Source organism: Prionailurus viverrinus, chromosome B2 (genome assembly GCF_022837055.1).
Source record: "Prionailurus viverrinus isolate Anna chromosome B2, UM_Priviv_1.0, whole genome shotgun sequence".
Lineage (NCBI taxonomy): Eukaryota > Metazoa > Chordata > Mammalia > Carnivora > Felidae > Prionailurus > Prionailurus viverrinus.
The window spans coordinates 13785367-13929545 of record NC_062565.1 but is presented as its reverse complement, the minus strand read 5'-3'; the positions used below and the strand labels follow the sequence as shown (position 1 = coordinate 13929545).

General features: G+C 46.8%; 3 long non-coding RNA genes across 4 annotated transcripts; all 3 read right to left on the bottom strand.

The window, feature by feature from the left end:
• Positions 1–12812: 12812 nt before the first annotated feature.
• LOC125166847 (uncharacterized) lies at positions 12813–20167 on the bottom strand. Of its 2 annotated transcripts, XR_007152559.1 has the most exons (4): positions 20037–20167; positions 19060–19493; positions 18232–18615; positions 12813–15157 (listed from the first exon to the last, which is right to left on the bottom strand). It is a non-coding gene; the product is annotated as an uncharacterized LOC125166847 (long non-coding RNA). The 2 variants fall into 2 exon arrangements; XR_007152558.1 differs by having other exon boundaries at positions 18232–19493.
• A 17781-nt stretch (positions 20168–37948) lies between these two features.
• Positions 37949–88986, bottom strand: LOC125166849 (uncharacterized). Its single transcript, XR_007152561.1, has 4 exons — positions 88861–88986; positions 83634–83769; positions 42823–43020; positions 37949–38319 (listed from the first exon to the last, which is right to left on the bottom strand). It is a non-coding gene; the product is annotated as an uncharacterized LOC125166849 (long non-coding RNA).
• Positions 88987–103937: 14951 nt separating this feature from the next.
• Positions 103938–110544, bottom strand: LOC125166848 (uncharacterized). Its single transcript, XR_007152560.1, has 4 exons — positions 110441–110544; positions 109658–109730; positions 104895–104975; positions 103938–104348 (listed from the first exon to the last, which is right to left on the bottom strand). It is a non-coding gene; the product is annotated as an uncharacterized LOC125166848 (long non-coding RNA).
• Between the last annotated feature and the right edge of the window lie 33635 nt (positions 110545–144179).

The window sequence follows — 144179 nt, the reverse complement described above, 5'->3', positions numbered from 1 at the left end:
AGGAAAAAAAAAATGCCTTCCCTGCCCCAAAGATATATTCACTTCCTAATCTCTGCAACCTGTAAATGTTACTTTGTATGATGAAAAAAGTGATTAAGTTAAGGAGCTTGAGAAGAGGGGCTTATCCTGGATTATCCAGTGACAAATCCTTTACGAGAGAGAGGAAGAAGAAAAGACACAGAGAGACAAAGGAAGGAAGGTGATGTGAAGACAAGGCAGATTGGTGTGATGCTGCCAAAAGCCAAGGAATGCCCGAGCACACCCATTGCCACCAGAAGCTAGAAGAGACAAGGAACAGGTTCTCCTCCAGAACCTCCAGAAAGAGTGAAGGCCTGCCAGCACTTGATTGTGGGCTTCCAGCCTCCAGAACTATGAAAGAATAAATATCTGCTGTTTTAAGCCACCAACACTGAGATCATTTGTTAAGGCAGCTCTAGGAAACTAGTACAGTCATTCTTGCAAGTAAACATTGATATTCCGTGAAAAAGGCTGCTAGTTTAGCTGGCAACTCAAACAATCACACAGTACTTTTTCTCAAGATGATCATCATATTTCACGACACCTGGGTGGCTCAGTCGGTTAAGCATCAGACTGTCGATTTTGGCTCAGGTCATGATCTCATGATTAGTGGGATCGAGTCCCGAGTCTGGCTCCATACCTTCTGTGCATGGGCTTCTCTCTCTCTCTCTCTCTCTCTCTCTCTCTTCCCCCTGCCCCACTCTCTCTCTGTCAAAATAAATAAATAAACATTTTTAAAAAGACAATCACCATATTTCAACGTAGAGAAGAAGTGTTTTATGCATGCTTCTCATTTCCTCACCCAAAATGCTACAAAGAGAGGTACTCAAGAATTAAGATGTAATAAAATTAGTCACATGTTATGCTTCAACGACACTCTTTTTTTTAAATTTTTTTTTAATGTTTATTTATTTTTGAGACAGAGACAGAACATGAACGGGGAAGGGGCAGAGAGAGAGGGAGACACAGAATCCGAAGCAGGGTCCAGGCTCTGAGCCATCAGCCCAGAGCCCGACGCGGGGCTCGAACACACCAACTGTGACATCATGACCTGAGCCGAAGTCAGACGCTTAACCGACTGAGCCACCCAGGCACCCCAAGGACACTCTTAATTGAAGGGGGTATTCTTTATACTATGAGTGAGTGGCAGTAAAGAATATGGTGACTATTGGTATAGCGGGTGCCAATGTCTGGTTCAAAACCCTCAGATGAGAGTTTTGTCTACTCTCATTTATGCCTCAGCTGTACAAATATCAAAACGGAATAAAGAAAGAAAAGAAAGAAAGAAAGAAAGAAGAAAGAAAGAAAGAAAGAAAGGGCATTTTAGCATTGTCATGAAAATTTTTTTGACCTCCCAAATGCCACATTTTGGCAAGTGCTAAAGCAAATACAGCAAGAGGCTATTTTAAAATTAGGTGGGGGCGGGGGGCAGGGGGCACCTGGGGGCTCAGTCGGTTAAGCACCTGACTTCAGCTCAGGTCATGATCTCACCACTCATGAGTTCAAGCCCCGCGTCGGGCTCTGTGCTGAAAGCTCAGAGCCTGGAGCCTGCTTTCAGTTCTGTGTCTCCCTCTCTCTCTGCCCCTCTCGCACTCCTGCTCTCTTTCTCACAAAAATAAATAAATGTTAAAAAAAATTTTTTTAATAAAATAAAATTAGGTGGTAAATTTGGGCCACTTGGCTGTCTCAGTCAGTACAGTGAGCAACTCTTGATCTCAGGATTGTGAGTTCGAGCTCCACACTGGTCGTGCAGGTTACTTAAAAATAAAATCTTTTAGGGGCGCCTGGGTGGCGCAGTCGGTTAAGCGTCCGACTTCAGCCAGGTCACGATCTCGCCGTTCGTGAGTTCGAGCCCCACGTCAGGCTCTGGGCTAATGGCTCAGAGCCTGGAGCCTGTTTCCGATTCTGTGTCTCCCTCTCTCTCTGCCCCTCCCCCATTCATGCTGTGTCTCTCCCTGTCCCAAAAATAAATAAACGTTGAAAAAAAAAATTAAAAAAAAAAATAAAATCTTTTAAAAATAAAATAAAATTAGGTGCTGGGTATATTGGTATTCGCTGTATTAGTCTTTAAGTGTTTCTATATATTTTTAAATTTTCATAATGAAATACTGGAGGAAAAGTTTTGTATGTATGTAAAAAAAAACAAAATTGTTAGCTCATTTCATGAGGCCAAGACTGAAGAGTGAAATTCCTGTCCTTGGCCTGCCATATTCCTTATCCCCTAACTGCTCTAACAGCCTCATGATCTGGAAACATCTTCCCTGTCTCCTGGTCTCCTCACGTGTGATTCCCTAAGCCAGAATACAATCTCTCCTCCCCACCTCTCTCGGTGCTCCAATAAAATCCTACTTTAGCTTTCAGACTGGGGCTGCAATAGCTCCCCCCCTCACCCGAGGAACCTTCCCTGTCTCCCCATGGCCTGACTTTGGGGCTTCTACTGCTAGAGTCGGACTAAAGAGCAACGCCCCTGGACATCTGCCCAAGACACCAACAATGACCTTGGTGGATGATGCCAGTTAACGCAAACTTCCACAGGTGACTCTTTAGGTAACGGGTGAAATATGAAAATCTTAAACAACTTATGTAGGCCTCCCCAAAAGTTGCCCGGTTTCAAAAATCGTACTTCCAAAAAGGTGAAGAAGCTGTCCTGTTACATTCAGTGTCTGTCATAAATCTCATGTTTTGAAAAAAAAGAAGAAAGTAGTTTTTATTACTAGACAATTCTTTCCTCTACATCCTCACTGATTACGTGGGTGGGTTTGTTTTGTTTTTTTTAAGTTTCTTTCTTTTGAGAGAGAGAGAACTTAGGAGGGACAGAGAGAGGGAGGGAGAGAGAATCCCAAGCAGGCTTCACACCCTCAGGGCAGAGCCTGACGTGGGGCTCGAATTCGCGCACCCGCGAGATCATGACTTGAGCCAGAATCAAGAGTCGGACGCTTAACCAACTGAGCCACCCTGATTATATGTTGAACGTACGTTAAAGGAATATCATTGTGAAGAATGCCAACTGATTCGTCTGCCTGAGAGGCTCCCATGTTTCAGCCTGTCCATTCTTCCGTGATTGCATGATTCCACTGTAACTCACTTAGCTCGATTTTCATCTCCGACTACAAGCTCCTTGAAGGTGGGGACTACCTGTTTATCTTTGTGTCCCGGGGCCTAGTCCGGTGCCTGGTACCTAGAACATGCTCACGAATCAAGGGATTCCGTGACGGTAGGGGAGGATTTGCCACACTGGAAAGCGCAGACATCCATGACACAAATTCCACCTGCAGTGCCTGCATGATAACACAAACAGGGGTCCCAAGGAAAGAACCCAGCTCCTCTGGTGATCCGCTTAATCAGTCAAGTATTTGTTGAGTGACAAACACCAGCAGCTCAGACCTCAGAGCCTGCATGCGGAGGGAATGCAGAACAAAGCAAGGTCCCTGCCCTTCTGGAGTGAACAATGCTGACTCTACAGACAGCCATGAGACAATGTGAGAAAGATTAAGCGTAGGGTTCCATAAAACAAAAGCTGCCAACGACCCTTCGGGGGATCCAGAATTTGAATATGGGATGCTACAGAAACCTGTTCCTCCCTTTATTATACAACAATCGAATGCAGACAATGGAAGCAGGGAATCCGAAGCCCAAGTTTCCAAGTAAGCTAACAGGCGTAAGACCAAACAAAAAAATCAAGTTAACGAAAGCGGGAAGAATTCTGAAAGGCATCTGTATACAGTGTATCCAAATATCTATTCAAGAATGAAAAAAAAAAATCAGGGTGCCTGGGTGGCTCAGTCAGTTAAGCGTCTGACTGTTGTTCAGGTGGGATCTCACGGTCCGTGAGTTCAAGCCCCACATGAGTCAGAGCTCTACACAGTGCAGAGCCTGCTTAGGATTCTCTCTTTCTCCCTCTCTCTCTTCCCCTCCCCCCCCCAATAAATTAATTAAAAAACAAACAAACAAAAAAAGAATGAAAAAAGTTATTTTTCAATGCTTTTCTATGTAGCCCATGGGCCAATTGACTGAGGTGTTTTTAGGTCCTAAGGTAGACTTACCATTCACCACCCCCAGGAGAGATCCGCAATCATAATAACCGCTTACCAAGTCACTTCGCCAACATTTACCAAGTCACTTTATATTTCTTGTCTAATGTAATCCTCATTACATTGCTGCCCTGACCTGGCAAGCGGGGTCTCCCTTCTGGGCCCCACACCCCAGAAGTCCATTCCAGCTAACCCTAACCCTTCCCACCCGGCAAGAGGCCAAAGCGAGGGGCACCCCCCCCCCAGAGCCCTCACCCCCATCTGCTTCTAGCCCGGTAGCAAACACAGGATGTGCAGTTGAATTTGAACTTCAGATAAACAGTGAATCGTTTTTTAATAACGTCCCATACTTAGTATATGCGTGTCTCACAATAGCGACTTTCTACCCAACTTTCATGACTGAGCCAAATGCCATCGCCCCAGCGCTCTCATCGGCGGGCAGGGGGTCCGGGGCAGGTAGAAGCAGGGACCTCCTCCCCCACGCATGTGCTGCACATCACCTGCACTCCTGCTCTGCTTTCCTTTCTCTGTCCCAGGGTGCAGGACAGTCAACTCCTGTGCTCCTCTCGCCTCCTGTGCTCGATGAAAACTCTTCACTGAGACCTGATTTAGGAGAGTGCCGGACAATCCCGTGTTTCCCACTAAGGCCTTTGGGCCTTGCCTGGGGAAACGTACACCTGTCTCAAATGCTAGGGTTCCTATCAGGCTGAGGGAGATCTGTGCATGGGAACCCCAGGACCTGTCCCCGAGTCACGGAGAAGCACTAGGGAGTCCCCACCTTCCTCCCCCGACGCAGGATGGCTTTTCAGAGAGCGGTCGCTGATGGACAGGCACGCCTCACATGACTTCCTTCTTCCTTCCCTCATCCTGAAGGCTGTAATTAACTCCCCTTAGGGAACATCTATCCCATACATATCTGTCTCGTTTTTCTCCCTGAAACTATGTAAAATATCAAAATATTTAAATCAACAAGAAGCTTCAAGTTAGGATGTCAGAGTAGTAACAAGTCAATAAGAAAAAGACAAAAGAACCCCAGGAGGTCCGTCTGACTACACTTCACAGCATTTACAAACATACAAATGGGCAAAAAGCGCTTAAAGAGAGGTCAAACTCATTGTTCTTCAAATAAAAGGGAATTACTTTTTTCTTTAAAGTTGCAAAAGAAACAAAAAAAGATCCAGACTTCTAAGACAGGGTTTGGGCAACAGCGCATTGAAATGGGGACACTCTCTCGTGTGCCTCCCGAAGAAGTGTAAATGCAAAAAACCGTCTCTGGAGAGAGAGTTTGCCAATTCACATCCAGAGCCTTGAAAACGTTCGTATTTTTCCGACCTAACTCCTCCATTTATAAAAATTTCTCGTGAGAACACATCAGATAAGCGCTTGAGAGTTTTCACAGCTGTACGCTTAGAAAAAAAAAAGTGTGAAATAAATAAATGCTTCACAACAGGGGGATGACTAAATAAAATTTGGAATATGCATATAATGAAAAACTGTTGTCGTCGCTGGAAATCAAGTGTTCGGGAGGATTCCTGACATAAGAGACGATGGTACTAACTGAGACCAGTTAGGTTGTCCCACAGTTAACAGCCTTAAAACCTCAGTAGCTCAGCACAACAAAAATGCCTTTCTTGCTCACATTCTCCATCCAAGTGAGATTAGGCAGGAGGCGATGGGGGAGGCTCCCCCCCATACAATCACCCAGAGCCCCAACCTCTCAGATGAACGTGTGACCAGCCTCTCAGCAGTGAAAGAGAGGACACGATCGTCCTGCGCAGGCATTCAATTTCCAGCCCAGAAGCGATACACCTCACTTTTGATGGCGACCCATTGGCCAGAGCCAGTCACGTTGCGCAAAAAAATGCAGTCCTACTACGTTGGGGGCGGGCAGCCAGCTAAGCAGCAGTGCCAGAAGTTTCTACCATTATACTTATTGTATAACAGTGGGTTTAAAAAAAAAAAAGTGAAATACAAACACACACTTAACACAAGACAATTTCAGAGGAGTACTTATGGTACTTTCCTCTTTGTATGTTTAAATGAGTGAAATCCACTCTGATGACAGAGGTATCCGGGTTGTGAAACTATAGACGGTCCTTCTTTTCTTCTTTAAACACGTTTGCGTTTTCTGAATTTTCTACCAAGAACATCTTACTCCTACAATGAGAGGAAAACCAAGCGATAGGTTTCAGGATTGCTCCCGCTGTCCTGGGTTTTCTCACCTTTGGAGAACCAATTTGTCTTCTCCCTAGTTCAGCAAATTCCTTCTAAGTCTCAGCCCCATCTGTAAAGTGGGAATAATATTACTCTTCTCCCCCTAAGAGAGCTAAGTGAGAAGTAACCAGTAGATGGCCATTTAAAGACAGTTGCATCTGGGGAGGAGGAGGGGGGTGGCGGGGGAGGTGCTTATTAGATGCTTCCCCCCAGAACTGGCAATTAAATTCTGGCACCCTGCACAGGAGATTAGACCACATCCTGCTGCCGTGTAGCCAAAAGATATGCCCAATTCACTCGATTATTCCCTAAGGAAATGTGAACCTTACCACATAGTTCAGACTTGGGGGCGGAAATAGCTCAGAATAGTCACTCTCACAAATGAACCCAAGTGAATGGATTTTATCTCCTGGCTGCCAAATTCACGGTTGAGCGTCTCACGCTCTACCGACTGAGCTAGCCGGGCGCTTCAGTTCACGGTTGATCTCCTTAAGTCTTTCTGGCTAACTTGGGCTCCCGGGGTTCTTGCCCCCTCTAAATCCTTACTGTTCGCCTAGTCTCTATCAGACAACCGACCCCAAATCGTTTGACACCTTGTTTCACACACATACTAATTTCCAGGGTCAGGGTTTATTTCCCGAGGAAGGCAGGGACTCCCTGGGCTCCTCTGGGCTTTTCTGCCTCCACCCCCAGCCAATCCAGCTCAGTACCAGCATAACTCAGCACTGCGTGATGAAGTCTTGTCCAGTGGGGCGCCTGGGTGGCTCAGTAAGTTAAGCGTCTGACTCTCGATTTCAGCCCAGGTCACGATCTCACGGTTTGTGAGTTCGAGCTCCGCCTCGGGCTCCACGCTGACAGTCCAGAGCCTGCTTGGGGTTCTCTCTCTCTCTCTCTCTCTCTGCCCCTCCCCTGCTTGTTCTTTCTCTCTCTCTCACTCTCTCTCAAAATAAATAAACTTAAAAAAAAAATCATATGCTGTATCTGTTCAAAGGAAAAACAAAAAAGATGTAGTTTCACAGGGCTGTCAGCCCACCATCTTCTAGTGAGGAGTGAAAAGAAAATGTGGAACCCCCCGTGCGTCAGGGAGAGATGGAATGCTTATGTTTGGGGTCTCCTTTATTTTTAATATGCCCCGCTAGCCAAAGGTCTCCATCGGTGCGAAGAGAAATTAATTAGTGGAGGCATCGCCACTGCGGCTTATTGTAACTAAATGTTGACGTGACAGGGATGGGGAAGAAAAAGAAGAGAGAGATCATCGCAAAACAGATGAGGTTTCAATTAATGGTGTCTCGAGATGTCACTTCGTCGGGAACGAAGTAAGAATGTTCTCTCTGGGCAAATAGCTCATCCAATTTCACATTCATGGTACAACCGGAAGACTTACCTCACCTGTAGGGTTCCCAACCTGAAGCGGGGACAGTGAAGAAAAATGCTAAGGTGACTGGAACATTCTCTGTGCCTCATCACGTACCATCTCGGCAGGCCCAGGGACACAGAGCCCACACGGGCACTGCTGGGTCATATGTGGGCCCGGCGTTCGATTTTAATAAGGCATTCATTCACACTGGCCTCAGGTTGTGCGAAATCATGCATTTTCACACAGGAACCACAATCCTGCATTACAAATGATTCCCACCCCTTTGGACTTCTTAGCTGTAAATACGAGATTTAATCATAACCGTTAGCTCTGTGATTTATGGAGATCATAAATCACATTGTGTTTTGAGTCTCATACTGTCTGTCATAGTCCGAGAGACCACAGCAACTGGCATCTTAGGACGAGATGAAGGCAAGGCTGTTTATAAAGATATTTTGGAGCAAATCGCTTACCCGGAGCTGGAGGAAATGGTTCTGGCCACAACAAATCTTTCAGTTTGGGGTATAGGTGGAAGCAGCTATTCGTGCGTCCCCCACCGTTAATCCCGTCCGCCCACCTTCTCCCCGGATAGGGACACGGAGAGCATCACTCCGTTTTTGCCTGCTATGTATCATCACCCCCCCACGGAGAGAAGGAAAAGTTGTGAAAAGTAGGAGTATTTTATTGCCTCCTGGCACCGAATTGGTTTGGGAAAATCATGGAGGAGAAATTCCAACTTCGCCGAAAAGCGATCCAATAGCACGCGTTCGAGCCATCTCATAGCCCCGCGCGGACTTTTATCCAGCACGCTGGGCCTGTCCACCATACCCTGTTGCTTCCTTTGTTTCGGGTATATATTATGCCCATAACTTACTTCTGAACCTCCACAACTGCTAGCTTCATCCTAAATGTTTAATAATCCAGATTGCGGCGCTGGTCTGCATGGGGCCACCATAACAAAATCCCAGCAATTGGGTGACCTAGACAACATGGAGTTTATTTTCCCACATAGGTTTCCAGTTCGGGAGGCTAGAAGTCCAAGGTCAAGGCTGGACAGGGCTGGGTTCTCCCGAGGCCTCTCTCCTTGGCTTGCAGAGGGCCACCTTCTCACTCGGTCCTCACGTGGTCCTCCTTCAGTCTGTGTGTGTCTGTCCTAGTCTCTTCTCATAAGGACACCAGTCATATTGGATTAGGGCCCATCCATATGACTTCATTTTATCTCAATCACCTCTTTAAACATCTTGTCTCCAAATAAGGTCACATTCTGAGGTGGTTGGGGTTAGGACTTCAAGGTATGAATTGGGGCAGGGAAGAGGACGTAATTAGGCCCACGGCATGTTTTCTCCCCCAAGCATCGCTGGGTCAACCCTTACGTATATGCACCCACACTCATACACACTTGACATCTTTCTGTAACTTGATCAGAACTTCCTATTCCAACTGTTATGGTGGGAGCCACGAGGGGTGGGGGAAGGTCTTAGTTTCTTATGGCTTCAAGCAGTCTTGTTGGAGGAAACCAGTGTCTTCCAGCAATCGCTCAGTTGGACAGGGTGTCTCATCTCTCTCAGGGACTTGCACACCCACGTTTACCAGGTGTGGAGGGAAACGTAGTGTCCTCGTGGCAGTGAAAGGAAGGCTTACGGTCACACTCTCCCCTGGCTGCGGCATCTCCTACCCGAGGGCAGGTGTGGGTGTCTGTTGTTGCCTAAGCGCCCAAGGCCATCGTGACCCAGTGTCTGTTCCCCTGGTGTGGGCGTCACACGGTCATTACTCCTAGGGACACTGGCCTGTCCCACTGCTGACAAGGGCTGCCTCACTGGTCCCATAAGGGCCGCATAATCTGCTCTAGCCTCCTTTTGACCCTCAGCTCCAGCAATCACCTTTCCAATGCTCTCGTGCGGGACAACTTGGCCCTTCACCATGGTGAGGCTCACCAAGCCAGTGCCTCAGTCTCACCCACATCTCGGCTAACGCACACTGTGGCAGCAGCATGGGGCCAGGGCACCAGGCTCCTTTGACTAACACGTCACCTGCCCTCCGTCTGGCTGCGGCCACCTCATCTCAGTCTGCAGCACCGTGTGAGGTGACCTCCTTTCAAGTTCTGGACTTGACATCATGGCTCAAAATAATGACACTATGTCCGGCCTCCAAGTTTTACTCTTGATATACAGATAGAAGCCTTTTGGAATTTGGGAAACACTTTTCCGTCTCAGCAAAGCCTGGGTTTGAAGACTCTCTCGCTTTTCACACAACAGTTCTAACATGAAACCCAAAGCGAAGCCAAGATTCTTTATTCTGGGTGGTCTCCTCCTTCCCCCGAATTGATAGGTTCAATGCCAGGACAGCCTGATAGCGAGGAGTGAAAATACATGGATATGTCGAGACTACAGTCCCCTGTTGCACTAGCAGCTGGGAAACAAATATTCCAGTACATCCCACAGAATAAGCTGATTTGTTACGGGCATTTAATGATCTGGTTAGCCCCGGAATTATTTTCCTCAGTAGATAGGTAACTAGGGAGGCAATGAAGAGAACCCTCCAATGCGTTCATTAAGAATTCACTGGCAGGGGCCCTTCTCTGGCTCAGAGCCAGAAACCTTCAGGATCCAACCATAATAGTCTTCCCAGGAACACGAAGGTGCCCACCACCCTTATTATTTGCTCATACCTCACTTGGGAGCCCTAAGGACTATGGAAACCCGTAGAAGAGAACCCTGGGGAAAACATCCAGTACAGAAGGATCGAATTGACTGGGCTCCTGGTAAGTACATTAAATAGAAAACCTGACTCAGAGGCAATACAAATGGCCGCCGACGTGGGACTCGCGTCAGATTGCCTGGCTTCACGTCCTGACACGCCCCCTTCCTACCCTGTCACTCCGAGTCATGAAACCTCTCTAGTTCTGTTTCCTCATCTGTAAAATGAGGCCTCTTGAAAGACCCGTGCTTATGGCGGTGGCGTAACGCTTCTAAGAGTTAATACGTCGGCGCCTGGGTGGCGCAGTCGGTTTAGCGTCCGACTTCAGCCAGGTCACGATCTCGCGGTCCGTGAGTTCGAGCCCCGCGTCGGGCTCTGGGCTGATGGCTCAGAGCCTGGAGCCTGTTTCCGATTCTGTGTCTCCCTCTCTCTCTGCCCCTCCCCCATTCATGCTCTGTCTCTCTCTGTCCCAAAAATAAATAAACGTTGAAAAAAAAATTTTAAAAAAAAGAGTTAATACGTGCAAAACACCAGAACAGTGCGTGACACATAGCAGACTCTCTGTAAATGTTAACGTTAGTATTATCAGGTTGTGGAAAAGCGGTTATTATGAATAATATTAACAGCCAAAATTTATTGAGTGCTTATAATATGCCAGACAATGTTATAAATTCCTTACATGTGTAATGGAGGACGAAAAATTATTAATATAAGAATATTTTTAAAGCCTGTTTTCCATCCCCTTCCCAGGTCTCTCTCCACCCTCACTTCCACCAGGAAAATTCTGATTTGGTTTACTTGGCATTTCCCCATCGCCTCAGCTCCTGGGCCCTTAATCCACAGGTTGGGGGAAAATGCTGTAAGCCTGAGAGACGAGAAGATTTATATTTGAAATAAAGAGAACTCCTGGCTGAAGCAAAAAAGAATAGCTCCAAGAAAGCACAGCAGAGCGAGTCTGAGAAGTTTTACTTGGCAGTTGAGAGTGGAATAGGACAGATTTTCAAGTACAGCCACTCTGGGTTGAAAGTGAGGAGCAGACAAATTGAAGGCAGAGAATTTTTTTTTTTTTTTAAGTGTGGCTCTTCCTGATGCAGATTCTACCCTCTCGGAATTCTCTTCAGAAACTACAGCAAACGGTTGCTTGAATTGCGTTTGCTTGAGCTTCTCTGCTAACTTGTGTTTCGTCTTTGAATGTGATTGTAAGTGGAGACAGGACCACATGGGAACCCACCTTTATACAGGTTATACACACATTTCTCTCTCAGGTTATCCTCACAGCAATACTGTGAGTCTGATACTATTATTACCCCTTTTAGCCTGCATCAGTTCCTGCTTCTTCTGTTGTCCTCCTGAGATCGTTGTCGAAGGAAGCTAAATGCCTGGTTTTTGGTAAAACAAAAACCAAAGTGTGTGTGTGTGTGTGTGTGTGTGTGTGCGCGCGCGCGTGCGTGTGCATGCCTTTTCATTTAATTAAATATTCACATTGTTTAAAATTCAAAAGGTACAAATGGTATAAAGCAACGTCTCCCTCCTCACCTTGTTCTCCCAGCCATCTGGTTCCCCTTCCTGGAGGCAAACAATGTTATCAGCTTCTATTGTATATTTGCAGATAAAAGCATTACAAGCAAATACATTTTGTCTCTCCCTCTTTTTTTAAATGATAGCATAACACACTCAACCGGTGCGCTTTGATTGTTTCCATTTGTCAGTGCTGGGAACAACCTTGGAAATCATTCCATCTTGGTATACAACGAGCGTCCTCACCTTTCCTGATAGATAAAAATAGCCCGTTAGGAGGCACCCTTGTTTCTTTGACAGGTTCTCTGTTGGACAATCAGAATGCGTCTCAATTCGTGCGATGGCAAATGATGTGACAATGAATACGCCGGGACATAATGTCATTTTTCACGTCTGTAGATCCATCGTATAAGTTTCTAGAAACAGAATTTCTGGGTCAAAGGCCATGTGCACATGTATTTTTAATAGACACTCCTAAGTTGCCTTCCATAAATTATTTTTAACAAAGTACGTGCCTACCAGCGACGTAGGAGATTGTTAATTTTCCCTCACCCTCTCCAACACAGTGGATTATTAAACTTTCTGGTCTTTGCCCATCTGATAGATGAAAATGGAAAACCCATTTCTTCTCTTGCCTCAGGTTGAGTTTAAAGTGTAACTTGTTGCCCACAAACCTTTTGATGCATTCATTTAAATAGTATAAAGCATTTCTCACATACAAAGCTCTACCCCAGTCACCCCTTCACCCTGTAAAGCAGAATCTCTCTCCAAAATCATTTTGTGGCTTCACATTCCTCCAGATGGCTGGCATTTGAATAACTCCTGATTTCTTCGCAGTTGAATAATAGGATAATTATTGGGATTTGGGAGGAGAAAATAAATAATATTCCTGTCCCAATTTTCTCCCCAGCCCGCCCCCCCCAACCCAGCTCCGACTTGGGACCAATCAAGAGACAGTCACAGGAATCAGACAGATGGAGATGAAAATATCTGCTTTATGTCTGATAAAGCCGATTGGAGTCTAAAGCTTAGACCCAGAAACAGATGGGTTTTCTAGTATCTGCCCTGAACCAAAAAACAAACCAAAAAAAGCCATAATTAAACCCATACACCCAGCCACCGGCAGGCCTTCTCTGCAAAGGGCAGTCTTCTGTGCAGTAATGGCTGTTTATTATAGGGCCTCAGAGGAAAGTGGGTTTCCTGAGGACAGCCAGGCCCAAAAGGAGCCTGCAGAAGGGCTGAGCCACATGGTCTGCTCAACCAGACCAGCAACACATGTTACATGTAGCCATAGAAGTGTCACTCCCCAGATCATCCCCTCCGGCACCCCAGAGGCAAGGAAATTCTCATCCCTCCATGCAAATGCAGGAACAGGGGATAAGAATGGTCCACTAATCATTTCACCTTCAGGGATGAAGTTCTAAAGAACATGGGACGTTTTGGGGATGGGAGGGAGTTGAAAATGTGAGAGGAATACAGACTATATTCATTACTTCATCCATAAAATACTGAGTGAGGATTTACCTAGCAGCAGGCTCTGTCCTAGGATCTGGGACCATGATGGCAAATGCTCAGATCTCGCCTTCTAAGAGAACCGATATTGTACATGAGAGATAACCACGTAAATAAGTCATCTTCTACAAACTCGGATCGAAGCATGGACAAAGGAACAGGCAAGGCTTTGCAAAGAAGGCACCTTGAGCTGTGCTAGGAAGGATGAGCAGGGCAGGGAACAGCCTTGTATGTAACATTATTTTGCATAAGGGGTTTGTGGGGTGCGCATGAGAAATGCCAGATCAGAAAAAAAGAGCAGTCGCAAAAGCAGAGAATGGAATCATCTTGTGTTTGGATGGGGACCTGTGCAGAGGGGAAGGCAGGGCACAGGTGATGTAAGACAAGGCTGGGAAGGTACCAAGGCCATCAGATCTTGGCACAAGCCAGTCCGTGTGCCTGGAGTGTCCCATTCTTTCTATAAAATTTCTATTGATTTCTTCAAAGTCATGCTTAAATCTTACCCAGTCTACAAAGTTCCCATTCGTTTTCTGGATACGAACTCAACACATGGTGCACCCCTACGGTCCTTTGACTATAGACTTGGTCTGTGTTCACATGTTTTTCCTACAGAAATCATCTCATTTGTCATCATTATTTAGGGGGAAAATCAGATAGATTTCTAGATAATCAGAGCTTTTCCCCTAAGCATCAATATTTTATTTGCTTCATTGAATGGGCCAATATTTATTGAGCACTTGTCATGTGCCAAACACCGTGCTGCACAATAGAGATTTTAAGCAAAGGAAAGTAAACACACAGAGAGTATTCATTGCACAGGCCAAGAAACAAGCCTGGGCCTCCTTTAGGGGATGAAAAATTTCACCCTCACTTCTCCCGCTGCCTTGTTTGATAGATCTTACTAGAGCAGATCATTCTCTTCCCCGCCTTCTTAAACAGAGAGGAATGAACAACATCTGAAATATTTGTGTTGACTTGGGTGCATCGACTTGAACATTCCTTCTTTTTTAATTAGAAAAACAACATGTTCCTTGTGAAAAGTTGAAAAAAATTTTTTTTTTTAGTTACCCATGGTCCTACCATCCAAGAAGCAACCACCGTTAACGTATTTGCATGTCTTTCTAGGCTTTCGTCCAATCCAATTTTAGGAAGTTTGCCATGATAGAGATATAATATATCGAACACAAAAGTTCATAGCTTGCTCTCTTACAAGTTCACGGTATGGCGTAGCCGGTTTTCCAGGAAGCCTCCTTTGTTGAACAATGGCAACCAGGAGAGAAATCCCAGGTCCTCATTGTTCTCCCTACTTCTCTGTCCCCTCCTGCCCCCATGCAGGGGAACAGAGCTTACCCCATCCTCTGCTGTGGCAGTAGCAGCTTGAAAGAGCAGAGAAAGGGTGGACACAGCATGCCTGAGGCTGTGAAATCTGTAGGACCCATAAATGAACTAAGAGACCGAGTCGTCCCTATTTCTGGAGAGAGGAATTACGAGTCTTGGGGAGGAAGGTACAGCAACGGAAGGTTCTAGACACTGAGACAGGAAGAAAGAAAAGGGAGACATGTTGAAGTGAAAAGACATGTCCAGGAGAAGCAGGGGCACCTTTATGGGATAATACCCTCTGACTAGTGGGGGTGTCCGTTCTCCTCCGTCATCATCGGCAGAAAGTGGAGACAACCCCTCAGAGGCTAGACTGGACGAGCTGAGAAAGAACACCTTCTGAAGACTATCATCCAAGCAGAGAAGATGTCCCATCCTGGAGACACGCAAGCTTCCAACTTTTCCATTTCCAGAGGATCCTCGTGCACCAACCCTGAGACACAGAAAAGGGAGCTTCGATATGTGTTATATTGGTAACAGAGGGATGTCTCCCAGGACTACCAGTGGCCAAAGAAAGCATATATCCGCTACCGGTTCAGGACAAGGTCTCACCTTCCTGCACCCCAAGCAAGTTATAGACTGCCTACAGAAATTTGAAAGGTAGCTGCCCCGATACAAAATGGCCCCAGAACACCCACAATTAAACGTCCTTTGTTCTTCCTTAACCTCCAATGCAGTGACTCCCAACCTTATGTGCATGTTGGAATCATCTGCATAGATTCCAAAACTACCGAAGCCTGTGTCCCACCTCCAGGGTTAGTATGAATCCATCTGGGGGGTGGCTTGGATTTAAAATTGCTTAAAAAGCTGCCCAGGTGATGCTAATGTGTGTCAGACGTGTTTGAGAGCCACTGCTTTAATGTCAGCTCCCGGAAATCACTTCTCCTTGTAGCTGGTCTATAGCCATTGCCTGCAACAGCCCTATTTCACATTCCGCAACTCTATTCCAGAATGTTCTGGAAAAACTATCTAGAATATACCTGAAATCAGGGGAAAGGGACTTGAAACAGTGCAAATAAAACGCATGAGCTGTAGCATCGTAAGTCTTTTTTTAAACATCAAACGTGTCTGCTCAGACACCTCAGCTTTTTTCTGGATAGCTGAGATGGCTAAAGAAGTGACCACCAGACAAGCCAAGTTTTATGACATCACTTAGGTGTGATGGATTATGTGTTTTATATATGCATGTGCTTATAGATATTTAGCCTACAAGTGATGAGTTCAAACTATAATGTCTTCCCTGAGGGTTCAAGCAACTTGAGAGCAGGTATCATATCTTTAATGCATCATTGTGTGACATCTTGAACAGAAACTTTATACCCAGGAAGTTCACAGTATATTGTTCGGAGGGATCTTTAACACTCATGTTGCTGCTGATTCTCCCAGAGCTGACTAATGGGCCAAGGAACAGCCCCAGCTCCTAAGTGACAAGGCGCTCCTTATCAAAGCGGTGTCTGGGGTCCTTCTTGGGGATATCAAATACAATCTCTTCCCAATTAAAATATTCCAGATGAGTACTATTACTTGTTCCCCAGAGAGAGCACTGAGCGAGCTAAAAAGCAATGAGTTCACCTCACAGCTTCCCACTCAACTGCCCTTTAAACGTGAAAACAATTATTTTAATCACTCTTAGCTGGAGTCTGCCCAGAGCTAGAACAGGTTCTCTGAGCATCCTTGAGAGACCTGGACCAGGGAGAGAGCGGGTCCTCAGAGCTCCTGGCTGATGCAATCTGAGGACATTCCCCAGAAGACATGCGCCTCCCTTCTTAGTTTAAGAAAATAAATTAAAAGTTTAGGAAAACAATCCTAAACATCGCACTAATTGACTTCAGAGACAAAAGACAGATCTAGCCTGTGCTAGCTCGGCTCAGCATCCGGCAAAGGCCAGAGAGTCTGAGAATGGGCCAGGGGGGTCCCACCCATGGAGGGTAAGTGTGCCTTGTTGGTATCATTGTTAGAAGCACACAGGCGAAGCTAAATGTTCTTGCCCTCTGCCTCGACTCGCTTCCTTACCCTTCTTTAAAAACCTTCTTTTCCTCTTACAGCATTGAGAATGTCTCATGATGTATTTCATCAAATCCTATCTCAGTTGTGTTTTGCCTCAGTGTGCTATGGGGGATCCCCCAAAACTCTTTAGAAAGAAATACCTTAAAATGAACATTTGACACATTTGGGTACACTTTGATCTTAAATAAAATACATCATTTGACACATTTGGGGAGATAGAACAATTGGGGGAAGAGGGAATGACTTTTTTTCTTTAGTGAAACAAATAACACATTACAAGACTCCCAAAGAGTCAGAACTCAAGTGGTGTCACAAATTGTACCTGTGGGCCTCTTCCGGGGAAAGAGCACTCTGAGAACAACCTTTTTGTGGAAGGAAGGAACCCTCTGACCATTTCTCTTCTTGAACCCTCCATTCTATTTTCTAAGAACTTCCTAACAATGGCATTCGTGGGCACTCTGCCCTCAGAACGTTCTTGATTTCCACGATACTGCTCTAGGTGCTTGTTCCCCATCCCGCTCATGGGCACACCAGTCTCAAATGCCGGGCTCCGTGGGCTCTGTCCTTGGCCTTCCTATGCTCTCCCTAGGTGACCTAAAACACTCCCATGACGTCAACTGTTATCTGTAAGGTGATGGTTTCCAGCGGTATATTTCCAAGGTCTGTATCCCATTATTTCCTGGACACGGATTGGCCATCAAAGGGGCTCATCAAACTCACTATATACAAAAGGAAATGCATACCGATTCCCGAATTCTCCTTCCATCCCTTATCTTTGCAATTACCACCATCATCTGGCAACTACTCCATCACTCAAGCAACGAATTGGAGTTCGCCCTCAGATCCTTCTGCTCACCCCCTACACCCAGTTGATCATTATTTGTCTCCCTTAGGAAGTGCTTTGGGCTGCTGGGTGAAAATGACGGATACCGCAAGGGCTTAAACGAGAAAAGATGTCTATTTTTTTCTTACGTGGCATGAGGTTCAGAGGTAAACCATCCCAAGGCTGGTACACTGGGTCGGCCATGTCATTGGGCCCCTAAGACCCCCGGCCTTTTCCTCTCTGCCATGCTTTTCCCAAGGCTCCCATCCTTAAGAGCACATCACGGGCTACCAGTTGGCTATTCCCAAGAGGGAAGAGGAAGTCCGGGTACTTAATTTGGCTCCTATCTCATTAGCCGTAGCGAGAAAGGGTGGAGCAGCTATTGGTGAGGCAAGATGGAAACTGGTGCCCCATTCTACTTCTAAATATCTTTCAAACGATTCCCCTTAGCACATTTTGTTCAGGCCCTCGTCATTTCTCCTGTGCATTATTTCGGTGGCCTCCCAATTAGACTCTTTGCCTGCCACCTGTGCCCCTCACAGCCATTCTTGGCACTGGGGCCATAACTCTGTTTCCTAAAGGTGAACCTGATCCCTGTTTACCATCTTTCAGGGGCTCCCCTACAGCCGTCAAGGAAAAGCCCACACCGCCTTTAAGCCCTGCCCAGTCTGGCTCACAACCACTTCGGCGCCTCCTCTCGTCTCTCTGGAGCTCCAGACACGCCAACCACATCTCCATCCCGGGACATCTCAGTTCTCTTACGCCATCTCGTCCTCACAAGCGCCGTCACTATGTCTGCAGCGATGACACTTTCGTAGGCAAACAACGATGAAAGGCTTGGGGAAGTACCCACACCGCAGGGCCACCTGTTCAGACAGGGAGAAACAGTCAGCAAAACGTGTTGTTTGTCACACGTGTATAAATGCCACTGCTTTAAAACACAACAGACCCGCCTCCTCCGTCTCCAGAAATCATCTAAAGTTGCCTCTCCAGGAAGCACGACGGGGATGGCTTTCCCCACCGCTTCCTCCGTGGCCTAATTAGCCCAGACTTCCACACGTCTAAGAAGAGAAGGGAGAAAAAGGCAACCTCGCACTTAAGAGTCCGCCTGGCCGCCAAGATACCCCTATGTGGATGAAAGCAAACCAAAGAAAAAGTGAATAATGATGAAAGAAAAGGGGGGTAAGGATGAAAGAGGAGCCCGTACCCTAGATACATAGAAACTCCTGCAAAATGCATCCACCAGCCTGGATTCTGACTTGAGATGTGTGGCTTGTGGGCAAAGAACAGAGAGAATTGAGAACAAGCGAGAGGCTAGTTGAAGCCCGTGTGATGGTGCTTTGCCTGGTTTTCTCAAAACTAAACTGCTTCCCACAAGGGCCAGGGGGAAAAAAATCTCAGTCAAAAGTTATGGGGGGAGGGGGGCGGACAGGGTGAAAGTAACAAAAGGTGATGTGTGTCCGCCCGTGTCTGTGTGTGTGTGTGTGTGTGTGTGTGTGTGATACCTTGGGCACAGCTTCCTCCGGCTATTTGGAGACCCCTGTGGCAAACGGAAGCCTGAATCACTTTTGCTGTGTATCGATGGGCTCCTTCCTGGGAGCCTTCTGTGGGCCTCGTTCATGACAGTTCAATGTTGTCCCCTTTACTGGAAATATATGCTGCCGGTGGGGAGCTGGCCTATCCCCCCAACTAGTACTAACACTTGGCTGCTTTCTCCAGCACGCACATCACCAGGAACGAGGTTGGTGAGTCAAGCGTTCTGGAGAAAGAAGTGGAATGATCACAAGGCAGTCGAATGACAGAGACTGCTAAGGACGCAGATCGGCCCTCTGCCGATTTATGTCACTGTAGCTCCGTGGGAAAATTCTAAGAGGTAGCAAGAGAAAAAATCGGGGATCTTTGTGTGTCAGTGACATTTCATCTTGGCCGGTTACTGCATCTTTAAAAAGAAAAAAGAAAAAAGAAATAGCATCTTTTTAGGCACCAATGATTAAAGAGAAATCTAAGACAGCCCAAGAAAATTCCAAAGTGCCCTTCTATTGTGACCCAAAACAATTTTTCCGAGAGGGGTTGAATAAATGATGAAAAGGAAAAAAGTGTTTGGGGAAAGGAAGAGTGGGTCACCACGTAGGGAAAAAAGGCACCACTCAGCCTTCAGCTTCCCCAAGAGTCACACAGCCTTTGTAGGCATGGATTGCGGGCATCTTTCTAGATACCTCGAAATCTGGCTGTCAAGACTAGAATACTTCGATGTGATCTGGGATTAGGGTCGTACTCAAAGCGCCACCCAGCAGAGCACCGGCTGAGTGAGTAAAGCCCCGGAGTTGCCAATGCCTTTGTACCAAGACCCTATCGTCACTTGACATTGTCCAGCTCCAATGCACTGGCAGTGTTGTTGGCTTCCCACCCTTCTTTCTTCCCATCCTCTCTCGTTCCTCTGTGTTCATCGGTAAGCCCAGCACCTTTAGAGAGCCCCAGTGACCTGTGTCTAGCACACCATATTGGCTCATGTTGAGTGTGGCTCATGTGACATCTTATTTGAAGAGTACTTCCTACGGCGACGAAGATAACTCTCCGGCCCACTATCATTTGCTTGGAGACTCTTTGCTGAGCCGTAAGCTGCAGACAAAAGAGACTTGCAGTAAATAATGGCGGCCAGTGGCATGGTTCATCATGCACGCATCTAACAGCAATTTTGGAACAGGACCAGGTACACATCGACCAAATACAGGGGATCTTGGATGTTTTTCTCTCTTCTGTGAACTATTGGCCGCTGTCTAGAGGAAGTTCTCTTTAACTGCGGTTCTGGAGATTTCACGTGTTTGGGAGAAAACCATGAAGGCGAAGGGGAAATTGGTTACATGTAGGCGTTTTCTAACTTTCAAGTTTCGCTTTTGTCTCACACATACTTTTAACCCAGTAAAGGTGAACTGGACAAATGCCACCATCCTAAACTAGACTAGACAGATGGCCCCGCCTTGTGTCTGTTCCAAAGCTGAGAAGCCCATGGAAGGCTGCTATCTCCCGATGGCCAGCTCCAGGGCCAGGCCAGTGGCGGGGACAGGCAGCTGACTGGGAGCAGGGAAGTGACCGGAATAACCATGCTTCTCCCCTTCCCCGAGTTGGTGGCAAACAACTAGCTATCATCTTCCTTTCTTTGTGTCTCCTAGAAAGATTTTAATCTGCCCACTAAGTATCTGCCCATGGTTTCCATTGCTAGTCTGTTTGTTTGTTTGTTTGTTTGTAAGCTCTACATCCCAAGTGGGGCTTGAACTCACAACCCAGAGATCCAGAGTCCGATGCTCCAATCAATGACTGAACCAGCCAGGTGCCGCTTCATTGCTGTTTTCAGGCAAAGAGCTCATGAGTGAAGGAAAAATGGGAAACTACGTCAGCCACACATTTTTTTTTTTCTCTCGTTGTCTTCTGAAATTATGGAAAGGAGAGTCGATCGCCACCGGTAAATATGGTGCGACGTCTCTACTGTTCCAAGAATTTCGCATTTCAATTTGTTTTCTAGGATAGGTTGCCCAAACTCCCCCGGGGGGCCATTCATTAATACTTCATTCACCAGAGAGAATGCAAACAAAGCAGGCAAAAGTTGCCATACCTGACGCAACTTCTTTTAGGACTGAACCGAGCACTGATGCAAAACTCGGGGGAGTCTCACGGTTAACGCCACCTCGGAAACTGAATGAGACAAGCTCTTTCTTTGTGCCCCGGTCTTCTGCCTTTGCTTTGAAAACCCCAGGCCTTCCTTTCGCTTGGCTGCCTGCTACTCACCACACTTAAATTAGGAAATCAGAGAAGAGAGGGGCATGAGACTTCTGTGCAGCAAAGGCTAGAACACTTTGGGGGCAAGCGGGTGTCTGGAGGGAGCAGGCGCAGGGCCCCGTTTGGAGCATTCGGCCCTGAGACACAGCAGTATTTGAGCATCGTGCCTTGTGGCAGCGAGTTCTGACGCGCGGCAGAAGGCACCTTGTCTGGGCGGGTACAGTAGGAAGTATGTTCAGGGCCCCTGCTCGGGGATGTTAATTCAAACTCTTGGAGATTTCCAAAGCTGATCGGCTCCCTCACACAATCCAAAGAGCAGACGCACGTACGTCTCCCACGCCTCCTGCCATGACCACAGGAAGTTACATCCTGCCATGACCACGGGAAGTTACATAAAGACTTCTGAGATGACTGGAGGCCCTAATGACACTGCCAGTGTCCCCACAAAAGCTTCTCTCCCCCTGGCTGGGCTACACTCTTTTTTTTTTTGTTTTTTTTTTTAATTTAAATTCGAGTTAGTCAACATGTAGTGTAGTCTGGGCTTTAGGAGTAGAACCCAGTGACTCATCTCTGACCTATGACACCCAGCGCTCATCTCGAAAAGCGCCCTCCTTAAGGCCCATCCCCCATCTAGCGCATCCCCCACCCTCCTCCCCTCCAGCAACCCTCAGTGTGTTCTCTGTATTTATGAGTCTCTTCTGGTTTGCCTCCCTCTCTGTTTGTACCTTATTTTTCTTTCGGCTGCAGTCATTCTGATGAAAACGCTGAGGCACAGAGAAACATCACCGCTGTATAAAAAGGTCATTTAATCCTTGCCATCGTCCCCAGCCTTCCCAGTGAGAAAGAACAGCACTAACCATTCATCTTGAGTATGGCTTTTACTCCGCTAAGTCTTCTAGACCTTCTTCTTGAAACTCATGTGGAGGCTTAGCGTGGAAAATTCCAGACTTAGGGTTTGTTTTCAAAAGAAACCAGATCTACAGACTAGGCAGTGAAGTGCTGGGCCACAAAATAACATCAGCTCCCAGGAAAGCCCCTTAAACTCGGGCAAAATTCTGTCTTTATTCACCTTTGGTATTTCACCAGAACTTGTAATCGCTAAGTTGCTAACCAATAAACACACGTCAGGGAGGACAGGAAAGAGAAAATGTGTAAACCCGGGTGCCAGGTCATGTGAATAATGGGGTTTTTTTGTGGCTGTTTCCATAAATTTAGCCAACAGATTTTACCTTCCTTTTTTTTTTTTCCTTTTATCTCTGTAGTATCCTGTCACCTCAGGAGTGATAAAGATTTAAGGGGGGGAAAAAAAATCCAGTTCAGATTGATTTTCTTTTTCAAATTGGTTTTCTAAATGCAAGTGATAATGACCAAAGACTTTTAAAAACTCATTTCTAAATGATTTCATCTTTCTACCTTGAACACATATCACTTAATTCAATACTCTCAAGTAAGACCACACATTTGTTAACATTCCACATTTCCTCTATTGATTACCGCAGGCCAGCCTATTCCAAAGGGAATAATGAGCCAAGATCTCTCTCTTTAATTTCTAGGTTATAATAGTTCATGGTGAAAGTGAAATGGGGGCCCATCTAGGAAAGGAATAACCCCAGTAATGACAATTAGGAGAAAAGCAAAAAAAAGAAGAAGAAGAAGAAGAAAACAGAAAGAATTTCTCTTGATTTTATCCACATTATGTTGAGACAGCTCTCTCTATCCTCCCCGCCACCCCACGTCAACTCAAGACCTAACTTGAGGCTAGAAGATAGAAAAGCCAAAGAAACTTGAAGATTTATCTGAGGATAGTTCCTTTCAAAACCACGCGTGACAAGAGTTGGAGGCCAAGTTCTCCAGGGAGACAGCTTGCCCTGGGGTGCCTGGGTGCCTGGGTGGCTCAGTCGGTTACATGCTGGACTCTTGATCTCAGCTCTCATGTCTTGATCTCAGGAGTCATGAGGTCAAGCCCAGCGTTGGGCTTAGCGCTGGGCCTGAAACCTACTTAAGAAAAGAAAAGAGGGGTGCCTGGATGGCTCAGTCAGTTAAACATCTGATTCTTGGTTTCATCTCAGGTCATGATCTCACCATTCATAGGATCGACCCTCCCACCAGGCCTTTTCTCTCTCTCTCTCTCTCCTTCTCTCTCTTTCTCACTCTGCCCCTCCCCCACGCACACTCGTTTGCTCTCAAACTAAATAAATAAACATAAAAAAAATAATAAAGCTCACCCTCGGTGCTCTCCCACCACATGGCACCCAGCCCCCCCAGGGCAAGGTCACTCTGGGAGACCCAGTCAGCTTTAGATACTGAGAAGTACACCATTGTGTGTATGTGTGTGTGTGTGTTTAAATACAGATATAAAAAAGCAGACCACAGACATTCTCTGACAAGTTGTGTAAGTTTCCTACACAAACCAGGGCTCGAAAACACTTGGAGGCGATAAATGGGAGCACAGAGTCAGGGTGACAGGACACAGTGAGTCACCTCAACTTCCTGCTAATCACAGGAACCCTACAAAAGCTCCATGTGTCTCAGATTGTCGCTGGGGGATTTCCGTCTCGATTCAGCCTCCAATTTCTATGGCTTGCCCCTTCCTTCTTTTCATTTCTCCCTATGCATCACATTTGTCTGAATTTTTGCTGCCCTGCAAATAACACCATTGTGTTATGCTGGACATTGGGTTTTTAAATGTCAGCGTCCTGTGCTCAGCCTTATGTGATGAGATATGGTATTTCTAACCACATTCCTGTGACGCTGACCTGAGGTATTTAGCTGCTAAAAAAAAAAAAAAAAAATTAATGGTAGGTGAAGGAGATTGAGAGTAGACTTCTCTTGATGAGCGCTGACTAATATACGAAACTCCTATAACACTGTGTGTTAACCACACTGGAATTAATTTTTTTGTTGTTGTTACATTAAAAACATTTTTCAAGTGGTAGCTTTCATAACCCTGGAAGTGGGGATATAGAATTTATCAACGTTAAGTTTTCCTGCCCAGATTTTCCTTCAACTTGTTTTTCCTGTGGTCTCTTAAACTACGAGAACGAACAAGATGGGAAACCGGGAAAGAACGCTAATCTACGATACGAAGAAGCAACCACAATTGCTTCTACCAGGACAGGGGGGAAGAGGGAGAGGAGGGGCCAGGAGGTTGAGCTGTGGCAGCTCGTAGCCAATGTCCCTCTTCCTGCTGCTGATTGCTGGTGTTAAAAATTATTCTGAAGGTCAGGAAGACTTTATTCAAGACACAGCTACATGTAACCAGGAAAAGTGGGGAATTCTGGCCAAGGAGCAGGATGAGAAGGTCAGTGGATAGAAACTTACAAAGAGGAGAGACATCAGGGGCAGGGGGATTCCAGCTAATCGGCCTAACAGATTCCTTGCTGAAAACAAGCCAGGATGATCAGACACCAAGGATGGGGGGGGGGGGGGGGAGGGGAATCTGATCAGATACAGAGGATGATTAGACATTAAGTGTGGGGTTTCTTTCCAACTCACCCAACGGGATTCTTGCTAAAAATGGGCAATACAGGTCCAACAAAGACAAACACTGAAGCTCAAGGTCAAAGTATGGTTGGTTTAGAGGAGCCTCACTAAACTTGAGTCAAGAAGAGAGCCTTTGTCACCAGTTGCCTGGCCAGGTCTGGACGTTCTGCTCTGAATGGATTCCCTTGTAGTTGCGGTATCCACAGACCCACCCATGGGACCCTCACGGCCACTCTACAGAAAATTGGCCACAATCCTCAGGAGGCACTTGACTGGAGAGGGGCTGGGGACCTTTCATGCCTAGAAACCCCAAAGTCGGCCTCTCCTTTTAGTTTTATGGAATCTCCCCCTCCCTACCCACCAACAATGAGCCAATGCAACTCCTCAATTACAAATACTTTCCTTCATTCACTTCTTTTCTTGGACCACCCAGTTGATCCTACTCAAACAATAAAGCATTGGGTAGGATTGCCTTCTGGGTACCAACAAATCATGCTTTGGCTTCAAACCACAAAGGCTTGGTTTCTCGGGATGGGGGAAACCACAAGAGGGAAAACAAAAATAAATATCTCAATAAATTGTTTCTCACAATTACCAAAACTTAAAACTTAAAAACATAATTGTTCTGCTGTGGATATATGTGTTTTTCTATTGTTGTGTTGTATTATGGCCTGCCGGCTAATACTACCATACTGTCCAGAACGCTGGTAAAATTATTTCAAGTTCAAGATATTCTGTCAAAAACACCTGATCTCCAGGTGCTGTATCCCCTGAACAAATTGCAAACCACTGATACTGTATGTGGGAAAATGTGCTGGGCCTTGTCAGGAGCATGGTGACTAAAGAACATTGCCTGTTGATTCTGAATTACATCATTTGATTCAGGGGGAGGGAAAGAAAAAAGAGACTGCACTGTGTCTTGGGGAAGGGAACTCTCAGCTAAGAAAAGGAGTTGTCGTGGCCCCTTTAATGCTGAAGTCAGAAGACTCATCAGAGGATAGGAGAACTTCCAGATAAAACACAGGATACCTAGTCAATTTGAATTTCAGAAAAACAATAACGGTTTTTGTGTAAGTATATACCATGCAATATTTGGGACATACTCACTCGACAAATCTTTCCATTGTTTATCTGAAATTCAAAGTTCAGCTGAGTGCCCCATAATTTTCTATGCCAAATCTGGCAACCCTAATTACAGGGTCTTCTTGTAAGTATCAGCTTAAGCAATTGATAATGTGGACATTGAGTCTGACAAAGGGCGCCATGTTTAAAATTGTGCCCTAAACTAGACACCAAGTGGGCAGGTCAAATATTGTACAAATCACCTTAAATACCTTTCTGGCGGCTTCCAGTCCTGCATTGCTTCTCTCAGTCGCAAGCTGGAGCTGTCACTGTCCTGGTACGGATGGATACTGTGTCCCAAGCAACCGGCAGCAAGGCATCCTACTGGATGGGGAGTCGTTGACCAGAAACACTTTGTTTCCTTCATAGGTTCCTCTTAACTCCCAGTCCCAGACCTCTGCTCTTCTTTCGGAACACTGTTTCTAAGAGAACGTTTTCCCTGCTCACAGAGTCCATCACCTTTGAGCAGGTCTCTGGACTCTGGGGGTTCAGGAAGCAGCCCCACTGTTGAGTTCCAGTTGGGTTTCTCATCATTTCTTCAGGTCTGTCGACCAGGGCAAAACTCACAAGGCTCCCTTCAGACCAGCTCCTCCTCGTGTCTATGCCACCGTGGTCTCCATTGGCCCAAACCTCTGGCATCTTCGATATCATTTCCCTTCCCTTCTCATTCTAGTCAGACTTCAAGTCTCAACCCTTTTGCTCTGTAAATTGTCCCTCACACATAGTCTTTCCCAATGCAAGCACATTCATCTCAGTGTCCCCCTCACATCTCAAGTTACAATACCCCCAAACCCAGGCTTTTCTTCTCCAAATCTCTCTCCTATTGCATTCATGGTTTCCGGCTTCCCACAGGACTCAATCTAAACTTCTCTTCCTGGCTTTCGTAGCCCTCTGTAATAAAGTCCCAGCCCGCCTGGAATTGTAGCTTCCGGGCACCTGAGTGGCTCGGTCGGTTGGGCGTCCGACTTCGGCCCAGGTCATGATCTCACAGCTTGTGGGTTCAGATCCCACATCAGGCTCTGTGCTGACAGCTCGGAGCCTGGAGCCTGCTTCCGATTCTGTGTCTCCCTCTCTCTCTGCGCCTCCTCCACTGGCACTCTGTCTCTGTCTCTCTCTCTCAAAAATAAATGAACATAAAAAAGAAAGAAAGAGAGAGAAATGGAGGGTCCTATTTCCCAGAGCATACCTTCTTCAATGGCCTTACTGTCTCAAAATCCCATCTTCCACGTTAATACGCCCACTCCACTCTCCCTGCTGAGAATGGGCTCACCTCTGATGGTCTAAATCCTACCGCTCCTTCAGAGACAAGGGCAATTTCCTCTTCCCTTGTCTAATTGGGCCTTCCTAGGTCTCTATCTACAGTCAGTCTTTACCTCGCAGTGAAGTCCTGTAAGGATAAAACAATGCCTTTTCCTTTGTTTGGTAAAGGGGAGAGAGGCCTCCTTCACCAAGACCCTGGCTTCCCTCGGTGACAGGGTTCAAAATGCACATCCTCCCAAATACGGCAGCTCAGCACACTGAGTATCTTACACTGAAGGACTCTGGGAAAATGGCAGACGCAAAAAAGTTACACAAGGGTGACCTTCCCCCCCGCCCCGCCCCCTGCCTCAGTCCTGTGAAGCAGGTGACAAGACTATCTTGTGAAAGGTGCCTTCTCCACACCTGCAGGGAAGGAACATCCTTGTCTCCAAGACGGAGGGACATTGAGAAGAACCCAAGCACACAGGTCTCACTAAGTTTCCCCCCGGTTCACTACACTTACCTCAAATCCCTTTAGTATCACACTTGTCCACAACTGTCTCTCTTCGTCACAACCAGTATAGGAACACCCATGTTTAACCATTTCTACAGGTCCGCATTTCCTTACGAAGGCTCCCGCATCACATAAAACTACGTTGCATAAATGGGTGTGCTTTTCTCTTATTAACTTCTCTTTGTAAGTTTAATCTTCAGTCCTGGCCAGGGTCCCTAAGAAGGTCCAGGAACACTTTTCCTCCCCCTACATCAGTGTCCTCTTGGTTTGGGGGTGGCTGGCTCTGGAGAAAAATTTTCCAGCCAGCTCCGTAGGCAAAATCCCCTCTAGATCTCGACCTCCACCAAGATCTCCCACTTGGGTCCCCAGATCCGGGCCCCCAGAGCCGGCAGAACATACACTGAGAACAGAGCCTCCTGAGGTTTTTCCTCTTTGTTTCAAAATGAAAATGAGAAAAATCTCAAACTATTTTTGCTCGCAAAATATTTTTTACATGTTTTTCTTGTGGGGGTGCCCGGGGGGCTCAGTCGGTTAAGCATCCGACTCTTGGTTTCAGCTCAGGTCATGACCTCATGATCGAGCCCCCAGTCGGGCTCTACACTGACAGTGAGGGGCCTGCTTGAGACTCTCTCTCTCTCTCTCTCTCTCTCTCTTCTTCTCTCTCTCTGCCCCTCCCCCACTTACGCCATCTCTGTCTCTCTCAAAATAAATAAATAAACTGAAGGAAAAAATGTTTGTATCGTTGTCGGTTTTTTTTTTGCCCCGGTCAATGCTAAAAAGCCAGCTCTTTCGGGAAGCGTCAGTTTCCTGATGTCTTAGATCACAGTCTGATTCATCCGACGCGGCCTCATTAATACCCTGAGTTCTTACACCTTGCTGCTCTGTTTGCCAGCGGTTTCCATGAGGCACCAGGGCAGGATAGCACTCTCCAGAAAATAAATCCATTGCAGACACGGGCCTGAAAGGCCACGGTGAATCGAGTTACGGTTGACCTAAATCCACTCTCTTTCTGAAATTTGGTAGGGATCGATTTCTCCATAAGAACTGCCATCCTTTCTGATTCCATACATAAGTAGGTGGAAAAATAAAGCTGTTGATTCTAAATGGCCATTTGCCCTTGAGGCCGATAGGTTGGGAATATCCAGAATGATTTTTTTTTTAATTTTTTTTTTTTAATTTTTTTTTCCAACGTTTATTTATTTTGGGGACAGAGAGAGACAGAGCATGAACGGGGGAGGGGCAGAGAGAGAGGGAGACACAGAACCGGAAGCAGGCTCCAGGCTCCGAGCCATCAGCCCAGAGCCCGACGCGGGGCTCGAACTCCCGGACCGCGAGATCGTGACCTGGCTGAAGTCGGACGCTCAACCGACTGCGCCACCCAGGCGCCCCAAGGGAATATCCAGAATGATTAACGGTGTCTAATTCTGACTGAAAATGGGGAAGGTAAAAAAATCATACACGCAAAAATATTTAACTGGCCAATAACTAGCAATGTGGTTATAATGATATCCCGGAACCTTGCTCTAACTAGCAAAACGAATGAATACCGTAGAAGGCAGATTCCGACTGGACCCCATCCGAGGATGGCCATTTATTGAAGTAACTCTGGGTACAGGACGGAGGGGGGCAGCGGCCAGAAGGCCGTGAAGCCAATTAGGAAACAATGGCACCGGTCCACGTGAGGTCACGAGGGCCCGGAATGAAACGGTGAGGCCAGGAAGAAAAGCGCGTACCTAAGAGGCCTTGAGCTTGGGCATGTCGGACAACTGACGGCGGTGGGCCTCAGGAGCCACCTGTTGAAGGAGGTGACGCACGGAGGGAAAGGGGGGACGGATGTGTGCCATTGCCGATACGGGGGTGATGTCAGCGAGGACGTGCTTTCTCTGTGGCTCAGCGATTTTGGTCTCTGGACCCGGCCTCGCGGATTTACGACCCAGTTCCGCAGAAAGAGATGTTGCAGACGGCAGCAGCCGAAGTTGTTTTCTCAAAAGATAGTGTGGGGCCCAGAAGCGCAAGCCATGCCACCTCGTGCCCCGGGGACAAAATGCGACCCAAAATCGAGAGCTGTGTCCTCTCCTCGGAGCCCAGGGCCCCGGGTGGCGTGGCTCGGGAAAGTCACCGAGTGTCTGGGCGCCTGTCGGCTGGAGCCTGGTAGGCAACCTCTGGCCGCAGAAAGGCAAGGTCCAGAAACGGCTGCAGGGACCAAGGACATGGCGGGGACCAAGCCGAAGAACACGAGAGAGCCCCCAGGGGCTCACAGAAATAGCAGGCTGAATCTGGGTGCTGGAGGAGGGGCATAGGCCAGTGAAATTCTAGTTCTGACAGTGAGTCCCCAAGAGGGACCTCACTGCGATACAACCATGGACCCAGGGCCCCTGACCCTGGAACAGCATTATTACAAACTTCCGGCGTAAGAACTAAACAGTCATCATTCCTCCGGCGGAAGCCGCGAATCCCCGGATGCCGCAGGGGCCCAGAAATTGCCTGGTCTCTTTAGGGACGGTCAGCAAATTGCCTCTATTTGTGCATTTCCCACAAGACAGAGGTGCACGTCAACTTGGTAAAATGGGCTGCTTGGTCAAGAGTAGCCAGCAAATTCAGAAAGGGGAAAAAAAGAATTCATTTTCTTTCTGGGCAGGGGGGCGGGCAGGGTGGGCAGGGAAGAAGGCAGGTTAATTAACTGTTTCCAAGACGAAAAGTCTGAGTGACACACCCCTGTGCATGGATCCACACCAACCTCAACCCCGTGATCCAAGGGGAGGCCCTCTCCACAGTCACTTGGGCCAGGAAGACGCATGAGAGATTTTTTGTTCAATATTTATTTAGTTTTGAGACAGAGAGAGAGAGAGAGAGAGCGAGTGAGCATGCACAAGCAGGGGAGGAGCAGAGAGAGGGAGAGACAGACTCTGAAGCAGGCTTCTGGCTCCCAGCTGTCAGCACAGAGCCAGACGTGGGGCTCGAACCCACAGACTAGGAGATCATGACCTGCGCCAAAGTCGGACGCTTAACCGACGGAGCCACCCAGGCGTCAGAGATTTCTTTGAAACGAGGGCCGAGAGGCACTGAGAAAGGAGCTTAGAAAGGTAGTCCCCGCTATAGAGGCCCCAGGTAAGTGAACAGGGCCACCGTTCAACCTGCAGCCCCAGCCCCTCCGGGGAAGCAAAGCCTGGCGGGAGGAAGAAGCACAGGTGACCCAGAGAAGACACCGTGTCCTGCGGACGGGAGGCCGACTGCCCTACATGAGGGACAACACAAAAAACATAACCTGATAGAAAACCTTTGCAGCTGGTGAAAGACAATGTCAGTGTCCCCGGCCGTGGATACAGACGCTGCTCCCCAGTTTGCTCGCTCGGGTCACGACACAGAGTAATCAATCCCCTTGGGTTCTAGCTGCCGCACCCCCCATCCCACCACTCACGGTCACGCGGGAGCTGGGCCTTGCCGGCGAAAACCGATTCAAACCCGCTCCCGGTGATGGCCCCGAATGCGAGCTGGCCTGGGCTCAGGGAGCCGAGACGTCGCATTTGTGATACATCCGCTTCCCAGGCTCTGCAGACAACTGCGTGCAAAGCAAGAAAAACAAGAAACCGCAATTGTCACGTTGGAAGAATTTTAGAACAAGCATTTGCCATTCTGGCTTGCCTTTCTAGCCCTAGCACTCGGGAAAAACCATCCTGCATCTTCAGACGGCGTAGTATTTGGTGTGGGGCTGGAGAAATGGTCTGGCAGTAACGTCCCTAGGATCCCCGTGGTACAACGGGTGGTGTGGCTGCCCATCCCCACTGCTCGGAGAGATGTCCGAGCCGGTAGGAGCTGGGACGAGACAAAGGTGGCCCCAAAAAATCGATTCCAGATCTAAGCGAGACTGGCTTCGCAAGCCGCGTCTGCTCTAAAAGCACACCCAGTCACCCAGTAAGTACGTATGTTCAAACACCGTCGATGCAAAAGATACAAAGATAGATCGGGCTTGTCTCCCGCCCTCGAGGACAACTCCTCGAACCCTATGAGATAACACACGTGGACACAGGACGGGGCCAGAAGCAGGTCGTAGAAGTTCAGAAGACAGAGACGCTTCAGGACGTGTGGAGGAAGGAAACTTCTCCGAAGGCGCCCTTCTCTTCCGGAAGACAGGCCAAAGCTAACCGACGGCCGGCAAACGGACCAGACTGTTGTCCGAGAAGCTTCACGGGGAGGGCAAGGCCCGGCCATTTGGACGCCGACACCTCCTGTGTGGAAAGACCCTCTTCAAACAGCAGAACAGGGGTCACCCAGGGAACTGGAAGGTGGACTTTTCCAGGCCGGCTCCCTTGGGACCACTGCCAGCTTCCTGAGACGGGGAAGATGACAACAACAACAAAAGCAGGCCAGTGGAAAGCTGGGTCACTGTCCTGATGCAGAGCGTGACCTGGCGTGGGAGGGGTGCGGGGTGGGGGAGGGCGGCTCGATAGTTCCCCACCCCTCCAATCAGAGCGAGAGCCCAGAAGTCCCGGAGTGTTCCAGAAATGAGCCCATGGGTGAATCAGCAGCCCCTGTGGTTCTGTCACTGGGACAGCCTCACACGCCAGGCTCGGATGGCTTCGAGAGAGCCGCGACCCTTTCGTCAGTGGGTTCACCAAAACCTACATGGAGGACACGGCTTCGGAGCTGAGCCTCGGAGAAGGAAGAGGGTTTGTCCCTTGGGTCAGGAAGAGGCTCACACAAAAACATTCAGGGAGCAAAACAAGAAAGGAGAAGGTGGATTTCTAGGAAGGAAAACCTGTCAGGTCACAGACACACACATCTGTCCTCATCTTTCGTCTTCCCTCTTGCAATTTTCCATACTTGATGGCAGCTCAGATTTCTAGCAAGGGGCAGAGCTGAACCGCCCTCCAAGTTTTTGCCGTGTCCTAGGTCTCTAGTTCTCATGCTTCATAGATGTCAAAAAAAGGTTAAAGTTTTAGGTTTTTTTTTTTTTTAGTTTATTTTCAGAGAGAGAGGATGAGGGGCAGAGAGAGAGAGAGAGAGAGAGAGAGAGAATACCAAGCAGGCTCTGCACTGCCAGCACAGAGCCCGATGCAGGGCTCGACCTCACAAACCATGAGATCAAGACCTGAGCTGAAACCAACAGATGCTTAACCGACTGAGCCGCCCAGGGGTCCCTGTTCTATTTCTTTTTTTAACGTTTATTTATCTATTTTCAGGTGGGGGGGAGGGTAGGGGCAGAGAGGGGGGGGGGAGAGAGAGAAACCCAAGCAGGCTCCACACAGTCAGCGTGGAGCCCTACACAGGGCTCGAACCTACGAACCGAGAGATCATGACCCGAACGGAAATCAAGAGTGGGTCGCTCAACCAACTGAGCCACCCGGGGGCCCCAGAGCAAAGCTCTTAAGACACATGGATGTACTGGGCCTGACACCTGCTACGGCCTCTGTCCCTGTTCGCTGTCCTCGCTTTAAATTCACCACCACACTTTCATTTCTTCCTCTGTGAAGGTAAGAGCTCTTCCCTGGCATTGGTCCCGCTGGGTTATGAAAGGCAGACACATGTCTCCTGTTGGGGCTGGACAGAGGGGCAGGGGAGGGCAGGCCAGGGGGGCTCTGGCCTGAAGTGAGGGCCTCACGCCAGGATAAAGAAGGACCTGGAGGCTGCAAGTACGCGGAAAAGAAGTGTCAGTGTGAGGTTCAGCCATTCAGAGTGGAGTCTGGAGCCCAGACGCATTAGCAGCCCTGGGAGTCATTTCAACAGACATAACCTCGGGCCCAGCCCCTGAGTGACTGAATCAGAATCTGCATTGGAGCATCTGAATGCATGGATCTAAGAGTATAGTAATAAATAAAACACCCTCCTCCTACATCATCTCTTTGAATCCTCAGAACACCCTGATATCTTACCTCCTTTTTACAGATCAAGAAACTGGCGGGGCGCCTGGTGGCTGGGTCGGTTAAGCATCCGACTCTGGATTTCGGCTCAGGTCAAGATCTCACGCTTGGTGGGTTCGAGCCCCGCATCAGGCCCTGTGCTGTCCGAGTCTCTCTCTCCTCCCTCTCTGCCCCTCCCCTGCTCATGCTCTCTTTCTCTCAAAACAAAGAAACAGGAAGAAAAGAAAAGAAAAGAAAAGAAAAGAAAAGAAAAGAAAAGAAAAGAAAAGAAAGGAAAAAAGAGAAAGGAAAAAAGAAAAGAAAAGAAAAAAGAAAAAGAAGGAAAGAAAGAGACGGGCTCAGAGACTCTGAGAAAAGAAAGAAAGAAAGAGAAAAAGAAAGAAGAAAGAAAGAGAGGAAAAAAAAAGAAAGGAAGGAAGGAAGGAAGAAAAGAAGGAAAGAAAGAGACTGGGGCTCAGAGACTCTGGTTAAAGAATTTGCCCAAGAACAAACAGCTACCTTGTGACAAATCATACATTTGAGCCCCAGCAGGTGAGATTTCAACACTATTGTCTTTTTCCACTGTATACCCGAAGTCCAATTCAGAGAGGAGAAAAGGAAAATCTAGCAACAGGCCATTCTGGGACACGTGGGAAGCATGCATTCAGGCCGTTATCCGAACCTCTGTCAACAGTCACCAAGTTGGGGCAGGAACCCATTTCTGAAAGCCGCAGGGGTTTGGCATGAACAAGCCCACACCCGGGATCTCAGGGGTCGGTAGCACTGAGCGGGACCCCCAGGGCGGGTCCCGTCGCCCCCTCCCTGCATCTGGAGAAAGGCACAAGCCAAGTCACCAGTACTGAACGCAACGCGGCAGGCAGGTAGCAAACTGAGGTCTGGAGGCTGCAGGTCAGCGCATCAAACCTGGGCCCAGAGGGCAGAGGTGAGGGAGAGCAGCCGTGAGGAGAAGCTCCTGGAGCTGGGGGGAGGGGGGGGGCAGGAGGGGGAAGGTCTGAGAAGACGCCAGTTGAAGTCACTGCGTTGCTGAGGGGTAAGAAGCTCGAAAAGTCACAGGCAGCAATGGGGCCCTGGCTACACTGCGGGGGACGGCCCCAGGACTGCCCTCGCAGGCCAGGGAAGGTGGGACAGGGGTGGCAATGTCCTGCAAAGGGTAAACCCAAAGTCCTCTGGAAGTCCCCCCACCAAAACTCCCCATGGAGCCCGACACCTTCCCAACTCCCGCAAAGGCGGGATCTCAGTAAGCAAGGCTCCCCACACGTGTCTGTTTGTTACTGAGGAAGGTTCCAGAAACACCATTTCTTCGTTTCTGCCGGACATCCAGAAATCAACAGAGGAATAGTAGAAAGCCACACGACAGCCATTTGGCAAAGCTCTTCGGAACTGCCTTACTAGTCCTCTGTTTTGCAAGCTCCGGGGGTCCGCTGAGACCTCCAGGATCAAGCAAGGATCCCATTTCTTAACGTTTTGCAAGCCTGCCTGACAAATGCCAGGAAACACGACTCGGCAGAGCCATCAGGATCCTGAGGCTGTTTTTTAAGGTCCAGTCTGCAACAGCCCGCGGGCTGGGCTTCCCTGCGTCCTTCACTTTGTTGCCAAACCCAGCTTCTTAAGCCTCTTCTTTGCCCTGCTGCTCCCTTGCCTAAGGACGTGTGCAGCTGGTAGGAATCCAAGTTAGGGTTTACAGCCCTCTGCCCGCAAGCCCACCTTACCCGTGAACACTTGGCCCTCGCTATCTCCTCCCCCACAGCAGATCTGAGCCAGGCCGGGCTTCTTGTTGCCACCAAGCTTTCCTACGGCTACTGCCCACCGACAGTGCGCCCTTAGGCAAGCCAGACCGACACCGTGGGGAAACCAAGCCAAGGCCAAAGTCATTGCAACAGACCCATGAACTGGGTGATCTCTGCTCATGTTACATGGAGCTCGGGGGAAGTGCCGGGCTGGTAAATGTTCCACAACTGGCTCTGACGGGGCGCCTGGGCGGCTCAGTCGGTGGAGCGTCCGACTTCCGCTCAGGTCGTGTTCTCGCGGTTCGTGAGTTCGAGCCCCACGTGGGGCTCTGTGCTGACAGCTCGGGGCCTGGAGCCTGCTTGGGATTCCGCATCTCCCATTCTCTCTGCCCCTCCCCCGGTTGTGTGTGCGCGTGCTCTCTCTCTCTCTCAGAAATAAAAATAAACTTAAAAAAAAAAAAACAAAGCTTGCTCTCCAAGGGAGAAAATGTGTGCCTATATACCTACATAAGTTTGTTATAAACTCTACCGATATACAAAGACATCCCACATATCTCATTGATCCTCACAGATACTTCCCTTGAACTTTGACAAATTCCTATCTGTAACCAACCTACGGTTACCACTCACAAACTGACAATCAAGTGTAGTTCTGACCTGAATGTGGGCTGATATATTTTTCTAATGTTTATTATTTCTTTTTGAGAGAGAGAGAGAGAGAGACAGGGCATGAGTGGAGGAGGGGCAGAGAGAAAGGGAGACACAGAATCCGAAGCAGGCTCCGGGGCCCGAGCTGTCAGCACAGAGCCTGATGTGGGGCTCGAACTCACAAACTGGGAGAGCGTGACCTGAGCCGAAGCCGGGCACTTAACCGACCGAGCCCCTGGGCTGATATTTTTATTTACATAAACAAGTAAGAGAAAAGCAAAACAACATTATCTATGTCAGAATGTCACTTGCCGGTCCACAGTAAGGGGAACTTTTTTGCAGAATCAGATAATAGATTTCAAATACTAGAATATTTTCTAAAAATTTTTTGGCCATCACAATGTGATAGCTCCACACAAGAACCCTTTAAATTTGTTTGTTGGTTTTTTTTAACATTTATTTATTTTTGAGAGACAGAACATGAGTAGGAGAGGGGCAGAGAGAGAGAGGGAGACACAGACTCTGAAGCAGGCTCCAGGCTCTGAGCTGTCAGCACAGAGCCCGACGTGGGGCTCGAACTCACAAACTGGGAGATCCTGACCTGAGCCGAAGTCGGATGCTCAACCGACTGAGCCACCCAGGCGCCCCAAGTGCCCTTTAAAGTTTTATCTGTATTTTTAACATTGTCTCCATCATTGTCTTTCCCTTTTTTTTTTTTTTCTTTTTTTAAGTCATGTCTGCACCCAACGTGGGGCTCGAACTCACAACCCTGGGACCACCGGTCGCAGGCTCCGGCAACTGACCCAGCCGGGCGCCCCTCCATCCCTTTCTTCCGTCTAGGCCAACGGTCCACAAACTTTGGCTCTAAAGGACCCGATGATAAATATTGTCAGCTCTGTGAGCCGTTCGGTCTCTGTCATAAGTGCTGACTCTGCCCTCGTGGTTTGAAAGCAGCCACGGCCAAGTGGACAACGGATGGGCACAGCTGTGTTCCAATAACGCTTGTACAAAACGGGGTGGGGGGGGCCCGGATTTGGCCCACAGGCTGCAGCTGGCCACCCCCTTGTCTAGACCACCCATGCAACAATGAATCAAGCCCCGATTTGTGGTATGTCTTTGCAGTTCAGCCCACGGCGGCTGATTCCAAGCTGTGATGTCAAAGAATGAGCACAGAAGGCGGGACGTGCAGCAGCGGACCCTTAGGTGAAAGATACAGTGTTTCCACCTGCATTCCTCTGCGGGGGCTGCCGGCGCCAAATAGGACAAACTGGTGCATAAGGAACTGTGCTGAAGGCTGAAGTCCCAGATCAAGGCGTGGACAGGGTTGGATCCCTCCCTGCAAGGGCTGTAAGGGAGACTCTGTGCCCTGCCTCCGTCCTAACTTCCGGTGAAGTTAGGGGCTCTCTGCGTCTGCATGGTGCTCTCCGTGCGCGCACGTCTGTGTGCAAATTTCCCCTTTTTATAAGGACACCAGGCACACTGGATGAGGGGCTCACCCTAATGACCTCCTCTTAACTGATTACGTGTGCCACAACCCCCTGTCCATATAAGGTCACATTCTGAGACTGGAGATTAGACCTTGAACGTATGAACTGGGGATGGGAGGTGCGGAGACACGGCTCGACCCATAAGACCGCCCTACGGCTGCTACAATGATGGGAAATAACCTCGAAGTGCACAAAGAATAGAAAAACGTAGCAACTACCAGGGAAGTGAGGAGTTTTATGTGTTGATTACTTTTTTTTTTTTTAAATATAATGTGCTCAGTTGTTAAGTTCAGAAAAGACGTAGGTAGTTTAATTTAAATATTAATACACGTATTTCACACCTGACTGGCAAAATTCTTGGAGATTTGTCAGCGGACCCTCTGAAGCCAATAAAAGTTGGTTTCAGCACACCCCCCGGTTGCGGGGAGCGTATGCTATGAGCAGGGTCCCCAGAGAAGTTATAGCTCCCCGGGGCCTAGAATAAGAAAAACCAGCCCACAGGCTCTTGCGTCTCCATCCGGGATTTCCCCCTCCCCCAAACGAGCCCTGGGTGACAGGGTGTCAACCTCACTAATTTTCCCCACTGCTCTCACCCTCTCCAGTTACCTCATCCTCAACTTTGCTGGACCAAACCTAATTCCCCCTCTCCAGCCAGAAGGTGATGGGCTCTTTTTGCACTAAGCAGGGCATGGGAGACTTCGCATCAGGACCCATTCTTACTCATCGTATTCTGGTGTTCAGACTCCCTCCAAGGCCAAGTAGCATCCTTGGCCGAGTAGCTTCAACCAAGCCCGGTCCATAGGAATCTTTCCCTTTGCTGAATTCCTGTAGAATCTTCTTACGTTAGGACATCACGTTATCCTGTGGTTGATTTCTGTACGGATCTTTGGCTTCTGTATTTAATTTATAAAACCTTTGGAAAGAGAAACTGTGTTCTTGGCTCTTTCTCTCTCTCTCTCTCTCTCTCTCTCTCTCTCTCTCTCTTTCTCTCAGTCCCAGCCCAGGGCTAGATAGATAGCAAGGAATTAATAAGTGCTGGTCACTCACATGGAAGACAGCAAACGGGCATCAAAAAGCAATTTTTTCTAAGGCCCTGGTTGGAAAGAACCAGGCCCTGGTTCAGGGGAAGGCAGAAATGAAACTCAAGGATATCAATCATTTCTAGTCACGAGATTTAACAAGTTTGTAAAGGACAGAGCTGCTTAGACCCAGGGAAGTCCACAGTGAGTGTGCCTTCTTGTTGTCTCCTGACTCTTCCCCATGGGGGCATGCCCAAGGTGGAGGCAATGGCCAGCAGCCCACAAAGGTCAAGAAATCCCCTGAGTATTACGGTTTGGATAATGCTGCCTCGCATACCTAGTGCACTACAAATTCTCAGAAGCTTCACAAAATTTAGAGTCATTTAATTTTCCTCACACAAAGCCTAACGGCCGGAAACAGAGAAGTCAACTTCATCTACGTAGCCATTATGAACACAGGCGACAAAGGCTCTGCCGTCTTCTACCTGTGGCCCCCGCGCCTTGGCCCTGGGAGTTGACATAAGCTGGCATCCCCAGGGAGAGAATGAACATACAGGATCACTCAGGAAAGTTGGGGGAGAATTTCTGGAAGTGGTTTCGTCTTTTCTGCCCACATCCTATTGACCAGAACTCTCTTAATTCATCGGACGGCCCCACCCAGATCTATATGGTCTGGGAAAGCAGCAAGTCTACTGTGGAGAGTTGAGCCATTGAAGGGTTGGTGCGGAATCTTCCATGAGAACGAGCCTGGCCAGGGTCTCCCACAACGGCCAACAAAGACAGACCAAGATGGAGGCTTAATGGACTCTGATGGATACAATTTGGCTTGGACGTCCAAAAGAGTGGTTAAACTCCACCAAAGTTGGAAACCATCCATGAACATTGCTCTGAGCCAGGAAGAGCCTCATTTAGCTGAAAAACATCATTTAATAAATGGGAATAGACTTGATATCTCAAATTCCTTTCAGCCCTGGGAAAGACCACATACCCGACTTCCACATAGCTGGAACACCGCCAGCGGCTTTGTTCAAGTGAAGAGGCAAGGGCCCTAAATAATTTCAGCATCATATGATCTTTCACCCTCCACATGGTTCTTAACTGCATGAGCCGGGAACCAACAACCCCCATGTGGTTGATAGCAGCATACAGGTCGTCACAGGCTGTCCTTAGAGAACACTTAGGAATGAATTTCCTAAGAATTTCTGCAGACCCAGAGATACCAAAAGCCATAGGCATTTTATTGGCATCTCCAAGCTTCAGCATCCAAAAAAGGAAACCTGATACCCAAGCATGATTTTCCAGAGTAAGATAGAAATTTGACTCACTCTTTGCAAATAGTCTGGAAATCTACCAAAAGGAGCCATCATCTGACTTCGAAACATTTACCACTGAGAGTCACCAGGAAAGCCACGCTCTCAAATTGTTTCTTCTTTATGAGCCATGAAACCAGAGTGAGAAAAACAGCTAACACGGGATAGACACATCCATAGAATAAAAAATGCCAAGCAAGAAGATCAAAGAGCAAAACTCAGATATTTAAAATAAAAGGAGAGAGGGGCGCCTGGCTGGCTCAGTCAGGGGAGCATATGACTCCTGATCTCAGGGTTGTGAGTTCGGGCCCCACATTGGGTGTAGAGATTACTTAAAAATAAAATCTCAAAACAAACATGAGAGGAGAGAAATAACAAAATGCTAAAACCAGTATCCCCATGTGCAAAGAGGCAGAGCTGAATTAAGAAAACCATGCCACATTTCCCTTGGAGGGAAAATAAAAATAAATGCCCTCACACCTCCTCAAAACAGGTACACGATGTTAAGAATATTGATCTTGACAAATCTTAACCCTGAAGTTTAGAAACTTGAATATATTTGAACTGATCTTACATTAGAAGGGGAGAAGGAAAGAAACAGAATGAAATCCGTAAGCTTTGTAGGAAAAAGATACCAATTGGAAAGCTGCTGCATTTTCCAAAAAAAGAAATGGGATGCCGGCAACGGGTCAGAAGCAGACAGATCACCCAGGTGCTCAGGAAAGTAGAGATTAGACATTTATTAGTTGGACAGTACACCACAGCCTTATGGGAGACCACTGGGTAGGTGACAAATGACCTCTCCTCTAAAATAGTCTTCTTTTTTTCTTCCCAAATGCCAAATGCCAAAAGTAAAACATATGCTTTGGGTGTCCAAAAAGGACAATTAAGGGGCGCCTGGGAGGCTCAGTCGGTTGGGCGGCCGACTTCGGCTCAGGTCACGATCTCGCGGTCCGTGAGTTCGAGCCCCGCGTCGGGCTCTGGGCTGACGGCTCAGAGCCTGGAGCCTGCTTCCGATTCTGTGTCTCCCTCTCTCTCTGCCCCTCCCCCGTTCATGCTCTGTCTCTCTCTGTCCCAAAAATAAATAAACGTTGAAAAAAAAATTTTTTTTAAAAAAAGGTTTCTGCTCCTTGCCGTATGACAAAATCGTTTCTGTATCCATGGAAAAGGACAAAATGTCCCACTGTGGTCTTTACACTGGGCAGCCTCCGATAACCTATGCCTTCTGATACTCACATTCCTTCCACATTGGCTCTGGGCTTAGCCACGTGACTTGCCTTGACCAGTGAAAACTAGCAAAGATGACACCAGCAGAGGTTAACCCTTGGGAAGGGACGCGTGTTCTTGGAGACCTGGGCCGCCATGTGAAGAAGTCTGTCTATCCTACTGGTGAGCCAAGCCGGAGAGATAAATGCCTTCCAGCACCCAGCTCACCCAGGCATCCCAGCAGAGGCACCAGGCACGTGAGTGAAAAAGCCATCTTGGATGATCCAGACCCAGCAGCCAACCCATGGAACAGAGCAGTTGCCCAGATGAGCTCAGCCCAGATCACAAAACTATGAGAAACCACTTTGCCATTGTTTTTTGGTTTGGTTTTTTTTTTTTTTTAGTGTTTATTTATTTTGAGAGAGAGTGTGTGTAAGCAGGGGAGGAACAGAGAGAGAAAGAGAAAGGGAATCCCAAGCAGGCTCCATGCTTAACGGAGAGCCTGATGCAGGGCTGGATCCCACAACCCGAGATCTCTCGATCATGACCTGAGCTGAAATCAAGAGTCGGACGTTTAACCAATTGACCCGCTCAGTCACTGTCTTAAGCTAGTGTGTTTGGCATCGTGTGTAATGCAGCAATAGATAAACAGAACAGCTTCATGGGAGAGGAATCGTAGTCAAATGCTTAGGACCCTGAGGATCATGCAGACTGAGGTCAAATCTTATGTACTAGGTGTGTGATTTGGGGTAAGGTCTTTAACCTCTCTTCATTTTTCTTTTAGTGATAAAGTGGGTCCCTGTTGCTTGCTCCCCCACCCGAGCATCTATGCTTTTCCCTGCTAGGGAAGCCAATTCTACCATAGCTCCAGACGCGGGCCAAAAGATTAGGAAAAGCTAGCGTATTCCATCATCTGAGCACGACAAAATGGGTCAGGGCTAGGCTTGTGACCTACCCCTGAGTCAGAATGAATCTCAGGACTTCAGCTGACAACACGAGTAATATTTCTCGTCCTGGGAGCTAGCCTGAGAATGAAACCAACACACACGGCAGGAAATATTCAGCAAAAGGAAATCATGGGGGAAAGGAACTTGAACTTGATCAAAATGCTCCTGATGCCAGGACCTACCTTGAACTTTCTAAACAATGTGAGCCAACAAATTGCCTTTGCTGTTTAAATTAGTTCAGGTTAGGCTTTGTTACATACAACCACAGCATCTTAGCTGACGTAGTGAATACCTAGTGTTTATTCTGCCTTGCACCCCTTTCTTCTAGAAATACTCCTCCCCCTCTACGGGGAAAATGTTCCCCCCACAAATGCATAGTTCTAAAGGAGGCTGCCATCCCTCCCCAAGCCAAAAGGGAAGAGTAAAAGCCAACCAGACCAATCAGAGCCTTTCCCTCATTTTAGGGATTGAAGGAGAGAGATGGCCCCTCTCCGGTAGTGACATTGAGTGACCAAGAGCCACCCAGTGCTTTGTGATGAAAGCCTTCTGAGATGGAAAAATCCCTACTGAAACAGGAGGGAAGAGTCCGGGAACATCCCAGACCTTGATTCCAGATGATCCTGAGGCCATCTGCCACCCAACCTTCAACAAACTAACTTTGCACACCAGTGAATCTCTGCACCCCTCATCCCTGCCCCTTGGGGTGACGTGTCTTCTTTCACGCCTTTGACCAGGACTCCTGGCTCTGCCTTTCTAAGATGAAACAATCATTCCGAGGCTCCCAGAGATAAGTCACAAAACTCTCTAGCCCTGTGTGTGCTAAAATAAAGGACCCTATTCTCTGCCCAAAGCCCTCCTAGCCTGCTCTCGGCCCCTAAGGCCCCCAGTGAAAATGAAAATAGTACCCGCTTGGACATACCCACTTTGAACATACCTTTCTCTTTCTCATTACCATAGCCCATTTCTGTCGCACATAAATATTGATTCGTAAAGTTAACAATGGCTTTCAGTGTGCACGTAACACCATCCACAGTTTCCACTTCTGGGGTGCCAACGTGGTGCCAGGTTAGGTGTTTCATATATTATTTCCAGTCCTTATAAGCCACACATAGCAGGCTTCTCCAGGTGGTGACTATAAATGAAAGCAAATTTACAGTCAACCCCTCACATTTCAGTACTCCAGACCCCCGTTTGTGCTTCGTTCTTCTCCAAATATTTCTGAGAACCCTCTGTTGTGAGTCTTAAGGCAATTCCCATAAGGATTTCTGCCTAGCTCCACCGGTAAGTGGTTCTCAACCCTCCCCCTTCCCGTGTCTTTCTACGAGTCCTCAAAAGGGGAAGGGGCCCCAAACTGGAAATTCTGCTCTAATGCCCGTCGACAATAGAATGGACGGGAACGTTGTGGCATTATTTGCTCCGTGGAGTACTAGGCCCCGATGAGAGGGCATGAACCCACGTTCTACCCCCATCAGTACGAAGAGCATGAACATAAAGCTGTTCAAAAGAAGAAAGACACAAAAGGACACGTGCAAGAATGAGTCCACTTATATAAAAATCAAAATCAACACGATCCAGCAATCCCACTTCTGTGTGTACAGGCAAAGGAAATGGAACGACTACCTTGAAGAGATTATCTGCACCCCCACGTTCCCCGAAGCGTTATCCATAAGAGCCAAGAGATGGAAACAACCTGGCCATTGACGGATGCACGGATAAAGACACCGTGGTGTATAAATGCCGTGGAATAGTATTTAGCCATAAAAAAGGAAGGAAATCCTGCCATTCACAGCAACACAGTTGAACCTTGGAGGTATTTTGCTACGTGAAGAGAGGTCAGACGGAAGAAAAGATAAATGCTACAGGATCTCACTTGTATGTGGAATCTAAAACAAGCCAAACTCAAAGAAACAGAGCAGAATGGTGGTTGCCAGGGGCAAGAGGGCGGGGAAAATGAGGCGATGTTGGTCAAAGGGTACCAACTTTCAGTTACAAAAGGAGTGAGTTCCGGGGATCTAATGTAGGGCGTGGCGACGACCGTCAACCACGTGTTGCATAGTTGAAAGTTGTTATGAAAGGAGATATCAAATGTTCTCACTGTAACAACAGCAAAATTGTTGAAGGGTGTGTTAACTAATCTTACTGTGGAGATCATTTCACCGTATACACAGGTATCGAATCATCACTTTGTACGCCTGAAACGTACGCGATGTCATATGCGGCTATAGCTCAACAAAGCTGGAGAAAGAAAAGAGCCCGTTGAAGTGAGGGATCACTTGGGGCACGTGGGTGGCCCAGCCCGTTAAGCATCCGTCTTCGGCTCAGGTCCTGATCTCACCGTTAGCGAGTTCAAGCCCCGCCTCCGGCTCTGTGCTGAGAGCTCACAGCCTGGAGGCTTTTTCGGATTCTGTGTCTCCCTCTTTCTCTCCCCGTCCCCTGCTTGTGCTCTATCTCAAAAATAAATAAATAAACTTTAAAAAATGTGAGGAATCGTTCAAAATATACACACATTAACACTTTACATTAAACCTTAAAAATGTACATGCATCCACCAATATTTTGTTGTTGGGCTAAGGCCTTATTTTATTTTTTAAATGTAGATCCACTCTTTTGATGTTCTAAGGTGTTTTGCCTTTTTTTTTTTTTTTTTGCTTCGACCATAACCATGATGCATTACCTGTGATTTCCAATTTGGGTTTCTTAAAAGCCCAACAAAAGTTTAAGGATACTTGCAAAGCCGTCTTAGTGCAGTCTCCCTTGAGATTTTTATTTTTTTTAATTATCTTTTTAATGTTTGATTTTTGAGAGACAGAGCATGAGCAGGGGAGAGGCAGAGGGAGAGGGAGATACAGAATCCGAAGCGGGCTCCAGTCTCTGAGCTGTCAGCACAGAGCCCAACGCGGGGCTCGAACTCACGAGCCGTGAGATCCTGACCTGAGCCGAAGTCAGACACTTACTTAACTGACTGAGCCACCCAGGCGCCCCAAGAGTTTTATTCTCTATTGCAATCTTTTTTGTTTGTCCCACCTACACATACTCTGACAGAAATTTTCTAGCAACTGTCTCTATCTTGTCTTTACCAAAGCATTCAGCTTAAACTTCATTAAAAAACCATCTCTCTCTTGTCTCACGCATATTTCATCAGTTTATAAAATTTTTAACTCAGTAAGGCAATTTAGAATAATAGGGAGGAAGAAGATCGAAATCGGGCAAAATGAACCAGCGGCTAAGTCAGGATGGCAGTGTCCCTGCGGAGAGATGGCCCGGAGGAGGCCATAGCAGGTCCTTCCGGGTGCCGGTAACATTTTGATTCCTTTTTTTTTTTTTTTAAGGCTTATTTTATTTATTTTGAGAGAGAGAGAGAGAGCTTGAGCAGGGGAGGAGCAGAGAGGGAGGGAGGCAGAATCCCACCCAGGCTCCATGTCATCGGCATAGAGCCTGACGCAGGGCTTGAACCCATGCACTGTGAGATCATGACCTGAGCCGAGACCAAGAGTCAGATGCTTAACCGACTGAGCCCGCCCCCCCCCCCGCCACCGGCATCCCAACATTTTGATTCTCGATCCTGGCCGGGGGCTGGAATCGGCTTGTAATTAATTGTTCCTGGAACTCGACACCAGGCGTGTGTACGTCTTGTCCCTTTCATACACTCCGGTACGAAAGTCTTAAAAGGAGGGAAAGGGAATGTGCTTTTCTGGTGTCTGGACTGTAGGTCTCAGCTTTAGAGAGTTGGCCAACGCTGCATTGGGGTCACCTGATCAGCTCCAGATCACAGAGGTCCTGGTCCCCTGTGCCCTCTGCTGCTTTCTGAAGTCCTCATGCTCCCTGTCTGCAGATCTCCGGGGACTTAGCTCCCCCTCCATCCGGCAGGGAGAAGCCTCTTCCTCCTTGCATATCCAAGGCTACAAGGGGGCTTCTGCCGCTGCAGTGACTTCAGTTTTCCCACCCAATTCTCTGAGAAAGCTTTCCCCAGGAGAGTTTATTATGTTTCCAGTAATAAAGAGCTCTATTTTTACCGCTGCTTCTCCTGCCCTGAATGCGCTGGCACTGGGGCAGCGAGTTAGCTCAATTAGAGCCATATGGTACAATGGTTAAGAGCGTGCCTGGCACTCAGTCCCAGCTCTGCCACTTACCAGCTGGGTAGCCTGGGCCAAGGTGCCTAAATTCTCTGTGCCTTAGTTTCAGATTTCAAAAAGTGGCCTCCTTTTCAGAAATTAGGAAGACTAAAGGCGTCTATACGCGCTAATTGCTTAGAATAGAATCTGGCATACGGTTAGTTAGATGGCTTCACCCAATCTTCGGCGAGAGTAATCCGTACCTGCAACCCGGCTTTTAGTGCCTGTCCTGCCCTCCAGTCCATCAGCTGTGTCTGTTTACGCCTGAACCCTGGTTGTGGGTGGAGCTCACACTGCTTCCTAAGAAACTCCTAGAGCCCAGGCAAACCAGAGGATGGGGTCGAGCCTCGTCCTGAGCGTCCCCTGGCACTCCATGCCGGCTAGAGAAGGCTTATGCGCGTAAAGTGCACAAACTCCCTCTGTGAGTGGGCCACCTAAGTCAAGGGCTGGCATTGCAGGTCTTAGGTCCGGCCAGCGAGAAAGAATGCCATCAAACTCCCAGCAACCCTGTGGGATTGGGAATACGCGTCCTGTTGTGCCCATGAGCAAGCGGAGCTCAGAGCAACTCGTCCAAGCTGACGTGGCAGGTGCCGTGGCCGAGCTGCATCTGAGCCAGCTTTTTCTGACTCGAAAACCCAGGCGCTTCCCACCAGGCCATGCTGTCATCTCAGGCACAAGGCTCTGGGGATGGCAAGGACGCAAGAAGCACTCTTGAACCCCCGTGAATCATAACCAGGGGGCGGGGGGCAGGGGGGGAGGCAGGACATAGAGGCACGTTAGAAGTTAACCACCAGCACAGCCCATAGCTTGCCGGACCTGAACAAGCAGGGGCTTTTAGGAGAGCTGTCTTCGGCCAACCATCCGAGCTTGGATGTTTTGCTCTCTCCCTGGAACAAAGTTTCCAGAGAACAATCCCTACAACCACCCTGAGGTTCGGTCATTCACAAGAAGGACTCGTTGAGCTCAGAAAAGCTGTTTAATTCACAGTCACAGTTTAGCGCAGCAGCAGGACAGAGATTAACATCCGCAAAGGTTAAAGGCATGAAGGCAGAGTCCGGGAAAGACCGGGTGTGAGGCTTCGGGGTTTCTCTGCCAGGGAGGTTGCACAGACGATGCCTCGTTATCCCAGCAACAGTGCATGGCCACATGTACAGAGCATTGTCAACCAAGGAAGTCACCCAAGCCCGGGAGTCCAGGGTTCTGCGTGGGGGTCAGTCACGTAGCCACGGCGTACCTGGATGGCTGACCCCCGTTTCGCAGTTTTCATCCCCTTCAGGAATAGCGTGACCCAAGGCCTCCATCGCAGATCACACGGTTTGCATAAACGACCTGGCATGTCCCAAGGCCCCAGATGAACGGACGCTCGTAGCAGACAGGATACGCTGCGGCCTGAAAGGCCACCCCCCAGGAGCCCATCCGGGATCAGCGTCCTCGGCGTGTTTTGGAGTTTGAACTCTCCGAACTCGCTGAGTCCACCCTTTACAGCCAGCTCCATTCGGTCTTCACAGTGATCCCCTACAGATGGTCCCCAACTTACTCCGGTTCGGTTTATGATTTTTTCTTTTTTTAACTTCGTGGCGGTGTGAGAGCCATACCCATTCGACGGAACCCACGCTTCACATTTTGAGTTTTGATCTTGTCCCGGGCTAGCCGTATGCCGTGCAATAGTCTCCCTTGTTGCGGGCCACCGTCCGGTCCCCCGGGAATCACAGGGGCGAACCACAGACACACGGACAAGCACTCTGTCCCACACAACCATCCCGCTTTCACTTTCGGTACAGTATTCAACCAACTACATGAGATGTTCAACACCATATGATCCAATAGGCTTTGTGTTAGCTGATTTTGCCCAACTATAGGCTAATGGAAGTGTTCTGTGCACGTTTAAAGCGCTAGGCTGAGGGCCGCCTGGGTGGCTCAGTCGCTTAAGCATCCGACTTCCGCTCAGGTCATGATCTCGCGGTCCGTGGGTTCAAGCCCCGCATCGGGCTCTGTGCTGACAGCTCAGAGCCTGGAGCCTGCTTCAGAAAGGTATGCCAAAAAATAAATAAATAAAATTAAAAAAAAAAAAAAGGTAAGCTAGGCTGAGCTATGATATTCACTATATTGGATATATTGAATGCAATTTCTGCTTACAATATTTTCAACTTAAGATAGATTTATCAGGATAACCCCATCGTAAGTCAAGGAAGAGCTGTATATCAGTAGTTATCCCCATTTGACAGTCGAGGGAACTGAGGATTTATTTATTTTTTTAATTTTTGTAATGTTTATTTGTTTTTGAGAGTGAAAGAGACAGAGCACAAGCTGGAGGGGGGAGAGAGAGAGGGAGACCCAGAATCCGAGGCAGGCTCCAGGCTCCGAGCTGTCAGCACGGAGCCCGACGCAGGGCTCGAACTCACGAACCGCGAGATCGTGACCCGAGCCGAAGTCGGAAGCTCAACCGACTGAGCCACCCAGGCGTCCCCGGGGAGGCTTTAGATGGTGGAGCCAGATCGGAAGGTGACGTTCTGGTAAATGGAGGAGCCAGGATTCCACTCCACGTCCATCTGACTTCAGAGACATATAGATGCACCTTTCCTTTGCTGCTGCCCTATTCATGTGCTGCCGGTCTCAAGAAGGACTAAACGAAGCCTGTGGATGACTCTACGCTCTCCCTTCCAAGAAGAAAGAACTTAAAGCTAGGTTGAGGAGGATAGACCTGGACCTTACCCCCAGTGCAAACCTCTGACATAGCCCTCGGCCCGTGGCACTTCTCTCTCGCCCACCAGGCTATGGAGGCTCCAGAGGAAGGCTCCAAGAGTCCCTTACCCAGCTTCCCCTATACCTGACACGTGTAGGATGAACACATTTATTTTCTAGCTAAGTTGAATGTCCGGCTGGTGATCAGTTTGAAAAACTAACTTCGCAGGTGAAAGATGGAATATTTCACTCATATGATTGACAATTGCAATCAGAAAATGAGCAAAAAAAAAAAAAAATGAGCAAAAGCTAGGGCCAGATGTCATTGATATACAAAAACTACCTGCTTACCTTTGGATCACTAAAGAAAAACAGAAACGAAACAGAGAATTTTCAAACAGAGAAAAACGTGAAACTTTTACATGGGTAAAGCACAATCAAAAATTGTGTAATCCATTAATGAGAGACCCCACAGTGTAACAGACCGGGTTCAGAGGAGAATTTAAGGAACAGAGATTTATGTGATCAGTCAAGAAAGGTATGCCAAAGTAAGTTTTCTGAGTTAAAGACCAAACTGGTTAATGACATAAGGGACAATAAAACTGTAGGCATTGGGATTGTCTTTTCCACCAGTCAGAAAACTATTTGTATTCTAATGAACAAATGTCTCTAAGTTAACATGTAACTTCCCCAGCGTCGGAGCCCTAATCAAGAGTAAATACTAATTAAAGCAAAAGTACATTCTGTAGTGAATTAAATAATCCTGGGATGGGCTTGTTGGGCAATCTCCCAGTATGACATCAAAAGTTTTAGATAATTTTTCTTAATAGTAGATTAGACTTTTGTGAATGTAAAAACAGCTTAGAGTCTTATATTAACACAGCACAAATTAGATTGATATCCTCAGATTCTCTACCTTAGGTCTAAATTTTTTTTTAATTTTTAATTTTTTTAAGTTTATTTATTTTTTGAGAGAGAGAGAGCCCAGGCAGGGGAGGGGCAGAGAGAGGGAGAGATAGAGAATCCCAAGAAGGCTCTGCACTGTCAGCACAGAGTCCGACGCGGGGCTCGAACCCACAAACCGTGAGATCACGACCTGAGCTGAAATCATGACTCAGACGCTTAACCGCCTGGGGCACCCAGGCGCCCCTCTATCTTAGGTCTAAAGCAATGTGCAAAAAAACTATCTTGTCATGTCCCAAGCTTACGTGATAAACGTTTTACATCATAAGCAGAACGTCATACTCCGTCCTGCACGTATAGAGTGAAAATGCAATATATTAAAGGACTGTTTCCAAAGCAAATGCAGGCATCAACTTCCGGGGGAAAATAGGGATTATCAAAAGAATATCAGCTAACGCTCCATCAAAAATAGAACCCTCCAAAAATACTAATCCTCGAGTATTACAGTTAACTGTTTGTTTAAACACATTTAATCCATCAGAGATACTGTTTTGATTGTCACTTGTCCTTATGAATAAATGGTAATGGGCCTGAATTTCCACAACACTTTTTAGACTCTTTAAATTAGAGTCCAATAATTGGGATTTTGTTTTTTTTTTAATCTAGCAAAGGCTGTTCTGGAGTTTGTTCTTCACCACGCATGAGAAAAGAGTTTGATAGTGGCAATCGAGTTTAGAGAGGGGGCTCAGGAAAGAATATTTTAACCACTTATTAACTTTTAAAACATCGTGAACCCTTTAGAAGTACCTATTTACATAAAATCAATGCAGTAATTAGCGATTCTTCTCATCTCTTCATTAAGATAAGTCCCTGAGAAGCTCTATTCACCACAGTGCTAGTCCCTCATCTGGCTGCGCCTGAAACACCTGGAAAATGCTTTAAAAATAGAAACACATACAACCCAACCCATCTTTGAGCTTCTGATGCAACGGATAGAGCCCAGAAATACATGTAAGAAAATTTCACCGATGATTCAATGACACCCAAGTACGGAGACCACTGACCAAAAAGGACACTTTCTTCTGGTGGCCTGTGGCACATGAAAGTATCCTTAGATGGCTCTTGGACACTAAAAATAACTTAGAAAACATGTAACCTGATGCATTTAGGGAAATTCTCTGTATTCTGTGACTCTGACTTTTAGGCGAAGTGGCCTGGACTTAGCTCCCAAATAATTCTAGTTCATCGGCTTTCACTTGGTATTTCAATCTTGCATTTCACACCAGGAACCCAGGTTCAGTCACCCCTATCAAGTTCTAGACACCAAAGCCTAAGCCAAGGGTTAGCAAACTATGGCCAGTTCATCCCTCCACCTGTTTTTGTAAATTGAGTTTTACTGGAACATAGGGTCATCTGTTTACATATCGTCCACGAATGCTTTCACACAAAGAGTGCAGAGTTGAGTAGCTGGAACAAAGATGGCCTGCAGAGCCCAAAATATTCACATCTCGCCCTTTACAGAAAAAAGTCAGTTCATTCCTGGCTTAAGTCTTCACTTAAATTGACATCTATATTCTTTTTCTTCACAATACAAAATAAACAACTCGAGTCCAGAACACAACTCTCACAACTCAATAAGGAGAAAGCCCGATTTTTTTAATGGGCAAAAAGATTTGAAGCACCCACACTTCACCAAAGGTATATGAATGACAAATTGGGACGTGAAAAGATGCTCAACATCGTGGGTCATCAGGAAAACGCACATTGAAACCATAGTGAGATGCCACTGCCCGCTTCCGAGAGTGGCCGAAAGTAAAAAGTTTTGGCAAGAATGCAGCACAACTAGAACTTCCACAGAAGGGTGATGGTAATCCAAAATGGTACCGACCGGTTTGCAAAACAATTCGGCCATTTTTTTAATCGAAACACACCTACGATCTGATCCAGCCATTCTTCTCTGCGTTATTTACCCCTAAGAAATCAAAGCACATGTCCATATGAAGATTTGTACACAAATGTAATAGCAGCCTTACTTTTAATAACCGAACAATGGGAATAGCCCAGATGTTCACCAACAGATGAATGGATAAACAAACAGCGGAATATTCACACCATGGAATACTACTCATCAATTGACATAAATGAATGATTTTTTTTCTTTTTTGTTTGTTTGTCTCAAGTTTTTATATAAATTCTAGTTAGTCAACATATAGTGTAATCTTGGTTGAATGAACTATTGATACCTGAAACTACACGGATGAATCTCAAAACGATTATGCCAAGTGAAAGAAGCTAAACAAACAATACATCCTGAAGAGGCAAAATATTGAGACAAACATCAGAGCAATGATATCCAGGAACTGGGATTGGGGAAAGAACTGACACAAGGAGGCAGGAGAAAGCTTTCTGGGGCGACAGAACTGTTCTGTATCTGATTACACAGCCATGTACATTTCCCAAAACTTACCCAACTCTTCTTCCAAAAAGGGTAGGTTTGGAGTGCTTGGGTGGTTCAGTCGGTTCAGCGTCTGACTCTTGGTTTGGGCTCAAGTCATGATCTCATGGTTTGTGAGATCAAGCCCCGCATCGGGCTCTACACTGACAGCAGGGAGTCTGCTTGGGATTCTCTCTTGCGCGCTCGCTCTCTCACTTCCGCTCCCTGCTCCTCTCTCAAAATAAATAAAAATAAACCTTAAAAACATTTTTTAAATGGTAGGTTTTTCTGTAAATAAATTATACAACAATGAACATGACTTATAAAAGGACACAGGACACAGTTGGGAGGCACTCACATCAACCAAATCTGGAACAATTTGAACATCAAAATAAATAACGGTAATCATGGGAGTCATGGATAGTCAGGGATAATACCCACTAAATTAAAAAAACAAATCTCTGAGCCCGTACTCCGATAAAGGAATAAAGAAATAAACAATTAGTGACAGAGGGGAAAGTTCATGCTTACTGGAGAAAGCCAGTTAATAAAAATAAGCACTTTATTATTACTACGGTCATAATTAACACTCGAGAATCATCACTGAATACTAAAGCTAGTGAATGAAAGTCTGTCGAAACTGAATACTTAAAGCGTCTCAAGTCATCTCCCTCCAAGATTCTTAATTATAAAGAGGGAAATAACTTTACGGTAATAAAAACTTTACAGTAGTAAAACAAATTCCTTACCAAAGTGATTAAATGGATCACCTCTAATGAAACAAAACTGGCATCATATACCTACAGTGTGAAACACTAAGGACACAGTGCACTTCTTGTCTAGTCCTACTAAATATTCAAAATCTGAACCAAAGTGTCAAATGAAAGAACATTCTACAAATTAGCTGCCCCAAATGGAAAAAATTTTCCATCTTTTTTTTTTTTTAATGGAAAACGATTCTGGATTCAAGGATATAAGAAAACATGAGGACTTAAGGCAATGAGTGAATCAGGATTACCCTCTTGGACAAGTGAGGACATTATTGGGACAACTGGCAAGTTTTGGATAGGGCCAGTGGGATGACAGGGTGCTGTCGTGTTCATGTCAACTTGCTGGTTCTGTTGATGGACTGCAGTTGTGCGTGACGATGTCCTCATTTCTTGAGGGAATATATTCTGATATGTATACACATAAGTTTACTGATATAAACTTACTGATGTAAAGAATGCATCGTGGGGATGCCCAGGTGTCTCAGTCAGTTGAGCGTCTGACTTGGGCTCAGGTCATGATCTCACGGTTCGTGGGTTCGAGCCCCGCGTCGGGCTCGGTGCTGATCGCTCAGAGCCTGGAGCCTGCTTGGGATTCTGTGTCTCCCTCTCTCTCTGCCCCTCCCCTGCTTATGCTCTGTCTCTCTCTCAAAAATAAATAAACACTGAAAAAAAATTAAAAAGAAAGAATGCATCGTACCCAGTTTGCAAAGAAGATTAAATATGCAGGATGCTTTATTGTAAATTTTATATAACTGATTCTCACAGAATCCTTTCGGTGATTCTTGCCAAGCTCTCCCACCTATACTCAACCTGAGATTGCTGTTCACGATGTAACACCTGCAGATACAACGCACTCTAACCTAACACGTGGTTAGCATAGTCTTAGTACTTTCCTAAGTCTAGATAAATAACAAAAAAATAATCCAAGCCCTGATTTGTCTCTATGAGAGCTCACTGAACGTGGCCTTGCAAAGACAAACACACTGGTGCTCCATGATAGTATTTCTACCATCGATCTCATAAAAGAAAACTCACCCCCAGAGCATAGATCAGAGTAAAATAATTAAGGAGAGGTGAGTTTTGAGTGTTGACTCATTGTGTATTTATTTGAGTTTGGAATTTCGAGGGCGCATTGGTCACTGGGGCATCTGCCTCTTTATGTTTCACGTTGAATCATAAGCTAAAATCATTTAATGTTTAACAATGGCCATGTTGGGGCGGCGGGCTGGTTCAGTCAGTGAAGTGTCCGACTTCAGGTCAGGCCATGATCTCACGGTTCGTGGGTTCGAGCCCCATGTCGGGCTCTCTGCTGATGGCTCAGAGCCTGGAGCCTGCTTCTGATTCTGTGTCTCCCTCTCTCTCTGCCCCTCCCCTGCTCGCACTCTGTCGGTCTCTCTCTCGCTCTCAAAAATAAACATTAAAAAAATCAATTAAAAAAAAAATCTTAACAATGGCCATGTTAAACAACTGGCTCACAAAGTTCCAGAAATTTTACCCATAGGCTCTCCTAAGCCCAAACAAACTGGCTGCGGTGCACTACCAAGAAAGAGAGAAGGATAGAACAAATGCGATGACATTTTGATATTCAGGAAATCTGGGCAAAGGGTGTGGAAGAATTCTTTCTGCTATTCCTGTAACTTTTCTGTAAATCTGAAATCATTCCCAGGTTGAAAAAGTTGAGAAAATAAGTCAACTGAACCCTGATTCACAGATGTATCTTGGTTCCCTCTTTGCATAGACACGACACCAATTAGGTCCCTGTTAATGGCCCTGCTACAAAATGGCAGGGGAAAAAGTCCATTGGGGAAAGGGTGGGCACTGACGTTGCAGGGTCGGTCGCCAAGTCCCTCCGCTGTTTCATGAATGACCCATTATTTTACGGTGAGGTCAGCGACAACCTGTCTCGCTGTAAGATTTCCCACAACGCAAGCAAAGTGTGATAGCACAGGTATAAATGAAGTACCATGGGAGCACGGGGGAGATTTCTGACCGTTTCTCCCCTGCCCGTCTACATAGCCCTTCAACTCCTCATTCCTGCCTTCTATTTATGAAAGAAGCAAAACGATACGAAAGCATGCCTGATATACGACCGTGAGCGGGCAGCAAGCTGGTGTCAATGAACTACAGGACATCCGTGGGTCATCTGTGACACTGGAATGAGGGCTCCGGTCTCTTCCCGATCTAACGCTTTCATGTTCTGTTTTAGACATCAGCATCCAGGCAGCCTGTGAGGGCAGACTCAGAGTCTACACCACCAATGGAAGATGCCCCTACATCGCTGTGGCACTCCAAGCTTCACCCCCCCCCCCCCCACCGCTGAAATTTGGCCCTGCCTTGATACGAAGCAGCTGTTGCAATGGTGCAACCATGGGGAGCAGTTTGGGACAGGAAGCGAAAGATACCACATCCTCTTGAAACTGCAAGGAAAATTTATTAGGCCTATTATCATGGCTTCACAGTTGTTAAGAAGTGGCAGTTGGGCTCTCCTATTACGACGGAGTTTGGAGGAGGCATGGGTTGCTGTGACATCTGCCTCTTGACTTTAAATCTGGAGAGGGATGTCATCGTCCACCCCAATGTTTGACAGGAAGACATCTAAGACAGTCCCTCGGAACGTCCCCAGAGGGCGGCCACTGTAAACACGAACTGAGTGCCTGCTGTGCCATCAGGGGCTTAGATGCCCATAAAGATGAAGTTACCAAGATGCTGTCAGAGCAGTTACGTAGAACCGGAGAATTCTAGAGCTGCTTAGAAGTAGATCTGGAGCCCGTTTCACCCCATCTGACAGTCTGGTTGGCAACAAAATGCGGACACGGGCAAAAGATCCCTTTTGTAGGAGGCTATAAATGAAAGGCGTCTGGTGCACGCTATTAGCAATTATAAGTGCAAGGGGGGGGCACAGGCAAGGTATAATTATGGAAACCTTCAGGACTCCCTGCCCTCCCCAGAGAGAGGCGGGCTGAAGAAGAACCTTGCCTTCAAAACCTTAATTTTCCAAACAAGTCCTGTAACTGATGAAACAGGAATTAACAGGCAACAAAGATTAAAGGGGGAAATGGGCTCAAGGTCTTAGGGCCAGGGAAGGAGGGGAAGAGGTGGCAAGTTAAGAGGGAAGATTTAATAGCATGAGATTTCACCGGTTCAACAAAGAAGGTCCTAATCTTACAGTTGAATCTTGACACCCATGGGTTTGTAATCAGAGGCCCCAAAACAGCAATCAGTCTTCAGCCTCCACCAACACAAATTAGGTACACGGGAGGAAGGAAGTAGGAGAGAAGCGTTTACCTTTTGGTTTGGGTCTGTGTGGTTTTTTTTTTTCTCTTCTGGTCTACCTCAATCTGTCTGAGTACTTAGCTCGCTGCCCGTTGCCTGAGGTATTACTGTTGCCATCTTTCTCCTCTAGCCACCACCCCCCCCCCAAAAGACTACAATCTTCTTCACTTTGCGCCCAGAGCTCTGGACTTGGGGCTCCGTAGGTGGATGGCCACCAACACCACTTACACCAGATCAGACGCAAGGAATAGAGCCTGACTGGCAAGCCCCCAAGCTTGGCTCTCTCGGAGATTCTGGCAAGGGAGATAAAATATGCCTTTGGCAGTGACATGCTGGTGGATTGTATATCAAATTCCCATTGCCGATGGCTCCATAGACCAATGGGACTCAAAACAGAATCCCAAGTCCTGCTCTCTGTCAAGCCCCCCACCCTCCCACCATGGAGCCAAGGAAGTGTGCGGCCTTCAGCGGTCTCCAGAGGAGGAGGGAGGCCTCAGGAGGTCTGGAGGCCGGTGCCTGTTACCCACCCACAGTGGTGGCATGGGGGACATCCGACAAAGGCCCATGGGCGTGGCCTCTACACTAGCTCATGCTCTGATATTTGGCCAGTCCAAGCAGTCTGGGGCCCTCTAGTTTTGAGGTGCACTGACTTGTAAACAAACCTTCCTCGTTGCTAGACTTTAATTGACACACTCCTACGGGAGCATCCTAAGGTCGTGCGGCCGCGTGGTCCAAGGGTAAACCACCGCCAACATCAAGCCTGCAGAAGGCTCTAAGGTTACGAGCGGATCACTGAGAAACCAGTATCAGTTCCAGCTCCAGGCTCCCTGAGACCTTGTGACAAGCCACTCAAAGGCAGGACTGAGGTCGCCCTCCGGGGCACCTCCCGTAGGACAGCTGTTTTGCCTCAAAGGCCAGCAGTTCATCCGTGCCCGGCTTCCCTGCCCACTGTTGGATCAGGTTCAGGTCCCCACTTTCCCTCCCTGTCTTTGGGCTCCTGCAGTCACCAGGATTAGACTGACTCGCGTCACTTTGCTCGGATGAAGATGCTGTCGCCTTGTAAATCTGCAGATTGTACCTGTTCTTGCTTTACAAGAGTGAATTTTTCAGGAGGAGCTTGCTGTTTTGCTCAGCAAGGACCTGAGGGAATCCTGGTAGGACAGGTACATTCTGTGAAGGAGGCCGAGGACAGGGAGCTTTGAAAAAAGGAGTGAGGCAGGGAGATTACCGGATAACGGGGAAATAGGATAACAGAAGTGAAAGATCAAAGCAGCACTGGCCTGAGAAGTGGCACAGCCAAGGACATACTGTTTACCTCTTGCGATTTTTGCTTGCAGTTGAACTTCAATAACTGAACAGCCTCGCAGCAGCTGCTATACGTCTCTTCCCTTTGTTCGAAGAAGTATTTGGAAGAAAGTTATTCAAACTTGTGCTCCAGATAAAGCGTCTTAGATAATGTGCCTGTGAGGCCCAGACCTTGAACAACCTCTGGTCTACTCTAAATCAGCCCTGACTCGCTCCTTCCGTAGACTCAGAGCTGCAGCCACCTCCCAGGGCAAAGGTGACCCTCTGGGTGGCCTGAACTCTCATCCTAATTAGTATCAGCCGGTCTCCGCGAAAGAGAGAGAACGGAGGCATAAAAACCATCACGTAAGGCCAAACTGTCTGCTTTGATTAAGAAAACAATTCTATTTACAATAGCGTCAAAAAGAATGAAATACTTAGGGGAAAAAAATTAACAGAGGAGGTAAAAGACTTGCATAAAATGTTGCAGAAAGAAATTAAACACAAATATATGGGAAAACATCTTGCGTTCATGAATTGTAAGACTTAATACTGGGAAAGTACCAAATACTACCCAAAGCAATCTACAGATTCAAGGCAATCCCGATCAAATCCCTTTTTTTTTTTTTCTTTTTTGGCAGAACCAAACTTCATCCTAAAATTCCATCCTAAAACTCATATAGAATCTCATGGGATCCCGAGTGGCCAAAACAATCTGGAATGAAAAGAACAGAGTTGGAGGAGGTCTCACAATTCCAGATTTCAAAACGTGTTACAAAGCTACAAAATCACAACAATGTGTTTTTGGCATAAAGACAGATACATAAACCGGTAGAAGAGAATAGAGAACCGAGAAAGAAACCTTTCAAATACGATTAAATGATTTTCAGCAAGGATGCCACGACCACTCAAGAGGGGAAAGACAACAATTGGTGTTGCGAAAACTGCATACTCACGCACAAAAAATAAAGTTGGGTCCTTCTTTTACACGAGACACGAAATTAACTCAAAACGGATCGCACACCTAAATGTAAAACCAAAAACTATCAAAACTCTTAAAAAAAAAAAATAGGAAAAATTCTTCGTGACACTGGATTTGGCAATGATTTCTTGAATGTGACACCAAAGACACAGGCAACAAAAGAAAAAATAGACAAATTGAACACATCTTTGCATTTTGCAAAGGTCGCTATCAGGAGAGTCAAAAGGCAAACCTCAGAATGAGGGAAAATACTTGCAAATCATCTATCTGACACAGGTCTGGTTTCCGGAATATATACAGACATCAATAGCAAAAAAAAAAAAAAAAAAAAAAAAGAAACCTGATTGAAAAATGGGCAAAGGGCTTTGAAGACACGTTTCTTGGGGCGCCTGGGTGGCTTGGTCGGTTAAGCGTCTGACTTCGGCTCAGGTCATGATCTCACGGTCCGTGAGTTCGAGCCCCGCGTCAGGCTCTGTGTTGACAGCTCAAAGCCTGGAGCCTGTTTCAGATTCTGTGTCTCCCTCTCTCTCTCTCTGCTCCTCCCCCGTTCATGCTCTGTCTCTCTCTGTCTCAAAAATAAATAAACGTTAAAAAAAAAAAAAGAAAAAATGAAGACACGTTTCTCCAGAGAAAATAGACAAATGGCCACTATGCATATACAAAGATGTTCAATTTTACTCGTCATTAGGGAGAGGCTAATCAAAACTGCAGTGAGATATGAATTTATACCCAGGAGGATGGCTACTATAAAACAGAATTAAAAAACAAAAACAAAACAAAAAACAAAACAGAAATTAACAAGTGTTAGCAAGCATGAGGAGAAGTTGAAACCTTGTGTACTCTTGGTGGGAATATAAAATGGTGTAGCCACTGTGGAAAACAGTATAGCGATCCCTGAAAAATTGAAAATAGAATTACCAAATGATCCAGCGATTCCACTTCTGGGTATATAGGCACAAGAATTGAATGAAGGGTCTCCAAGAGATATTTTTACTCCCATCCACGTTCATTCACCACAGCCCAGAAGTAGAATCAACCCAAGTGTCCATCAATAGATGAAGGGATGAACAAAATGCGGTATACACATAGAGTGGACTATTACTTAGCCTTACAAAGGAAAGAAGTTCTGACTCATGCTACTGTGTGAATGAACCTGAGGGCATCATGCTAAGTTAAAAAAAAAAAAAGCCAATCGTAAAAAGGTAAATACCGTATGATTCTACTCATGTGAGGTACCTAGAGGGGTAAAAATTCATAGAGACAGAAAGCAGATACTGGTGGCTGCCGGGGTCTAGTGGAGGGGGCCGAGGGGATGTCATTTAACGATTATAGCGTTTCAGGTCATGAAGATGTAGAGATTTCGGCAGATGGATGATGGTAATGGTTGCACGACGTGAATATAGCTAATGCTACGGAAACGTGCACTAAAAAAATCACGAAGATGGGAAATTTTGTTAGATATGTTTTACGGCAATTATAATTGTTTTTTAACTGTCTGCCTTGCTACATTTGATCGAGGGTTATGAATTCCCTTCATCCTGAGAAACTTTCTCTAAGCATACCACTCCCTCTACAGCCACAATAGCTCCCTCGTTGCGTTATCACTTGACTTACTCCAAGCCCCAACTCCAACTGATCTTCAACCCCCTCTACCATTAACCTCATCTCATCTCCTATTGGCCCTCATTCAAGCCACATCCTTGGGTCCAACCAAGGTACGGCTCCCTGGGTCTCTAGTTTTCCCATCTTCCTGAAATACCCTCGTTCTAACTCATTCAGCCCTTTCGGCCCTCCTTCCAGACGTGGCTTCTGCCCCCACCTCCTGAAAAGATGGCACCGACCACATCTTCTCATTATCTGAGGTCCAACTGCGCCATTGTCTGAAAAACACAACACTTTATTGACCGGACAAAGAGCAACTGAGCTCTTTCCACATGCATGGCGCCAGATTAGAGACTAGCTTAAGGTCCATCAAATGTGGCTCTCCAGTTGACTCATTCATAAATCGTGCCTGTACTACAGATGGTAAGTTTCTTAAAGACCTCTCCACGCCTCTGCACAAGAGATAGCGCCAGGGCCGATATAAGGAACGCATTGGTTTTCACCGCAAATGTAATAGCAAAATGGATATAATAATGGATATAATAATAACAGGACTTTAAAGTCCTGGAGTTGGGACAAAAGTGCAAGACTGAGAGTTTGAACGCAAGCAGTTATTCATGCAAAATCCCTCCTGGTACGCCTTCTACCCCCCATTACAAAACAAAACAAAAAGCCCTTAAAGTGGGTAATATAGGGGGAGAGGCATAGAAGCAAAATAGGATTTTTTGGAGGAAAAGTGCCTGGAGATGGTCGTGTTTCATTGAACTTAGTCTAGAGGCTGAATGTTGACAGTTTGGGCAAAGGAAGAGACTCTGAGGACAGGAAAAGGGAGCTGAGAATTCTTCCTTACGGTTAGGGTCACCATCCTTTGGCTTCATCGCTTGCAAAAGTCAGTAGATGTGCTATTTTTTTTTTTAAGTTTTTATTTATTTTGAGAGAGAGACAGAGAGCACAAGCCCAAGCAGGGAAGGAGCAGAGAGAGGGAGAGAGAGAATCCCAAGCAGGCTCCACGCTGCCAGCGCAGAACCCAGCTCGGGGCTCGATCTCACAAATCTTGAGCTCACGACCCGCGCAGAAATCGAGAGTCGGACGCTTAAACGACGGAGCCACCCGGGAGCCCCTGTGCTGCTTTTAATCCAACCAACCACCAGCCGGCTCACACGGGCAGCTTCACGCTTTGAACACCACACCCCACGCCCCACTCGCAGTGGGTTCCTGCTCCTGACAGACCCCGTTTGGAGCCTTTGACTGAATTGGGGATTTCCTAAGAGAGCAGTCCCCTCTTGGTTCCAGCGAGTTTGTACATTAAGTAGAGTCTGAGTAAATATAATTATGTGGTGATTTAAGATTTCTTTCTTCAAAAGGAACGAACTCATGAAAATTTCATGGAAAGGAAATAGAAAATCAAGGGCAGGATGTAAAAATGTGAAGAACCATAGAAGCAAATGTGTTAAGTGGGAACTTTCTGAAGGGTTTTTACTGTCTCTGGTTATATATTCTACTTATCGCCAGAATTGAGACTAACAAGCTTCTGTTTTCCTTAGCAGATCTCCTGAATGAGGGAACCAATGGAAGCAGTGTTCAGTGTGTCCCTTCTGGAAGCTGCTCTGGGCACATTTACCCCTCTCCAGGCCACCTCAAAGTACGACTAATACTGGATCAATCCTGAAGGGTCTGGCAGCAACAAAAGGTGTTGATTACTCCAATGAAAGGGCTACTTAGCCCTGGCTCGAAGCACAAAGAGATGCTTTTGCCCCTGCTCCTGTTTGCCCAGCATCCATGACAGGTCAGGCCCTTCAAACAAGCCCCTTATATCCCCAGGAAGAAGGCAGGACAAGCCCAGGTGGGAAAGGCCTCATGTTTAGACGTCCACGATCCATCATGCCAAAAGGAAAGCAAGGAAAATATTTAACCGACGACTACACCAGGGCAACCGGGCCAGTAGGCAAACAGCCGAGGTGTGCTGAGCGATCTGAGGGGCTTTCTACACTCCAGGAGCTGTTGGAAGATTAACTTTCCTTTTCTGCCTTTCCTCCTTCAGAGTCCTACCCCACTCACCCTGGCACAGAGAGATCTCCCGAAAGCACTTTTGCTGATAACAGTGGGCCTGCTACAGAGCTCAGGGCTTGTGTGCGCTGTTGAAAGGCAAATGATCTAAACGTGAAAGATAGATTAGGCAGTTTTTACAGCACAGCCAGCTTCCGTGGTTTCTATTTTATCTCACCGGATTAAAAAAAAAAAAAAAAAAACAAAACAGAATGCACATTCATATTTTATTTCCTAGAACACGAGTGAACTTTTCAACCATGAGACTCTCTTTCTTAGGTCAAATAATGTGCTTCACTACCCCGTGATAGTAATTGTATTTTAATTTCCTTTGATGGAGAAAACACACAATGACAAAGGCTTTTCTAAATTATGCAATCCTTTCCTAATATACGTGGATAATATCACAATGGCTTCTACAGATATTTGAAAGACTTATGTAGAAGACATTATTCATCCGCCACCACACCCACTCGTGGTTTCCAGCTCACCGATGCCTCCCTTTTGTTCCCTGTGCCCTCCTGGAGGGTTAACCTCACAGACCAGAGCTCACAAATCCCAGGACTCGTTCTCAGGGCAGACAGAGGTATAAGGAAGAAGAATATTATTTCACCCGTAACTCATCTCTATCTGTCACCTCCTCCCCTCGTCTTAACAGCAGAGGCCAAAAACACAGCAGGCACTGAGGTCCAAGGGCTGTGGGTGTCTGCCCTGAATGCACCTGCCTCCCTAGTGCCACCAAGGGAGTGATGGCCAACAGGCCCAGGAAACTAGAGGTTTGGGTTTTCCACGTGGGCTTCTCAAGAACAGAGTGGCCAACTGAAGGCAGATTCTCCGTTTATAAAACTAGAAATAGATGGCATCATCTCTTGAAAAAGCCAAACCCGGGGCGCCTGGGTGGCTCAGTCGGTTGAGTGGCTGCCTTCGGCTCAGGTCACGATCTCGCGGTTTCTGAGTTCAAGCCCCGCGTCGGGTTCTGTGCTGACAACTCGGAGCCTGGAGCCCGCTTCGGATTCTGTGTCTTCCTCTCTCTGCCCCTCCCCTGCTTGCTCTCTCTCTCTGTCTCTCTCTCAAAAATAATAAACATTAAAAAAAAAAGAGAGAGAGACATTTTAAAAAAATATAAAAAAAAAAAAAAAAAAAAAGAAAGAAAAAGCCAGACCCTTGAGCTGGATTAGCCACCCCCGAAGGGTGAAATAACACCAAAAAAAAAAAACACAACACAAAACCAAAAAAACTTCTTTTCTCCGGAGCCAAGCAATCCTTTGGACATCCATCAGCACCAAATGTTAGCTATTGAAAGCAAGAAGTTGACGAAACAGCCTTTTGTGTCTTCTTAAGCAGGCGATCAATTAATATTGAATGAGTGAGTGAAAAAGAAGAAAAGTAGCCATGGCCACCAGGCAGATGACAACATGGGGGTGCCCGAGCCTCTCCGGGCGGGTTCTGTCACTCCCTGCGACGGGGGACACGGGGCCTCTGGACAAATTAGGTTTGGGGTTCGGGTGAGTGAGGGGCCACGCCTACACTCACTTCCCATCTTTCACCCAGTCAGGTCCCAAAACAGTTGTCAACACAAACTGATGGATGGGCCCGGAATGGCCTTGTGTGCCGCCAGGGTGAGGCCCGGCGGCTGTTTAACAGCCCTGGAAGTGACCCCGGTCAGTACTTGCAAGGCAGGAAGCACAGAATAGAGTGTCCACTTAACGCCACGACAAAGGGGGGGGTGGAGGGACAGCTTCCTCCCCTTGTGAGCAGGCCAGCAGCCGGCACTCGAGTTACACACGCAGAGCAGCGAGGAGGGGGAGCGTGGGGAAGGGAGGGCAACGCGATCCAAATTGCTCCCAAGCAATCCCGGTGTGACCGTCGTTCCCCGAGCAAGACGTCGGAACCCGCAGCCCGTGCGTGCGCGGAAACCAGCGAGGAGGCAACGTCGGATCTCCGCCCGGTGACGCGGGTAACAATATCCCAGTCACTGCGAGCCTGCCTCAGTTGGCCACTCCCGGGGAGTCTGCGTGCGTGATGTGTTCCCACGACCCGGGAAAGCCCCCGCACAGCCTGGGAGCTCTCCCTGGGCTTCACGCCTCCTGGGGGCCCCACTCAACTGTTTCTCTCCCATGTCCCCAGAGGCCACCACGGAGAGAAGGGAGAAAAGAAGCCAAATTAAAGGGGACCCTCGCTGCCTTTATCCGTGGGGCTGACACCTGTTTAAACGGGCTGGAGGAGGGGAGATCCCACGCAGACCTCCTCCTTTTTGGTGGCCGTTTTTCTGTACCCCCTTTAACCACCCATCGGCCCTTCTTTGCCGTGTGCCTTTGCCAGCCAGGCTTTGGGGAAAACATGGGAGGATACTGGGCCACCAAGGGCTGTGGTTTCTTATCGCAGAATGCAAGGGGGTCCGCCTTTTGCAAGACCTGAAGCCGTACAATTTGTACAATGCAAAGCATATCCAAAATTATAAATACAAATTAAGTACGGGGTCCCCGGAAGCGGCCATGCAAGTGAAGGGCCCTGAAGGTTTCGCTCTCCTTCCCTTCCTGAGAAATCCGCCTCCGGGGAGGTGCATGCGCACGGCTTCCTGAAAAGGGGCCAAGTAAATCTGACCCAAATACCGAGTGGGTGCGAGGGAACCACTCGCGGGAGTCAGGAGGAACCGCCCTGGGTCGCTTTCTTCTTTATTTTGCTTCCTCCCTCCCACTTAAAAGCTGCACAAACGGATGGGGATTTTTGTTGGGCCTGAGCCAGGGATTGCCATCAGATGAGAGGCTATCATGAGTCCGCATCGCCTGGCTGGCACCCGGAGCCAGCCCTCCTGATGAGCTCCCCGGGGGGGGGGGGGGGGGGGGGGGGAGGCCGCCCTCAAGCAGAGTCACTCGCCCACGCCGGGGGTGGACAAGCGTGTATCCAGTGCCCACAAAATACACTGCTCAGAACTAGTGCTATTAAAAGAAAGTAAAAGCAGAAGAATTAATAGTCAGCTCTTTCCTCCACGTGGAAGCAAACCCTGGTGGCCCCGAGACCACGGAACTTTGCAACCTTAGCTCCCTCCGGATCGTGCTGGGCTAATTCCGAGAAAAGGGCACCGTTCGGCCCGAAGTGACTAGGTCCCCAGTGTCGGAACTCACTGTGGGACGTGGGCAACGTGGAAGGTCGTTCTGGACCTCAGTTGCTTCGCCTGGGAAATGGAGCTAGGGGGATCCGTGAATCTGAGGCCCCCTGTCATCCTGTGAATCCGTAGGATTTCCATCCAGGGATTTGCTCTGTCTGAGCCGCCACGGTCCTCAGGTTGTCACCAAGGCCCGTACCTCACCTGCCCCAGCCTCCCAGGTCCCCACTGACCTAGCACCCCTCCTGCCCCAGGCCAGACTTCTCCCTGATCAAACGGCAAACAATTTTGTAATGAGATGGATAAACAGCTTTCAGTGTACCGGTCTTCAAAAGGGCACATCGTGGGGCGCTTGGGTGGCTCAGTCGGTTAAGCAGCCGACTCTCGGTTTCCGCACAGGTCGTGATCTCACGGTTCGGGAGTTCAAGCCCCACATCAGGCTCCACGCTGGCAGTGCAGAGCCTGCTTGGGATTCTCTCTCTCTCTCTCTCTCTCTCTCTCTCTGTCTCTCTGCCATTCCCTGACTTGTTCTCTCCCTCTCTCTCTCTCTCTCTCTCTCTGTCTCTCTGCCATTCCCTGACTTGTTCTCTCCCTCTCTCTCTCTCTCTCTCTCTCTCTCTCTCTGAAAATAAACAAATAAACTTCAAAAAATGGGCATATCAAGGCATGATAGAGGCAGGGGTGAAGGAACAGGTGAGGAAAAAAAGGCTCAAGAGCCCGTGTTTTGAAGAACTTACCTTGGTGGTGCCGTGATGGCTCTTTACAAAAAGTGGGCGAAGGAGTCAACGCCCATCTCGGCCAGTGCCAGGGGAGGGAGGAGGTGCCCAAGGTCTCCTCGAGGAGCGATAGCTTTTACCCAACTGGAGGAGCAGGCTCCTGGATTGCCAACCTGCCAAGGGAAATCGTCCAGGGCAGGGCTGGCCTCGTTCCTCCAAAATGCGGTCAACTCAGGCTGGCCTCAAGGGCCTCAGGCAAGTCTCCAACTGCACCTAAAGTCGCACCTACACTTCACCCCTGCCCATAAATCATAAATGGGGAAGGAGGGCTCCAGTTCACGCTTGCTCGATGACTGCAACAGTCAGCCCCTCCCCAGCGAGCCCGCTCTTCCTCCAAGACCCTTGTATCTCAGGAGCCCCCATCCCCTCCTCCCCTCGGTTTCGGAATGATCTGGCCATTAAGGGACCCCAGCGGGAATCTTCCCTTCCCACAGCCAGGACATTTAAAACGATTCCCAGCCCATCCTCCTCTCGGGGACTCTTGGAGGTTTCTGGCTCCGTTCTCCAGCCCTCTTTCCCCTCCCTCCCACCCATCCACCCTCAAATAACTCCACCCCTTGCAGAGGACACTCCTGGGGGTGTTCAATAAACACTATAGGTCATGACCCTGTCCTCAGCTCGTTGCGATCGAGCTGTCTGCAAACCCAGTTTCAGGGTCCAGGATTAGGTTGAACCCTATGAAGTTGTGCTTTATTCAACAATGTGGACGTCCGGAAACAATGACAGCGTCGTGAGCCTCTAGCTAATAAGGGAACCCTGTATTCAACTATTAAAAACATTATCAGGCTTCCTACCTGCTCTCTTCCTAAACAGTTACGTATCAATTTGGAGGTGGAGGTGGAGGGATGGGCGGTGGGGGGGGGGGGGGGGGGAGGGGGGTGTTTCTTGTTCTCCGTAAATGAAGTGCTTCTCAACTGGGGGCGGTTTTGCCCCGTCAGGAGACATTTGGCAACATCTGGGGACGTTTTTGTTTGTCACGGTGGCATGGGGGTACCGCCGGCATGTTGGGAGTAGGGGCCAGGACAGCCCCCACCGCAGAGAAGCACCCTCCCCGAATGTCAACAGCACTGCCCACGTTGAGAGACCATGCATGGCACCAAGTGTCGCTGGGGGACCCAGAGCCTCCACTGGGTAGCTAAGCAAACGACCCTGAAAATAGAGCTGTATGAGTAGAGAAGAGGGTAGTGATCTGAGGCAGGTCAAAGCTGTAGCTTCTGCCCCCCTCACCCCTGCCCACCCCTGCTCTACAATCACCCGGCAGGACCAGCCACCTCTCAGGAAGCACTTCCTCCGGTGACATGGCGGGCATTTTCAGAGGATCCCCAAGCCCCTGAGAAACTGGACTCAGCTCCCAAGGCCCTGAAGTCTCCCCACAAGGGACAGGCCACCCATCCGCCCGCGCACCTTGCCCAGCAGCCTGCAAGGCTCGCCGCAAGGCTGCTGCAGCCGGGCCGTGCAAACCACAGCGCGGGCCCTCCTGACCGGAACAGAAAGCTTCCCCTGGCCAGCGGTCGTGGGCTCATGTCGTTTCCTGGAAGAGATTGTGTGTCACCCTCGGCGACGGGGACGAGAATTTAAGAGGCCCTCCAGCACCGTCTCACTTCCCTAGCCCAGCTGCGGCTGCCCACTGGTAAGCCAAGAGCAAGCGTGGAAAGAGGCTGAGTAAACACAGCTTGTTTGCACTGTAGATGAGCTCTGTTTGCCCTTAATCTGCAACCACCTCAGCCCTTCCCAGCTCTGCCCGTTGCCAGAAAGCCCGCGCGACGCGGAGGCACGCTCCCCTTTATTTATGACCTCGAACCCAAGCTACAGCCCCGAAAATCACCCGCTCGAAGACGTGGAAGGAATGTCGAGAGTCCCCTACACGGGGCTAACTCGGCATTTCCAACAACAACACAGCCCGGCTATTTCGCTCCAGAAGATTCCTCATAAAAGAGATTCCCCAGTCTCCTCCTCGGAAAACCCGCCCTGGGTGTCACGCGTAACCTCAGAGGTGGAGTGGTCTTTCTGCCGCCGCCCAAGCCTCTCTCTCGGCCCAGCTGCAACTCAACACTCAGCAATAAAACGGGGGATATTTTTGAAAATAAACACAGGAGACATATGATCCTGTTCCAATACTTAGCCTGTTCTCTGCTGTTCGGAACCTAAAACCTGCCTGCCGTTCACCACATGGCACAGAGTCCGGACCGATGGAGCAGAGAGAGAGAAGGGCTACATGTATCTTCATGGGACCATTCGGATTTTGTCAAAAGGTGAGGAAAAAAGCCTTCGCCAGCCAAGAAGATCAGCCCTGGCCTAAAAGAGACCCGACATCTTCCATCCCCCGTCCCTCTGCTCCCCTCTTTTGCTTTCTCTGAGAATCTGATTCCACAGGAGAGTGAGTCCCTAGTTGACAGGCAAGTGCGTGTTTTCTTAAGTCAAACGTTGCAGGCGGAAATAGGAACAGAAGGAGGATAGATGGCCCGCTGATAGGAGTTAAGCCAAAGGAGATGGGTGCAAATTTCAGGGGAAAGCAGACGACAGAGTTATGACCTTACTCTTGACAAACCAACCAACCATCCATATCTTCAATGCTGGCATGAATAAAGCTTGGTTTTATGCTTTCTGACACCGGCTACGAAGGAACCTCGGGACGACACATCAGGGCAGAGCAGAACAGAGATCTTCATTTGAACCGAAAAGGTTCCCGTCACTTTCTCAGACCCGGCTCGGCACCACCGAGGGAAGGGCGGGACTTGCATTTGCTCCTTTAACAGACCCAGGTGATTTAGTCCTACATGCCAGGAAAGAGGCAGTTCCCTCTTCGCTCCTACCCTGGCCTCCGTGGTCGAGTCACGACAAAAATCCTGCCACCTGTACGGCTTTCTACAGCTGACGAGGCAATTTCACCCGTGTTTTCTCCTGAGTTCCACAAGCAGAGAAGAAAACTCGTGATTTCGGTGATCTTACTATCCCCGTGTTTGTGATAAGGAGCCAATCCGGGAAATGAATGAGAAGGGCCTATTTGTGACTTGCCGGGCTGATGCATGGAAATACGGTGGGGCCACCAAGCCACCGTGAAGACATCACTTCTACTCCGGCCAGTGTTCAGAGAGGCGGAGCCGTGGCCGAAACCCAGACGTCTGCCTCTGCGGACAGTGCTCTCCATTTCCAAAAATATCCCATCGCCTGTGTGGTGATTTACTCCAGAATACGGCATGTTAACAGTGTGGGGTGTGTGCGTGTGTGTGTGTGCGTGTGTGTGCGTGTGTGTGCGTGTGTGTGCGTGTGTGTGCATGTGTGTGTGTGTGTGTGTGTGTGTGGTGTAGCCTAGGGGTAGTCAGTTACCATCTGACATTCCCCAATCGAGAACCCACCAAAGATGCTACAGAAATGCATCAAAAAAAAAAAAAACCTGATGAAAATGCACACCAGGGGATTTGTTATTAGCACGGAAGGTTAAACTGCGTCTTTGTTCTGGTGAAGTGTTCATTGTACGACGTAGCGGTCGAGAGAAAAATGGCTCAGTTTCCACCACTTTGTATGAATAAGGTGCAAGAATCTGGTAAGCCTTCTGTGCTGACAGTGTGGAGCCTGCTTGGGGTTCTCTCTCTCTCCCCCCCTCTCTCTCTGCCCCTCCCCAGCTCACTCTCTCTCTCTCTCAAAATAATTAAATAAGCTTAAAAAAGTAAAAAGAGTAAAAAAAAAAGAATCCGGTAAGTCCCAATCTTAATATTTTAGAAGTAGCATGGTGGGTCTTCTACTCTGCTTTGGCTTGTGTCCCTCTAATCACTGCGGGGGGACACTCACCTGACCCAAAAAGAGGCCACTGTGTCACTTCGGAGTGAAACGATGATATAAGACGCTCGTCCGCGCGCCTGACCACCGAGAGCACCAATTCACCACCCCTGTGGGAATTGCTAATAAACCTTTGGTCTAAGACCTGGCTTCCAACCCGGTGATGAGGCTGTGGGGACAAACTGTCGAAACCTCCACCTGTCGCTAACTGCCGGGGTTGCCGGTATTGACCGAATTAATCTGCCGGTTGCTGAAACGCCACACCGAGCAGTTTGCCTCCGCTAGCGGGGACCTCCACGCGCTAACGATGGCCCAGTCCCTGTGTAAGACGCAGGGATGAGTGAGCCGGGCCCAAACCTGTAAGGCCTGGCTATCCAGAATAAAGGTAAGCCAGGAGGCCAGCACATTATGCACAGAGTAGAAAGTGATCAAGGCCAAGGGGGGGAGGGTGCAAAACAGATGTTACAAACGTTCGCAGGAGAGCAAGCATGCTGGTCCCCGCCGACATATCCTGTCCCTGCCTCCCAGCCCAGCATTCCACAGCAAGCTACAGACAGAATGGGCACCGGCTACAAAAGGTAGAAAAGCAGGGGCACCTGCATGGCTCAGTTGCTTAAGTGTCTGACTCTTGATTTCAGCTCAGGTCATGATCTCACAGTTCGTGAGTTCGAGCCCCGCCCCGGGCTCTGCGCTGACAGCTCGGAGCCTTCTTGGGATCCTCCATCGTTCTCTCTCAAAATAAATAAATTAAAAAAAAAATTTTTTAAGAAAAAAAAGGGACTTTTTCATAAAGTAATAATTCATCCACCTTCAGAGAGGAAACCTTCCAGCAGCCGAAACTGGTGGTGGAAGAGAAACTCCTGTGAAATCAAGCTGGCGGCAGTGAAAAATCACCCCCTCAAAGAACAGGAGTTAAGAGACAAGAAGACACAACGAGAAAAGAATAGAAACGATCTAAGCCGCTGTTTTCCCATTCACGTGTTATCTTAAATATGACGTTAAATAAAAATTTTGACACAGCAAATTGCCAACCAGTATCACGTGCTGTAAACGGAAGGGAACCATGAAAATAAATATAGAGACTGCAGCGTTGTGGGTTCCAGCAGGATCCTGAGGGTTGGGAGCCTGGGGCTGGCTCCCTCTTTGTTTACCAAGAAAAATGACAAGGATTGTGACCAAAAGAGGAAGAAAACTGAGAACATAAGAATTGGTGGGAGACAAGGATTCAAGACATTCCAGAACCAAATGGAGAGGGGCGCCTGAGTGGCTCAGTCGGTTAAGCATCTGATTCTTGATTTTGGCTCAGGTCATGATCCCAGAGTCGTGGGCTCGAGCCCCGCATCAGGCTCCATGCTGAGCGTGAAGCCTGCTTGGGATTCTCTCTCTCCTTCTCTTTCTGCCCCTCCCCCTCTCATCCTCTCTCCCTCTTTTTCTCCAAAAAACAAAATTAAAAATTAAAAATCTAAAAAAAAAAAAAAAAGAAAGAAAAAAAACAGGGGCACCTGGGTGGCTCAGTCGGTTAAGCATCCGACTTAGCTCAGGTCATGACTTCACGGTTCATGAGTTCGAGCCCCACGTCGGGCTCTGTGCTGACAGCTCGGAGCCTGGAGCCTGCTTCGGATTCTGTGTCTCCCTCTCTCTGCTCCTCCCCTGCTTGCACTCTCTCTCTCTCTTTCTCAAAAATAAATAAACATTAAAAAAAATGTTTTAATAAAAATAAAAACTAAAAGAGCCAGAGACTTTTTGACTTAACCAGTGGGCATAGGTCAGAACCGAAAAGCAATGCTTTCTCAAGTCTGCAATCTGATATTTTATCGAGTGCCACATGTGAGCGAACTGCCTGCCACCATTTCCCAGTCTTCAGGAAACACCTAGTTCCCCAGTGCTGTCCCAGACAGAAAGACCCTAAAATGTCCTCGGAGGAAAGACAATCTACCCCCAGACGCTCCGAGAAGGGTACACCATCACCCACAATAACCACTGTAGTTTCGTTTTCTTATGAAATGCAACGACTCTTTAGACGTGATGACAGTCTTTAAAATAAGTATTAAGTCACTTTTAACCCCCCAGAAATCTCCCTTCAGGATGATCTCCAACTCTTGCAGCTGTCAATTCTTCGATACTACATCAGCTGACTATCCGTCAGTTTGGGCAGGATGGCCAAAGCCCCCGTTAGAAACCCCACTTTTCAAAATACCTGAAACCAGGCATTGTCAAGGAGTTGACATTAGCAGGCAGGTCAGCAGACTGAACCGTAAGGAAAAGCTAGCAGAATGTGGACAAACGGGCAGGGCAAGAACCAACAGCAGGTGGGGAAGAACCTCCCAGAGGTAACCGTCCACAGAAACCGAGCACTCTCGACGGCTTCGACACTGGGCGATTCCCTGGGGCCCGATACCGGGGGAGGAAAGAGTTCTGTCACCCTCTGGTTGGCCCATAGAGTGCTGGGCCAAGGAACGTCAGGTTAGAGGAAACACATCTAGCATCACAAAGTCAGGTGTGCCTCAGGGGCGCCCGGGTGGCTCAGTCGGTCAAGCTTCCGACTCTTGATTTCGGCTCAGGACACGATCTCATGAGTTGGAGCCCCTCATCGGGCTCTGTGCTGACAGCCCAGAGCTTGCTTGGGATTCTCTCTCTCTCCCCCACTCTCTCTGCTCCTCCCCTGCTCATTCTCACTCTCTCTCGAAAATAAACAAATATTAAAAAGGAAAAAAAGTAAAGTGTGCCTCAGATAAATTGCTAACATACTGAACAGACACACAACCTCCCACACGCCCCATCTTCAACCCACACAAGTCAGGACCCATACATGGAGACTCAACCCATCTCTCAACCCTTCACCTTCTTCAAAACCCCGTCACCCCCTCTACAGAGCTCAGCTGAAGCCTTTTTATAACTGATGCACACACACTGGTTAGGACCACTTGTACTTAAATGCTACCGCTATGGGGCACCAGGGTGGCTCAATCAGTTAAGTGTCCAACTCTTGATTTCCGCTCAGGTCACGATCTCCGGGTTGTCAGATCAAGCCCTGCGTTGGGCTCTGTGCTGACATTTCAGAGTCTGCATGGGATTCTCTCTCTCCCTCTCTCTCTCTCTCGGCCCCTTCTCTGCTCACACACATGCTCTCGCTCTCTCTTTGTCTCAAAATACATAAATAAACTTAATAAAATAAAATAAAATAAAATAAAATAAAATAAAATAAAATAAAATAAAATAAAATAAAATAAAGTGCTACTACCCAGATATCAGTGTCTGTTCACCACATCTTTTTGGCAGGCCTGCCAGGGGTCAGGGGCTGGGTTTGGGGCTGCCTGCTGTCCCCCAAGACTTCCTAAGCTGTTGGTCTCGGTGAAAGACACAGGTGAAAGGGCAGCGAATAAGCCCGTGTCATAAAAAGTGCTTTGAGCCAAAGCCATCTGCGTTCCTGAAATCCCTTATCTGCCTAAAAGCAGGGCCTCCCAAAAGAACTCAATTGTCATTAATCCCCAACCTGGAGCCTCTGGAATCTTCTCTGCTTGCAGATGAGAACCAGATAGACAGTTGTCACCAACTATCACATCTGCCATCTATTCCCCTGGGGGCTCATTTATCTTTCCAAAAAGTCATTCGATTTTCCGTAAGTCACCTTCCTCCCTGCCCCCTTCCAAGAAGTCATTTCTTCCAGAAGCGCCTCTCAGCCCTTCTCTATCCTCTGCCAAGGTGACCTGTAAGCCCCAAATGCCAACCCCTCCTTGAGTCACATCTCTGCGAATTCCCACGCTTACTCATGACCTTAAACCTGGCTTCTTTCCTCTTGCTGATCTGCCTTTGTCAGGTTAACTTACAGACCTCCAAATGCTAAACACAACAGGGTAGAGAGAAAGTTTTTCTCCCCCAACAGAGGCAGTAACAGCACGGGGCGGCTGCTACCAGGAAGGCCAGGCCCTCCCCAAGGCCCCGAAGACGAGAAGACAGCCCCTTCTAGGCAATAACTCCAGGCCCACAGAGGCTTCCGGGACCCACAACCTTAGCTCAACACAAGCCGCGGAGGATGGAGGTGACAGAAGCAAATGGCTCCCCTTGAACTCAACGGCCAGAATGTTGGGACGCCGTCCTCTCCCCAAGAGGTGATGCTATCCGTTCCTGTCAGAAACACACACAACCAGGCAGCCCCGTGGGCCACTCGTCCAGGGCTAAACGCAGAATCTCAGCCCGTCAGGCCAACACCTTGGCCGGCATGACTTTAATAGACTTTAAAAAAGATAAATAAATAAATAAATAAACGGAAGAGGCCACATGCGCGCCCTCCCACCCGGCTCGGCAAAGCGGAAGCCCCTATAATCTGCTTATGCCAAGATTCGTTTTGCTGGGAGAAGGTTCTTTTCACCAAGCCTCCAGCCTCCTTACCAGCCAGGGTCAGACAAAGAAGCTTAGAGAACCACAGAACAAATAAACCAAAACAGCCCACAGAGAGCAAGGAGAGGAGAGCCCCCCCGCCCCACCCCAGTCGCAAAGGGAGCCAACTTCTACCCAGTCTGCGAGCCCCAGTCTAGGCGGGTGCAGCGCTCGGGAAGCCGGTGAGGTCAGCTCTGTCTTCCCTTTATTCGCCTCCACATCAGCTCAGCCTAAAGAACCCATCCGGAGAATTTGTCTCTCTCCGCCCCCCCCCCCCCAACTCCTTCTTAAAATTATTAACATCCCCTTAAAAGAAAGGGGCGGGAGTAGGGTGTAACGCTTGCTTTCTTTTGAAATTGCTTGTGAAGGGGGTATTGCTTATCACAACAGGTGCACTGGCCACTCACAAAAAACAGAGGCAGTGTGGAGCTGAAAGGCTAAGAAATTGCTTGTTCTCTTTGTCAGCTGCTCCTACAGGCCCTGCAAAGCCTGCTTAGGAGAGAGAGATTGCGTCCCTGTTTAAAAAAAAAAAAAAAAAAGTGGGGGGGTGTGGGCGGGAGAAAGGTTTAAGGTTGCCAAGGGCTAAGAGAAGGGGAGAGCAGTGTTGGGGGTTGGAAAGGCGAGATGGGGGAGGGCTTGGTGTTCTGAGGCAATTTAGGGAAGGCAATGGGGCCTGGTGGCTGGATTAAAAAGCTCTGCCCCAAACTTTCTGGAAAGTTCTGGCGGCATATCCTGGCCCCTTCAGCAGGATGGGGAAACAAAAAAAAAAAAAAAACACCCAGGCTGGCTAAAACACGCATCAGGGGGACCGGAGAACAGCCATATGTGTAGATTATGTCATATTATGTATATTAAATAAAAATGAAATAAAAAGTATTGCTCAGAAACTGCCTTGGGTGGCAGTCAGGATAGAGTTGATTTAATCACTCGTTGGGAGACAGAATGTCTTCAAAGCTTTCAGCCACCCAGTTTACTTCTAAACTAGAGAGTTGCCTGTGTGGTATTGGCCAAATGACCTCCAGCTTCTGAGTTTCAGAGTCTTCTAGTGTCCTCGACCAGTGTTCCCAAACCCACAGAAGGGACCCAGCTAGCTTGGAGGGGCCCAGGCAGCAAGGGGTCAGCTCTTGCCCAAGCCAAGGCCGCACAAGTCTAAGATCTAGAAGATATGGATAAATTGAACTTTCTTCCCCTTGGGGAAAACTGTCTGGAAGAGGATTATTTGTTTTGCTCAAAAATAAAGATAAGAGAGCAGAAGATAATGGCCTAAGAATCTGCCCCAAGGCCCCCAGTAAGTGATCAGAAGACAGAGCCATAGGCCACAAAGCCATTGGGTTTTAAAGTCATACAAGGATTCTGCCATTAAAAGAAATGACATAGGTCTGAGTGGAGGACTTTGGAAAGGCAGCCTTGGTCGGTCATTGAGTTAAAAGGGACACCTGCAAGCGGAATGGTGAGCGTGAATCCTACTTTTGTTACAATATATGGACCTTTTTTTTTTTTTTTCAATCTTGCAGTGAAATCTGAGAACCAAAACATCTACCCCTGCACATGGCTTTGGACGCTGAGGAATAAAAAACTGCCCCCACACACCCAGCAACCGCCGGGTACAGGAACACGACTCTACTATTCCATCGTCTCCATAGATGGAACTTCATTATTCCAGAACATCTAGTCAGAAACTTCCTGAAAAGCCCATTAACTGACCGTGTAAAGCCCTAAAATTTTGCATCCCTCGAAATCATTACCTGGTGTTTTTCACCAACCCTGGACTGTGGGGTCATGATCTTTACCCAATCTTTAATCAAGCACTGTGCTGAACGACATGCCTTAAACGAAATTTCCAGTTCTCCATCCATTCCAACCTTGCCATTCCCTCTGGACACATTGCCAAAGTTCTAAATGGTGTTTCCCTTAGTGTGGTGGCATTTGGGAAGCCTGCCTTCTACTGAAGGAATCTCGAATGTAGCACTGGGAAGAGGAGTTTGGGGTTTCTGTTCCTTCTTTTCTTTTTTCTTTCTTTCTTTCTTTCTTTCTTTCTTTCTTTCTTTCTTTCTTTCTTTCTTATCTTCCCCCCCCCCCCTTTTCCCTCTAAATCCCCTTATCTGCCTAAAAGCAGAGCCTCCCAAAAGAATTCAACTATCATAAATCCCCTCCTCAGGAGTTTTGCAAGCGGCAAAAATGGACTCCTATCACTGGAGACAAGAAGCCTGTTACTGGGACAAGGAATTGCCTAAACAGACATCACGATCCTATCTCTGATCTCTTCTCTTAAAGGCCCTTTTATCCTTCCTAATAGTCATTTGTTTTCGCATTAGTACCTTTCTCCTATTAAAATGGTACCTAAGCCCCAAATTGTAACCGCCATCTTGAATCACATTCTTCTGTGAGGGCCCACTTAGGTATGTGAATAAAGATCTGTGTTTGTGCTTATTATTCTGTCTTTTGTCAATTTAATTTGCAGGCCCCCAAATCAAGAAACTAAGAGGCTAGAGGAACAGTTTTTTCTCCATGACATGATAAATCACGGAAAGGACGGAGGCAGAAAAATCACTACCTGTGATGAAAGATACTAGTACCTATTGACTCACTAAAGTCAAAGTTAAGAAACTTTTACTGAAAACAGTAAATGCGTGATATTCCAATGGGATATATTCCCAGATCTTCATGAATCCCCAGATATAATTCTCCATGAAACTCCTACTGTCTGCTTAAGAACCAAATCCCTTTGACCTCTTCACTCCTCAGTAGCATTAACATTTCTTTCTAGAGGCTTTAAAAAAAACTAATAGACTTTATCTTTTAGATTTACAGAAAAATTGAACAAATGGTACAAGGAGTTTCATAAAACCCCCACCCCCACCCCACCCCACACACAGTCTCCCCTGTTATTAACATCTTGCATTAGTGTGGTCCATTTGTTACAATTAATGAACCAAGATCGATACATTCTTATTAACAAAAGTCCTTCTTTTTCCCCCAGATTTCCTTACTTTTCACCAAATGCCCTTATTCTGTTATAGGATTCCCATCGAGGGAACCATATCACATTTTGTTTCCACATCTCCTTAGGCTTCTCTTGGTTGTGACAATTTCTCAGACTTACCTTGTTTTTGATGACCTTGATAGTTTTGAAGAAGACTGGTCAGGTATTTTGCAAGACATCCTTCCATTGAAATCTGTTTTTCTCCAGATTAGACTCAAATTATGAGTTCTGAAGAAGAAGGTGTCAGAGGTGAAGTGCCATTTTCGTCATATCATGTCATGGTACGTACTCTCGACAGGACTTGTCACTAAATGTGTTAACCTTGATCACCAAGGGAAGGTGGTAATTGTCAAGTTTCTCCACTTTAAAGTTAGTCTTTGTTTCCTCTTTTCTTTACTGTGTTCTTTGGAAGGAAGTCACTATGTCCAGCCACGTAAGGAAGTTATGAGTTACATAAAACAACTGCTCCCGGAGAGCAGAATATTTACAAGAATTATTTGGAATTTTCTTCACAGGAGACGTGTCCCTTCTCCCCTGTTCATTGATTTATTTAGTCATTTATTTATATCCATATGGACTCATGGGCATTTATTTTATACTTTGGATTATGATCCAACACTACTTTATTTATGTTGTGACTCAAACTGTTGCAACTTTGGCCAAGGAGCTCTTTCAGCTGGTTCCTGTGTCCCTTTGACATACTCTGTATGTTGTGGTAGGGCTTAGGTTTCCATGTTTGCTCTGGTTTTGTACGTCTTTACTTACTGGTACTATGAGATGCTCCTAATTCATCTTGCATATTTTCTGCCCCGGCCCTAGGATCAGCCATTTCTCCAAGGAGCTCAAGGCCATTGTTCACAAAGAAATTGAGTTTCTGGGGCGCCTGGGTGGCTCATTCAGTTAAGCAACCAACTCTTGGTCTTGGCTCAGATCATGATCTCACAGTTTCGTGGGTTCGAGTCCCATGTCGGGCTCCATGCTGACGGCACGGAACCTGCTTGGGATTCTCTCTCTCTCCCTTTCTCTCTTCCCCTCCCCCACTCACACTGTCTCTGTCTCTCTCAAAATAAATAAATAAACTTAAAAAAAAAAAAAAAGGGCGCCTGGGTGGCTCAGTCAGTTGAGCATCCAACTTCGGCTCTGGTCATGATCTCACAGTTCATGGTCAAACACGCGTGCTTTCTCTCTCTCTCTCTCTCTCTCTCTCTCTCTCTCTCTTTCTTTCTCTCTCTCAAATATAAATAAACATTAAAAAAAATTTTTTTTAAGAGATCGAGTTTCTATCACAGGACAAAAGAGTTCAAGTGTAGACAAGACTAGCAGAGAGCCAGCTGGATGGAGAGGCCAATGAAAGCAGGGTGCTTGACCTGCTGGGCACCCTTCTTAGGACTGCTTCTTGCCGCCCATATCTCCCCTAACCCCCAGCCTGGTTACAAGTATGAGTCAAGTTCATGCCTCAATTTTTATCTTAAAATATTTTATGATTTTTCTGATTAATGCACTGACACAGGATTATTTTAAAATTTTGTGCCCCAGTAAAATTACAACATATGCTACATGTCACGGTCTTTCTAAAATTGTTTGGAAATAACAAAAACCAGTTAATTTCAGAGATACGGAACAAATCACACGATGCCAGCTGTTCTAACCTGCTTCTGTGTTCTCTAACCTGCTGTGAGTCAACGTTTTTGTCCGCGGCCTTGAGGACAGCACTGTGTCACTTCTTCCAATCAGCTGTTCAGGCTACATCACCCATATTTTCCTTCACTCATTTATCCCGTCTCCAAGTTCAAAGCCACTTTCCCAATCGATGGGTTTTAAACTTTTTTAGTAGGGAGCCCATTTTTCATATGAAATCATCATACAGAGAATTTTAACACTGATCAAAGTGGCGTTTTATTAATAGACATGTCTTATAAACTCAAATTAATGATATTTACCTGGAATAGAATCAGTAAGAACAACGGTGCTTGGGTGCATGTAAAATTTTTAAATGGGGACCTAAGGAAAACCGTGGTAAATCTATCATCCACTTTGTTTCTGTATTTCATGTTAGTGCAAAATGTCAAGAAAATTTTGGTTAACAAAAATCTGATTAAAGAGAGACACCATGGGGCACCTGGGTGGCTCAGTCAGTTAAGCGTCCGACTTTGGCTCAGGTCATGATCTCGCGGTCCATGAGTTGGAGCCCCGTGTCGGGCTCTGTGCTGACAGCTCAGAGTCTGGAGCCTGCTTCGGATTCTGTGTCTCCCTCTCTCTCTGACCCTCCCCCATTCATGCTCTGTCTTTCTCTTCAATTTTCTGATATTTGGCATTGTGCACATAGTTTTACAGCAGGTATTTTTTAAGAGCTTAGGCTATTTTTAAGTGTTACAAACATTTATGGAACCCCTTAAGTGCCATCCCAGAGTATAAAGTTGGTGAGGGGCACCTAGCTGGCTCTGTGGATAGAGCATATGACTCTCCTTGTTTTGTTTTTTTGCTTTGTTTTTGTTTTTGTTTTTGTTTTTGTTTTTGAGAGAGAGAGACAAAGAGAGCGAGAGCTCACAGTAGAGGGGCAGGGGGAGAGAGAGAGAATCCTAAGCAGGCTCCTCACCCAGAGGGGAATCTGACATGGGGCTTGATCCCAAGACCCTAAGATCACGACCTGAGCTGAAATCAAGAGTCAGATGCCAGGGACTAAGCCACCCAGGCACTCCAGAGTATGCAACTCTCAATCTTGGGGTTGTGAGTTCAAGCCCCATGTTGGGCATAGAGATTACTTTAAAAAAAAAAAAAAAAAGTTAGGGCACCTGTGCGGCTCAGTCAATTAAGCATCCGACTTCAGCTCAGGTCATGATCTTGCAGTTCATGGGTTGAAGCCCCACATCCGGCTTTCTGCCGATAGCTCGGAGCCTGGAGCCTTCTTTGGATTCTGTCTCTCCCTCTCTCTTTGCCCCTCCCCCCACTCACATTCTGTCTCACTCTTTCAAAATAAATAAAAATTAAAAAACAAAATTTATGAAACATTTGTAGAGCCTGGGCAGTTGTATTTTCTGTAAGTCCCTCTCCCTCCAGATAAGTGACTTATTTAACTATATTATTATTAATTCTCCTGACTTGCCATTATAGAGCCCGTTTCCTCTGGGCTCTATTAGGGAACAGAATTCTTGCTGAGGAGTTAATGGCTGATGTCCAACTCTTGGCTTCCTAATTACGTACGTGTTTTAATAAAGGCCCTTGAATTTTTAAAGAAAGCCTAATGGAAGAATTTTAAACAGGAGGGCACGTAGTAGGAGGCATTTTTCAGAAGACAGGCTTTCCTCCGGTTTGAGAGTATACAAAGCCAGTAATATTATAATAACACAAATAATTAAGAAATACAGTGCTTACTGTGATACAGGCACTGCTCTAAATTGGTAGTGTTTTGCATGTACTAACTCAATTTAATCATCATTAACAAACCTATGAGGTAGACACCCATTGTCATCCACATTTCACAGTTAAGGAAATGGAGGCCCAGAGAGGTTGAGAGACTTTTCCCAGATGGCACAGCTTATAACCGGCAAAGCTGGGATTTAAACCTCGCCACTCTGGCTCCAAAGTCCGCGCTCTTAAGCAACATAGTGCCCCTGGGTACCATGATTCCTGTAGTCTGTGGACCCACATCATACTTTTCATGAATTTATTTTGTAAACATAACTCTTCATAGAGTGTCTGTTTGCAGCCAGGTTCAAGCTCGGACAGACGCAGAGGGGTTCATTGCTGCAGCGCTCCAGACGCGCCCAAAGCCCTCTACCCCTCCTTCCCCGGCAACCTCACACCTCCTGTCTGCATCTCACAGACACCAGCCACAGTAGCCTATGGACCCTTATGCATCACACTCCTTGGCCCTCCTGCCTCTAGGTGTTTCCTCAAGTTGCCACTCACAAGCCTTTCCTCTCCTAAGACTCTGGTGAAATTCTTCTAGGAGGCTCAGCCCCAATCCTATCTTCTCCACAAAGCTTCCAGAGCCCCCGAACGAAATTTACCTCTCCTTCCCTTGTATTTATGTATACTCTCTCTGTTCTTTTCTTATAGCAGCTCTCATGGATAGTAAGCTTCTTAAGAGAACCTAAAGTATATCCTTCATCTTCTATGCCCCCAGAACCAATAATTAATGTATAAATTATAGACAGCATATATAGAATATATTTATCATTATATTTGTAGGTGCATATATTATCATACTCAAGCATATATAAAATATAGCACTTTAATATAATGAGTTCTCTAGAAATGTCTGTTGAAATGCATAAACGACATAGACGGGGTGCCCACTGGGAACCTAACTAAATCATTGAGGAAATGCAGTTCTTGTTTTCTGGCAGCTCGGGGTCTAATTGTAGAGACACCAGACAAAAGAACAACCACAAATCGTGCTGATAGGTAGCGGGGAGATGGGGTGGAAACACAGGAACTAGACATCCCAAGAGCCGAAAGGCAGTCCTGGCCTCAACACGACCTAGGTGAACTTGGACAAGTGGTTTTGCTCTTCTGAGCCTAGGTCCCAACCTCAGTAAAAGTTGGATCGGTGGTGTTAACGTTCCTTCAGTTCTCACAGCCATAGGGAGTCCGTGGGCGGATTGGAGATCGCCGAGAACACTCTTGAAGGAGTGCATCGCAAGAGCGACATGGCAAGCCGGAATGAGGGGCACCTGGGTAGCTCAGTCGGCTGAGCCTCTGACTGTCCCAGGGCATGGTCTCATGGTTCATGGGTTTGAGCCCCATATCGGGCTCCATTCTGACTGTGTGGAGCCTGCTTGGGATTCTCTCTCCTTCTCTGCCCCTCCCCCATTTTCACCCTTTCTCTCTCTCTAAAAAAAATAAAAAAGAACTCATGGAATGAGGGGGCCTCTCTCTCCACCATCGAGAAGAAATCGATCACAATAAATAATGAAATCAATAAAATTCAGAAGAAGGGGCACCTGGGTGGCTCAGTTGGTTAAGCACCTGACTCTTGATTTCAGCTCAGGTCATGATCTCATGGTTCATGGGATTGAGCCCCGTGTCAGGCTCTACGCAGAGAGCACAGAGCCTGCTTGGAATTCCCTCTCTCTCTCTCTCTCTCTCTCTCTCTCTGCCCCTCGCTTGCTCAGACTCTCTCTCTCAAACATAAATACATAAAACGTTTTTTTAAGGTGAAATTTAAAAAGCATACAAATAGGGGCGCCTGAGTGGCCCAGTCGGTTGAGCATCTGACTTCGGCTCAGGTCATGATCTCAGAGTTCGAGAGTTCGAGCCCCGCGTTGGGCTCTGTGCTGACAGAGCCTGCTTCAGATTCTGTGTCTCCCTCCGTCTGCCCCTTCCCCACTCATGCTCTGTCTCTCCCTGCCTCTCACAAATGAATAAACGTTAAACAAAAATTTTATAAAAAAATAAAATAAAATAAAATAAAAAGCATACAAATAAAGAAAAGTAAAATTCAGAAGAGGACTCTTGGGAAAGTATTGACATTACACAGCGTGTTCTCATGACAGACCAAGTCAAGAGGGGAAGGACTGAATGGAGCCCAGAAGGGGAGCGGGGAAGGAAGAAGTGGTTAGGGCTTAGCCATCCGTGAACTTGGCCACAGCCACACCATCATTACGTTGACACGCTCCAGCACGGCACAGGGAGAGCCAAGCCTGCCCCTCACTTAGACGGAAATCTCCCTCAGAGCCATCCAACAATTTCCACTGTCATCCCCTGAATGCTGAGCAATGTTCTAATGACTAGTTTTGCTCTCCGGCTTCTGGTGTAATGAGACGGAGGAACATTTGCCTCCCTTAGCAGCTGGACTGAGACTTCCGTTCAGGGACAGTCCTAGATTTACCAGGAAGAAATCCTTTGATCAACCCCATGGGCTGAGAGACAAAATCCCAAGCAATAAGTGATAATACTGATCTGCCTTCTAAGGAGGCTGGGTCCTGACCACCTTAGATGTTTATTTTGTGACCATTTGGATGAGTTTAGGTCCCTAACCTTGACCCCAAGTTTGGTCACAACTGAATTGCTCTACATGATAAGAATGGCAAGAATTTGAAAAGTACAGGAAAATCAGGGTGAGAGGGTGAGAAAAGCAGCCAAGGTTGTCAAAGAGACTTTGGAGAGAGACTGGCTGGCTCAGTGGGTGGAGCATGGGACCCTTGATCTCGAGGCTGTGAGTTCAAACCCCATGTTGGGTATAGAGATTACTTACAAAATGTTTTTTAATCTTAAAAAAAAAAAGAAGAAGAAGAAAGTATCTTTGGAGAAACAGAATATTTCATGGGAATTTCAAGTTGTTGGCTGTGGAGTATATGTTTTGTCTCCTTGTCTCACCGGCGGATTATTCAAGAACAACATTGCTGTTGTTTTGAAGAATCCCGAGGAGGGTCTAAGCTCTGCACACAACTCAGTGCAGAGATGGTATATAGAGTCGTACAATCCAGAGCAGAGGGGCCCAGTGGACCAAGAGGGGCCGGTTTCACCGGGAGGAGGCCAAGGCAGGAAACCCTGGGTAGTCCTGGAAAGTATAGGCCCATCGTAAAGTAGCGCCTCGGCTGTCTGTGACCTTGCTGGGAGTTAGATTAGTTTCCATCAGCCCTTCAGAGAAGGAGCACCCCAGTGACGTCACGAAACAAGGTTGAGGAACTTACCCAGCTGGGGACCAGAGAAAGTCAACAGCTTTGCCATTCTCGGTGCAATGCAGTGTTACTCGGGATCACCCCCAAAGACTCCAGGGACCCACAGGCTTGTCAACGGATGCCACACTCAGACCTCCTCAGTCGTGACCTTGGAAAATCGAAGCATAGAGGGGAGACTGTCACTGACCTCCACGAGAATTCAAAACTTTTATGTTCCCCCAAGCACAATTGTTCTCTTAAACAGCTGCATCTTTCGTTTTTAATTTTTTTTTATGTTTATTTATTTTTGAGAGAGAGAGACAGAGTGTGAGCAGGCGAGGGACAGAGAGAGAGGGAGACACAGAATCCGAAGTGGGCTCCAGGCTCCGAGCTGTCAGCGCAGAGCCTGACGCGGGGCTCGAACTCACAGACCATGAGATCATGACCTGAGCCGAAGTCAGACGCTTCACCGCCTGAGCCATCCAGGCGCCCCTGCTCTCTCGCTCTGCCTGTAGACAAGAACATCAAAGAAAGGACGGCAGAGAGAAAGATCTGGAAAGCCCCCACCTACGCACGCTCACCTCCTGTCCTACCTAAACTACTATTTACTTTAAGAGATTAAATAACACGGCACGCAGGAGGGAGAGGAGGCCAAGAGAAGACTACAGACACTGGAAACCACGGAAGATTTACGCATCTGGCTTTGTGCTTCCCTTTGGTGACGGAAGACGGCCCCAGCTCAGGCTGGCAGCAACGGCCGCTATGAAGAGAGAAGCCAACTTCGAGGAAGCGCAACAGGAAAGAGGAAGGGAAAACATAAATCAGACCGTCCCCAGTGAGGATCGGATACTGCCTTCCTGAGCAGGCGTGCACCCCCTACCCCAAAGCCGGCAACCAGTCTTAAGTGCAAGTCGAGTTAACGGAGACCAGGTGTTTCAAGGTCCTCCCGTGATGGCTGGCAAGACCATCAGTGGGGAGTAAGAGTGTCGGGCTGCCCTTGGCCATAAACAGGGCCTCCTAGAAATGTCCTCAGGAACACAGGGCAACACTTTTTCAAAGTAAAACCTCGGCATCTTATAAAAACCCATCCCCTTTATGAGCAGGGTCTCCGATCGGCCGAGATGAGGCCACAAACTAAGGTTCTTCAAAGTTGGCTCCCAAGAAAGGCGGAGAGGGTACCGTGAAAAGTCGCAGCGAATCACAGCTGTTCACAGGATTCAGCTAAGGTACCACGAGGCCTCCCAGGGACCTAGTCTGGGAACTGGAAAGTAGAACTGTGTTTTCTCAGCCGCTCTTTCTTTCTAGTTCTCTCTCTTTCCATTCTGCTCTCCTGTATTCTTTTTTTTTTTTTTTTTTAAGTTTATTTGTTTGTTTGTTTCTTTGAGTAATCTCCACCTCCAGTGTGGGGCTTGAACTCCTGACCCTGAAATCAAGAGTCACATGCTCGGGGCGCCTGGGTGGCTCAGTGGTTTAAACGTCCAACTTCAGCTCAGGTCACCATCTCATGGTTTGTGGGTTCGAGCCCTGCGTCGGGCTCACCGCTGACAGCTCAGAACCCGGAGCCTGCTTCGGATTCTGTGTTTCCCTCTCTCTCTGCCCCTCCGCTATTCGCGCTCTATCTCTGTCTCAAAAAATGAATAAATATTTAAAAAATAAGAAAAAAAAAAGAGAGAGAGAGACATATGTTCTACCGACTGAGCCAGCCAGGTGCCCCACGACTCTCCTGCTTTCTCTCTAAACAAGTCTTCACCACCTGCTCATCAGAGCCCTAACCCAGAATGCCAACCCCAGCCTGCACCTCCACAAACAACCCTGGGTCCCACAGCCCACTGAAACACCTCGGCACCAAGTTCCAGGAAACGGCCTGACTGTGGCTTAGTTCCTTCATTTGGACTAAGCCATGTCAGTCACAGGTGGCGGGCGGGATCTTCCAGTCAGGTGTCCTCCTAGGATGCAATCGGCAGAGGCCTCCTCCACCCCAGGGGTCCCAGCAAGGGAAGGCCTCGGAGGAGGGTGAAAGCAAGCCCCTTGGGGTTTTTTGTGGCTGTTGTTTTCATTGTATTTAAATCCAAGTTAGTTAACATGGGCATAATAATGGTTTTAGGAGTAGAATTTAGCGATTCATCACTTAGCTACAACACCCGGTGCTCATCCCCACAAGCGCCCTCCTTAACACCCATCACCCATTTAGCCCCTCTCCCCCATCAAACACTCCGCCCCCCCAGCAACTCTCAGTTTGTTCTCTGTATTTAAGCCCCTTGTTTTTATTAACTTCACCACTTCCCTACGTATAAAATCAGGGTGATGATATCTGGTCATTAGTTACCAGCCTCACTGGCGGGACTGAGGACACAGGGTTGGGTTAGGGTGGGTTGGGTTTTTGAAGATCCTTTGTAATTTCAAGTCCTAGGACACGAAACTGAGACCCAGGGCCCAAGCTCGCCCGGCAAGAAGCAAGGACACATCCTGTAAGAGGAGGAATCTCCGATCTCCTGGGAAAACACTTCTAGACTGAGGGCCAGACTGCTGTGGGGAACTGAAAGACACAACGTGTCACACACCAGGGACAGAGAGGCCCAGAGAAGTGTTTCTCCGTGAAGGTGCTCCTGGCAGACCATTTGTTAAGGGATGGGACACCCCGTGCGGCCTTGGGAATGCCCGTAGAGCCCCTGGCGCTGTGACTATGACAACAACAGTAAACAACCACACATCAGAACCATCCCCCACATATGGCTGAATGCCCCCTGGGCGGGGGCACCACCCCTGGAAGAAACCTGGAACCAGATGCCAGCAGGGTAACACTTCTAGTCTCAGAATAGCTGTGCTCTGGGAAAAAGAAGAGAAGGGACGGCCATACGTACATCAAAAAGAGCTTAGGTTTGACCTGAGTGCAAACCTTTTGGGAGCCAGTTGTAAAAGAGTATAGCAAATTGCCAAGGAATGGCTACAGACTTTTTGGAGTTATGAGGGAGGGGGTGTGTATGTCCTTAATAAAAGAGACAACTATTTTCTTAAATGTTTTTTTAATGTTTATTTGTTTTTGAGAGAGAGAGAGACAGACAGACAGAGTGTGAGCAGGGAAGGGGCAGAGAGAGAGGGAGACACAGAATGCAAAGCGGGCTCCAGGCTCCGAGCTGTCAGCCCAGAGCCCGACGCGCGGGGCTCGAACCCACAAACCGCCAGATCACGTCTGACGCTTCACCAACTGAGCCACCCAGGCGCCCAGAAGACAACCATTTTCTTAAAACAGCTTAAGCACAACCGAACTCAGACAGAAGAAAAGAAAAGGCTGCTTGGGCTTTAGGATTCTACCTGGAAAATTGGTAGCGAGGAGGCTGAGGGACTAGAATTAATGTCCCATATTCGGTTAAAAGACACGTAATAATATCATTAGCGACAGACACAATTACACACTCTAATGAGGCACTGTCGCATGTTAATAGTAGTTATGGTCACTTTCAAATAATTAACAGTAATACACAGACAATACATCATGACAGCGCGCAAACACAGGCATGTAAGGTTGCTAACATCTTGCTTCTATGAATCTCACGCGCCGAGCCAGCTTTGCCCCAAGGTTCCCTGGCTTCCTATTGATTTTTTTCCACAAAGGCCAAGCCACAATGCCCTTTCCGTGAGCATCACCAGTAGCCGCCTACATTTCCCCCAGAAACCTGGTCAGTTGGATTTTCCACAGCCACGAGGAGGAATTAATACAGGAACCAAACAGGTCTTGTCCTGCCGGCCCACCCACTCCATCCTGACCTGACACTAATCAACTCATCGTGTTTAAAAATAAATTTGATTGTATCAGGAAAGAGAAGCTGCCGCTTTCAGAACAGAAACTCCAAGGGCATGCCCTCTTTCTCTAGGGGGTTGGCCGCGGTGTGTATTTTTTTCCTCCTGATTCCCAGTCCCCAAAAACGTGGGTGGTAGGACCAAGTGCCTTGGCGTCAGCCAAGTGCGTTTTCTTCCTAATCCCTTCGTCGGCCAGTTTGTAAATTGGGGCAAATACGTCAGTTTCTCAAGGATTCCGTGGCACAGTACAACGGGCAGAACAGAACCTTCCTCCCTACCCTGTGAGGTGGTGAGGAGGTCAAAAGACCCTCTGTCTGAGGCCACCCCGAAGGTGAGGCTGCTTCCTGGGTTTGAGGAAGTTTGGGATCTCGGGGACAATATGGGGATTCTGACCTCCGTCCTCACGCTTCCCAAGAACTCATTACATGCGCTCAGTCGGGGCTGGGGGAACACAGCGCGGCTCGCGTACGCAGTGAGGGGGGACCAGGATATGCCCGCCCCACGATATACCAAAATACATATCTCCTTGGCATATGGGTTATTTTGAGTTAAAGAGCTCAGGAAAAGCTATTACAAACAGGACACCGTTTTCCTTTTGTAAAAGACATTTATATTTATTATGGAAAGGAAACAGGAGACTCAACAACGCTTAACCAATGGTGAAAGAAGGCAAGTATTTAAATCGTCACAACAGGGGCGCCCGTCTGGCTCAGTGGAGGGTGTGACTCATGATCTTGGGGAGGCGGTTGTGAGTTCAAGCCCCACTTTGAGCATAGAGCTTGCTTTAAATCAATCAATCAATCAATCAATCAACAAGGGGCACCCGGGTGGCTCAGTGGGTTAAGTGTCTGGCTGTGGCTCCCGTCGTAATCTCGCAGTTCGTGAGTTAGAGTCCCACGTTGGGGTCTCTGCTGTCAGCACAGAATCTGCTTCAGATCCTCTGTCTCCCGCTCTCTCTGCCCCTCCCCTGCTCTCTCTTTCTCTCTCTCTCTCTCTCTCTCTCAAAAAGAAATATTTGAACAAATAAATAAGTGGGGCATCTGGGTGGCTCAGACGGCTGAGCGTCTGACTTCAGCTCGGGTCATGATCTCACCCCTCGAGCTGACAGCTCAGAGCCTGGAGCCTGCTTTGGATTCTGTGTTTCCCTCTCTCCCTGTCCCTCCCCCAGTAGCGGTCTGCTCTCAAAAATAAACAAACCTTACTAAACAACCTTTGTTTACCATACTTTTCCTGGGCACATTCCCATAACTTGATTCTCCCACCCACTTAACTTTGTTTTAGCCCAGGATGGTATAGAAACCCACATTCTAACCACCCCTCTGGGTTACTCATCTCTGGGTGCTCCCACATATACACGCAGCATGCATATGTCAATAAACTTCCGGTTTTCTCTTCTTAATCTGTCTTTGGCCAGTCTCATTTACGGGGCCCGGCTGGAGAATTTCTAGAAACTACTACCAACCTGAAGCACTCCACCTGATTCAGTTTCGGGTGTTGGGTCTGATCATTCAAGGAATCCCAGAAAAATCTCAGCACTTGGCACCACTGGGATATTACTTGTTCTGAGTCACTCATCTGGATGCCCAGACTGTCGGGGGCTAGAAAAGGAATCCAGATTTCTTATTTTAGAGATAATAAACCTGAGGCCCAGATTAGTGAAGAATCTCATTCCTCAACTAAGAAAGCTTTCCACTGAAAATGACCTCTTTTAAAAATCCTCAAATGTGTATGTGATACTTGAATGCTGAATGATACCACAAGACAGATGAGCATTGATTTAAATGCTGCTATCTGACAGACCCGGCCCTCAATCATACCCTGATGTCTTGGGAGAGTCCCTCCTTTAGAAAAGGACTTGGGGCTAGCAGGAGCAGAATTTATAGCTGAACCGGCTCTGCACTGGAACTGCCTTTCCCCAGTGGCTAGGGTGCCGGGTCTCCAACTGGAGCCCACAGCACTATCACCCCACGAGTTTGCTGCACCCACGCTAGACTTTCTAGCTGAATAGGTCTGAGTGGGAAGCAAGAATTTGCACTTCTCACAACAGTTCCTGCCGATGCTAATGTTCATGCTGAAGGTGCAGATTGGAAGGGAGCAGGCGCCATATTTTGAGAGGTCTGTGCTAAGACAAAGATGGCCCGTGCGCATTTAATTTCTACAATTCTTAAGAAAACTGGTAATGACTTTCACGAGCCTTTTCTGTGGTGCTATCAGCCGAATTGTACCCCACCCCCCAAGTTCACAGGTTGAAGTTTTAATCCCTGGCACCTTAGAATGTGACTCTATTTGGAAATAGGGTTTTTAAAGAGGCAGTTGAGTCAGGGGCGCCTGGGTGGCTCAGTCGGTTGAGCGTCCGACGTCGGCTCAGGTCATGATCTCACAGCTCGTGGGTTCGAGCCCCGCGTCGGACTCTGTGCTGACAGCTCAGAGCCTGAAGCCCACTTCGGATTCTGTGTCTCCCTCTCTCTCTGCCCCTAACCCGTTCGCATTCTGTCTCATCCTCATCACCATCACCCTGATCACCATCACCATCAACATCACTATCATCACCATCAGCAGCAGCATCCACCATCATCATCACCACATCATCATCACCATCATCCTCATCACCATCACCCTGATCACCATCACCATCAACATCACATCATCACCATCATCATCACCATCCACCATCACCATCACCCTCATCACCATCAACATCACTATCATCATCATCACCATCATCATCACATCATCACCATCCACCATCATCATCACCATCACCATCACCATCATCCTGATCACCATCAACATCAACATCACTATCATCACCATCACCATCATCACCATCATCATCCTCATCACCACCACCATCATCATCATCACCATCCACCACCACCATCATCATCACCATCCACCATCATCACCGTCACATCATCATCACCATCATCATCATCCACCATCATCATCACCATCATCATCCTCCTCATCACCATCACCATCAACATCACTATCATCACCATCATCCTGATCACCATCACCATCATCCTGATCACCATCACCATCAACATCACTATCATCACCATCATCATCACCATCCACCATCATCATCACCATCACCATCAACATCACCATCATCCTCATCACCATCACCATCATCCTGATCACCATCACCATCAACATCACTATCATCACCATCATCATCACCATCCACCATCATCATCATCACCACATCATCATCACCATCATCCTCATCACCATCACCATCAACATCACATCATCACCATCATCATCACATCATCACCGTCCACCATCATCATCATCGTCCTCATCACCATCACCATCACCATCATCCTGATCACCATCAACATCAACATCACTATCATCACCATCATCACCATCCTCATCACCATCACCATCAACATCACTATCATCACCATCATCATCATCACCATCATCGTCATCAACATCACCATCCACCACCAGCATCATCATCATCCTCATCACCATCACCATCATCACCATCACCATCATCGTCATCATCATCACCATCATCATCATCACCATCATCTTTCTGAAGACATTGGAAAGCTATGGAACTCTCCAAAGGCACCAGGATCCAGAGAGAAGGGAGGCTCCCTGAGGTGAGCCAACACTTCGTTTGCTGGTTTCTCAGGCAGTTTTGAGCTGGAGGCTGAGAATCCATGCAGAGGTTGTGACTGTAGGGAGGGCTAGTGAACAGGAAAATAAACCAGTAGAAAACACCTAGACTCATGTTGAGGGAGCAAAATGGACAAAGAACACAGAAGAAAGAAAGCCTAAGAGACACATGGGACATTTGTCTCATAAAAAGACTTCACCATCCAAAAGTTAAAAGAGATGTGATTGGAATCCCAAGAAGGAGGAGAATGGGGCAAAAGCAATAGATGGAGAACCCTCCAAAACTACCAATGGGCATCAAGCCACAGAACCCAAAAAGGAAAAAAACAGAAACATCACTGGGGGCATAGCTGTCTCGGTCAGTAGAGCACACAACTCTTGATCTCAGAGTTGTGAGTTTGAGCCCCATGTTGGTTACAGAGATTACTTAAAAATAAAACCTTTTAAAAAATAAAATAAAATACATTAAAAAAAAAAAAAAAACAGAAACGTTACAAATCCCAACCAGAATAAATACAAAGAAAATAGTGAAAAGCTGTCCAAGTTTTAAATCATATTACTTCCTAATCACACATACAGATTGGGGAAAAAGGAAATGGTTTGTTCCAATGAGAGCAAAGAAAGAGCGACAGCCCCCAAGAGAAAGGTATCCACAACCAGTGGAGAAACATGCTAATACCGAGTTAATCTTTGTAAATATTAATTCAGTTTTACTGGTAAATAGTTGTAAATATTAATTAGTGTTACTAACATGTTTGCAATAGTACCTAGCACATAGTAAGAGGTATAGGAGTCTTCTATCAAGGGCTCCTGGGTGGCTCACTCGGTAAAGCATCTGACCTTGGCTCAGGTCATGATCTTGCAGTTCGTGAGTTTGAGCCCTGCACTGGGTGAACTCAAACCCCTCTTCTCTCTCTCTCCTTCTCTCCCTCTCTCTCTGCTCCTCCCTGCCTCATGCTTTTTCTCTCTCTCCTCTCTCTCAAAATAAATAAACTTTTTTTAAAAAAAATCCTCAATTACTTAAAAAAAAAAAAATACATAGAACAATGAAACACTGAATGTAGAAGCACTTTTAGGCAACAGGCTTGAGCAACTGGAAACCTGATCAAGACCAAAGGGTCCACGGCTACCACTGAGCTGAATACCAACAGGCGATGCAAAGAGGCTTATTAAGTAACCCCCCTCTAAATAGCCCTACTAACCCATGGGCTACTTACAGCCAGGCAGAGTTACCGAGAATTTTCTGTTATGAAAATTCCAGATCTCATACCTCCTGACTCCGCCCTATAACTGTGGCCCCTCAACACCACCTAGGAACAGACAAGTCCCCTCTGCTGTCCTGCCCACAGCTCCCTGGAGGTATATTCAATATACTTCGTCTCTTTTGTTCTGCCTTGGGTCAATTTTTCCACCACCCGTGCTGCTGGCCTGCGCCCAATCAGAGCACCCCACATCTGGTGGCCCTCTCAATCCAGTCAGAACACCCACAGTGAATACCAGGTATGTTTAGGGCAACCTGCTTCAAACCTCAGTTAGAGAAATACCAAGAGAAGTTATTGTATCAAAACAAGGATTGAAAAAACCAATTAAAGAATCTGCAATTTTCTAAAGCAAGGGTTCTTCATCTGGGGTTCTTGAACCCCTCAAGGGGCCCATAGATAGAATTCAGAGGATTTGAAAATGGGGTGGGGTGGATTTTATTCTTATTTTCACCAGCCTCTAACTGCAATTTAGCACTTTCTTCTATTCTGAATGTAAGCAATAGACCGTGATATTATGAGCGGTAGCTTTGCCACCAATAAAAACCACATATCACATACCATTGTTTTAGAGATCACAAAACACTGTTTATACACATCACTACTTTGAAATCATGGCATCATATCTGCCACCGGATCTTTTTTGTTGTTGTTGTTTTTATTTTAATTCTAGTTAGTTAACTTACAGTGTTATATTAGTTTCAGGTGCACGATATAATGATTCAACACTTCCAACACAATACCCACTGCTCATCATGACAAGTGCACTCCTTAATCCCCATCAACTGGGGCGCCTGGCTGGCTCAGTCAGAAAGCATGCAACTCTTGATCTCGGGGTCATGAGTTCAAGCCCCACGTTGGGTGTAGAGATTACTTTAAAAAGATAAATAAATAAACTTAATCCCCATCACCCATTTCACGCCACCTCCCCGCCACGAGAGCTTGATGCTTGATGCACTAATAGGGAAGCAAATATATTACTCTGTGGTAAACTTGGTTTTTCAAAAGATTCTTATAAACGTACTTTCATTCGCTTCCTCTGTAATTTAATATATTTTATTTTGAGCACTTAAAGACGTTATTGGGAGAAGGGGTGCAAAGGTTTCATTCACTTGGAAAGGATCCATAATTACTATTCTTTTTAATGTTAAGAACCCCTGATCTAAAGGAACATTGGTCAGTGTCTCAAATTCTTAAAATCGATTTCTCAAAGTAATTTAACTTACTGAATGTGAGTCAGGGGAAGAGTTTTAACAACAAATACCATAGAACTGAGAGGGTCAAAAGGTCAAAAATAATGAGGAGTGATTTTACTGATCAATTAGCTGAAAGGATCAAGGTAAGTGTAAAACATTCGTTTTGGGGCTCCTAATTTCTGATTAATCCGTTAAACTGGGTCCCTTGATTTAGGCTTTTAATGCTATTTCCTTCTCTCATTTCCCCTTTCCTATTGTTTGGTGTATCTCTTTGGAAAGCACCAACCAGCCACTGAGACAAGCTTCAGCGATCAAAATCAGTTCTCAACTACGAAAAGTACAGCAAAGAAAATGTAGCCAGTAGCATTTTAATGACTCTGTATGGTAACAGAGGGTAACTGTGAGCATTTCAGGGCGAGCAACATACATAATGGTCAAATCACTATGTTACACACCTGAAACTCACAGGATATTACATGTCAACCATTCTTCAATTAAAAACAAAAACAAGGGGCCCCTAGGTGGCTCAGTCTCAGTCGGTTAAGTGTCCAGCTTCGGCCCAGGTCATGATCTCAGGGTTCATGAGTTCAAGCCCTGCATGGGGCTCTCTGCTGTCAGCACAGAGCCCGGAGCCTGCTTTGGATTCTGTGTCTCCCTTCTCTCTCTGCTCCTTCCCCATTCACTCTCTCAAAAATAATTTAAAAATTAAAAAAAGCAAAAAAAACAAAACAAAATACACAGAAAAACAGTTCTCAACCTACCTTGTCTGGGGACAGTCATGTTGAAGAGTGTTATCTAACCAGTAAGACCCATTGATGGGCCTACGCTGGGCTTTTCCAACGTCTTATCAGTTCAGGATAATCACTCAACCAATTCAAAACAGAGAGCTCATTCACTCTATAGTTGAGTCTTTTCTGCTTTGATCGCCTTCAGTTAGCTTTAGTTTGAGCTCTGAAATACACATGCATGTATAATTTCTAGGCAGAAAAAAAATCCAACTGATCAGAAACAATGTATAAGAAATAGAAAGAAAGCAATACCTTTTCACCACTGTCCCTTTGTGTCAGCTTCTGTCTGAATTAGCAGGTTGTATTAAAATTAAATTTTTCCTCATAAACGAAGATAGGCTCCTTTGCATTCAATAAGACACTAAGTCCTAATTCTCAAGTGCATAGAAAGTGGCAGCTATTTAAGCTATCTATAGGAAGAGATTCAATTGTGACACAAGTAATGAAATACAAGGGAAAAGTAATATTTATTTGAGTTGAAGATTCTACTGTATGTGTTATTATTTGGGGAAGGGGGCAGAACTGGCCTTTATGAACACGTCACCTGATGCCAAGGAAGACAGCCTAAAGCATGGTGAATTATCGGGAAGGCCAGCCAAAAAGCATTCTCCAAGTCACATCCACCCACCCTTCTCTGTTGGTGGCTCTCAAAATTGTCCCCTCTCCATTTCCTCACCATCCCCCTTGGTATGTGCCCATCACCTCACACATGAACTTGAGCATGAGACTCCGACATAGCCTTGCTGCTACCTCCCTCCCCATAGCCATCCTACCCCAGAAGAAGTACCCAGAACAGCACCCAGTATGGCAGGGCCTCTCAGAGGTGGAAAGAAGCTTGGGCTACTTCCATTTTGTTGAAGGTTTCTAATATATTGTGTTTTGAGAGAGAGAGAGAGACAGCACGAACAGGGGAGGGACAGAGAGAGAAATCTTAAGCAGGCTCCATGGCGAGCTCTGGGCTAGATCTCACAAACCCTGAATTCATGACCTGAGCCAAGATCAAGAGTCAGATGCTTCACCGACTGAGCCACGCAGGCACCCCCTTGAGTATATTATCCAAAAGAGGAAGAAGAAGAACAAAAAGGAGACAAGAGAGAAAAGGGGGAGGGTGGGCAGAAGAGGGTTCGCAAAGCAAACTTGACCGCTCTCTTTAGAAAGGCTTGCTTGAGAGGTTGGCCCTTGATGGGAACTTGGATTTCTGGTGATTCCCACCATTCCCTGATAAAAATGGCCCACTATGCCTGAATAATGGGGTTTATGGCTTCCTTCTGGGGACCTAGAATTTTGGAACATACCATTCAAAGGGGGCCTCATGTGACCAGATCCCAGTAAAAACCCTCGCCACTGAGTCTCTATGAGCTTCCCCGATAGACTCCATTTCACATGTGTTGTCACACCTTGTTGCCGGAGGACCTAAGCACATCCTACATGACTCCCCGGGAGAGGACCTTGGAAGCTTGTGCCTGGCCTTCCCCCTAGACTTCACTCCACGCACCTTCACCTTCAGCTGAATTGGCTTTGCATCCTTCCGCCGTAAGAAATCGTAGCCATGAGTATGACTATATGTTGAGTTGTGAGTCCTCCTAGAAAACCATCAACACTGGGGTTGTCTTGAGTCCCCCCACCACTTCAGAGAAGAAGAAAAAGCAATACTGAAACCAGAAAGCCAAATTGCAGGTCATTTTTTTTTTTAAATAGGCTCCACGCCCAAGGTGGGGCTCGAACTCACAACCCTGAGATCAAGAGTCGCACGCTCCACCGACTGAACAACTGAACCAGCCAGGCCTGTGGGTCATCTTTAAATATGTACGGTTGTTAAATATCATCTTACAAATAGATTCATGGGGAAACGGTGAATACAAAGTAACTGTTCTGCACATGATACTTGCCTTTGTAAAACATACGGATTAATCCACAGTGCGGTCCAGTTACGAGCCCAGAGGGCATCTGGTGGCTGGTTTTCCCACCTCTCTTAGTTGCGGAACCCTTTGCTGACACGAAACCTCTCGTGAAAGTCAGCAGAGAGAAGTTCCTCTGCTTCAAGGCCCACTCAGCTTCCTCCTTCGAGAGCCCCAGGGAACAACAGCTCAGAACCTCAGAACTCAGGGGAGGACAGGCTGAAAACATAGCCGAGTTCACACTTTCACTTACAGACGAGAGAGCCCCGGCTCAAACCAAAATGAAGATTTGCAAATGAAGTCAACCTTTACCGAAGCACTTTTAATGCCAACAAATGAGTGAACGCCCTCTTTGTATCTGCTTTTTGTTCACTGACTGGTTTTCATTTTTTTTTTTTCCTAGCCTTGCCTGTGTCTGCACTTTCTCTCACAGGACCTCAAAAAACGTGCCACCACACCCCCCCCCCACAACATTCATGGGTACACTTCAAGGCCAGCCGAGCGTCTCCCACCCCCAACCCCCTCGGGGACAGTGGGGACAGCGTTTGGTGAACCACTAGAGTGCCCAAGTCACAAAAAGTTACAATTTGCAGAGGGGAAGAAGGCCACAGAGCAACCAGCCCTAAGGGTGGACCTTGTGAGGGACACGGAACCCAGTGGTTGTCTCAGAACGAACGGGCCTGTGACGACAAACCCAGGCTACGCTTCCTTCTTACGCCCGAAGCAACAGAACCCGAGCCTTGTTGCACTTGGCTGGAGGAAAGTGAGCCTAGTACCAGGTTCCCTTCCCCGCCGCCCTTTGGGAATCCCCAGGGACTACCCACATGTTCCACAAATCTGTCCTGCCTCTTACTTGCCACCTCAACCACCAGCTGGCCCCAGCGCTCCCCTAGGCCACTGCTCCACCCTTCTCGCTGCCCTGAAACCCGACTCTCCAGGCAGCTGCTGTTGTTGCCTTAGCTTCACCTCAGGCATGGGCGCAAACCCTTGTCTGAACTCCCCTCAGTGTCCACTAATAACGGACTGGAACATGGGAGATCGTATGGAAGGCCGGGGCCTAAGCAAAGATAACGCAACTCTGAGAGCCCAGAGGTAGATTCCCCCAGAGCGTTGCTGCTTAAAGGTCCCTGGCCCCAGGCGCAGAGCTTTGATCTGACTCCCGAGGCTCAGGCCTAGTTTTCAGGAGTCCGTTTTCCCCTGCACCCCACGGAAGTCCAAGCCCCAGTGTCCCCAAGATCAAGGGGAGGGAAGATTTTCCTAGGGGAAAAAAAAAAAAGAACCCACAGAAATGTATCTTCCACCTACAAAGAAGACAAACTTTTTTTTTTTAAGAGAAATTTAAGATCGTTGGTCTGTCTTGTGCTAACATCTTCGTTTCTGAAGAGGGTTGTTACTTTATCACTGTTTAACCAAAGACCTTTATTTTTTTTAATGTTTATTTACTTTTGAAAGAGAGTGTGAGCTGGGGAGGGGCAGAGAGAGGGAGGGGAACAGAAGATCCGAAGCGGGCTGACAACAGCGAGCCTGAAGCCAGGACCTGAACTCACCAACCGTGATATCATGACCTGAGCCGCAGTAGGACGCTCAACTGGCTGAGCCACTCAGATGCCCCCTAACCAAAGGCCTTTAAAATCATTTCCTAAACAACAAAAATGATCTATCCTCAAGGCGAGGTAAATACCGCCCCCCCCCACACACACACAGAAGAATAGAAACAAAATAAAACAGTGACATCAGAAACAATCGCTTGAATTTTTGAAAATGGCTTCTTTCCTTACTGTTAAGCACTGGGGTTTCACAAAAACAGCTTGGCCAAAAGGCACATGAAAGTGTGCTCAACGTCACTAATCATGAGGGAAACACAAAGGAAAACCACAGTGAGATCCCACCTCACCACTCACCGGCATTAGAATGACCGTGATCGAAACAGAAAGTGCCAAGTGTGGGTGAGGATGCGGAGAAACTGGAACCCTTGTGCACTGTGGGTAGGGAATGCAAAATGGGGCAGCCACTGTTTTGCAAATGGGGCAGCCACTGTTTTGAGGGAGTTCCTCAAAAAAATTACACGTAGAATTTCCATACGATCTAGCAATGCCACTGCTGGGTATGTACCCAGAGGAATGGAAAGCAGGGTCTTGGAAAGAGATCTGTTCTTCCCTGTTCACTGCAGCACCATTCACAACAGCCAAGAGGTGGGACCAATTCAAGCGTCCATGAGTGGACGAATGGATGAACAAAACGTGGTCTCTCCATACGACAGGATGTTATGCAGCCTTAAAAAGGAAGGAAATTCTGACACAAACCACAACATGGATGAACCCTGAAGACATTATGCTAAGTGACTAAGTCACAAAAGGACAAATGGTGTGTGATTCTACTTACACGAGCTACTTAGAGCAAATTTATAGAGAAAGAAAGTAGAATAGTGAGTGTCAGGGGCTTGGCGGAGGGAGCAGGAGGAATTCGTGTTTAATGGGTAGAGTTTCAGTTTGGGAAGACGAAACGGTTTTGGGGGTTGGATGCTGGTGATGGTTCCACAACAGCGTCAATGTATTTAATGCCCTGAACTAGAAGTCATTGAGATGGTAAATTTTAGGTTATTTGTATTTTACCACAATTAAAAAATTGTTTTAATAAACATACAGTGGGATGGGAATGCAAGCTGGTGCAGCCACTCTGGGAAACAGAATGGAGGTGCCTCAAAAAATTAAGACCCAGCAATTGCACTACTAGGCATTTATCCAAGGGATACAGGAGTGCTGATGCATAGGAGCACATGCACCCCCATGTTTCTAGCAGCACTATCGACAATAGCCAAAGTATGGAAAGAGCCCAAGCGTCCATCGATGGATGAATGGATAAAGAAGATGTGGTATATATATATATATATATATATATATATATATATATACACACACACACATACACACAATGGAGTATTACTCGGCAATCAAAAAGAATGAAATCTTGCCATTTGCAACGACGTGGATGGAACTGGAGGGTATTCTGCTAAGTGAAATTAGTCAGAGAAAGACAACTACCATATGACTTCACTCATATGAGGACTTTAAGAGACAAAACAGATGAACACAGAGGAAGGGAAGCAAAAATAAGATAAAAACAGGGAGGGGGACAAAGCATAAGAGACTCACAAATATGGAGAACAAACAGAGGGTTACTGGAAGGGGTGTGGGGGGGGGGATGGGCTAAATGGGGAAGGGGCGTTAAGGAATCTACTCCTGAAATCACTGTTGCACTATATGCTAGCTAATTTGGATGTAAATTAAAAAAAATAAAAAGTAAATAATAAGTAATAAAAATAAATAAACAAACCGAGGATTGGGGGAGGACCAGTCTCAGAATACCTCATGACAGAGACATTGATCCTTCTCATTGAAGATGACATTCAAGGAGAGCTTAAGTCACGGTGCTAGGAAGACTTTCCAATGGCAAAGAGAGGCAAGGTCGGGTTATCTCAACTGAGGATACATGGAGAAGGGGAGCCTGGGTGGCTCAGTCGGTTGAGCGTCCGACTTTGGCTCAGGTCGTGAGCTCGCGGTCCGTGAGTTCGAGCCCCGCGTCGGGCTCTGTGCTGACAGCTCAGAGCCTGGAGCCTGTTTCAGATTCTGTGTCTCCCTCTCTCTGACCCTCCCCTGTTCATGCTCTGTCTCTCTCTGTCTCAAAAATAAATAAACATTAAAAAAAATTTTTTTTTTAAATGCATAAAGTTCAATTTTTTAAAAAAGCATGCATGGGGAAGAAAAGGTATGGAAAACCGCAGATCAGTGCTGTCTAATATAACTTTCCACAATGATGGAAATATCTTCCACATTCTGCAATACGGGGCCACTAGCTACCCGTGGCCACTGAGCGCTTAATGTAGCAAGTGTGACAGAGGAGCTGAATTTTTCATTTCATTTTAATTATTTTAAGTAGCCACACGTGCCTGATGGTTGTCGTACTGGACATCGCATACAGTCTAGATGGCTCCAGATACCAGGCTCTGTCCAGAACACACAGCAGCTGTGGTGGCTCAGTAATGAGTGCGGTAAGTGCCCCGGAGCTCACACTTGCTGCCCCCAGCTCCAGGCTTCACCATCATGGCGGTCAGCTCTCCGTCTCAGTGCCTGAGCTCCTGCCTCTGTGAACTGAGCACCATCTACCTTTCCCTTACTCACGGTTCTGTCTCCTTCAGCTCACTGTTGTGCATGGAGAACCCTCTATAGCATGCCCATCCAGGGTCACCAGTGCCTACTCAAACCCTCCCTAAGTACCTGGCTACTCACTGGACTGTTCTTTTGGAAAGGATGCTCTTCAAAAGTAACTGAAACCTATCAAAAAGGAAGATCTTGGAAGAATGGCAAATAACAAAAAGACTGAAGCAAAGGTTCCCATCCTTCCATCGTCCTTTACACCGAGAGGGGATGTGATTGTTGGCTCCAAGCCAGACATGGCTCACAGATGTATTTGGGGTTGGCCCACAGGATTCCCAACACTTAAAACCTGGGATAGTTCACATAAGAATTCTGATCTTGGATCCCTTTGAGAAACGGGAAGTCCTGGTACCACTGGGCCTGCATCCCTGCCCCCGGGAACAATGGAGCACATGATCTCCACGTGCTGTGGTCCCCAAGCACACCCGTTCACACATCACGGGATCGGCCTGGCTCCCATAAGCATTTGGGTTGGACACCTCCATTGGAGAAAGAGATCTAAGGAATCACATCGAATGGATCTGTCATAGGCCTCCCTCCCCCCCCCACCCCCAGCCCACCAGAAGGCACAGAAAGCCTTATCTCTCTTTACATTCCTAACACCTAGTGTGAAGTCTTGAACATCATAGGTGCTCAATATATATTCATCGAACCGAACTGAGATTTAAAAACAAAGCGAGAATTCTGAATCTCGCCATGCCCCTAAGTGCTTATCTAACCTAGAAAGGATAAATGACCGCCCAAATGTCATAATTGAGATAAAAATCCTATTATTCCCAGGACATTGCTTTCCCCTAAACTCTAGTTTACCCGTGGTCTCAAAGGACATTGTTATGACGGGGTCATACATCCAGGGTGGTCCCGCAGCCTGGACCCCCTAAGGTCAACGTGCTAGCCAGGTTCCAACAGAGCTGCCTTCCCTGCAGGGTGCCCAGGCTTCGCAGAGCACACACAGCCATGCCCGCGCAAGGGAAGCCATAAAAGGTTGCAAAAGCTATTTTTAAACTTCCAAAGACCATACTGTACATTGATAATGGGAGCGTCTAAGTGCCCCGGTGTTATGGCCCCAGTCAGCATGCACCTAAATGCTGAAGATAATAATCTTGCCTTTAATAGTAGCCCCTTGAAAAGAAACCCTGTTCAATTCAGTGTTGCATTAAATGGAACTGCTTTTAAATAGGCGAGTGTCTGTTTCTTTATGAAGGAAATCTCTGTGAATCACCATCTCCCTGCCGTGACACGTTCGGGTATTCAACTGGATGCTTTGCTGGTTGTGTGTGTGTGTGTGTGTGTGTGTGTGTGTGTAAGCTGAATATTTTACTAAATATAAATATCTCTAGATGGTCATAGGTCATTTTCTGCCTATTTTCTCCTTCTCATCCAGTCCCTTTCTCTTATCCTACCATTGAGGAGCCACCTCTTCTTTTCTATACCTTACGTAGTAGTTAGTGTTTATTGAAACCTGGCGTAACCACTGGGTCCTCGGTCTGGGGATCCTGGTCATAAATCTCAAATACTAATGGCCGCCATTGACTATCTACTGGGTACCAAGCACTAAACAAGGGACATGCTATTTTTCTTTTTTTCAGTTTTTCTCATTTATTTTGACAGAGAGAGCACGCGTGCAAGGGGAGAGAGAATCCCAAGCAGGTTCCGCACTGTCAGCTCAGAGCTCCGGGAACCCATGAGATCGTGACCTGAGCGGACACTTAACTGACTGAGCCACCCAGGGTCATGCTTTTATATGCATGAAAACATTCTGCTTTTCATCAGGATGTGTCAATACAATAGAAGCTGTGGTCGAATGATTACACAATGATCACTCAAATAACCAAGCAAAGCCAAGAGATAATACAGAAAGAAGTCAGACATGGTTTGAATACTTATAAGAGTCATGGGGCGCCTGGGTGGCGCAGTCGGTTAGGCGTCCGACTTCAGCTCAGGTCACGATCTCGCGGTCCGGGAGTTCGAGCCCCGCGTCAGGCTCTGGACTGATGGCTCGGAGCCTGGAGCCTGTTTCCGATTCTGTGTCTCCCTCTCTCTCTGCCCCTCCCCCGTTCATGCTCTGTCTCTCTCTGTCCCAAAAATAAAATAAAAAACATTGAAAAAAAAAATTAAAAAAAAAAAGAGTCACAAGATGATAAGAGAAAAACATTTTGTGAGAAAGAACACCAGTTCACTCTCAGTCCAAAGGTCCTCTGGAATTAGGCAGAAAAGGACCTTCTTACCTTAAGAGCCAAAGAAATACAAAATGCAATCAATTGTTCACCGTGGCGGTGTCCCTGCCGCGGAGCGTAAGGAGGCCTCCGTATGTTCCACTGGGGTCAGAACAAGGATGTATTCAGCGTCGCTGCGCTGAAAACACTTTCCCAATACTGTGTGAGGTGCACAACTGTTTCCTTAGCGGGTCAGCCCCGTGCAATCCCAGGACGGTTTAGAGTTTCGTATAGAAACCGCTAATATTTTGACGTTAGGGAGTTTTATGTATTGTGTGTGTTTCTTATTTTGTTTGGACGGCCGTAACGCAATACCGTAAACGGAGTGGTACGTAAGCCACGGAAATTTATTTCTCACCGTTCTGGAAGCTGGGAAGTGCAAGATCAAGGCATCGGTAGCTTTGGCATCTGATGAGAACCTGCTTCCTACTTCAGAGATGGCTGACTTCTGGCTGTGCTCTCGCACGGTCAAAGGGGCAAGAGAGCTCTCTGGGGCCTCTTTTATACGAGCGCTAACCCTGGGGCGCCTGGGTGGCTCAGCCGGTTAAGTGTGTGGCTCTCTGTGCTGACAGGGCCTGCATGGGTTTCTCTCTCTCTCACTTCTCTCTCTCTGTCTCTCTCTCTCTCTTTCTCTCTCTGCCCCTCCCACGTGTGCTCTCTCTCTGTCTCTCTCTCTGTCTCTCAAAATAAATAAACTTAAAAAAAAAGGATCTAGATTTTGACATTTGTTACTAGCAAATAAAATGTTAATTTATGACGATGAAATTAACTACAGAATTGCCTTTCGCCTACAAAACAACAGCTCTTGAGGATATCCAAACATATAAACGTAAAAGACCAATATTTGGGGTCCCTGCTCCAAACATCTAAGGTGGATCCTGCTCCAACAGCATGAGAGACTCTGATCACCATAGGGACTGCCTCATGGCATTACTGTCCATGCCAAAGTCCCCAGCCCTACCCCCTCGGTGTTCTGGGGGCCAAGGACCTGAGAGTGAACCTTCCACCCAAAAGCCTGTCTGAGGCTCAGGCAACAGCCCTGCACGTTGCCAACACCTCTCCAGAAGCAGAATTTCTTCCCCAGTGCCCATCAACCAAAAGTTTTCACGAAGGCTGGGGAATCCTTAAGGCACCTAGAGATTAATTAGTGAGACTAAGGACAAGACCCGACTTCCTTGCCTGGGTCAGGAAGGAAAAGCTTTTGCTCTACCCTCTTAGGTTCTCACCATGGAGGCTTGCAAATTAACTAACAAAAGACAGAAGGAAAGGAATACACATTCACAGGAGGAACGGAATACGCATTTTCTCAATATTTTATGTGCACGGGAGTTCACAAAAAAGAAACTCAAAATCAAGTGATGAGACTCAGGGGCTTACATACCATTTTAGCTACAGAAAGGGGGTCTGGGCTCCAAGAGATGAAAAATTGTGAGAAAGTGACTGGGAAATATACACACAGGGGAACTTTTGGAAGGTACAGGGTATTCGAGTGAGGTTTACTTATGCGGATTTATTTCTATTCCAGCTCTTCCTCTCCGGTGGTAAGTTGCTTTCCTCTTCCTGGTATGCGAGAGGGGGGATGCCTTCACTGGGGGAGATCTGTGCCAACTTTAGGCAGAAAAGGGGAGAGAAGAGAACTCCCCCTGCATCCACTGATTCTCGATCGCTTTCGGCTCAGAATAACCCGTACGCCAAAGTGGCATATTTAGGGTGGTCTGTACTGATCCCTTCACCTGGCACCTTGTAAGGGTTTAAGAAACGTGTATTTACTGGATGCGCGAGAGAGCTAAAAACTCTGCAAATACCAAACGAATGCTAAATACAACACAGAAATCTGACTCACACCGTGGTCACTGACACATAGAATATGGGGAAGGCCCCGGTGCCTTCGTGTGGATCTTTGTAAGGGTTAATGACTGCTTCTTTGAATCTCAGCGTAGCAGCTGCAGATGACTTCAGATTTTCTGCCACAATGACTTAAATCAAAACAATGAATCCATCAAGGGGAAGGCCAAGGCACCATTTGGGGCTCACGGGGAAGCACTGGGCAGAGGGCTCCAAACAAATGAGATTGGGAGAGATTTCCCCCGCTGCCGGAGAACGTACCTCAGAATGTGGACGTTTCGGGCATTTTCACAAAACAATAACCGCCTGTCTTACTGGGAAAAGAACGTGCAGGGCAGACGTCAAGATGCACACAGGATGACTGCATTTCAGCCCAACGTTGGGACATGACGGGATGTCGGGGACCAGCTTCATCAGTTTGAACAACAAACGCACACGTACCTCCTCAGGTCTTTGTTCTCTCAGGCCCTCTCATCAGGTAAAAGAGCAGCCACATCACACGTGCTTGCAATCACCGCGTTCCTAATAAAAGACACATTCTGGAATATTCAACAGTCCTCTTCCTAGAGACACCCAGAGCCTCAGAAACAGCCACAGCCTTCAGAATTGCAGTGGGAACATCCTGACACGTAGATTCTTCAGTTAAACGACCCACAAGTGGCAGGTTATGTGTTTGCCTAGCCATACTCTATGCGTGTGTGTGACCCGTGTGTGACCACGTGGACACCGACCGCCTCGGCAGCCCCACCGACCAAAGCCCTAGAGAAAGAACGGCAAACCGGAAAAGCAATCTGCAGCACTCTTTTCCAGAAAGCCCCGGGACGGGTAATTTCTTAGCAGTTCTGGGCTCATCATATTCAATTAATTCCCTGCAGCCAATGACCCCACTCTCTGTAATAACTCTGAAGAGACCAAGAAAGGGATTCCGTCTTCTCTCTCTCAACCCCCTGCAAGGCTCTTACCTGCTGCATTCAGCAGCCACCCCAGACTCCGGAAAGTGTGAACAGTCCAGCGGTGGGTCCCAAGGGGAAGAAGAGACATAATGGAGGCAAGAAGCCAGGGTGGTGGAGGAAAAAAAAAAAATCACATCTGTCTTGCCAAGAGCGAAACATGCCCAGGTGGTAAACATAACTTCCAGTTACTTGCCTTAAACCAACCTTGAGCTTTAGGGCGCCTGGGTGGCTTAATCGGTTGAGCGCCTGACTTTGGCTCAAGTCGTGATCTTGAGAGTTCGAGCCCCGCGTTGGGCTCTGTGCTGACAGCTCAGAGCCTGGAGCCTGCTTTGGGTTCTGTGTCTCCTTGCCTCTCCGCCCCTTCCACAGTTGTGCGTCTTTGTGTGTGTCTTTCTCTCTCAAAAATAAACATTGAAACTTAAAAAAAAAAAAAATTACAAAAAAAAAAAAACCCTGAAATTTAAAGTTACCGTATTTCCTCAACAAACCAACAGGCAGAAGATCCACAGTCTATAAATAACAAGGACTTTATACTCTAAAAGAGTTTTGTTTTTTGTTTTTTTTTAACGTTTATTCATTTCTGAGAGACAGAGCATGAGCGGGGAAGGGGCAGAGAGAGGGAGACACAGAATCGGAAACAGGCTCCAGGCTCTGAGCTCTCAGCACAGAGCCAGACGCGGGGCTGGAACTCGCAAACTGCGAGATCCGGAGTCGGATGCTCAACTGACTGAGCCACCCAGGTGACCCCTCTAAAAGAGTTTTTATGTGAATCTCTACCTTCATGCCAACATTTCTCCTTTGTTGTGGAGCAAGCGGACTCCCATCCTTGATGGTCGGCAGCCCTTCCCATCAAACGCTGTTCCAGGCTGGAACAGACTAAGGACTAGGTTCTCAGCGAAACCAGGACCACCTGTTTCACAATCACCTGAGCAGCTTCATTAAAAACGCAAATTCAAAAAAAGAAGAAGAAGCAGCAGCAAATTCCTAGACCACACCCCCGACCTACTGAATCCCTCTCAGGAGCCCTGCATTTTTAACTAGCGCCCTCAGAGGACTCTTGTGCATAATAAAAATTGAAAAGTACTGACATAAAAAGTATATAACTCTAGGGCAAGGGTCAGAGTTCTCACAAGGCGGAATCAAGAAATCTGTTTTTTTCACCTGGAGGAGGGCAGCCTCCGACGCCCCTGGGGAAGACAGGCCAGCCAGCACGAATGGGTTTACTTGTAAATGGATTCTGATCCGATTGATTCCTCCCTAGTAACCCAATAATAGTCCGAGGTGGGGCGGAGAGTCGGCATTTCTTTTTCTTTTTCCTTTTCTTTTTTTTTTTTTTTAATTAATTAATTTATTTTGAGAAAGAGAGCACGCACGAGCAGGGAGAGGGGCAGAGAGAGGGAGGAAGAGAGAATCCCAAACAGGCTCGGCGCTGTCAGCACAGAGCCGGAAGTCACAAACCCTGAGATCAGGCCTGGAGCTGAAATCGAGGGTAGGAAACTTAACTGAGGGAGCCCCACCCCCCCAACCCCCGCCACCCCCCCTCCGCCACCCCCGCCAACCCCCCCTGCCACCCCCGCCCCCCCACCACCCCCCCTACCCCCACCCCCCCACCCCCGGGGGCCCGAGAGTCAGCATTTCTAACAAGCTCCCAGGTGCCGCACTCCCAGGTGCTAAAGTACGGCTGGAGGATTAGTTTATAATCCCAATAGCCTGGGTTAATAAGGTGAACCAGGAAGTTCCTCAAACTCAAAAGTCCCTCTTACCCCAGCCGAGTAAGCAGAGTATTTTGAAACCCCAGACTCCCTTTTAAAATGCAAATACTCCCCCCCCCAGAAGGCTGTAGCTTTGGTGTGACTTATTCTAATCAGATGGCTTTCTTCTTAGCTGAACTCAGCCCCACCCAGATGGTGGAGGTTTTAACCGGAGGGAAGGAGATAAGGGTAAACAGGCCTGAATGGGATCTGCCCTGAGGGCCTCAGAGAGAGAGAGAGAGAGAGAGAGAGAGAGAGAGAGAGAGCAAGAGAGCAGCAGAGGGTTTTTACTACCCTAGGAGTAAGGCCAACAGGTTTGCTAGCAGGAAGGGAGTCAAAGACAGATTTGCAATACAGGTTGCAATACAGATTTTAATAGGGAGCCTGCTGTGTGGCCAGCACTGGGCTGGGGGGGGGGGGGGGGGGCGGTCTGGGGAGACCTGTCCCTGCAGGACGGAGGCCCAGCAAGCTGGCTTCCAGCACTTGAAGGAGGAAACCACCACTGGGCACTGTCTCAAGCTCTTGGCATGGTGCCACTGGTCACTGATATCAGCCTAAGCCTTGGGGAGTCAAGACCTTGCTCCACACTGGAATGCCTGAGGCATAACTAAAATGCACAAAAGCCGGCCTGGACCACTGTTCACATGACTCCCATTGATAAAGGCTTTGGAAATCACAATTGCTACCTGCCAACTAACCCCATGAGGTCTGCAGGCTCCATTTTAGTCATTAGGGTTCATCAAATACCCAGTCCTTTAAGAATTCCACACATGGGGCCCCTGGGTGGCTCAGTCAGTTAAACATCCGGCTTTGATCTTGGCTCAGGTCATGATCTCACCGTTCATGGGATTGAGGGATTGAGCCCCACATCAGGCTCTGTGATGACAGAGTGGAGCCTACTTGGGATTCTCTCTCTCTCTCTCTCTCTCTCTGCCCCTCCCCTGCAGGTTCTCTCTCTGTCTCAAAATAAATAGAACTTTAAAAGTCTCATCATTAAAAAAATTTAAAAAAAAAGGAAGAATTCCACACATAGACTTCTCCATAGAACACAGATGACTATAAGAGAGTTTAAAACTATTCATTTGAGGGGCACCTGGTGGCTCAGTCGGTTGAGTGTCCAACTTTGCCTCAGGTCATGATCTCATGGTTCCGGGGTTCAAGCCCCGCGTCGGGCTCTGTGCTGACAGCTCAGAGCCTGGAGCCTGCTTCGGATTCTGTGTCTCCCTCTTTCTCTACCCCGACCCCACTTGTGCTCTGTCCCTCTGTCTCTAAAATAAACAAACATTAAAAAAAATTCTTTTTTAACTATTCATTTGAGACTTCTAAATGAAAATCTTAAACTAAGGAAGGAAAAAACGTTTCCTCTACCGTCTTAGGTTCAGTGTCTGGGGCCTGCAAATTAAATTGACAAATGACAGATTAACAGGAAAAAAAGGTGCACAATTTCTCTTGATGTTAATATTTTTCTGCGCACAGAGGACCTCACAGAAAAGAAGTGGAAACCCCATTTTAACAAAGGTTGATAAATTGCGGAGAGCTGCCTAGACAAAAGAAAGGGGGTTTGGGCTTCTAGAAGTAATAAATTGTGGGAAGGTGACTAGGAAATATATGGAGGGAACTAATGGAAGATAAGGGTTATTTTAGTAAAGTCTGTTTATGTAGATTCACCTCGGCCTTGACACCCCTTCTCCAGTGATAAGAGTCTCTCTCCCCTTCCTAGTACAAGGACAGCACCTTTCTCACAGGAAATTTATGTCCTGCTTTTAGGCAGAAGGGGGAGGGCAGAGAGCTCTTCCTGTGTCTGCTCTTTCTCACTTGCCTTCAGCTCGAAATAAGCCTTATGCCAAAGTGGTATCTTTGGAGTTGGCATATTCTGATCACCTTCGGTCATTAAATCTTTTCTGTACCCTATCACTCAAGTTCAAAACCCCCACGCCATTTCAGAGGTTATGATAAGAGTGACTCAGTCTCTCTCCTTCACTGCCAGACAGAACCAATGTGTCCAGCCGTCCTTTAAGCCCTGGCTTCTTCCCACAATGCACCTGTGCCTCCAACACCCTGTCCTGGCTCAGCCAGTGGCTTCCCTGGCCCGTGATCCGGTACATATCCTATCACCACACGAAGCTTTTCTTCACTTTATAAATCAGAAAGTGATGTCTCTGTTCCTGACCTCCCTCTTTCCCCTCCCCACCACCACGTCTCATCTAATTTGTATTATTATAACCGCTTCATTCTCCCGGGACGCACAACAGTACTTGCTACCTTGGGGACAGGTTCAAGAGCTACCTTACCCACTGACCTTGCGGGAGTCATTTAAGCGTATTAAGTCTGTCTCTGCTTACAAATGAGAATAAGAATATCTACCTCATAGGGCACTTGCTGGGATGAGCACTGGGTGTTATATGTAAGTGATGAATCACTAAATTCTATTCCTGAAATCATTATTATACTATATGTTAACCAACTTAGATTTAAAAAACAAACAAACAAAAAAACCCACCTTGCTTTGAGACCATAGAATGGGTGAATCAATTGTGGTCATCAAGGGAGGACAATGGTGCCCAGTAGCATTACTGTCCAGAAGAAAAACAAAGAATCAGAGATTTAAAAAAAAAATGGTGAGCAGGGGCGCCTGGGTGGCTCAGTCCGTTAAGCCTCCAACTCTTGATTTTTGGCTCAGGTATGATCTCAAGGTTCATGGGATGTGGCCCCACATTGGGCTCTCCACTCATGGCACTGAGCCTGCTTCGGATTCTCTCTCCCTCTCTCTCTGCCCCTCTCCCACTCGCATATGCATTCTCTCTCTCTCTCTCTCTCTCTCTCTCAAAATAAATAAGCATTAAAAAAAAAAGAACATCTACCTCATAGAACTGACACAAGGAATAGATCAGATAATGCGGTGTTAACGTAGGTATCGTAATGCTTAGCTAATTTCGTGCGGGTGGAATCTGCTCAAGGTTTTAGATGTCTTTCTTTTGGGCCAACTAATTTCTTGAGGCCCTCCTATGTTTCCAGGGCTGTTTGAGGCACTCTTCACTCCTTCAACAAGGATTCCGAACATTTACTAAGCTCGTGACGGTGTGCTAGGCCCATACCTATGCCAGCTGTGAGCTAAGAGTGGCTTTTGCATTTTGTAGCGGGCTGGGTAGTGTCCTCCTAAAATTCCTGTTTAACAGGGACTTCTAGACATGACGTTTTTTGGAAATAGGGACTGTGCAGAAACAACTAGGTAAGGATTTTGATATAAACTCATCCTTCAAAGAGAATGTGGCCTTGCCATTACCTTGATTTCAGACTTGTAGACTCCGGGGCTGTCAGAGAGTAAGGTCTGTTGTTTTGGTGACTTCACCAGTTGTGGTCTTTGTTATGGCAGCCCTAGGGAGCACATACACCTATTTGAATGGTCGGGGCAAAAAAATCAAAAGAATAATGTTTCGTGATCCATGAATGTTATATGCAGTTAAAACTGCATTGGGGCACCTGGGTGGCTCAGTCGATTAAGCATCTGACTCTTGGTTCAGCTCAGCTCGTGATCTGACGGTTCGTGGGTTCGAGCCCCCACGTAAGGCTTTGTGCTGACACTGTGGAGCCTGCTTGGGTTTCTCTCTCTCTCTCTCTCTCCTCTCTCTGCCCCTCCCCCCACCCACACATGCTCTCTCTCTCGCTCCCTCTAAGTAAATGAATTAAAGCTTAAAAAAACCTTCATTATCCATAAACAAAGTAAATAAACTTTATTTATCCATAAATTTATTATTTCTCCATAAATAAACTTCATTATCCATAAATAATTGAAACACAGACACACTTATTCACGTGTTCTTTTCTGCCACAACAGCAACAAGGGCAGAGGAGTTATGACAAAGACCATATGGTCAGCAAACTCTAAGATACACACGAGCTGGCCTTTTACTAAAAAGTTTGCCAGCCCCTGTGCTAGCTGCTTGAGAATAAGATAAAATATAAGCCCTGGGCGCCTGGGTGGCGCCGTCGGTTAAGCGTCCGACTTCAGCCAGGTCACCATCTCGCGGTCCGGGAGTTCGAGCCCCGCGTCGGGCTCTGGGCCGATGGCTCGGAGCCTGGAGCCTGTTTCCGATTCTGTGTCTCCCTCTCTCTCTCTGCCCCTCGCCCGTTCATGCTCTGTCTCTCTCTGTCCCAAAAATAAATAAACGTTGGAAAAAAAAAAAAAAAGATAAAATATAAGCCCTGCCCTCATGCAGATTGTATGATAGTAAGGAACCTACATATTCAGCAACTGACTAATTACAACAGTGATCTTTATAGTCCTTAATGGTGTTGTAACTGAAGAATAAAGCAAAAGCCAAGAGAGAGATGCAGAATCCAATCACATGGCACCTTCACATCTGTAAAAGAAGCCCGTCCACGTAGAACACGTTCAAAAAGGTTAGGAAAGAATCTGATGGAATGTCGTTAAAGGATCTTTGGTGTCCGTTCCAATTTCCTGTGGATGCTTAACAACCCTCCCAAACTTAGTAAGAGTAAAACAAAAACCATGTTTATCGGACTGACGGGTTTTGAAAGTCAGGAATTCAGACAGTAAACAGAAAGGATGATGTGTCTCTGCTCCACAGTCTCTGGAGCCTCTGTTAGAAAGACTCCAGTGGTGAAGGGTTGGAATTTTCTGGAAGCTTCTTCATGCAAATGTTTGGCCCCGTGACTGGAATGATTCAAAGCCCAGCTGGGGGCAGTTGACTGAAGCATCTACAAAGGCCTCTCCATGTACCTTGGGTTCTGCACACCATGGTGGCCTCGGAATCATCAGGCCTCTTGACGTGGTGAGTCACATCTCCAAGAGCAAGTGTTCCAGTGAACAAAGTGGAACCTGCACGGTCTTCTATGATTTAGACTTGGATGTCACCGCTTCTGCGGGACTCTTGTTTGAAGTGGTCCCCGAGCCTGCTCAGGATCTAAGTGAAGGAGGCATAGATCTTGACTCTTGATGGAAGGTATGTCAAAGAATATGCAGCCCTGTTTTAAAATGACCAGGGACAGGGGTGCCTGGGTCACTCAGTCGGTTAAGCGTCCGACTTCAGCTCAGGTCACGATCTCGCGGTCCGAGAGTTCGAGCCCCGCGTCAGGCTCTGGGCTGATGGCTCAGAGCCTGGAGCCTGTTTCCGATTCTGTGTCTCCCTCTCTCTCTGCCCCTCCCCCGTTCATGCTCTGTCTCTCTCTGTCTCAAAAATAAATAAAAAACGTTAAAATAATTAAAATAAATAAATAAAATGACCAGGGACAGATGGGAAGACAAAGACGCTTTAGGAGAGCCAGAGAAATGCAATATCCTACGAAGCATTGAAGAAATGATCTTCGACCCGGGATGAGCATTGCAGATTAAAATCAGACAGAAAATCTGGGCAATAAATACTTCAATCAATGAGAATCTGTCTGTGAAAACAACACCTTCAGTATGGAATCCAGGTTGCGATGATGACAGAAATGGTTCACTGAGCCCCTTAAATGTCATGGGCAAGAATCAAGCTTTTTGGCCTGGCCAAACATCTCTCTGGTTGCAAGGCAACATCATTGTACGGAGACAGCACTCCCAAATTGCTTGGAAAAATCCATTTCTTCTTACTGGGAAAGTATCTTTTAACATTGAGAATGTTAGAATTCATGAAATAAACCACATCCGTGGTATTAATACTTTTATGTTCAACTTACGAATGATACAAGCACGCATGATGTTTGGGTGGTGTTTGAAAGAATCTGACAAAGTATTTGGTAGACAGGCCTTGCAATTATGATTTAAGACGCATACCTGAGGAATTGATTTTGACTTATGGTTTCTCATTGATGGTTCGTTCCCTTCAAACCTTTGCTCAAATTTCTCCTTCTCGGGGAGCCCTGAGCACTCAGTTTAATGCAATTGTTCTCCACCCCAATGCTGAACCCCCTAACCCTACTCTTTTCTTTCCAAAACACTTACCCCCTTCTAACATACTACTGGATGGAGATATATATATGTATGATACCTTATAAGATATATTTATCTCATATATATCTCATATAATATATCATTGCCTTCTTCTCTAACTAGAATGTAAACTTCACAGGAACAGAAACTTTTGCTCAATGGGTCTCAAGCACCCAGCCTGAGGAACCCACAGTAAGTGTGCAAGAAATACTTGCTGTGGAATGTGTTAAATTAAATATTCCTATTTGTAAATAGCTGTGGAGCATTGGAGAGAACTTAAGATTCCCCCTGCTTATAAGGTTAATTTATTCAAATTATACAAACTATTTAAATGCTTGGGAAGGTTTTATTTGTTACTCAGATCATTGATGTGTTTAAAAAGAAAACTGAACATATTAAATTTGTAAATACAGCTAAAAATGTCTAGGGAGTATAATTAACTAATTTACAAAAGCCTCTTGTGGGTGTAAAAATCAGCTAGTTATAACTAGAAGAGTAAGATTTGTAAGTTTTTTTTTTTTCATTTTTTATTTTAAGTAGGCTCCACGCCTAACGTGGGGCTCAAACTCACTTTGTAAGTTAAAGTTAAATATTTTCCTTAAAGTTTTCCTAAGTTTTTAAAAAAAATATTTATTTAAGTAATCTCCACACCCAACACGGGGCTCGAACTCATGACCCCAAGATCAAGAGTGGCACACTCTTCCAACTGAGCCAGCCAGGTGCCTCCCCCAAGTTGCTTTTTTATTTTTTTAATTATGAATCCTAATAAATCAAATGTTATTTTTTACACCCCAAAGCAGTTATAAAAGACAGTCATTAGTCATTGTATATAAAATCCATCATAAGGAACACCTATACACCCCATCTGTATTATCTAATATTACAAAGGAAAAGTCCAGAGTGACCCACCCTAGCTGAGGGTGTTGTAAAACTGACCAAAACAAATTTGATCAAGCAGAATTCAGGTTATGAACTGTCGGAGGGTTGGCAGTGCTCCTACTAAAGTATAGGGAAGGCCAGTCACTGATGAAATTCTGCTACCCATACTGACATTTCATAAACTTTTATTAGCGAGTAAACACAATGCATTTTCTAGAAATCCTTCTGTGTGCCCAAAGGGTCCCTGCTCTCTATTCTTTCAAAGGAATAAGCAGTTCGCTACCTGTCACCTTGTAGCTGGCATCAGGCAGCTCCGGGAGTCCTCCAGACCCGTGGCTGGCCACAGGACTGTGCTAGAATCCAGCCCCAGGAGCCATTCCCACGGATCCAGGGTCTTAGGCTCTGTTCCTGCAAGTCGGGGAGCCTCTGAAGTACTCCACTCATAGGAGTACCTACAATTTCATCAGGAAGCCCTTCCTTGCATTCATCAAGCTAATCAACAAGCCGTGATTTCGGTAATAGAACCCCCGTTTCCAACGGTCACTATGCTAATTAGAAAAGCAAGCGGCAGTAACCTAAGCCCGTGTTGGGAGCAGCCTCAGGACAGCCAGGCTGGAGGTTCCTGCCCCGACTCCAAATATCCTCTCTCCTACCAACTCCGCTCCAGCCCTAGGGAAGTGCCTCTCTCCGATCCTGCTCACTCCCTCAAAGGCAACTGTGTTCCAGCACAATCTGTGGATTGTGACACCGCCAACATGAACAGACCCTGCTTCAAAGTGCTGGGAGAACTTGAGAGGAAGAAGCTTTAGATAAATCCATTAGCTTGTCAAAAACTTCCTCTCAAACTGCCTAACTGCCATAGATTCTTGCATAACGAAGTATCTTCTCTTTGTGTTCCAACCGGTGGTTCCAAAGCTACTCACAAATTAGCATGGGTTTTCCAACTGTTACACATGACAGCCGAGGAATATTTTATAATACTAAACAAGCCATCTTACCCTTAAATATACAAATGTAAGTTTGGGGGAGTAGAAAGACCTTCTTACTGATTCAGGGGTACTGATTCCCAACGCTAGCAACTGGACGGACAGAGGACAGTAGACGTGCAAATCATTTTACTTTTTACATAACATAACATTTACATAACATAACATTACATTACATAACATTTACATAACATAACATTACATTTACATAACAACGTGGAGTGAGATGTAATTAGATTTTCGTCAAAAGATATTTACAATGTTGTAAATAATTGTTATTTGACTTTTGATACTAATGTCAGTAATTATTTCTGTTCCGAAACCTTTACACCCTTCCGTTGTAATCTGTCCTTTTGCCTTTTGCTTTTAATAGTGGTGGGTTTAAGGGAGGAAGCTTATGAAAATGGGGAAAATAATGTTAACTTTTGAATTTTTAGCCTTACTTATTAGACTTTGTGATGAAAATACATCCGAAATGTTAAAATAGCATCACCGTCCGCAAAACGCAAACTGTGTGAAAAATCACTAATATAACAGAATAGTGATTTTGCTGAAACAAAGATAAGAAAAAATAAATGTTGGAGAATCCATAGCTAATGTTTGTGAATTATGTACATCTTTGTGTTACATGTACCTCCGGCCCATCGATAGAACATTCTGGCATGAGCAATCATAATTAAATTCAGTTGGCTTGGATATATTGCCAACTTTTAGTCATATAACCACCACAGTTTCATAGATTTTACTGTTAATGACAACATATTTGACAAGGTACAAGATAAAAAATTATTATTTAGCAGATTGTTAGCTATGGTCTATCACTTTTAAATATTTAGTTACATGGCCCTTGGCCTTCCATGTACACTCTTATCCTGGGCCCTGCAAATGTCAGGGACACCTAAATGAGAAAGTTGGTTGTGCATTGGTGGTTGGCCTTGACTGGGGGCACCTCCCTGAGTAGAAGCTCTCTGTACCTGAGACCTAAGTGCAAGAGAAGACCTTCTATAATTAAACATGGAATTAGCATATGGTCCAGCAATACCCACTTCTGGGTACACCCAGAAGAATCAGGAACTCCAGAAAGCAGGATCTTGAACAGATGTTTGCACACCCATGTTCAGAGTAATACTATTCACGTGAGCCAAATGGTAGAAGCAACCCACACGCCCACCGAAGGACGAATGGGTAAACATCACCAAATATATGCCCAATGGAATATTACTCAGCCTTAAAAAGGAAGGAAATTCTGACACAGGCGACATCATGGGTGAACCCTGAAGACTTCAAGCTAACTGAAATAGGCCAGTCACAAAAAGACAAATTCTGTATGATTCCACTTACAGGAGATGCTCACATTCTTAGAGAAAATCCAACCGCGGTTGCCGGGGGCTCAGGGGAGGAAGGATGGGGGAGTTGTTGTTTAATGGCTACGTGGTTTCAGTTTTGCAAAGTGAGAACGGTTCTCTCGATAGATTACACACTGGGCACGTACTTAACAGCCCTGTCTGTGCGCTCAAAAACAGCTCAAATGGTACGCTGTATGTTACATTTATTCTACCGCCCTTCCTTAAGAAGTGAAAGGCAGACAGCCTCACAGAGGGATGCGGGGATCCTAAGTCCTAGAGAGGACGACCGTCCTATGTGGGGGATGCCAGGCAAGCAGAGCTTGATGGGTCACCAAAATGCCAGAGCTTGGTGGGCCCAGACTTTGGTACCGTGAGCCCTTTGTGGTGGACTCAAGCTGCCCCCGCAGGTACGCGTTGGGGGTCGATAAAAGCCCTGATGGCTACAGTGGAAAAGAGGACTCAGGAATTAATGCTGCCTCCCGGGCTCCCCTCCAGTCCTGCCCTCTCCCCCCACCACCCTCCCCACCCCCACCCACATGCCTCTTCTGACCCACTAGCTAGCACTCACTTTTGCCTGCCCTGGGCCCAGATCTCAGCCTCCCCCATTCGCCACCCGGGGCACGTATTTTGTGGCTCCACCTCTTCCACGTCCTTCAAGAGAGGGTTTTGTCACCTGCCCCCGGCCTCCAGGGCGCCAACAGTGAGGAGCCTACCTCATCCCTGGACACACTGGACAGCCACTACCAGCTAGCACTTTGGACTGGGCAAGCCACGTGACCTCTCCAAGGCACAGCGTCCCTGCATGCAGCGTGGGGATGACAGGCCGGTCCCATCGTATCCCCGGGGCTGTGTTGAGGCCTATGGTGGCGGACCCGTGTTGAAACCCCCTGATCAATCACAGAGCCCAATAATGAAAGGAACCACTAAGTATATAAGCTGGGCCTAGACAGCCCTGTGGATTCGCCTGGGAATGGCTTCCAGTGCCGGGAACTCGTACACTGAACGGGTCCAACAAGGCACCTGTAAGAGGTGGGCGTGTTCATGCTGGTGGTGACAACAACCATCTTGATGGTGTTGGCGGAGATCACAGCTAATCTACCCGGAGGAGGCCGCAGACAGACATGGGCTTTGCCTTCCCTCCCAATCCGTTCCCAAAGCCTCCCAACCCGCCTACGGATTGAGCTCCATCGCACAGCCCATCAAGGGCATTAGGTAGACTGCGCTCCGAAAAACGGACTGTTTCCTCCCATGCTTCACTCAAGGAAATCAAATGCGTTCCCTCTTTGGTTTTACGGCAATCCTGGCCTTGCTGGCCTCGGAGGCAGCTGCCGGGGTTCGCGGGGGGCCCCCGAACCGTCCACTCCCACCTGCACCCACTCAGCAGGAAGAGCACGCCCGCCAGGTGAGAACACAGCTCGCTTCTGTCCTCGACAGCACGCGTGGGTGGGTGCGGAGGGGACCTGCCACAGAGCAAGTGAGACGATGCACTTGTCAACTTTCCTAAGCCTCTCGGAGCCGGAGGAGCAAATCACTCAACTTCCATATCCATTTCAATGATGCCAACTCAGATAACACATCTCCCCCACATTTCTCCTGTGATGAGGATGGGGAAGTAAATTTTCTTTGAAGCAAACCCTTTGGATTTTCAAACAAACCCTGCTGGCCCCGGGGCTGCCAAGCCAGCCTCTCCTCTAAGTCAATCCTCCTTTCTCTGTGTCGCTAACCGTCGTCGTAATTGTCAATCACGACACACGGGTATTGAGGGACGGCTGCACACCCTGTTAAGGGTTCACGCGTGCCTCTCCTTGGATCTTCCTAGTAACCCGATTGCGTACGTATCACGATCTCCATTTAAGAGGCGAAGCAACTGGTGCTCAGGCAAGTTCTAAGTTACTGGAATTCACGCAGACGACGGTGGCAGAGCTCGGATGTATCTCAAAGCAAGATGGCGGCGTTGCTTCCGGGAATCTGTCCCGCGCATCTCCCCGCTTCCGGTTGGCTGCTAGTAGTCGTTCCAATCTGGACTCCGACCTCGTGTGGCCTTCTCCTCCATATGTGTCTCTCTGTCTCTTTCTATAAGGACACCAGTAAGTGGATTTAGGGCTCACTGTAAACCAGGGTGGCCTCATTTTTTTATTATTATTGTGGTAAAAATACATTTAACAAAGCTTGCCGTGTTGACCATTTTTTTAATCTTTAACATTCTGTTTTCTTTATTATTTTAGAAAAAGTGAGAGCGCACATGGGCAGGGGAGAGGGGCAGAGGGAGAGAGAGAGAGAATCCTAAGCGGGCTCTGTGCTGAGCTTGGAGCCGCACGCGGGGCTTGATCCCACAACCCTGGGATCATGACCTGAGCTGAAATCCAGAGTTGGACTCTCAACCAACTGAGCCACCAGGGCCCCCATTTGACCATTTTTACCCGTACAGTCCAAAGGCGTTAATTATACTCACAATGTTGCGCAATCATCACCACTATTTCCAAAGCCCTTTCATCACCCCAAACAGAAACCTTACCCATTAAGCAATAACTCCTCATTCCCCTCTCCCCCAGCCCTGGGTAACCTCTGCTCTACTTTCTGTCTCCATGAATTGCCCTATGCTACATACCTCATATAAGTGGAATCACCCAATACCTGCCCCTTTGTATCTGGTTCATTTCATGTGGCATAATGGTTCCGAGTTCTATTTGTAGCATGTGCCAGAACTGTAGTTCTTTCGATTGCAGAACAGTATTGCCTCATCTGGATATGGACATGTTGTTTATCCATTCATCTGTTGATGGACACTTGGGTTGTTTCCACCTTTTGGCTATTGTGAATAATTCTGTTGCAAACATTGCAGTACAAGTATCTGTCTGGGTCCCTTCAGTTCTTTGGGGTGTATACCTAAGAGTAGAATTGCTGAGTCGTATGGTGATTCTATGTTTAACTTCTTGAAGAGCCGTCATACTATTTTCCATAGCAGCTGCACCGTTTTACATTCCTACCAGCAATGTATAACAAAGTTCCAATTTCTCCACATCCTGGTCAACACTATTTTCCAGTTTTTATTATTATTATTATTATTATTGAGTATGGCCCCATCTTAACTTATCTGATCACATCTGCAAAGACCCTATTTCCAAACAAGGTCACGTTCTAAGGTTCCGAGTAGACATGAATTTTGGAGAGATGCCGTTTAATCCAGTACATGATCTGATTCCAGAGCCCACGCCCACCACCCCTAACAATATCACCTCAACAATTTATTTAGTCCTCACCACCATCCAATGAACTAGGTACTCTCATTCGCATTTTACAGATAAACTGGTCAGAGCTCTGAATGATGACGTAGTTTGCCCCACATCATAGACACAGAACAGCCGGCTTTAAAAGGGGCTCCCTTTCGGGGCGCCTGGGTGGCGCAGTCGGTGAAGCGTCTGACTTCAGCTCAGGTCATGATCTCGCGGTCTGTGGGCTCGAGCCCCGCGTCGGGCTCTGTGCTGACGGCTCAGAGCCTGGAGCCTGTTTCCGATTCTGTGTCTCCCTCTTTCTCTGACCCTCCCCTGTTCATGCTCTCTCTCTGTCTCAAAAATAAATAAATGTTAAAAAAAAAAAATTAAAAAAATTAAAGAAAAGATTTATTTGCAAAAAAAATGAATAAATAAAATAAAATAAAATAAAAGGGGCTCCCTTTCTTACCACCCCATTCGACTGATCTCCTTATACTTTGCCAGAAAACTGTAGCCACCCCTCATTTGATCAATAATACCTTCTTACTAATGCCTTCACAGGTTCCTCCCACGGAACCCTTCCTCCCTTCGTAGGAACCCCTACAATGTGCTTTCCTAATAACCATTGGCTGTAATTGCTTTAGCCTCTATCATTGTGATTTTATTTTATTTGTGCGTCTATTCCTCTAAATTAGGAGCAATTGGCCCTACTATTATTATTACTATTTGATATAAAAAAGGGAGAGGGATTTTGAGTCATTTCAAAATATGAATAGCATTTCCCCGGTTTTATTTCGATTTTTATTTAAAGGTACCCCTGCCTGGCATCTCACCAAAGAAAAATCTAGGAAATGTATCTAAGCTACCAGTCCGTTTTTTTCTGTGCGTTCCAGCATTATATCTATGGTTAAGAACTTGCTTTATGATCTTTAGCCTTTTATGTACGTATTCTTCAACTGATGGCTTTGTGGTGTTATTCCTCTGGTCCTGTGCCTTTGCAATATACCCCAGGTAATGTTAAACCCTCTAGATTATGAGATCTGTCATAAACTCAAATGAAAATTTTTTTTTAAGAAATTATTTTCTCAGCCAGCACCCTCCTTCTTATGCATGCTATTGTGAACACCTCAAGGAGAATGCAGTGGGGAAATTTCTAATCTCAGAGATCCAGCAAAATGAATGAGCCGCCCTCTTGGTGGTGTAGCATGCTCCGAGTTGCCTTCAAACATACTTATTAGTAATGTAATAAATGAAAGTTCCTTCTCTGCCTCCTTTATTACCTAGCATGTAGTTTAAACGCCTATTATATTCTGTAATTTACTTCACCTTTATATGATTCTAAGAATTAGCCGAACACCCCAGCAAAGTCGAGGCAACAACTCCCAAAGCTCTTAATCAGTCCATGAATAATGAAGGTATTATAGGTACGCACGTATACAGAACGACTCAAATATACTAATAACAGCAGAACCGTCATCGCACAAAGCGGAATGAGGAGTTACTAGACAAGAATTGTAAGTGAGTTCTATTGCTAACACTACTATAAAGCTGCTTTATAAACTAAAGCAAAGCCATTGTGATCGTATCACTTTAAATGCTTCATTAACTCTCCTTCCCCTCAAGGACCCGAGCCCAGAGGTCTTAGTGTGGCTCTGCTCTCAACTCTCACTTCCCCGTGTACAGCCCGGCCCTAATGTCTCCTAAACACACGAAATTCTACGCCTGTAAATGTCCTACTCTGCCCGACTCATGACCTCTGATTTATCCTTCAAGACCCAGTTTAGAATTACCACCCCCCTAGTCTTCCCTTTCTGGAGAGCTACTCTGTGCTTTATCCATATTTCATCTCATTCTATAATCCCTTCCTTGAAAACTTGAGGCTAGGCGGTCTGTTTTATCCATCCCATTGCCCCAGTGCTGGACCCATAGTAGCTGCTTGGCAAATGTTTACCAATTTATGAATTGTTCATTTGAATGCCTCCCCCGTGTTCTGGAGTTCGTTTTGTCTACGTGAAAGTTATCTTTAAACATAGCTCTGGGAACTTGCAAATTTGTGAGCCAAATTTTTGACATTCCCAAATCTTTGCAAATCTCATACAAATGCTGGATATTCTAGAGGAAGTAACCTCATATTTAATCCCCTTTTCGGGGATGATGTGACCGTGTCCCTGTGCTTTTGCAAAAAGCAAGAATTGCCTTTATCTCTCTGACTTCTCTTGCCACCCAACCATTCACCTGTCATTCTCTGACCGCCCACCTTTGTCCTTGGGTGTTTGCTCTTGAGTAGCTCCAAGGAACCTGCTCTTGAGAAAGGAAAAATCGAGACCGAAACTATTCAAAGGCCCTGACGTTCTCGGTGAAAGATACTAATCAACTCTCCTATCGGAGCTGGATAATCTCCAGAAACTAGAAACACGGGTGAAAAAATAGACATGGCACCTTAGTAAGGCCCCTTGGGGACAGAGTAAGGTTAAGACATAATTCTAGACTCAAGGAGTGGTCAGAGCCTTTCTTTCATTGAGGCATTTTAGGTATTTATGCTGATAGGTTGGCCTGGAGGATAAGACTGGCTTAGATTCCTTCTGTTTCCCTCCCCACCAGCAGCAGATTGTCATTGGAACCAAGATGTAGTACTCACTAAACACTTGGTATTAAAATGGAAGTTGTAAGGCTCTAAACTGTGCTTTTTTGGGGTGAGAAAGAAAAAACAAGAATGAGCAAGAGAAGCAAATGGTACCAAAGGAAAAACTGAACTACTCGAGAAAACTGAACAGCAGAACCTGCAGAGAGATACTTAAAATGTTTTTGGTGGCAGTGGTGTATGGATGGACCTACAGATTAGTCTCTGAACTGCCCCTGGCGAGTAATTTCATTGTGAGTTAATCACAATTAAATGTTTTTCTTAGGTAGAGACAATACCTTGATTAGGGAGGAGGAGGGGCAGGGGGAAAGGAGGGGGGAGTCCATGTGCCCTGGCAGAAGAGAAAGGGGAATGGGTGTTAGAAGCAGCAGGCATTTGGGAAGCGATGGGTGAAGGATTTCTGGCTTCAAGGTGACAAAGTGAGTTTCTAAAAACTGGATTTTTTTTTTTTTTTCCTGTGTGAGAAGGGGGTAATTCAAATCTGGCTATTTTGCCCAAGTGCCTGGCTCAGCCTCTGAGCCATGGCCAAATTGACTCGAAGTGACATCAGACAGAGGATCTGAACTGGGATAACTCCCCTCAGAATCAAGACGGCAGGAAATTAAAAAAGAATAAAAAGGCGGTTCACAGTCCTAAGATTTGAGGACCAGTATACGAACATTTGCCCCCAAACTTCCCAAAAATGAAGGAAAAGAAGTTCTAGCAGACACTTAACTTTGGGAATCCTTTCCCAAAGACCCAAAAGTCCTTTGATCTCGGCTGATGAGCCCAGAGCAGTGAGAAGTAACAAACTACAGTGAACTTAGCACAGAACCAGGATGTGAAAAGGAACAGGTTCACACCTCCCTGAACGGGTCTGTGTGACCTTGGGCAAATCTCCAAGTTTTAACCAGCTCCCCACTTTGCAAAAAAAAGTAAATAAATAAATAAACAGAAGAAAAGTGTAAGACCTAGAAGAGGAAAGATGAATTAATGACTCTTAAGCACCTGGGAAACACAAAGTGCTATTTAAATGCAAAATAAACTGCAGGATAACAAGTTCACTTTGGCTTCAGGGAGAAGCATTGTCAACTGCAGGAGCCATTAAAAGTCACAGGCTGTAAAAAAAAAAAAAAAAAAAAAAAGGGCAGTAAAGTAGGCTTTGTTCGGCTTTGCCCGGCAGAATCTTATAACCTTGCCTGAAATTTACTGTTTATCCCAGTTCAAGAGTGATTGGACAAACACACTTCCTCCAGCAGCAGAAAAACCCAGGCAACTCAGAAAGAGAAGTCAGAGTTTATCTACCCTCACACCCACCACAGTCCTGCCTCCCCTGGGCACCCCTGGGGTCCCAGAAGCTCCTTCCGTGTGACATCATTCCAACTCAACAGCCCAGGGAAGGAAGTTTCATTATCACCCTTTCAAAAGAATAGTCTAAAACTTCGTCCAGTTAAGTAGCTCACCCAATATCACACTCGCTAGTTAAGGGCAGATGCAAGAAACAAGGAGGTCTGGTCAGGTTCAATTGCCTTTCTGTGACAATGACAACCTTGCATCCCTGCCCCCCCGCCCCCACCCCATCCCCGGTCCTATCCCCACTAATCCACCCTGGTCACCTCAAAACGTCAATGCAGCATATGGTCATTGCGTTATTGGAGCCCTTAGAGCAAACTCCTGCCAAAAAAGCAAAAGAGATAGTCAGCTCCTTTCACGTCCATATTTCCATCTGGGACCTACTACTGTGTTTGCTTCAAAGACTCTTCAGTAGAATTCAGGGGGGTGGGGGATGGGAGAGTAATTAAATATTTGTGCTCTAGAATGTCATCCTTAACTTCTACTTCTGTGGCTGGTGAATGGAAAATTAATATATATATGTATATGTATATATATATATGTATATGTGTGTAGTATATATGTGTGTGTGTATACATATATATGTATACATGTATATACATACATATATATGTATATATATATATACACACACATATATATATACACATATACATACATATATATATATATAAATTCCTGAAGTCAGTCTGAAATGTTAGCAGATTATGGATGAACTCCCCAATCAATCTGATAGAAAGGAACATGTCCCCAGGTAATTTGCAAACTAGGGCTAAAATTCAGGATGGGTCAAATGTGTCCTTAAGGCTGCCCCTGGGGACTTCTGAGGGCTTGTGACCTCTATAACCCAAAACTTAGATAGATTAGAACTTCAAACATTCTATCATGGCCCAGGACTGCAGCCAGTGTGTTTCAGCGAACTGGTGAGGGCCGTCTCCTTCCCCTCAGCGGGAGAAGGGTTAGGAGTTTGGAGGAGGAATCTGTAGGAGCCAGAGTTCCATTGAGTCATCAATGTCAAGTATTTTTTTACAGACGGAGGAAGCATCTGTGGGAGTTACTTGGAAAATACAGCCATTTGTTGGTTACCTGGGAAGGGAATAATGGAAAAGGATTAGATGCCCTAAAAGCCGGGCCAGAGGAGGGCAGGTGGCAGGGGGCTTCACCGGCCTTGGGGAGGGCAGCAAAAAGCTAGGCAAGAGGGCAGACAAAACCAGAAGGTGGGAGGGGGTGGTTTGGTGCCTAGTGGCCCAGGAGAGGAGCAGAAGAGCAAGCTGAATCCCAAATGGCAGGTCTAAAATGCAGCAGCTGCTACAGTGACAAAGAAAAAAAAAAAAAACACACACACAAGGAAGAAGCGACGTTAGGTCACGTGACAAATAGAGTAGGCTTTCTGGAATGGGCTGAGAGAGAATTAGCGAAGTTGATCATGGAGAAACAACACTAGATGAAAGCTCTGGTTTATGAATACGGACCCTGTGCCCTGTGCTGGGGGCTGTACCCGTGTCCTGTCATTAAGCCTTCAGAACAACCTTTCGAGGCAAGGACTCTTACGGCCATTCCTCAGACAAGTAAACTGATATCTGGAGAAGAGGCTGACTTCCCAAGAACACAGCACAGCCTGAAATAGAAGCCAGTGAGTAAAGCACGGGAACAAGGAGGAAGAACGCAGAGAGAGAGGGAAAGGGCGTCAAAGCCAACCTCAGTGGAGACAGAAGGGGGCAGGGAGATCCAGACGCAAGGGCACGAAGACAAGAGGAGGGCTTGTCAGGGATGGCTTCCAAAACGCAGCCGAGCGGGCCCAGCACTCTGATCCTGTACAGATGATGGCCTCAACTGGGGAAAGCTGTCACGAAATTAGCTCAACCTGACAAGGAAGCTTAATTGTTCTCCAGAACAACTGGCATGTTCCAACCAGGAGCCAGAGAGAGGTCTGTCGTCAAATGACTGACCGGGGTAAAGAAGACTCCAGAGAAGCCAGAAAACAAGATAAGGGCCGAGGAGAAAAGGCAGAAGCCGGTCTGGGGGTGTTTTGTTTTTTGTTTTCTGTTTTTAACTGAATAAAATTTCCAATTACTCTTTTCTCCAAATTACTCCTTGGAGGTTAGTAATGAGAAGGGCACCCAAGACCCAGCCCGAGGTGTGGACCCCGGGGGAACAATGCTGTGGCACTTCTGTGGGGGTGCCTTTCCAGAGAGACCCCTCCAGTGAGGGGCCATAGTGCCTTCACCCAACTATGGCGCTGTTAAAGGTCATGGGGTCTAGAAGTTCAGAGATCCAGTGCATTTGAGAGGCGGTACGTCTACTTATCAGCTGTGTGGTCCGGAGCAGCCTGATTTCTACAAGCATCCGCTTGATTGTAAAGTCAGAGTGCGTTAGTTATCCACGGCTGTGCAACGAATTATCCTCAGACTGAGTGGCCTAAAAGAACACTAGGTATTTATTAGCTCTTAGGGTTTCTCTGGATCAGACACTGGAGAGCCGGGCATCTCACACCAATTAAGGTGACCACTATCAAAACACCCAGAAAATAACAGTGTTGGTGAGGATATGAAGCAATTGAAACATTTGTGCCTGGTTGTTGGAGATGGGAAATGATGCAGCCGCTCCAGAAAACAGTACGGAGATTTCTCAAAAAATTAAACGAAGAGTTACCGCGTGACCCAGCAATCCCACTGCCGGGTATGTATCTAGAAGAATGGAAAGCGGGCCCTTGAGATATTTGCACATCCATCTATGTTTGTAGTAGCACTGCTCAAAATAACCAAGGAGTGGAAGCAACCCAAATGTCTATCCGTAGATAAATGAACAAACGACATGTAAATACGATAGAATATTTCAATAGGATAGAAATTCACATCCATGCTAAAACATGGATGAACCTTGAGGACATTATACTAAGTGAAATAAGCTAGTCAGAGGGAGTGCCTGGCTGGCTCAGTTAGAATGTACAACTCTTGATCTCGGGATCGTGAGTTTGAGCCCCACGTTGGGTGGAGAGATTACTTAAAAATAAACTCTTTAAAAATAAAAATAAAAATGGGGCCCCTGGGTGTCTCAGTAGGTTGAACATCAGACTCTTTGTTTCAGCTCAGGTCGTGATCCCAGGGACGTGGGATCAAACCCTGTGTGTGGCTCCCAGCTGGGCATAGAGCCTACTTAAAATTCTTTCTTTCTCTCTCTCTCTCATTTTCTTTTTTTTTTTTAATTAAAAAAAATTTTTTTAACATTTATTTATTTTCAAGACACAGAGAGAGACAGAATGTGAGTGGCCAAGGGGCAGAGAGAGAGGGAGACACAGAATCTGAAGCAGGCTCCGGGCTCCCAGCTGTCAGTGCAGAACCCAATGTGGGGCTCGAACTCACCAACCGTGAGATTATGACCTGAGCCAAAGTCAGACGCCTAACTGACCGAGCCACCCAGGCACCTCTCTCTCTCTCTCTCTCTCTCTCTCTCTCTCTCTCCCCCCCTCCCCTGCTTGTACTCTCTCTATATATATAAATAAGTAAATAAATAAATAGATAGATAGATAAATATAAGCTAGTCACCAAAGGGCAAATACTGGGAAATACTGGGGGACCTGGCCGGCTCAGATGGCGGAGCATCTGATTCTGGATCTCGGGGTTGTGAGTTTGAGTCCCACGTTGGGAGCAGGGGTTGCTTCAAAACAAAATATTTTTTATAAAAGGGCAAATATTATACGGTTTCACTTATTGAAGGATCTAAAGTAGTCAAATTCATAGAGACAGGAAGCAGGATGGTGGTTGGCTGGGGAGAGGCAGGGAAAGGGAGTTATCGTTCTGTTGGTACAGATTTCTGATCTGCAAGATGGACAACAATGGCATATGCTTAACACTGCTGGACTGTACTCTATTTTTTATTTATTTATTTATTTTATTTTATATTTCAGAGAGAGAGAGAGAGAGAGAGAGAGACAGAGCACTAGTGGGGGAGGGGCAGAGAGAGAGAGGGAGACCCAGAATCCGAAGCAGGCTCCAGGCTCCGAGCTGTCAGCACGGAGCCCGATGTGGGGCTCGAACTCAAGAGCCGTGAGATCATGACCTGAGCCCAAGTCGGACGCGCCACCGACTGAGCCACCCGGGTGCTCCAGAACTGTACTCTTTAAAATGGTTAAGATGGTAAATTTTATGCTATGTGTTTTTCACCGTAATTTGAAAAAAAAAAAAAAAAAGGAAAAAAAGAAAAAAGAAAAAAGAAAAAAAGGAAAGAGCCAAGTATAAAACAGTGAATGACTGGCTGATACGGGGCCACTTGGGCCACCCTACAGTAGGAAGAATTTTTCCTAGAATGGGTGTTTTCCTCGCACAGCCCTGGAGAACATCTAGGAGTGCGTTAAGAGGAAGTGCAGTTTTTTAGTAGGGTCGACCAATGGTCTCCAATCAGAGTTGTGATTCATCAAAGAGTCATGAAATCAACTTAGCAGGGCCTGACCAGCATTTTTACTTAAATGGAATAGAGTAGAATATATCAGAATGAACTGCACACAATAAGAATCTGTCCACAGAGCCTTTGTTCAATTTATGTGTGTATCTATGTATATCTGAAGTGAGTACCAGGTCACGAGGTAAAACAGATTTCTTACTGTGGGTGCACTCAAAAACATCTGATATGCCGCTGGATTCGAGTTGGAGATGCCAAGAAGGAATGGCAAGAGAGGACCTTGTGAAGGTACATCAGTCAGGACAGAAAGGGTTATACTGCCGTGACAAATGGCCCCCAGATCTCAGTGGCTTATAACACGGGGTGATTTCTTCCTAATGTTACATGGCCACTGGGAACCAGAGGGAGTTCTGCTTATTTTGTATTCACTCCAGGAGCTAGTCAATGGTAGGAACAACCTCTGGATGGAACATTATTGGTCTCATGAGGGAGGGAAAGCGAGCCACGCACTGGCTGTTAAACTTCGCTGCCTGGAAATGCCACGCTGGTCACATTTCACTGGCCAGAGTAAGTCGTGTGGCCAAGCTTGCCGTCCGTGGGGCAGGGGATGTATAACCTTTCCCCCGGGAAGGGGCCATAAACTGGTAAGAACTCTGCCCCAAGAGGTAGGAGGTGGGGGAGAACCCAATTAAGATGCATCTTGTAAATGACATCAAGATGTTTGGGATGTATCCCGGAGACGATGAGGATTCGTTGAAAAGCTTGAGGAAGGGAGATCAGATTGGTCCCTTAGGGAAGTCAGCAGTGGGGTGAGTGAAACGGAAGGAGGTGAGACTCAGGGCAGGGAACCAGCGAGGTTGGGTTACTCGGCCAAACGTACAGCCTTGCCCAAGAGGCAAAAGACCGGCTCTTTTCTCCCCGGAAGGATAAACTTCAAAGTCCCATCTTAGAAATTACAGGCCAGGGGCGCCTGGGTGGCTGTCCGTTTGGCGTCTGACTTCGGCTCAGGTCATGATCTCACAGGTTGTGAGTTCGAGCCCCGCCTCGGGCTCTGTGCTGACAGCTCGGAGCCTGGAACCTGCTTCGGATTCTGTGTCTCCTCTCTGCCTACGCCTGCTTGCACTCTGCGTGTGTGTGTGGGTGTGGGTGTGTGTCTCTCTCAAAAAGGAATAAAAATTAAAATTAAAAAAAAAGAAATCATAGAGCAAAAAACATGACATAAGAAGAAAATTCGGGGCGCCTGGTTGGCTCAGTCAGTTAAGCATCCCACTCTTGATTTCGGCTCAGGTCATGGTCTCACGATTTGTGAGATCAAGCCACAAATTCGTAGGAATTCTTTCTTGGGATTCTTTCTCTCCCTTGCTCTCTACCTCTCATGTGCACTCTCTCTCTCTCTCTCAAAATAAGTAAATAAACTTAAAGAAAAAAACAAAAAAAATTAATGCTTCCATTTATTATTAACAAAAATAGCATCCCCTTTGCAAAATGAAATGTTCAGGCTCAGGCATTGTATGATGATACAATCACATTTGTACATTTGTGGAAAATCATATACACATGCATACATACATCATGCATATATTTATACATAGTACTTTTATATAATACACACTATATTTTATATTTTTATATATTATATATACCTACACATCTATGTATATACATATATATGTATGGGTGTAAATTTTGAAATTTGACTAGAAGGAGATGCTGAGGTGTTTTCCTTGTTTTCTTTCTTTCTTTCTTTCTTTCTTTCTTTTTTTTCCTTTCAGATGGGAGAAACTTGAGTTGGTTTAAATTCTGATGGAAATGACATGCTAGAAAAGCAAACATTGGAGGTAGGGCAGAGAGCAGACAATGGAGAGAGCAAAGCCTGAGTGAACGGGCAGAGGGGAGCCCCCGGAGAGAAGCAGAGGACCAGCCCCGGTAAATTAAGCAGAGGAAGGAGGGACGGGCGTGTGGGAGCAGGAGCTGAAAACCACCAGCCTTTTCAATATAGGACCATCTGGGAAGACCTCGGTGACTAGAGGACCCAGACTTCCAGGTGTCCTCCTATGTGTGCGCTTGTTTTTAAATTTTTGTGTGACCACAGCCCTTTTCCTCGATGCGTTTTCTGTTTTAGCATTTGGAGCCACATGTGGGTACTCGGAGGCTTATTCCAGTAGTACGCTCGGATCCGGCTACTCCTTGTAACCCTGGCGAGATGTGAAGCCTTGTTGAATCTCAGATGCAATTTTTTTTTCTTTCAAATTTTCACATCTCTGATTATCACCATGCATCTTGGGGTTGATGGCATCCAATGACTTAGACTCTTTCCTTTTGCAGTGGTGTATGTTTAAAAAAAAAAAAAGACACATCCTATAAATCAATGGCGCTTAGATAGGCGTATAATGATTCAGAATAAACCACAGCCACCTGATAGCCCTACAGTTCCAATGGCAACGTAGGCACCCATTGTTTTAGTGATCAGAACCAGTAGAACATGTCAGAATAAAGAAAAGACAACGGATCGAGAATCTACGCTATCCCCTGAGGTCTTTTGTTAGAGGTTAAACACAAAATGCATAATAACGGAAGGTCCAAGTGGCGCCAGAGACTTGGAGAAAGTTCCATGGACAGGATTTACCACCACGCCAGAGACCTGGGCTTTTTTTTCATGACACTTCACTCAGAAAAAACTTTAGCCCTCCTAAGAACAAGGACGTCCTGCTATGTAACTATAGTGTAATTATCACACCGGGAAAGTTAACATGAACACAATACTGCTACAGAACGTAAAGCCCACATTCATATTTCTCCAGTTGTCCCAAGAACGTCCTTTCTAGCTGGACCAGTGCTCTTTTTTTTTTTTTTTTAATGTTTATTTATCTTTGAGAGAGAAAGAGACAGCGCACAAGCAGGGAAGGGGCAGAGAGAGAGGGAGACACCGAAGCTGAAGCAGGTTCTAGGCTCTGAGCTGTCAGCACGGAACCCGAGGTGGGGCTCGAACTCATGAAACGTGAGATCGTGAGCCAAGCAGAAACCAAGAGTTGGACGCTTAATCCACTGAGCCACCCAGGTGCCCCCTGACGCACCAATTTTTAACAGCTCTCGATCTGTATGTATCTACTCTCTAGGTAGCCATGTTCAGCTTCATTAACCGGGTCAAGACCAGCTTTCTAAGACGTGGATAGTAGTATCTTTAGATTTTTTTTTTTGACTCTGAAATGGTGGTCTGTGATTCTTTGGAAATATCAACACATTTAGACTGTGGGCTCCTTTGGGGTAAGCTTGTGGATCATGTTGCAACCATTTATTCACCCCCGGTAATTATTACCGTAGCTGGCACGTAGTTGAAACTCAATAAACCACTCGGCGAACAGGTGAATGGACGTCTTTCCTGGGCACTCAGGGCAGGCTCCACTCCCCTCCACATCGCTGCCTGTGCCTTATACCTCATGCAGGTACATTGAGAAGGCAGGTTAAAAAGAACGTATAGAGAAAGACACCCAGAACTTGGGAAGTCCGTTCCTCCTCGGCAGAGGCAAGGTATTAATGGAATCACAACAAATCGGAATCATTTGCAGGGTTTTAACCGTCAGTGAGCTACGTCCAGGGACTGGGAACCAACAGGAAGTGAAATTGTTTGCACTACACACCCTCCATTTCTTTGAAATAGAAATAGAAATAGAAACCTCGTGCCAGGCAGCAGGTGGTCAAAGCTATAGCAGGCTATAAACCCTTCTCTGAAAAAAAAAAAAAAAAACAGCCGAGTCAGTTTCCTTTCGGGCTTGAGGGAAACCCTCATTCTTGGGTCTGTCTAGCGAGGCAAGTGAAAAAGTAAAATACCTTCTCTCAACGTGAGACGAATGCCTTTCTCTATAAAGTCTCCCCAAACATCCTCGGGTCAGGGTCTGCCTGTGGTAAAATGTGACTGCTTATTGATTAAGGGGAAATGAAAGAAAAAGCAAAGAGGGTTTTGTTAAAGGCACCTTCAGTCATGTATCAGTTTGTCCTGTAAAGAATCACACGATGTCAGTACATATAAACAAATCAAAAATAGAAGGATCAAATATCTCAAAGCTACCAAAGATACCCCAGTGTGAAGGCGGAGGTGTAGAAATAAGACGTAACTTCTCATTTGACTCAAACAAATACACTCTCCCCAAATGATGTGTTGATAACTGAAATCCTTTCGTTAGAGACATGTAGGCATTTAGAGGGTTTTGTCAATTCGTTCTCTTTTGATTTATTTTTAATTATACAAATAACATCGAAGTGCCTGAACGCCACAAAAAAAAATGCAAACAGTTTAGGTTTGAAAGCCCTCTTGATTTCCTCTCTCTGATCTCTCTGCCTTTCCTATAAGTGTCTGTTGTCACAGGGATTGTAGATTCCTCTGGTTCTTCCTCTGGACATTTACACAGACATAAGTAATAGAGACCTGCCAAGTGCTGGGAGAGGAATGAGACCATACCACATCTGCTATTCTGTCCGTCACTTCTATTTCTCTTAGAGATCTTTCTTCACCCAAACAATTTAAAAGGGGATCAGGGCCCATGGTTTGTAACTGGGCTCCCCAGGGCTCTAAGGGTCCTGCAGGGGTAGGGGACCCTCCCAGGCTGCCCCAAGGAGTAAGGAGAGCAAATGGGACTTTTCCAGGATTCCTAACCCTGCTCCAGACAAGCGACCTCCCATTCAATCTACTTTTCTTTGTGGATTTCCATATAAATTTTTATTTAAAATTTTTTAATGTTTATTTATTTTTTGAAGGAGAGAGACAGAGTGTGAGTGGGGGAGGGGCAGAGAGACAAGGAGACACAGAATCCGAAGCAGGCTCCAGGCTCTGAGCCATCAGCACAGAGCCCAACGCAGGGCTCAAAATCACAAACCGCGAGATCATGACCTGAGTCGAAGTCGGACGCTTAACCGACTGAGCCACCCAGACGCCCCCAGTTAAATTTTTTTAATATCTTGCTCTGCTGGGGCGCCTGGGTGGCTCAGATGGTTAAATGTCTGACTCTTGGTTTCGGCTCAGGTCATGATCTCACGGTTCATGGGTTCAAGCCCAGCATCAGGCTCTGTGCTGACGGCACGGAGCCTTCTTGGGATTCTGTCTCCCTCTCTTTCTCTCTCTCTGCCCCTTCCTTGCTTGCTCTCTGTCTCTCAAAAATAAATAAACAGTTTTAAAAAATTTTAGAAATATCTTGCTTTGGGAAAGGGGTCAGAAGAATTGATCTAGTTCAAGTCTTTTGTCTTTGCTTTCTGCTAAGCTGTGAATGCCCCTGAGGAGAGTTAGACATGCAGTCTCGGGTTTCACGGACTTATTTTAAGGTGAAGGTGGAAAACAACACCAAATTGCCTCCATTATCCCGATGTGATCAGTCTTTGGAAGGCTAGAGATGAAAAGGATGAGGGAAGGTGAGGGATGGAAGCAGATAGCCCACTTTCTGTCTTCTTTGTGAAGGACAAAAACCCTTGTGCTCATCTTGGGTCCTACATATCACTGTGCATGTATTGCTATTTATTATCATCCATACAACCAAAAAATCACCACCCGTGTGCATCTTCAATCTTCTCTGAGTTTTCTCTAAGTCCTGGATTACAGATCTCTCTGTTCTGCTAGGTCAAAACCCAAAGCCCCTTGAAAGGTCAACATTGTACTCATGTCCAAAAGAATGGGAAACCAGACAGGACTGCTTGTTTCTGGAACACTTCTTTTCTGGCCCAGGTAAGCTAACCATCTGAAAAATACTAGATCAAACAGAAGCATAACAAAAACCTTTGCTAGGGGCACCTGGGTGGCTCAGCTGGTTAAGTGTCCAACTCTTGATTTTGGCTCAGGTTGTGATCTCTTGGTTCATAGGATCGATCCCCACATGGGACTCCGTGCTGACAGCAAGGAGCATGCTTGGGATACTCTCTTTCCCTCTCTCTCTGCCCCTCCCCACTCACCCTCTCTCTCAAAAATAATCATTTAACAAAGGAAAGAAAGAAAAAGAAAACCATCGCTAGAAGGCTAACCTGCAAGGGGGGGGGGGGGTCCTAGAAGCAAAGTCTCCCTTCTAAAGGTCGAAGTCCCCAGTTACCTGGGAAGGCAACTGCTTGGAGGGCTGTGTCTCAGGTTGGAAAACCCACGCAAGTCACTGGGTTCCTCTGAAGTTCAATGTCCTCATCCATATAATAAGGTAATAGCTATTAATTTCAAAAGGTCCTTGTAAGGAGTAAATGAGTCTGAGTTCTAGTACAGTGCCTGACACACACTTGTCATGGGTTGAAATGCATCCTTCCCAAAAAAAGTGTGTTGAAGTCCTAGTCCCCAGTGCCTCAGAATGTGACCTTATTTGGAAAAGGGGTCTTTCCAGATGTAATTAGTTAAGACAAGGTCATAGTAGAGCAGGGTGGGCCCTTAATCCTTGATATAACTGGTGTCCTTATAAAAACAGGACAGGAGCACCTGGGTGGCTTAGCCAGTTAAGCATCCAGCTCTTGACTTCGGTTCAGGTAATGAGTTGGTGAGTTCCAGTCCCATGTCCGGCTCCAGGCTGACAGTGTGGAGCCTGCTTGGGATTCCCTCTCTCTCTGCCCCTCCCCTGCTCATTCTCAATCTCTCTCTCTTTCTCTCTCAAATAAATAACATTAAAAGGGGGAGAGAAACACCCAGGGAGAGGACAGCCCAGTGATAACACAGACAGCGTCAGAAATGCTAGAAATGTAGGCCAAGGAACAGTAGGCATTGCCAGCAAACTATCAGAAGCTATGAAGAGGCAACAATTCTCACCTACAGAATCCAGAGGGAACACAGCCCTCTGGCACTTTCCTAGACCCCAGAACCAGGAGAGACTAAATTTCTGTTATTTTCAGCCACCCAGTCTGTGGTATTTGGTTATAGAAGCCCTGGGGAAATTAATACACATACCAAACATTCATTAAATACTTGTGTTGGTATTGTAATCTTTTGTTTAAAAATATATACGTGTAGGGGCACCTGGGTGGCTCAGTTGGTTAAGCCTCCAGCTTCTGCTCAGGCCATGATCTTGCGGTTTGCGGGTTCGAGCTCCGCGTTGGGATCTGTGCTGACAGCTCAGAGCCTGGAGCCTGCTTCACATTCTGTGTCTCCCTCTCTCTCTCTCTCTCTCTCTGCCCCTCCCCTGCTAGCACTCTGTCTCTCTCTCTCTCTCTCTCTCTAAAATAAATAAACTTTTTAAAAATATATTTAAGCATATGTGTAGATTCAATACAATCCCTATCAAAACCCAATGATATTTTTTGTAGAAATAGAAAAAAAATCTTAAAATTGACATAGAATCAAGGGGCTCTGAATTGCAAAACCAATCTTGAAAGAGAATAAAGTCAGAGGATTCACACTTCCTCATGGCAAAACACATTACAAAGCTACAGCAATAAAATAGTATGGCACCGGCATAGAAAACACACAGACCAATGGAAGAAAATAGGGAACCAGACCTCCAGTATATGGTCGATTGATTTTCAGCAAAAGAGCCAAGACCACACAATGGGGAAATGTTAATATCTTCAACAAATGGTGTTGGGAAAGCTGGAAACTCACCTACAACAGAATGAAGTTGGACTCTTCCCTTACACCATATACAGAAATTAACTCAAACTGGATTAAAGACTTAAACATATACCTAAAACCATAAAACGCCTATAAGAAAACAAAGGGGAAAGCTTCATGATATTGGATTTGGCTGTTGCTTTGATATGACACCAGAAGCCCAGGCAGCAAATGCAAAAATGGACAAATACAACTGCATCAAACTTAACACCTTTTGCACATTCACGGAAACAATCCACAGAGGGAAAAGGCAGCCTACCTAACGGGAGGAAATAATTACAAATCATATATCTGATGTGGGATTAATAGCCAGAATATAAAAAGAATTCATATAACTCAACAACAAAAAACCAAGTATCTCTTTTTTTTTTTTTTTTAATTTTTTTTTCAACGTTTATTTATTTGGGACAGAGAGAGACCGAGCATGAACGGGGGAGGGGCAGAGAGAGAGGGAGACACAGAATCGGAAACAGGCTCCAGGCTCCGAGCCATCAGCCCAGAGCCCGACGCGGGGCTCGAACTCACGGACCGCGAGATCGTGACCTGGCTGAAGTCGGACGCTTAACCGACTGCGCCACCCAGGCGCCCCCCAAGTATCTCTTTTTAAAAACGGGCAAAGGACTTGAATAGACCTTTCTCTGAAGAAGAAAATGCAAGTGACCAACAAGCCCATGAAAAGATGTTCAATGTCACTAATCGGGAGAAATGTAAACAAAGACCTCAATGAACGATCACCTCATACCCCTTAGGATGGCTGTCATCAAAGAAACAGAAAATAGGAGGCCTGGGTGGCTCCGTCGGTTGAGGGTCTGACTTCGACTTAGGTCATGATCCTGCGGTTTGTGAGTTCAAGCCCCGCATCAGGTTCACTGCTATCAACGCAAAGCCTGCTTCAGATCCTTTGTCCCCCTCTCTCTGCCCCTCCCGTGCTTGTGCTCTCTCAAAAAGATGAATTTAAAAAAAACAACTCAAACAGAACAGAACAAGCGCTAGTGAAGATGAAGAGGAAACAGAACCCCGGTGCAATGTTGGTGGGAATGCAAAATGCATTGAATGTAACCACCATGGAAAACAGTATGGAGGCTCTTCCCAAACCTAAAAATTGGATAATCATAGAACCCAGCAATCCCACTTCTGGGTATATATCCAAAAAAATTGAAAGCAAGCTCTCAAAAAGGTATTTTCACATCCATGTTCACTGTGGCATGATTCAAAACAGCCAAGAGGTAGAAACAATCCTAATGTCTACCGACGAGTGGATAAAGAAAGTGTGCAATACATATATATACATACACACACACATACACACACACACACACACACACACACACACACTGGAATATTATTCAACCTTTAAAAAGGAAGAAAATCAGGGCGTCTGGGTGGCTCAGTGGGTTGAGCGTCCGACTTCGGCTGAGGTCATGATCTCACAGCTCGTGAGTTCGAGCCCCGTGTGGGGCTCTGTGCTGACAGCTCAGAGCCTGGAGTCTGCTTCGGATTCTGTGTCTCCCTCTCTCTCTGCCCCTCCCCCGCTCACACTGTCTTCCTCAAAAATAAACATTAAAAAATATTTAAAAACATGGTTTAGTTGGTAGTTAGGCGCTTTTCACCACAATTAAATATGTGCACGTGCATATGTATATATGTACATATATAAAACCATCTATCTACGTTCTGTGAATCCACCATGACTCCTTAACAGGGCTATTAAGTGGAACAATTTAAGTGAAAATCACTGGAGTTTTAATGTTTATTTTTTTTAACACAACAAATCAGAATTTCAATAAACAATAACATTTAGTGCTTTCAAAATGTATACGCAAATGTTTTCACACAATTTCTCAGGTACCGGTAAAAAGAATCATCTGTAAGAAACTGCGCGTGCTGACCTTGTCTTAATTACAATATCAGCTAATATTCACTGGAAGCTTACTCTGTTCCGGGTAGCATTCCTATTTTTATCCCGCTGCATGCTCACACCAACCCTATGACACAAGGGTAAAAGTGAGGCACCGTTCTTGTAATTTGCCGCAGGCGACTCGAGGAGCGGACCCGGGCTTTGAACCCAAGCCCAATGACACCAGCACGTACTCTTACGGCCCCACCGCTGACATGCTTACGCGGCCTGTAATCACGCCCCCTGTCCCTTGCTTCCTCTGTGTGTCCGTGTAGACAGTCTGATGGGAGCCTGAGTTCAGAGTTCTCCAACCACCGTCCCCCCGACCAGCGGAGTTGATGCAACCACGTTCATTTCATCACATGGTGGCATAATCCAGTATGTTCTCTAGCTGCTGCTGCCCGGTCTGCTGCTTCTCTGCAGGTAGTTCCCCGGGGCGCTGGCCCGGGGGCCCCGCTGGCCTCACTTCAGACCCCAGACAAGGCACACTCCACTTCAAGAGAAGCACCTGACCCAAAACCGTGGCTCCGGCTGCTTCAGGAGGAGAGGAAAAACTGCGCCCCAACGAGCAGATTTTCCTATTGGATTCGAACGTTCAGTTTCATCTGTACGCAGCACGTGGTTCAGGGTTTCATTATACAGGCAACCGAGTTCTGTCAGAAACAAGGTTCCAGAATGCCATTCCTATTTGTGTAAATCTGTGAAAGAAGCTCCAGAACTATGTTCCTGCACATATCCCCACAAAAATAGCAGTATGTGTGTATACATATGTATATACATGTATAAGTACAAGGTAACATGTCATAAATAGACAAGTGGAGTATAGGCAGTCATGTGTTCAGAGAAACTGAGAAGTACAGCAGACAGAGCCCGGATTTTAGGGCCAGACTGTTATTCTGGCTTCACACACAAACACCCCTAAACGGCTCGTCTCTGACTGCAGGGTGATGCCTATGAGGATGCACAAACCCACAGTGGGAACTGGATTCTTCCATCTGTCCTGAACACCTTGACCAAAAAAGCGTCACCATTTTTCTAAGTCCCTTCGGAGATCTAAACCCAAGAGAACCTGCCAGTGTTGTCCACGGCTGTCCCTACAAGGAGCTAGGTCAGCAAAGCTCCTCCTCCCCCTCCTGGCTGAGGGCTTGCTGCTGGGAACAGGAAAGTCGTCCCAGAGAATCGGGGAGCGGGGGAGAGGCTGTTTGCAAAGCGGCATCACGCAGCCCTTGCGAGGGCCCCTTTGAGGAATGGGAAGCTGTCAGGAAGGTGGATAGAATAAACCTGATTTCCCATTATTTTTTCAAATAAATGGAGTCCAGTTTGCCTCAGCTATAATCCAGGCATAACATTTATATGAGAACATAAAATACTACGGAGCTGTAAGTAAAACAATATGTTTGTTCCTGAATAATAGTGATACCACTTTCCAGGAAGACTATATTTTGACCAAATAAAAGATGACCTAAATTTGACTCAGTGGGATGGGATTTACTACATGATTGCTTCTTGAAAATAAAGGGCTAGAGATAGGGGGATTTCCTGAGGGTGGGGAACAACAGAGAAACGAGACGGAAAGTTGTAGGGCTATGACTTGATTTGAAAGCTCCGATTGTACAAAAAAAAAAATAAAGGGCATGTCACTCTACGTGCGTCGTGCGTCCCTCCCAAATAAAACCTCATTGTGTATCAGACGTCCATATTTGCACAGCCCCCAGTGCGTCGACATCAGACTTAGAGAAGTGAGTTTCCAGCTCTAACAAGGAGACGATCCCTGCAAACGCTCCAGTTCGCCACCCATCCCTCCTCGCCTTCTCCCGTTCACAGGTATGATCACTTAGCACCATTCTGTATTGTGGACTTAACACGCAACGGGCTGCCCGGTCGGACAGGAGTCAGCCTTGCCCTAGGGGAGTTCCAAGCCCTGTGGGAAGGCAACTCGGGAACCGGATCATTTCCATCCCAGGTGGTTAGGCTGGAAGCTGGGAGAAATCTCAACCCAGGATGCAAAGTACCACGGCAGAGGCGTGTGCAAGGGGTTCCCCAGACCACACACCGGAGGACGCGGAACGAACCCGAGGGACCAACGCTGATCTTGCTGGAACTGGGTTCTTAAAAAGGAGGAGGAAGGAAGTCCGGAGCAACCTGGGAGAGAGGAGAGCAGCAAGTTAGCATCCAAATCGCGGGCAGTAACAGGTAAAGCTACACTTGTGTGGCTCTTACCCACACCGTCACATTTGAATAATGCACATACTGTTCCCAGATGCTTCGGTGAGCAAAGGCATCAGTTGGGACTTAGGTACTTAGTGTGGCTGATACAACAAAGTTCTGAAGTCAGAGGGGCGTCAGCAGGTAGAATTTTATTCTTTCTCACCTAACAGTCCGGGCTTGAGCAATCCAGAGCTATCTGGCAGTTACCAGCTCGATGACAACAGTCCTTCTGATTTGTCTCCGCCGTCTCTTGGATGCTGTACTCGGCCATCTGGTCCAAAGTGGAGCACCTCCCCATCTCAATTCCAGCTGGAGGGAAGGGCTGGGGGTCGGGGAGACAAACAGGAGTAGGCATCATCCCCCTTCGTTGACAGTGCTGCCTGCGACCTCACACACCGTTTCTCCCCAAACCCTATTGGGCAGAGCTGGGTCACCTGGCTCCCAGGAAGCACGAAACCAAGCCTTCGTTCAGGACAGCCGTAGACTGGTGTCACCTAGAAGGAAGGGGAATGGATGGGAGGCAGAAACTGGCCATCTCTGCCTTGAGACATGAGCCCTCCCCCTCCTCTCATCCTGTCTGAGGCAGCCACAGATTTTTAAAGGGTTCTCCAGGAAACCACTGGAGAATTTCGTTTCAGTTTGATTTATTTATTCTGGCGGAGGGAGAGGGAGACAGAGAATCCCCAGCAGGTTCCGCACCGGCAGCGCACGGCCCGACGCGGGGCCCAAACCCACGAACCACGAGATCGTGACCTGAGCAAAAATCAAGAGCCCGTCACTTAAACCGAAGGAGCCACCCCGGCGCCCACCGCTGGAGAACCGGATATACATCCATGTAGCTGTACACGCGCATATACGCACACACACAAGTGTAATACATAGTTAACTGTAAGTTTTTCGTGAAAAAGGAAAAGATAAAGACTATAGAACCTTAACATGAGAAGATACTTTGGTTAGACCCAAGACTATGGCCAAGAGGTTGGAGCAGGCTCTCTCCACAGGTACATACCTGAGAGGACACACAGAGTCTAGGAGTCACATGAAGAAGTCGATGGCGCCATCTCCCCCGTCCTGATTTCTTCCCCTGCAACCTTCTTCCCCTTATTACCACCTCTTCCACATGAACCCAAACCCGATCAAATGCACCACCCTGGTAGTGAGAGTGTGCGTGAGCATGTTAGGATGTGCAATCTACAGCAGAGCTAAAAGTACTTTACTCGAAAGGCCAATGGAGCCAGTCTACTCCCAGCTCCATAACCAATGAGTTAAATGAACCTGAGCAAGTTATTGAAGCTAGTTGTGCATCAACGTCCTCAATATCAAATGGCGATAAAAAGACTTCCCGTGGCTTCTTTATAGGCTCCTCGAGGGAGCCAGCCAAATGGAAACGGTGTGTTTTCTATCGCTGTATAACAAGCCACCACGACTTTCTGGCTTAAAACAACACCCACTCAGTATCTCATTGTTTCTAGAAGTCTGGACACGGAGTAGCTAGATCCTCTACTCAGGGTCTCACTGGGCTCAAATCAAGGTGTCACCTAGGGCTGCGTTCTCATCTAGGGCTTGGTTCTCTCCCAAGCTCACAGGTTATTAACAGTATTTCCTTGTGAGTATAGGACTAAGGTCCCCATTTTCCTCCGAGGTGTCTGCCCAGGACCACTGTCAGGTGCTGGAGGCTGTCCGCAATTCCTTGCCACGTGGCCCCCACTGGCCAGCATCGACCCCCATGGGCAGTTCACAACAGAGATGTTTGTTTCTTCCTCTTCTACAACCAGCCAGAGAAAAGTCTGCTTTTGAAAGGACTCGTACAATCAGGTCAGCCCCCCTGGAAACCTTCCTAGCTTAAAGTCAACCGATAGGGGATTTGGGTTACGTCTGCAAAGTCCTTTCATAGGAGCACCTAGACTAGTGTTTGAGCGAATGACTGGGAGATGGGCCCAAATCTTGGAGGACCGTCTTAAGATTCTGTGCTTTGGCCCCCAAAGATTTACATCCTTCCCGAATGCAAACTACAGTCACATCCTGCCAAGGTTCCCAAGGGTATTCACCCACTAAAGCTTTCGCTTTTTTTTTTTTTTTTGAAGTTTATTTATTGATTTTGAGAGGGGCAGAGAGAGGAAGAGGAAGAATCCCAAATGCAGGGCTTGATCCCAGGAGGTGTGAGATCACAACCTGAGCTGCCATCAAGAGCTGGACATTTAACCAATTGAGCCACTCAGGCGCCCCAAGCATTAGTGACTTTTTAATAAAAGTAAATCTTGTTACTTTGTGGATCTAAGCATTTGGCTACAGCTCTCCTGGATTTTCCAAGCTGACATCACAGATCTTGTGTGCTTGACTCCTTTCCCTAAAGCAAGCATTCTTGCTGTACGTTATTCCTACATCTGGTTTTCTCCACGGACATTGCAGAGTAGTTCCTCAGTCTCTCTACCTCTCCGAAGTTGAGTGTGTTCCAAGCGATATCCCTCTGTCGGCATCTGTTTAAACTGGCTGCGATAATGAACTTTGCTATCTGGATTGTTTTTTCTCCTCCCCTGGCACACTTTCCATTCACCAGGGAAGCAAATATGGTATCATGGCAAGAGAGAGGGCTTTGGAGCGAGGCAAACGTAGATTCAGACTTTTCTCTCCAACAATTTTTTCTTGTTTTAAGTAGGCTCTCCATCCAACGTGGGGCTTGAATTCACAACCCCAAGATCGAGTCACATGCTCCACCAACTGAGTCAGCCAGGCGCCCCCTCTCCAACGCTTTTTGAGCTGAATGTTACTTAGCCTCTCTGAATCCCAATCTCTGCACATATGGGATGCTACCTACCACACAGGGCTGTGGGGAGAAGTACGTGACGTAACCGTCATGAGATTAAATGATACCACAGTTGTAGCGTCTAGCTGCTGTGAATTGCAGACCCTCTCACTCTTTCCCCTCTCCTACTCGACATCATTACCTTCCTCCCCTCCATCTGCATCACGCAAAACGTCTAAAACTAGTGAGGCAGTGGGAAAAATAATAGCCTTGTCCTTTCGTCCAAACCTATTCCAACACGGTAAGTGGGTTTTGGTAACAACCAATCATTTCCATACAGGATTATTTCGGGGACGACGCTGTGTACTCATTATCCTGACATCAGTTCTGGTACTTTGCTTTAAAAAATGTGCTTGGAAAAAAAAAAAATTTAAAAAAAAAAAAAGGGGCGCCTGGGTGGCGCGGTCGGTTGAGCGTCCGACTTCAGCCAGGTCACGATCTCGCGGTCCGGGAGTTCGAGCCCCGTGTCAGGCTCTGGGCTGATGGCTCGGAGCCTGGAGCCTGTTTCCGATTCTGTGTCTCCCTCTCTCTCTGCCCCTCCCCCGTTCATGCTCTGTCTCTCTCTGTCCCAAAAATAAATAAAAACGTTGAAAAAAAAAATTAAAAAAAAAAAAATGTGCTTGGAGGGCACCGGGGGTGCTCAGCCGGTTAAGCATCCAACTTTGGCTCAGGTCATGATTTCACATTCATGGGTTCAAGCCCTGCATCAGGCTCTGTGCTGACAGCTCAGAGCCTGGAGCCTTCTTTGGATTCTGTGTCTCCCTCTCCCTCTGCCTCTCCCCTGCTCATGCTCTGTCTCTCTTTCTCTCTCAAAAATCAAATAAACATTAGAAAAAAAAAAGATTAGAAAGGTTTCAGAAGTTGGGGCACCTAGGTGGCTCAGTCGGTTAAGAGTCCTACTTCAGGGGCGCCTGGGTGGCTCAGTCGGTTAAGCGACCGACTTCAGCTCAGGTCATGATCTCACGGTCCGTGAGTTCGAGCCCCGCGTCAGGCTCTGTGCTGATAGCTCAGAGCCTGGAGCCTGCTTCAGATTCTGTGTCTCCCTCTCTCTCTGACCCTCCCTCATTCATGCTCTGTCTCAAAAATAAATAAACATTTTAAAAAATTTAAAAAAAAAAGAGTCCTACTTCGGCTCAGATCATGATCTTGTGGCTCATGAGATCGAGCCCCACATCAGGCTCTGCACTGGCAGCATGGAGCCTGCTTGGGATTCTGTCTCCCTCCCTCTCTCTCTCTGTCTCTCTCTCTGCCCCTCCCACACTTGTACATGCTCACTCTCTCTCAAAATAAAGAAACTTTTTTAAAAAAAGAAAGTTTTCAGAAGCAAGACTCCTTTATTTAACACTTCTAGGGCTCAAACAATCACCAGAACATGGACACAAACACCACTTCTGGAAAGAAAAAAAGAATAGAATTGTCAATGGGGGGTGGGGGGGTGGTGCTCCAATTCCCTGCCTCAGAGCTCAGAGGTCTTCCTCATCGTGGTGCCGTTAAGCAAGGATATAGGGAAAAGGATCACACTTGCGCTGAGTCCCAAAGGTTAAGACAGAGACAGTTCGTCAGCTTGGGCGGGTCACGCCAAAGTCAAGTCCCGTTCAGTAAAAGGGTGGATCTATAAGTCATTAGAGATTCAGGGCGCCAAGAAAGCTACTGAAGGTTTGCATTTGCCAAATACTTTACAACCATTTTTTATGAAGTATTATTCACAATACCCTGGGAGGTAACTGAACAACCTAATCTCTTCTGTAGCAAAGAAGCAAACAGCCACAAAGTCCATTTGGAAGTTAGTAGCAAGCTATTGTTAGAACCCCGGACCAAACTCCCCCATCA